Source organism: Crinia signifera, chromosome 1, assembly GCF_055691185.1.
Source record: "Crinia signifera chromosome 1, ASM5569118v1, whole genome shotgun sequence".
Lineage (NCBI taxonomy): Eukaryota > Metazoa > Chordata > Amphibia > Anura > Myobatrachidae > Crinia > Crinia signifera.
Window position 1 is genome coordinate 438,744,647 of NC_139217.1, and position 144,179 is coordinate 438,888,825.

General features: G+C 45.4%; 2 protein-coding genes across 6 annotated transcripts; both read right to left on the bottom strand.

Annotated features, from left to right (window-relative positions):
• Positions 1 to 5,038: 5,038 nt before the first annotated feature.
• SETD9 (SET domain containing 9) lies at positions 5,039 to 15,450 on the bottom strand. Of its 3 annotated transcripts, none has more exons than XM_083153476.1 (6): positions 15,253 to 15,447; positions 12,938 to 13,287; positions 10,290 to 10,413; positions 8,176 to 8,291; positions 5,997 to 6,102; positions 5,039 to 5,367 (listed from the first exon to the last, which is right to left on the bottom strand). In XM_083153476.1, exons 1-6 carry the CDS (start codon positions 15,354 to 15,356, stop codon positions 5,280 to 5,282), a joined length of 888 nt encoding a protein of 295 aa, XP_083009602.1. In that variant the 5' UTR covers positions 15,357 to 15,447; the 3' UTR covers positions 5,039 to 5,279. The 3 variants fall into 3 exon arrangements, with proteins under 3 accessions (XP_083009602.1, XP_083009620.1, XP_083009611.1); XM_083153494.1 differs by lacking the exon at positions 15,253 to 15,447 and having other exon boundaries at positions 12,938 to 13,026; positions 13,122 to 13,159; XM_083153485.1 differs by lacking the exons at positions 5,039 to 5,367; positions 5,997 to 6,102 and adding an exon at positions 6,110 to 6,668 and having other exon boundaries at positions 15,253 to 15,450.
• Positions 15,451 to 27,886: 12,436 nt separating this feature from the next.
• On the bottom strand, positions 27,887 to 88,783 carry MAP3K1 (mitogen-activated protein kinase kinase kinase 1). 3 transcript variants are annotated; one of them, XM_083153513.1, is made up of 20 exons: positions 88,458 to 88,783; positions 54,425 to 54,575; positions 52,367 to 52,561; positions 51,632 to 51,832; positions 49,127 to 49,243; positions 45,114 to 45,262; positions 44,555 to 44,676; positions 43,614 to 43,695; positions 43,277 to 43,469; positions 42,342 to 42,626; positions 42,137 to 42,258; positions 41,969 to 42,060; positions 40,588 to 40,777; positions 37,387 to 38,659; positions 36,167 to 36,319; positions 32,960 to 33,122; positions 32,747 to 32,878; positions 31,248 to 31,390; positions 31,027 to 31,158; positions 27,887 to 29,739 (listed from the first exon to the last, which is right to left on the bottom strand). In XM_083153513.1, exons 1-20 carry the CDS (start codon positions 88,742 to 88,744, stop codon positions 29,590 to 29,592), a joined length of 4,332 nt encoding a protein of 1,443 aa, XP_083009639.1. In that variant the 5' UTR covers positions 88,745 to 88,783; the 3' UTR covers positions 27,887 to 29,589. The 3 variants fall into 3 exon arrangements, with proteins under 3 accessions (XP_083009639.1, XP_083009629.1, XP_083009646.1); XM_083153503.1 differs by having other exon boundaries at positions 44,555 to 44,679; XM_083153520.1 differs by lacking the exon at positions 88,458 to 88,783 and adding an exon at positions 87,167 to 87,353 and having other exon boundaries at positions 44,555 to 44,679.
• Between the last annotated feature and the right edge of the window lie 55,396 nt (positions 88,784 to 144,179).

The window sequence follows — 144,179 nt, forward strand, 5'->3', positions numbered from 1 at the left end:
TGCGATGAGATGCCCGCGAGAGTGTGCATAGCATCGCATGGTGAAAATGCACCGTATATGGGGCATCTTTAGCCTAGGGTGTGCTTTATCTTTTAAGTCCTCTTGAGTTAACCCATATGCTGTACTGACTCGTTATGGAAACCAGCCCAGTCTCTCCATGAGTGAATGTCACATGACACAAATCTGTATAGGTTCATTTCTGGGCATGTGCAGACTGATCTCATATGGGCTAGCGTCTGTAATAGAAGATATTGACTCCCCTATATTATTCATTGGTACTTGTGTAGTTTCACGGCGGCAGCTTGCGTAGTTAGCGTAGCGTCCTGTCAGAATTGGAAGAATCGGCTTAGTGTTCCCGCGGCCAGCGTAAGCGTAGTTAGTCAGAAATAGCGTAGTGTTCCCGCAAGCGTCCCTGTCAGAAGTTGCGTAGTGTTCATGCGGCCTCTTGGTGTCCCTGTCAGATCCAGCGTAGTGTTCCCGTGGACATCGTAGTCAGTCAGCGGTATGCAGTTAGCGTAGTCAGTCATCCAGTACATTGTCTCAGTTACATTGAGGTCAGTTATGGCTGCTGAAAAGATTACTATTTTTAACCTGCCGCAGGCGGAGGAGGAGTCTGTTTTTTTTCCCGCAAGTTTAGCCCTGAGACCAAGACCTGTCACAGTGGCCACCCTATGCGGCTAAATCTGAGGGAGCGGCGCAAAGGTCAGCGTCAGGGCCGCACAGTGGTTGCCAGGGTGCCATCTCACCTTTGTGACGCTGATTTGATTAGTCTTTTGTTGGGCAGAGGAGCTCACCAGCATCACCTTTTGTGAGCGGCATCTGTCCATCTCCCCAAAAAACGACAGTGCAGTACAACAATCTGATGCGGGAGGCCTGCACCGTCGACCTAATGTTGCTGCCCCAACAACGGATTGGCGGCCCAGGCAAGATCGTCGATGTTGACGAGAGCCTCTTCGTCCAAAGGAAAAGCCATGTCGGATGTATGCTGCCCCAGCAGTGGTTGTTCGGAGGCATTTATAGGGAGACGGTGAGTGCTTCGTCACAGCAGTTGAAAGACGTGACACCAGCACCCTGATGGCCGCCATTCAGAAGCACATTGAATCGGGGACGACCATCTACTCCCATTGCTGGCGTGCCTACAACACATAGCAGCTGGAGCTGGCAGGGTACCACCATGCTCGGGTGAACCACCGGTACAACTTTGTGGATCCGGAGACCGGTGTTCACACCCAGAACATTGAGCGCCTTTGGGGATCCTGCAAGTGGCGCAACAAACACCAAAGGGACACTGCGAGCCATCAGCTCGACTCCTACTTGCAGGATGGCGAAAGATTGTGAGCACCGAAAACGCCTTTGAGCGTATCCTCCATGCGCTAACCCTGCTCCCCCATGCTGAGAAAGGCGACGGTGCAGATGCAGAGACAAGGGCATCCGCTTCTGATCCTGTTTCTGCCAATGCAGATTCAGAAGAATGACTGATTTATTATTTTCTTTTCGCATGATTAATTGATTTTATTGTTATTTGTTAATGTGATCTTTTCTCCTTTTATTATTAACTAAAATCCATTTAACCGTTAACATATGTTGTCATTACTGTCTCAGATGTATGATATGGCAGGTGTGAATATAACACCTCCCACTATCCACGGCAGCCTGAAGCGTGGTGAGCGGATGCGTTACGCGTCCTCCCAACCTTTTCATACCCCCACTATTCACGTCAGCGTGGAGAGCCACCGAGCCCGAAACGTGACGTGGAGTACCTTACATGTAATCCACATCCCCTCACGGGGATTCAGTATTGAATCCCGGCGTTCAGAATCCCGACAGCCGAAATGCCGACAAAGGGGGGGGAACGTGGATCGCCCCCCCCTTGCGGGCTCGCTACGCTCGGCACACTAATTTATTCTCCCTCCAGGCGTGTCGTGGACACCCACGGAGGGAGAATGTGTCGGCATTTCAGCGGTCGAGATTCCGGCGTCGGGATTTTGAACGCCGGGATCCCGACCGCCGGGATTGTAACTGCATCCCCCTCACGGGGCTCACCACACTATAAGTCAACTCCACACCACACCAACGTGGATAGTGGGGGTATGAAAAGGTAGGGAGGACGTGTAATGCGGCCGCTCGCCACGCTTTGGGCTGTCGTGGATAGTGTGGGTTTGAAAAGTAGGCATTTGCCAGTATGTAACATGGGAAATGCCTCGTGCTTTGTGAATGAGACGCACTTGTGTCCGCACCTTCTCTTTGGACAGGAGATGCATGCGCTACAGAACTCCAAACCTTGTCGGCAGGGTTGTTGTACTCTGCCGCAATAGCATCTCATTGCTGGAGCGTCTGAGACACTCCTGCGTCTCAAACAGATGGATTGCCTCTCCGCCAGCGCCAGCATGATCCCCTCTCTGCCAGAGAGAGGGGATTATGCTGGGGCTGGCGGTGTGAGAGGCACGGACTAGGCTTGCCAGGGAAAGAGATGCAGTTCCCAGCAACACTTGTGTAATTTCATGGTGGCAGCCTACGCTGCTAACGTAGCTTAGGCTGCCGCCGTGAAACTACAGAAGTAAGGCAGCCGCTGGGCTACGCTATTAGCGTAGCTTCAAACGTAGCGTAAACTGCCACCGTGAAACTACACAGGGAAGATTACTCATCAAATGAGGAATCTTCCCTTAAAATGAGCAAAGAACTTCTATTCAAAACACTATTTAGATTTTACTGGTGGATACTGGGGCTGATATGGTGGACAAGGACATAGAAAGAAAAAAAGAGGGATTTTTTACTTACCGTAAATCCTTTTCTCCGAGTCCACAGGTATCACTGGAGTTACACTGGGGAATAGAAGGCGACCACAGGGAGCATGGGCACTTTAAATATAAAATTAGTGTGGCCAAATCCTCCCCTTCTACTCCTCCTCCTCCTCCTCCTCCTCCCCCCCCCCCCCCCCCTCCTTCATTCACTAGGTGTCACTGGAGTTACACTGGGGACGTCCCAGAGCTTGTAACCCAGGTGGGTGAGCGCTCCCCATAAAAAAAAAAACTCACCCAGTGGGTAGTGCCCCCCCCCCCCCAAAAAAAAAAAACCACCAATGAAGGGGTTAAATTGTTAATGGACATAGCACCGTTGGATTCCTTCCCTGAATGATCTGTTCTCCAGGATCACTTTCACATTCTGACTAGATATTCTAATACCTTAAAGTCAGGCCCATGTTCACCTGGCTGGTTAGAACAACTCACTATACTCTCTTACAAGGCTTTGCTGCTGACTCATGGCTTGATTTCTTTATTATATAGTACGCTATTCGCTCACAGACATCCTGACAAAGGACCTTATTCTGGTGAATTCGCACAGGGGCGTGTTAACCAGAATAACCCTGAAAGTCTCACACAAGCCTACTTCATACCGTCCAACATGACCCATTCCATTATGTACAAAATGTTCTGTTCCTGGACATCCCAGTGGCAGTTACAGAGGTTGGACTCCAGCACAGTCCAAAATTCAAAGAGGGGGGGTCACATCAACTGCCATTGAGTCCAGGACAGTGATGTTTGGAGTGGCATTAGGTGTGGCTCCCCTTTTTGAATATTAGACTGTGCTGCAGCTCCACCTCTGTAACTGCCAGTGGTAAGGAAGTCCAGGAACAGAGCATTTTGTACCTAATGGAATGGGCCATGTTGGAGGGTATGCTACTTAGTACATGGACATGGTGGAAATGCTGAGAAGTGGACTTGGATTGTAGAAAATGCTGCAAAATCCTCTATGTGTGTCCATGGTCAAATAAATGTATTTTAACGATAGTATAGATGGTCCCTACCCACCTGTGGACTATATACCCCTCATCGTCAGACTGGTGATGGAGGTACTGTGGTGGTGAGGGTTCCCCGCCTCACATATTATGGTCCTGTGCCACACTTAGACCGTTTTGGACCTTTGTTCACTACTTGGTACATGTCACGTGTATAGTATACGCCCTCCTCCATGCCTCTCATTCTCCCCACTACCCCCGCCTATTCCTAATACACCAAAGGCAGTGGATCGTCATATGCTTAATGCTGCGAAGTGCTCTATAACAGAGCCCCCAACTCCCTGTTTTTATTCCATCTGGAATCACCATGCCTTACAACACATAACAAAACGATTACATCAACATCCCCATAAATGTGATGTTATTTGGTCAACTGGGTCTCTTACTAGCTTCAGGCCTGCTTTGCACTTCACAGTAAATCCCAGTTATTTCCCCTCTCCTTCCTCATTTACCCCAACCCCCCAAATTGTCCACCTTCCCCTTTTCATTCTTTGCCTGCATGTCCCAAACTTTTTCTTTTAGTACTCTGTCCCGGAATTACCAATTACAGTTCAGGTCTCCCTTATCCATGTATTCCAAAAATCAAAATATTCTGAAAACAGTGTTTTTTCATAATATTTGGGGGGGTTTTCTAGGCCGCCCCCCCCCCCCCTCTTCTTTTCATACTTGCATTGTCCCCCGACGTTCCACGGCGGCCTCCCGGATCCTCTTCAGCGGCATCTCCGGTCCCAGGGGTGCAGTGCGCGGTGACGTCACCAGCGTGACCACGCACTGCACCCCTGGGACCGGAGATGCCGCTGAAGAGGATCCGGGAGGCCGCCGTGGAACGTCGGGGGACCAGGTAAAAGTATGAAAAAAAAAAAATAATTCCAAAAACCAAAAAAATCCCTGATCCAAAATGCTCATGGTCCCGAGCATTTCAGAAAAGGCATACTCAACCTGTACTTTTTGTCTTAAAGTCATTCCACTGGGATACAAATGACTCTGAGATTTTGCTTTCTATCTTCCAATCGATGTATAAGATGTGGCTATTGAGCTACCCATTAGATGGGTATTGAGCTACCCATTTGCAGGCTTGTGAAGGGCGGGATTGCAGCTAATTATTTGCACGGTAATCGCTGTTAATTTGCTGCTGTTTGATCAGGTCTGAATCAGGCCTATAGAACGCTTGGCAATACATTCTGGGACAGAGCGGGATTTAAGCATTAACGCCTTAACAAAGCTGCAAGGAGATCAGGCGATTTTCATTTTTAATATGAAAATGTAAATGTTTTATTATTTTTCCTGTAGAAATAATAAATCCTTCAAATAAATAATAACAATAAGTAAATGAAGACACCACAAGACTTGATCACTCTGTAGGATGGTGTCTCCCGGAGTAACCCCATCACTCCGCTCTATAATCACTGTACCACGCATAGCAGCTGTTACCATCTGGGATATCCACAAGTTGTCCTCTCGGGGCCACTGGCCACGTCCTTCGTTACCGGACAAGTGTGAAATAGTTTGAGAAGAGTTCTTCTCCGCAATGTATGTCTCTGAACGCGACCAGAACAACGCACCGCAATGGCCTGCACCGAAACACAAAGAAGCTTTGTTTCATCATCGGGAATCCATTCAAAGCAATCAACAAATCATATTGCTTAATTCTAGGGATCGTGTAATGGATCAATTTTATCAAAGTAAAACTGCAAGTTAAAATATCTTTCTGCAGCCAATACGGTGGAAGCCGCAGATTACAGAGCAGGTCTGTTCTGCACAGGTAGATAGGATTTACCGCAGATTGCATATTACAGTGGTGCAATCTGTCTCATGCAGGGAGTAAAGAGGTGTCTGGTAGACCTTTTTCTTGTGTCGACCGGCACTATGTTGACCTTTTCCATGTGTCTACCTACTGCCTGTAGACCAATGGCGGGGATCTATAACTATGAAGGTCATAGTGCAGCTATAGGGTGAAATTTAATAGGATGAGAGATTCAGAAAGTGAGAGATTTGGTACGAAATCTCCAGGTTATTTTTTTTAAAGCGGCAATCATTTACACTGCAAAATCAAACTGGTTTTGCAGTGTAAATGATTGCTGCTTTAAAAAAACCTGGAGATTTCTTACCAAATCTCTCACTTTCTGAATCTCTCATCCTATTACAATTTGCCCCAAAGAGTTGACAGTCACAGTACAATACTTATTCCATATATACAAACCCTTCCATGTCCTGCGAGTATCGTATATTCGGGATGTACTGCCTCAGCTCAACTGGGAAAGTGTCCGGTACATCATACTCCTGATAGCATACATTAGCCGCATGCTCTGGGGAAAGGAGAGATCAATTAGCATTTGCCTATATATTATCTGGTCACATAAGCCGCATTGGGGCAGATGTATTATGCCTGGTATTGGGTTAAAGTGGAAGGTGATAATGGACCAGCCAATCAACTCCTACCTGTCATTTTTCAAACATAGCTGATTGGCTGGTGCGTTATCGCCTCCCACTTTATCTCCACTCCAGGCTTAATACATCTACCCAATTGTGCTTTATGCTAAACAGCTGTAATAGTATTAAAAAAGTATATCTAAGGCCTAATGTATTTCATATAAACATGTCTGTAACCGTGATGACAGCTTCAAGAACCAAACAGAGAAGGATTGGGAAAGGGTATCATAGCAGTAATGATATTTAGCATAGGGGGAGATGTATCAAAACATCTAATGCGCACAAGTGAAGGAGGTTCCCATAGCAACCAATCTGCTTCTGGCCATCATTTATCTAGTATATTCTATAAAAGGATACATACAATTTGTTATGCTGATGGTTTGATACATCTCCCCCAAAGCTACATCCAGTGCTTCACTCCCATCTAGCTGTAGTAGAGATCCTGCAAACATACCAAAGGGGGAATGTAATCTTAGGCCACACATGGGTCTTGGAGTGGGGTTAAATCAGGAATATGGCACAGTAGAAGAACATGGGGAATATAGGAGTATAACACAGTAGTGCTATTAAAGAGTGCATCCCCTACACCAGTGGTTCTCAACCTCGGTCCTCAGGACCCCCACACAGTGCATGTTTTCCAGAATCACAGGTAAAATAATTACCCCCACCTGTGATCTTTTAAAATGTGTCAGTGAGTAATGAGTGCACCTGTGCGGTGGAGGTGGTGAAAAGAAGCCCATAGACTTCTATAGGGTATTGCCACCCAGATGTGAATGTTCAAATATCCTCTGTAAAGCGCTGCGGAATATGTGTGCGCTATATAAGAAACTGGTAATAAATAAATATAAAATGTTCCCCTGGAGAAAGGAACGAAAGAAAATCACTGTGCACCGTTACAGAAACAGACTGGTCCTGTAGATCAAAGTAGGTTTATGCCTACTAGGATGCAATGGGCGGTATTCAATGAGCCTGATTCGCCATGTTTTTATGGCGAATTTGTGCTGTTTGGCGAATTTTTGACAAAAACGGTGAATCACCCTATTCAATGACCAGATGGCGAATACATTTGAAGGTTTTTTTCGCCATGATTCACCAAGTAGCAATAGCTATCTTTTTATGGTGAAGTGGAATGTGAACTTTTAAAAGAAAGTGTTTTGTTTTTTACATTTGGTGTCAAAAAATCAGGAATTTTATTCTGAGGAGGGGCATGCTATTTTTATTCATGTGCTGTAAGCACATGAATATATATTTAATTAAAAAAAAATATATATATTTTTTTTTTACACAGCAGCCAGCAGGGGGCGCCGGAGCCGAGCCGCTCATTACATATTCATATATTCACTGCACCCGATGTTACGATCGGGTATAGTGAATATACGCGGCCCCCTGCTGGCACCCCCGGGGGGCAGCCTGTGCTGCCTGGCACCCGGGGAGCCCACCTGCCCCCCACAAACGTTCAGGGACAGGCAGAGAGACTTCCATCTCTCTGCCTGGCACCCTCCTCAGGCTCCCTGTGGCATTCGCCGCAGGAGCTCATATTCGCCTGTCAGGGGCAGCGAGCCCCTGACACGTTGAATACCGGAGCCCGCTGGCTCCGGAACGTGGCGAATGTGCAGCGAATCCTAAAAAGGATTCGCTGCACCTCGCAGGTATTCACATTGAATACCGCCCATATTTTTAAGGAAGATGGGAGTTCTACTAACAAGAGGTTGCCCATAACAACCAATCAGATTCTACTTCTTATTTAGCACCTTCTAGAATATACTAAATATAATCTGATTTGTTGTTATGGGCAACATCCCATCTTCAATAGAAGTCCCAGTAACTCTTAGTAAATTTACCCCCAATGAGTCCTCCAAACATGCTCTGTGTTCCGCGCTCGCCTGATAACCTGTTTGATATTAAGATCAGCCATACACAGTGACAGCAAGCAGCCAATGCAGACGTACCATTGGAACAGTTATTCACATACTGTCCCACAGCCAGTGGGTTACGCGGGGAGCTGGTCAGCCAGGTGGAATCGCACATTTTCAATGGTCCTAGCCGGTCTCTATTGCTGCAAGACCTGAGACATAATTATTACATGACAATTACAGGTGTGCATGTTCCCATACGTTCTGCATTTCTCTACCATCCCCTGTTGTCCCCATCCTATGTAATTCTCAGAATTAGCTTATAGCAACACATACATGGAGCTTTTGTTAGACTGCAAGAATGATTGTATACATACAAGATAGGCTCTGTATTTGTAAGAAGAACAGAATGGTTTCTGGGTTAACCATTTCAATGCCAAGGGAATTTGTCAAAATAGGTGGGAAAATCGCCAGGCAAACATTTTTATTCATCATATGACCTGCAATGTTACCTTATATAGGAAATATATATATATTTTTTTACACATTTTTTTATTTGAATTTATATAACAAATCTGAGCGGCGCTGGCAGAAATGTTGGCACTCAAAGGTTAAGTATTTTATGTGCTATAAAAAGTCGATATTCAGCATGTCGGCATGGCATGTTAACACTGACTGAATAACTGCGCTGTGAATATCAGCAATGCTATTTTACATGCATGTTTCTAACGATAACCCCAGATTAACCCTTGTTGGACCCTCATAGGAGCAGATACAGAAATATTGCACCCATGACAATGACAAATAACAAAGACTTTAAAAGGATAGTTCAATGACTTCTTTTCATTTTTCTCCATTTTATTATGTGGTTACTGCTGAGCAACTGACGAGTATAGACAGTGATTAGCCAGCCTTCTGGGCCATCTCTTGTGAGTATGTACCCAGCACCATGTGTAAGAGGGGAATAGGATACTGGGTGGTGATGGAAACAATGGTTGGTATGGGTGTGGTATAGAAGATAAAGCAGGCATGTCCAACGTTGGCCTCCAGATGTTGTGAAATTACACATCCCAGCATGCTTTGCCACAGCTTTGCTATTAGAGAATGCTAAAACTATTGCAAAGCATGCTGGGATGTGTAGTTTCACAACATCTGGAGGGCCAACGTTGGACATACCTGATCTAAAGTGTCTAGGAAGGTCAGAATGACAATTGTCAACACAAACGGTCGACGCTGTTTTTGTTTAGCCTTTTTGGGGGGGTCAAATCTTGTATATGTTTGGTAATATGTAACCATGTATTCCAGGGTTGCCTACCTGAACCTCTCCTTCATTCCCAGGTAAGGTATGATTGATTACCATCACCTGTGGTGAAACGCCTTTCTTATCAATTCCCTAGCTCCCCACAGGTGATGCCAATCTTACATTACCAGGGAAGCCCAGGAACAGAGCATTTTCTCCCTGAAGGAGAGGGTCAGGTAGGCAACCCTCATGTATTCCCTCTCCATGATTTTGGCTAAATGGGTCGCTGAGCTCGCTGCTTAATTATTCTATGTTCATAATGTAGACGACATTCCTTCAATGTCAACATGTTGCATGTCGATATTATGATCCTGTCAACACAGCGAACTGGTTTACATTTTGAATGTCGAGAATATGGCTGCATAGCATTCAGTGGTAAATGTGACATTCCATATATTTTACCTTTAGGGGGTTATTCTGATTCACTCTGAAAGACAAAATCACTCTCTAATGGACAAAACCATGTGCACTGCAGGTGGGGCAGATGTAACATGTGCAGAGATTTGGGTGCTTTATTGTTTCTGTGCAGGGTCAATACTGGCTGCTTTATTTTTGCACTGCAATATAGATATCAGTTTGAAGTACAAACCCCACCCAAATCTAATTGCACAAGTTACATCTGCCCCACCTGCAGTGCATATGGTTTTGTCCATTAGAGAGTGATTGTGCCTTTGCAAGTGAATCAGAATAACCCCCTTAGTGTCCCTGTAGGACTAACGAACACTCTTTAATGAAGTGTAGATTATCATAAAATCTATTGTTTATCCCGGTGCACGTTTCCCCTTTGTAAAATAAAGAGGTATATTATTATATATATGTGTTATATAGTTTCAAAAAGTATATATACAGTAGAAATATATGTAGATCTACAGTAGTTACAGTATAACCATTCTGCACGATATGGACAGACCTGTACACAGACTTTGAGATCCCCTTGTCATTCCCATCGATGAGGATGCCATCGAGGCAGCGGAATATAAAGGGGTTTCCAATTGACTGAAATAATATAGGTTCATAGTTCTGGTAAATTGCACCTGTTAGGACAAAGGAAAAGGTCATGTCAAATAAATGATACATTAGTCATAACTTCCCGTATACACGCCTGTTTGTGTTTATTTATACGTCTGACTGAGATGAACTGTAAAGCCACTTAACCGATTTATGATTGCAGTTTTCACCTTTGTGTAGGAAATTTTCCCAGGCAGATTCTAGGCTAAGGATCCTCATGATTGGTCTAAGGGGTGTGGTACAGGGGTCCGACATCAGGATCCCGACTGGCCGGACCCAGAAAGCATGGTGAGCGCAACTAAGCCCCTTGCGGGCTCGCTGCGCTCTCCACGCTGCGGGCACGGTGGCTCACTACGCTCACCACCTATTCTATTCTCCCTCTATGGGGGTCGTGGACCCCCATGAGGGAATATAGCCGGTGGCTATTGCACTGATCTCGACAGCGACAGGCTTACTAACCTCAATATCAAGCAATCGTTGACCGGGTTAACTTGCTCTGTCGGACGCCATCTTGTGGCTGTTGAAAACCGTTGAATCCCCCCCCCCCCCATAGTGGTGAGGCTCATTAAATCTTATGTTATATTTGCACATTAATTTTTCCTTTTCGAGGATTTTGGAGCTGGAACCCTCTCCAACACTATCTATTATATAGATCTGGGACTGGACACAGACTGAGCCCTGCAGTATTACCAGGAAGATTCCACTTATGGTGGTGATATTCTTTTTATAGACATTTTTAAGTTAGTGCAGTAATTCCCAAACTGGGGTGCCTCGGAGGACTTGCAGGGGTGCCCTGCCCTGGTGGTCCATGACTCATTACAATTATTTTATGACCAATGTAATAGGCAAATTGTGGACAAACAGAAGTGAATCCTGTCCCCCATCACATACGTTACACTAAGGAATAGTTATAAACACAGTTTACTTACAGTACTTTAATATTTATTTCTTATTTTCTCAATTAGAAACGTTTGGGCTAGGGGTGCCGTGGAAAATATTCTGATACTTAGGGGTGCGGTGATTGAAAAAAGTTTGGGAACCACGGAGTTAGTGTGTTGTGAGAACAATAAATTATTACTTTACCCTGACAATATTGCACTATCCCTGGGAATTTCCTTATCTTTAAATAGGGACATGGGGGGAAATTTACTAAAGGAAATTTGTAAAAAATAGGTGTATTTGTATCCAGAAATACGGCAATTCGTATAGGTCTTGATGTGCTATCAATATGAATACGAATTGCCGTATTTTTGGGATAGTAAATGTCAAAAATAAATGTATTTCTGGATACAAATACACCTATTTTTTACAAATTTCCTTTAGTAAATTTCCCCCATGAGGTCTATCTGAAAAATATCTGTGGAAATATAACGTAAGATTTAATGACTACCTTTCTTGCAAGACACAACATGATACCAATTTCTTTCTTGTATGTACGGTTTTCGAGGGTCCAAGGCAGTGGTAACCAACTCCAGTCCTCGAGGACTACCAACAGTTCATGTTTTCTAGATCACCTCAAAGGTGCACTCATTACTGACTGACACATTATAAAAGATCCACAGGTGGAGCTAAATACTTCACTTATGATTCTGTAAGGAGACCTGGAAAACATTAACTGTTGGTAGCTCTCAAGGACTGGAGTTGGCTGCCCCTGGTCTAAGGTGAAGGTTCTGTGTGTCCACGGGCAACACTTGTGTTTGTTTGCGCAATCTTCTTGACCTACACCTTTTCACAAGTGACTCTTTATAACAGACGTCCACCCGAGCGGTACTGCAGCTAGTCAAATATATAGGCGTAACTAATTTCTCTAAAACATTTAAGATTATTTAGGGTTCACAGCAAGAAGGAACTGTAAAACCCCTAATTAAACTGGATCATAGCAAGCAATAAGCATAACAACATACATACACGAGTGCAAAGCAGCAACCTGACTAAACTAATGGGCGCAAAAAGTAGAGTGTGAGAGCTCAAATGGGTCACTTCGCTGATTTCAGCTCACCCCCCCCCCCACCCCCCCCCGGGGTAGTGACCTGAAATAAAATGTGTGCCCGACATCACAAAGAATTGAATAGCCACTGGTGGACATGCGTGGGGAGGTGTGGAAACAATTGAATACCTAAACACTGCAACTGTGGGAGAAGAGGTGCCTGCTGGGATTGAAAAGAGGAGATCCTGTGAGATCCGCCACTGGTTCTGTTGCTGTGATTGACTACTTGAAGGATGCTGGAAGTGGGGGTCCCAAGCGATAGTGGGAGGTGTGGAGGCAGGGGCAGACACTTCTGTATTATAGCCTAGGGCAGCTGGAACCCTTAATCATGCCTTGTGCCCCATAATGCAGTTAGCACTCATTTGCTAATATTAAAGTGAAATAGTTGAATAGAATTAGTACAAATGGTGGTTTTGTCTTTCAGCAATCACATAGGTCTGGCTGCTACTATTACCTGGATTCCTTAATCCTATGGAATTCTTGGATCATTACAAAAGGCTGGCTAGGAAAATGTATTAAACAGGGTATATTTAAACTCAGCTTAGATACGAAATACAACATACCAGGGTACATAGATACTACAGCTCCTTTTGGCACAAGCCCTTTGGTAACAAATACTCCGGTCCCAGCAGCATCCAGAGAACTTGGCCGTCTGTCAATGGAGAAACCCAGAGACTTCAGCAATATGTCCTCCGCCTGGGGTGTGACATCACTGTATGGGCAACTCTCCTGGTGACCAGTACCTACCAGCCGATAAATGGATTTTGTGGTATCAGGAAGCAGATCCAGGAGATCTTTTTGTCTGTTTAAATCCGCTCTGAATAAAGTCTGGAAAAGGCCAACTAGGGTGGAATACACTTTAGCATCAGGTAGCACTTTGTCACTGTGAGGGTCAGTGACATATCGCATGTTCCTGTTGCAATTCACAGAAAAAGAGAGGGAAAGCAGTTAATAAAGTCACATTTTTTTTCATTAAAACTGGTTTACAAAAAAATCTTACTAGTTGCCCCATACACTCTGCCATATTTCCCATAAAGCCATCCAAAGAACAGCCTAGCTGGCAGAACGGTTACAGTAAATTAAGTGCTTTGTACCGTCATTTGGGTGCAATTCAATTGAGGGTGAATGGTGCAAATTGCTGTTGAAACACCAGCAATGGTGCCTGTCTTGCGTTTCTGCCACACATATTGAGCCAGGCAATTCAGTTTGCCCTCAGTTGAATTGCCCCCTTTATCTATCTCCAAGACTTGATACATCCCCCCCTGGTGGTGCTCACGTGGCATTGCTCTGAGCGACCCATTTCCCATTCACACTATGGAGGAGGTAGTGCTTGGAGCAGCGCCAGCTTTAAGCGCTGCCTCCTCCCGTGTCCCTGATGACGCTCCGCCGAATTATGTCAGCGAATCAGCAATATTGCCGGTTCGCTGATGCGATGTGAATAGAATAGACCGCAAATGCAGGGACTGAACCGTTTTATATTCCCAGTGTGACACTGCATTTGTGGTCTGACAGTGGTATAAGTGTCTGAAAACGTATAAAGACTATGGGGGAGATGTTCTAAAGCAAAAATGGTTTTTACCGCATTTTCGCATGCTCTAAAGTCTAATACCTACATGCCGGGTCAGCGCTGGTGATACCCTGTAGAAGCCTATGGGCTTCTTTGCGCAGCGCTGTGTGAGGGATCCGTCACAGATACCTCCCAGCATGCCCTGCGGCCGGCGCCATCACTGTGCACATGTGTAGAGGGGACTCTGGGGTCTCAGGGCCGGAAGTCCAGGGATGGCTCCGCATTGCAAAGGACAGCTCTTATCTTAAGTCTGTCCTGTGATTTAGTAATCATATATGTTATTGCATATGCTATTAGTATGGATGCAGTAGCTGGCAGAGGGGGCGGTAATAGACTCTGCTGCACAGTCTATTTCTACATTCGATAGCAATGCCATGTGGCCGCATATCACGGTGTGATTTGCACTATGTGATTTTGACTATATAGTCAGTGCAAATCTATGTGCGTGTTACATATATGGCAGTACCGATGAGATTGCACATGTTACATATATGACAGCACCCATAACATTGCATGTGTGTTACATATATGAGATCACTTATCCAATTGCACATGTATGTTACATATCACAGCACTGAACCCATTGCACATGCATGTTACATATCACAGCACTGACCCCATTGCACGTTACATATAGGACAGCACCCATAACATTGCATGAGTGTTACATATATGACATCACTGATCCAATCGCACATGTATGTTACATATCACAGCACTGACCCCATTGCACATGCATGTTACATATCACAGCACTGACCCCATTGCACGTTACATATATGACAGCACCGATACTATTGCACATGTTAAATATATGACAGCACTAATCACATTACACGTGTGTTGCATATATGACAGCACTGATCCCATTGCACATGTATTACTGTTACATATATGACAGCACTGATCCCATTGCACATGAATTACTGTTACATATATGACAGCACTGATCCCATTGCACGTGTGTGTTGCATATAATGTGACAGCAATGATCCCACTACACGCAAGTGTTACTAATATATATGACAGCACTGATCCCATTGCACATGTGTGTTACCGTTATATATATGACAGCACTGATCCCACTGCACATGTGTGTTACTGTTACATATGACAGCACTGAGCCCATTGCACATGTGTTACTGTTACATATATGACAGCACTGACCCCCTTGCACTTGTGTGTATGACAGCACTGATCCCACTGCACTCATGTGTTACTAATACATATATGACATAACTGATCCAATTGCACATGTGTGTTACTGTTACATATATGACAGCACTGATCCCACTTGCTCAGCAAACAGACCTGCGGCTACGAGACAGATTTAGTGCAACCCAAGGAACGAAGCGATATTTGTACGATCTCCACCGGGCGAGAAGTGCCTGCAGCACCGAGCCAGAGGAGGGCATGACCGGAGGAGAGGACAGAGAGAGCGGCCATGTGCAGGGCAGACACAGTGACAGTCAAACATATACACAAACCGGAGGCGGGACAGGCGGAAGAATACGTCACATACAGGGCGGAGTCACATAGGAGGCGGGTTCAAATAAAAAGGAAGAGACGTTGATACGGGGGCGGGACCGAAGGAGGTAGGGGCGGGGTTACGAAAGAGAAAGTGACGTGTCTGTCCGGTCGTCTCGGGGAGCACGGGAACTTGGGAAGACGCAAGGAGGGAGGATCCGGGTGGGAAGTGGCGGTGGACGGCAGGACGGGAGAGATACTGTGTACCGTTCCTATGTCACATAGCATCTCCAGTGTGATGTCTTGCTCCTGCTCCAGGCTTGTTTTCGGGATGTACCGACTCAAGGATCTTTACTCTTCACTTAAATAGACTTACTCATTTTTAAACGATTAAAACACCCCTCTATATAACCATACCATATCCCTTTGATACTGTGTACCTCGGCTATTCTATGAGACTTTACAGTCTCTCTATAATGTGCAGTATATGTACCTTGGTGAGAGCTAAAGTAGGCAGATTTTTACCAACCAGCTCCCAAACAGTCTGTAACATGGCGGTTAGTGGCTGATTGGCTGCTAATGTATCTGTCCACTTTATCTCTCTCTAATACAAAGCTGACAGCTGTATAGGGATGGCCATCAACACATTCCCCCGATGGCTTTAAAGGCATGAACCATCGATGGCTATAACCCATTCTATCATCGGTCATCGATGGTTCCTGCCATCAATTACCCACGCATGCACAGAGGAACGGGGTGGGCTACGCTGCTCGGAGGTGCGCGCATTCACAGTACAAACGTTACCTAGATATCACTCTAGGTAAATTAAAAAATAATCACCATCGGATGCCATCCATCGATGCCATAAATCTTTTCGACCCTCACCTATCGATGCCCAAAACATTGAGCACTAGGTCCCGACCATTGATGTTTTGGGGACATTGATAGTCCATGGCCATACCTGCTGCTGACATTTCTCCTTCTACACTAGTCAGAACACCTACCGGTCACCAGTTAATCACATGACACCACAGAGCAATAAGGGCGCTTAGTGAGGAAGAGATATTGTCATGGGCCTTTATTCAGATCTGATCGCAGCACAAATTTGTTCTCAAAATGGACAAAACCATGTGCATTGCAGGTGGGGCAAATGTAACATGAGCAGAGAGAGTTACATTTGGGTGGGGTTTGTTGAAACTGAAATCTAAATTGCAGTGTAAAAACAATGCAGCCAGTATTAACCCTGCACAGAAACAAAATAACTCGCACAAATCTAACTCTGTCTGTACATGTTACATCTGCCCCCACCTGCAGTCCACATGGTTTAGCCCATTTTGAGAACAAATTTGTACTGCGATCAGATCTGAATAAGGGCCCATGGACCCACTGGTCGCTTTTCCAGATACATCAATCTGAGTAGCACCGGCCGTGGCTTGGGGGTCACTTTGGATACACAGGGTAGCACCGGCCGTGGCTTGGGGGTCACTTTGGATACACAGGATCATACATATACAGTCGCTGCCACCAGCACAAGCCCAGTTTTAGCTTTCCACTTGCAAGGTACGCTAGAACACACAATACGATACATAAAAAAGGTGTAAGGTAGGCCAATATGTGTTGAGTCCTAAGTAACACAGATTTCTGAACTAGAAATGATTTATTTCCAAGAATACTTCAGAGCTTTAGTTACAAAAATGGTTACAAAGATGGTTAAATATTTTTTTAAGAATACACACAGAGTAGTACAATCTCAAACAAAATAAAAGGAATTAAAGGACAGAAAACCTAACTCAAACGATCAGGAAATTCTGTTGTGGTGGACTTTCACTGAATGGATGGTATGGTAATTTCCAGCGCATAGCTGAGGTCCCCAAGAAATGCACTTCAGACACTGGACAGGGAACAATTATACTTTTGCAGATTCATGCCCCCACCCTTGGAATTTTAACCAGCTCACTGCTGGACAATGGACTCTGTAATGAGCCAACTCACTCATCTAAGTATCTGTAACCTGCGGATTTATGTGAACACAGAGCCAGCTTGGCTGTGAGTTACAATGTTTAAAAAAAAAACCCAGGCCTGATTTATGATGAGACCTGGTTTATGAGGGGTCTCAGGGCGAGATGTACTAAGCCTTGAAAAGTGATAAAATGGAGAGTGATAAACCATCAACCAATCATCTCATACCTGTTATTTTTCGAACCCAGCCTGCAGCATGGCAATAGGGAGCTGATTGGCTGGTGGGTTATCACTCTTGATTTTATCACTTTTGAAGCTTAGTACATCTGGCCCTCAGATCCTTATCTGACTCCTCCAGGAAACCTCTCCAGATGTTTATCCCTAGATTGTAAGCTTGCAAGCAGGGCCCTTCTACCTCCACGTCAGTTTGTATCTATCCAGCTTGTTTAATCACTTGTTTCCAATTGCAGAGCGCAACGGAATATGCTGCGCTACATAAGAAACTGTAAATAAATTATAAATAATGGGTTCACAGATAGGCCAAAAGCTATTCATCTATTGAGGTGAAAATGAATCAACCCTTTACATACAATCACATAAGGTGTTTGCAGAAATTTTATATCCATTCATTATTTCCAGTTATGCTAAGTGTATCCCATCATTATCCTACCTCTCTGTGCTCCTGCAGGGGAGATAGCATTTCTGCCCATTGAACTTACAACTAGTGTTGTGCCTCTGCTCCTGATAGTACCGATGCCATCTAGTGGTATCATTACAAAAATACATGTTTTATATGACTGGAACAACCTTGTAAAAGTAGTAAAAAATAATTGGTTATGGTATAGATCAGGCATGTCCAACGTTGGCCCTCCAGATGTTTTGAAACTACACATCCCAGCATGCTTTGCAATAGTTTTAGCATTCTCTAATAGCAAAACTGTGGCAAAGCATGCTGGGATGTGTAGTTTCACAACATCTGGAGGGCCAACGTAAAATGGGTAATTGTTTCCTAACACGGCACCCACGATATTAAGTCGTACGACATATAATCGCTTCGCATGCCATACACCCAATGTGATGCGATTTAAAATTGTATAAGCACCCTAATGGGGGCTTACAATCTTAAATGCACCCGCACTATCAATGCCAACCCGAAGCGTGGTGAGCGTAGCGAGCCCGCGAGGGGCGGCAGTACGCGTCCTCCGACCTTTTCATACCCCCACTATCCACGTCGGCATGGAGTTGAATTTAGATAGTGTGGCGAGTGCAGCGAGCCCGAAGCGTGGCGAGCCACGTGTATTACTTTACATGTATTTCGCGTCCGCTCGCCACGCTTCGTGCTCAGTGGCTCGCCGCGCTTGCCACACTATATAAAATCAACTCCACGCCGATGTGGATAGTGGGGGTATGAAAAGGTCGGACGACGCATACCGCGGGCTCGCCACGCTTCGGGTTGGTGTTGATAGTGGGGTGCCGTTGGGGGTGCTTTTAACATACTAAGCACCCATTACGGTTCATTATCTTATAGGGGGCACATTTAACATTGGAAACACCCATTAGGGTGCTTATACAATTTAAATTGCATACCATTGTATATGCCATACAATGCGATGGTATACAATTTAAAATTGTATAACATCAGCTGCCATCGCGTAATATCGCATTGCATCGCATACAATCGTATGCCTTATGGTCTGCAAAGCGATGGGCGCCGTGCTAGGAAACAAGTACTGTAAAATGTTTCAAAAGCAACCCCAAAAGAGTAATGTCAGTAGTTATAGAGAATAATGTATAAAAATACATTTACAAATGTATGCGTTTATAATGGCTACAGACTGGAACATGACAGCAGATCACAACATTGGCACAACCATTGTGGTTCATAGATTGGTTAGTACATAGGTGACTGAGAATGATTTGAAGACTAAAGGGGTTATTCAGACCTGATAGCACAGGTGAGATTTCATAGGCTGCGAGATAATCGAATGACTGCCTATGCCGGCGTTTGTGGGAGGTTACCGTCTGTTTCCCGGGAGTGTCACGGAAGCATGGGGGTGCCCAGGCATTTGAAGGTAAGTCTTGTGATGTCAGCTCAGGCCGCAATCACCCTGTTTCTATCACAGCCACTGAGTAAGTCCTGGGCTACTCACAGACGGTGAGCGCCTGGCATATGGATTTGCTGCTGAACGCTGCGCTGCGATATTTTTGCAAGCCTTTCACAGCAATTTGCAGGCTTGTACAGGGCAGGATTTCAGTCTGGCTGGGCAGCAATTAGCTGATCGCAGGACAAATTAGCAGCCCAGAGATCAGCTTCGTCATCTGTGCATGCAGACAACAGAGAGGGTCATAAACAACCCGCGGGAGAGCGCATCGGCCGTCAGGTGAAGCATACACATAATGCACCCTTTGTATGCACCTTTGGACTCCCAATCCTAAAACCAGTCCCAGTATCCCAGATGTCTCGGCTTCCCTGCACTTGCCTTGTTTTGTTCCATGTATATGCCATATGTTTTTCTCTCTTAAATGTGATACATCCAATCTTCCTTCTATTATGTTATATCATCTATATTCTGTTTTTTCACATGATGCGATAGTAATCTAATGCCACAAAAGGTGGCACAGCACTCGGATCATAGATGCTGTCAGGGAGGGAGTCTTTTTTCCTACAGACGGCTCCTGCTACATTAGCAGTTAGGTGTACAGTATTACACATACTTTTCCTTTAGCTGTACAATACTGTACAACTAAGAAATGCTCTCCAGGTTACCTACATAGTACCAGGCTTGTACACAGGTTGGACTCCAGCTAGAGAGGTTATTTCTTTGAAAACCTCAGCACTGTGGACACAGCCACTGGAACACACCTAGTCTGCAGAGCGGGGAAGCTCCTGGCAGGAAAGGTGCTCTGTATCGTCTGCTGCGGTCATCTACTGCGAGAGAGAGAGAGAGGCTGGCGCAGAGGACCAGAAGAGTGCCGAAGAGGGAGCGGCGGGCAGGCTGGACATTTGAAAAGTCCTATTGAAATGAATGCAAGCACTGATTGGCTGATAAGAGTCAATCAGCAGTTTCCCATTGAGTTCAATGAGACTTTTTAGATCTCCAGCCCGTCCACCCCTGCCTCTTCCCCGCCGCTCCTCTGGTCCTTAGCACCAGCTTCTCTCCTGCAGCAGCTGGACAGCACTACCCTATCCCTCGTGCACTTCCAACATAGCCACCTCTTGCTTTGAGGATTCCCCTCCTGCACTACCAACACCATGCAATGCTGACACCTCCGGCTCTGCCTCCCTCAAACTGAGGACACCACCGACACAGTGTCACAGTAAGTGTATGGTTGGTGTATCAGACTCATACTGTATCCAGCCCACGTTGTATCAATCCCACACTGTATCCAACCTGCCTTATATCCCATATCGTATCCAAAATGCACTATATCCAACTCGCTCTATATCCTGAACTATATCTAATCTGCAACTGTATGCAACCCTCACAGTATCCTGCACTGTATCCAAACCACACTATATCCCACACTGTGTCTGATGTGCATCGTCCCATACTGTATACGACACCAATACTGATCCACACTGTACCCTGCATAGGTTATGACCAACACGGTCTCAAGCACTGTATCTGATGTGCACTGTATCCCTGTGTGTTTGCTGGTGCAGCATAATACTGTGCGCCAGTGCAATGTGGCGTTACCCAGTGTGTGCAGCTGCAGTAGAATGTGCACAAGTGACACTGTGCTGTAATGGGGAATTGGTACTAATATGTGGCCACACCCTTAAATTTTATCCAGACGCACTGTTCCTTTTTCTGAGTACGGAGGCACCATTTCTTATACTGGCAAAGGGCATCAAAATGTCTATTTACAGCACTGATACACATACACTATATAAATATATCCATGCTTAGTGACCAAGGCACAGAAATACCTAGCATGTTCCATATTAGAATGAATAGAAAACCCAATGGTACAGTCCCATCTGTGCTTGCAAATATGTTCCCTGGGGTTTCTGCCACATGTTGGGCTACACCCCTTCTGGGACTCTTTAACTAAAGAGAATATGGGCCAGGACCTTCACTCAGAAACATTTCTCTGGCTCCTTAATTGTCCTGTACTATCCTAGAAAGGGAATCGGTACATCTGTCAGAATGAACTTAGGTCTACAGTCATTAGGTCGACCCCACTAGGTCGACTGGCAGGAAGGTCGACATGGGCCAAGGTCGACATGACTTAAGGTCGAATTTGCATAAAGGTCGACATGAGGAATGTCGACTGGTCATAAGGTCGACATGGGTTTTTCACTGTTTTTTTATCCGAATGTCGGCACAGTCGACATGGACACAGTTGGCAATGAGAATCGGACGCTCGCAATGCATCGGGCACGGTGGCTCGCTTCGCTCGCCACAGCTTTAATAACCTCCTCCACGCCCTAGTGGATGGTAGGGCATGAAATACCGCCTGTCGGCTCAAAAAACAGTGGAAAACCCCATGTCGACCTTATGACCAGTCGACCTTCCTCATGTCGACCTTTATGCAAATTCGACCTTAAGTCATGTCGACCTTGGCCCATGTCGACCTTAAGTCAGGTCGACCTTCCTGCCAGTCGACCTAGTGGGGTCGACCTAATGACTGTAGACCTAAGTTCATTCTAATAGATGACCCTTAGAAAGTCGCCTTTTAAACATCTTAACAGCGCAGCTAAGGCTGTCATTCCAGCCCATTGGATGTCTCAGTCTCCCCAACCAAGCAGAATCTATATGACCATGGACAATCCTTTGAGGTCTAGAGCTACTAATGCTAAAACTGTTGCAGGGCATGCTGGGATGTGTAGTTATGTTCTAGAACATAATAAATAGAATTTAATTGGTTTGGCTGGATCGGTCCATGGATGGGTTGATGTTTGGGCATGGGAACGGGCGGGCATTATATACTGTACTAGGTGATTCATCGCGCCCTATGGGCGCTCTTCACACCGTCGTAAGGGGCTGCGCCCCCTTAATTTGTGAACATTTGTATATGAGAAAGATGGTTACAATTGTATGAAAGATGTCTGTATTGCAACTTGAGTTATAGGTGAAATGTGTTAAATAGAGAGCATAAGACTGTAGAAGCCAGCTTGTCTGGCTGAAAACAGCATAAACTCACCTGGCTATTGGCAGGAATCCTTAGCTCACACACTGGATCTGGGCCCGGGGGTTCGGCTTATCTTGATTGACGGGCTGGCTGATTTGAATGACGGTCCAGGATAGGCTGCTTGAGGTCAGAGGTGGAGATTGATGGGGTGATGTTCTTGCTTCCAGAAGATTCTGCCTCTTGCTTCAGGAAACGTTGCCCTCCCTCCCGCCCCAATTGTTAGTTAGAATTCGTTTTGAGAAGTCGATCGCATTTATTCGTTTAGTTGTTGTCGGCTTATTTTTGTCTTGGCGGAAAGAACGGTAGTTTAAATTAGAGCTGTATTTACACTTAGCTGGTGGTTGATGTCGAGATGTGGGCATCACCGATCCAGGTGGGCCCACATCTGGACCTTAACGATCATCTACTTCGGATAGGGTAAATTGTTGCGGACATTTGTAGTTTAGGGCAGGTGGCCCAATTTTTTGCTGACTCGGGCAGAGTGGTGAGCTCTGCCTTAGTGATATTGCGAGGTCAGGGGCAGAAGCAGAAGGTCAACCCCCTGACCTTAAGGGCAAGTGGCCCCTTTTTGAAAAGTCCGCTTCCAAATTGTGCCGTTGTCTTGGACGCTGGCAGGTGGCCGGTCCTTGGCAATTAAGGGCAGGAGACCCTTAGATCCGGAGTTTGTTATTTTTATTACTTTGTTATTTTCCAGCAATGTTATTTATCTTGCATGCCGTTCTTTGCCCGCCACCTTAGTTAGAGCAGGGACATAAATTTTAGTTAGATTCAAATAGGCCGCCCCTGCTCAAAATAAATAAGCCGTCCCCTTTAAGCCCATTCAGTTGTACGCGTCTTTATTTCTTAGATAAGTAGTGTGAGTGTGGATGAATGCCTATGTCTGTGTGGAGTTTATGATTTGGAAGGGGGTGTGTATTGTTTTGTTTAATTAAAAAGCGGTTACAGAGTAAGATGTACATTGATAGTGTGGGTGTGGGGGGGGGGGGCTGTGTGTGCATGTTGTTTAGGTGTGTGTGTGCAATAGTATAGTAGGGTGTTTCTGAGTCAGCGGCTCCCCACTGGCGGAGGTCACGACACAGGAAAACAGGAGGCTGGGTAGTGATAGGGGTGTGTGGGCATAAGGGGGACTAAAGAGGAGGGTGGGAGATACTGTGCAGCTTCTGCCAGTGGATGAGGGTCCAGCGTGGCAGTACAGGAGTACAGGATGGTGGCCCTTAGTCAGTGTCTCCTCCTACTGAGTAGGAGTTCGGGTGCATGAGAGCAGGAGGCTGGGCTATGAGGCATGATAGGGGCATGTGGGCAAAACAGCATCAGCGACTCCCCAGTGGTGGAAGTTACGGTTCAGGAGAGCAGGAAGCTGGGTAGTGATATGGGTGTGTGAGTATACGGGGGACTAAAGAGGGGCTTAGGGGTGCCGTGAATTGCGGGAGGGGCGCCGTGAATCAAGGGAGGGAGGGGCGCAGGTGTTGGCGAATCGCGGGAGAGGGTCCGCAAAGCGTGGGAGGGGGCGTGAATTGCGCGAGGGGGGTTGCGAATCGTGGGAGGGGGGTGCTCGGGGGTCTGTGAATTGCGGGAGGGGGAGGGCACTGGGCGCGATGAATCACCTAGTTGGTTATATATTCTTGTAGAAGGATGGTAGGATGTTGCTGTCATTCAGAATGCATTTACATAAACAGTAATAGTAGCAGTAAAAGATCTGACTTAAAACACCTACAGTAAAACAGAACAGGTGTTATATATTATACAAAGAATTGGTTGATGTCTAGGTTGACGTGCACATAGTTCATAGTTGTCACTGGAAAAAAATTGCTACACGAAAAAATCAACACAGAAAGTTCAACACATGTAAATGTTGACATAAGTGTGGCACTTCATCGGTGTCCATGTCGACACATGAGAATGAATATGAAAACATTCAAAAAAAGAAAAATAAATCTTCAAAAACTCATGGTAACCTTTTTCATTGTCGACCATAGCCGTGCATGTGCCATTTAATCCTGGGGTTGCCGTGAATCGCGCGCGGGGTGGGGGGGGAGGAGGTAAGGGGTGTCCGCGAATCACGGGAGGAGGGGTCGGGGTGGACATATGAGAATGAATATGAAAACATTGAAAAAGTGAAAAATAAATCTTGTCAACCTTTTTCATTGTCGACCATAGCCATGTCAGTGTTTTGCATGTGCCATTTAATCGTGGGGATGCCGTGAATGGGGGGGGGGGGGAGGGATGTGCATACCTCCCAACATGACCCTCTCCAGGAGGGACACATTGCTCTGTTTCTGGACTTTCTTCTAAATTTATGGATTACCATCACCTGTGCTTAAACACCTTTCTTATCAATTACCCTGTTTAAAACAGGTGATGACAATAAATTAAGATGGAAGTCCAGAAACAGAGCATTCTGTCCCTCCTGGAGAGGGTCATGTTGGGAGGTATGGCGGTGTGGGGCGCTCACCTGGTGTGTCTGGTGAGTAGCTGTGTCTTTGCTGTGTAACATGGAGAGGCAGAGGGTGTCTGGCACTGTCTGTGGGCTCACTGGGCTGGTTCTCTGTCATGTGAGTCAGTCATGTGAGTCAGTCATGTGAGTCAGAGTCAGAGGCTACACCCAGCGTTAGAGCTCCAGACACACTTTGAGTGACAGATGTAGCCAAATATATAAGAGATTCTGTTTGGTCTTGCTCTTTTCCTTTATTTCATGTCTCTGTTCTATTCCGATGCCTCCTCTAGGGTTGTTCGGTGGCACCCCCTTGTTTTTGTGTGAGTGACACAGTCAATCCTGTTCCAAGATCTCCAACGCTACTATTTAGATACTGAGGTTACAGTATTTTGTATACTTTCTTCTTAAATTCATTTTTGTCGATGTTTGTTTGGAAAATGTGAACATGGTGGATTGCGCCTCATTTAATACTACTACTGTTTTATATCCTTTTCATTTGTACATTTTGTAAGTTAAGAGGATCAATAAAACATAAAAAAAAAAAAAAAAAAAAAAAAAGAATTTAATTGGTTGCCCAGAGAAACATCCCATCTGATGTAGAACTTTCATCTTGGTAAATAAACCGTATAGGGTTGTGTTTATTTGGGCTCCTTGGCTCTTATATCAAGACTCTCCCTCCCGTTTAGGCAACACTAGTGGGGTTTGTTAACTCAATTTGTGATCAGGTGGTCTCTCTCGCGCTCCCTTCTCAGATTCTTCTTGTGAGTCTTTCCTTTAACTTTTCCTTTTTATTTTCGATTCTGATCATGTTTTACTTCACGATCTACCTTGTTTTGTTTTCCATTTATGCAAGGTCTCATGTCAGTTATGGTATTCAGATTGTTTTGCCTTCTGTGGGTGCAAAAAAAGAAGAAGAAATCTCTGTGCATATATCCATTTAAAGTGTATTATACCACTTTTACATCGCAACTAATTACCGGGAACACGCCGGTTCGATCTGGTAATTAGTACGATGTGAAAGGGGTTAACCAGTAGCAAAACGGCAATCCGACCCAGGTAAATGCAGGGTCGCACCGGGACAGAACAATTGCGGTCTGAAAGTGGTATAAGTGTGTAGAGAACAGGTCTACACAGAGAACAGAACCCTATAGAAAAACAAGACACAAATTTTGTTCAAAATTTTTATTTACTATAAAGACAAAAACACCAAAAATAGGTACAAATTATACTATAAAACCGGTTCATGGGTTAAAAACCTTTAATAATTAAAATATCTTGATATATTTAACATAACAAAGGATACATTTAAGCCAAATTTATTTTTTTCTTAACCCAGAGATTTCTGCAACACTTGCACAGTTAAGGTGCTAAGAGAAATTAGCCCTTGAGCCCTGGAAGTCTTAGGAATCAGTCATACAGCAAAATAGTCTCATTGTGAAAGTCAACTTTGGTAGAAGAAAATATCTATAGGACACCTGAGGTAGTAGAGACTGAAATAAAACAAGCAGTAGGCGGTATTTACAACTTAAGAAGTACCAAATAACATTAAGAACGTCACAAAAAAAAAATAATTATACAATTTTCAGTCCAGCTTTGATCCAAAGAAAATAAGATTACAACAAAAATCTGCATAAAAATAGTACACCACAATTTCCAGCGAGCACAAACTGAGACAAAGCGAAGGTGTGAAATGTGGGAGGCACGGGAAGCACACGGGTAATACTGATTAGCTGAGGTTCATTTTGATTAGGAAGTTAACAGCAGAAATAGATCAATTTTTCAGTGTGTGTGTGATAGATATATTGATCTATAATATACTAATATATTATATATAATATATAACGACTATTATATATAATACAGACACAATACCGACAGTCATAACCCCAACACCCATTCACCAACAGTTAAAATATCGACACGCCCATTTGTTATGTCTACCAGTAAAAATACAGACATTTGAAATGCAGACAGGTCAAAATGGCAACTTGAGTTTTAAAGGGATTTTTGGATCAAAAACAGAATTGTTCATACTTCATAATTGTCTCAGCGGACCTGGAGGGGGTATATATAGACACACACACATATATATATATATATATATATATATATATATATATATATTATAGTGCCTGATCGTGTGTCTCTGAAACACTGACATCTGTTGGCAGCAAGTGAAACTACATCTCTTTCTCTCACACAAATGTACAAACACAGAGGCAATCACAAGGTAGCAGACTAGCTTTCAAAGCATTTGCCTTGAACGGGCTTACTAGTATATTATGTGTGTACTTGTAGACGGTGTACCGGTACACTTAGATGGCGTCCATGGGGACCTACAGATGGAGCGCCTCTCAGCTAGCGCCGGGGCTTGCCAGAATGCCCCCGTTGGCAAGATGTATCTGGGACGCACGTCCCAGTTTTCGGGTGGCGGGGGACGCGAACCCTGTCAGTCTCCGCCGCTTCAGAGAGACGGGCAGGATTAAGGGGTTGTGCAGCAACCGGTGGGGAGCTCCATTGGAAGGGGACCGGCGATCTTTACGGCGGCTGGCGATCCGACTGCCAGACCCCCGCTGAAAGAGAGCGGCTCCATCTGTGACAGACCCCAAAAAAACACCCATAGAAACTCATGTCAACATTTTGACCTGTTGGCATTTCAAATATATTAGTGTCGGCTTAATGAATTTTGTCCGTGTCTGTATTTTCACTGTCGATATTATGACCGTCAGGAAATCATACTGAATATATACTGTAGATCTATCAGACAATGCATGAATAGCAAAGGACAGATGGTGGCGCAGAGGTTTTAAGACTTCAAGAAATAAAAATATGCCGCAGCATAGGTCAAGTACAATACAGTTAGCGCTACTGCAGTTCACATTAAGGAATACAGTTACTTTAACTCTTTGGAATATGCTTGCCTGTCGCACAAAATAAGGAATGTCCAAATTCAAGAATTCACATTTTATTAAAAACACTTCAGCTTTTATATCATCTATATTTCTTTTACCGTTTAACAAGAAGACCGGATTGGTATACGGTAAATTAGCCGAAACGTGTCATAGCTTATGGAGTTGATCCTGAGTTTCAGAATAACCTAATTCTTTTTTTTTTCCATTGTGCAACAACCCCAACTGGTTTCCAAGGAGTTAAAAACAAAAAGATTGGATTGATTGAAAAAACAAAACACAAACAAAACTTTAACCAACACGAGAGCTGCCGTTTTCCTTCCGTATTACATACATGACACAACGAGAGGGGTAATCTATTTCAGTAACATCCATTCGGATGTGGTCAATGCATCATAGTAACAAATGCCTCTCAGAGTGAGCTTCAATAAGGGAAGAGGAGATAAAAAGGAAAAAATAAGTTCTGTACTCTCGCTAAGTCGCCCTGTCTAGGAGGAGGATTCTGGTCCGTTCACCAGAAGTAGGACACACACACAGCACAGAGACGGAGAAACAAGTCATAAGACCTCAGTCTTGTAGCAAGCCCTATACACAAAACAGGAGAAACACATTTCAAGTAAACTAATAATTGTATTTTTCTTAAATTGCATTTGAACGCTATTAAAGCCACGGTGTACTAACGAAGGAAAACGGCAATTAAAAATGGCAAAAAAAAAAAAAAAAAGACTGATCAAGTTAAATACAATTTGATTTGGTTTGAAATATAACGTTACTTCAAAATACTTTTCATAGGAAAAAAAAAAACCTGAATATTGCAAAAAAAAATAGAGAATGACTTGAGTTGCCACTGTACACAATTTACGGACAGAGTTAATGGGTGGAGGAACCAATGCACAATACCCTAATCAAATCAATACATAGAGTAAGTGGCTGTGTACAATGTTCTCTCCTGGCTGAGCAATCTGGCGGTTTTACAAGAACGCTGCCCAGAAGAATTATACTTAAAAACTAAAACGGTTTTGTAGAGTCGCACTGAACAGCAAACCGGTATATCCAGATCACTCCCCTTACATTTTGGGTCAAAGTGACTCTACAAACAGGGTAAATTTACAAGCAATTAAAATATATATATATATATTACACATGTTCAAGACAATTCTAAAATAGGGAAGTGAGCCAGCGTCAAATAAAAAGGGATCCAGACAGGTTGTTCTGTGTTGTACAAGTGTGGCAAAGTACAGTGTAGACAATATTTATACATTGCAATTATCTCTATGGCCATAGGCGGTGACTGAAGCAAGTGGTAGGAGAAACAGATCTACCTATCACAGGGTTTCTCCTTGTCCTGTGACGACACATCTCAACAGGAAGCTTCGGAAACGTTTACGAGATCATCGCGTGCACATGGGCGTCACGAGACGTGACCCTAAGAGAAATGCTCATGCTCACTTTAATAAAATGACAAAACTCACACGAGATGCTTTTTTTTTCTCCATATAAAATAAATAAAATGTAACGTAAATCAGGAAAAGGAATTGCCCTAAAGGCAGACGCTCCTGCTAGAATATAACGTTACTCTATTCTGAAGCTTTTGGATGTTTTCAGTGGTCATGCACAGGGCAGGGAAGCTACATTACACAGGTATATCTGTGGCAGGACAGGACATGCGGCTGTATTTAAGCAGGGATCCTAATCTCCGCATCAGTAGCATAATTAAAACGTTCTCTCGTTTTGCAAAGGCTTCTACCACTTCGTTCGGAAAACCGGGTGTTTCAGCAATTCTCTTGACGGCGGCCGGTCCTGGGGTTGAAGTTCCAAACACCGGAGAGTCACGTCCCGCAAACCCGGTGACAGGTGAGGGGGGATTGTCGGGGCAGTAGTTGCACTAGCAATCTAGAGGAGAAACATGAGAAAATGGGAAAGGATTAAGTTGCTGCTGCTGTGGTGTAGTTTAATAGATCTACGGTAAATGGATAGTGAATAAATCGAAAGGATGAAAAGGTTGACGCAAGTTTTTTGGTGTTATTTTGGATGCTTCACCATATCTGAGCCACATCCGTGGTTTGCTTTGGGTAACGTCCCTCGCTCTGCTACCACTGTGGACTTTAATCACAGTCTACCATTCACCTGGCAAACTTTTTGACTCTCCCCACCATTTGGGTTTGAACTATTGACTATCTTTCTACTGTAGATCCCTCAATCGAATACCTGTGTTCAGTATAATTTACCTACAGTCAAAAGCCTGGCGGTCAAAATACCAATCACAATTGTCGATGGTCAAAATGCAGACATGATTTTTTTAAATCATATTTGGGCTGTCTAGGTCAACATGGACACAGTACATCCCCTCGCATGCTTCCCCCTCTACGTCCACTGGGATGGTAAAGTATGAACAAGCTGGTTTTTAAATGCCAATCGGCTCGTAACTGCCATGTTTGAAAAATCACAGGTAGGAGCTGATTGGTTGGTGGTTTATTACTTTTCAAGGCTTATGTGGGGTACACACCAGGACGACCCGCTCACGATGCACAATGTGAGCGGGTCATCAGTGTTTCTTCCGACCCGCTCACGATGACACGGGGGGGGGGGGGGGGGGGGCACGACCCACTCATGATGTGCACCGTGAGCGTTGGTCCGATCCGATGGCGACCCGCACCCGGGAGTATGGTCATTTCCAGATCCTACCTGCTGCAGGTAGGATCTGAATAACGACCGACCGCCCCGCGGGACCACGCATCGGATCGGTCCACACCAGGACAGAAAAGGGCCCAATCACCACACAATCTACATCCAATCGGTCGGAATTGGATCTAGATTGATGGGATCGGACCCTTGTCTTCCTGGTGTGTACCCAGCATAAGTAAATCTCGCCCATGTTGACTTTTTGACCTGTCGTTATTTTAAAGGTCAGTATTTTGACCATGACAGCATAATGAATGTCAGTATTTTGACCATAATGAATGTCGGTATTTTGAACGTGTCGATATTTTGACCGTCGGTCAATGGTGGTCGGTATTTTGATTATCAGGATTTTGACACTGGGTAAATGAATGCATCCCGGACACCCCCAGCTATAAAACATTACCTATTATATGCAAGTGATCAGAGCAGCAATAACAGGTGCTAATAGGTGTATCAGCTCTACAATGATAAAAGCCTATGAATAGAATGTACTTTTACCTTGAAGATGAGCGCTAGGTGGTTGGAGTGCTTCTCTGCATTCCAGGGAGGTTTAGCGCAGGACATCTCAATAATGCTACATCCAACGCTCCACACATCACAGCTTCTGCCATACTGCTGCCCCCTCAGCACCTATAGAACACAGAACATTATTCCTTCTGCCACCATATAGCGCTGTCAATGGCACTTGTAGTGCTGACGAGAGGAGAACATTACTGTACCTCCGGTGCCATAAAGGCAATTGTTCCCAGCAGCTGGCCTTGGAATTCACCAGCGCCGGTGCCCTTTGAGGCCAGTCTTGCGGCTGCTCCGAAATCAGCAATTCGTAGTCTCTGTCCAGTGCTGTCAATCAGTAGATTGGCACCTGCAATGGGTTCAGGATCACAGGTCAGGGTTACATAACACATCTCCACCCCAATATCTACAAATCCCTGCTGAGGTTCTATGTAGAAGCACACCTGATTATGGCCATAAACCAGTGGGCACCTCTCTGTACACTGTGTACAGCCCATTGGGAAAATCTCCATATATAAGGGGAAACAATGTGACACCACAATGGTGACCAACATGAAGTATTTTCCTTAGTTTGTGTGATTTTTTTATGTCCACATCAAAACACCCACACCAATGCCCTTCCCCCACACACGACCGGCCCCTCTCCCCCCACACACACGACCGGCCCCCTCTCCCCCCCCCACACACACACGACCGGCCCCCTCTCCCCCCACACACACACACACATGACCGGCCCCCTCTCCCCCCCCACACACACATGACCGGCCCCCTCTCCCCCCCCCCCACACACACACATGACCGGCCCCCTCTCCCCCCCCCCCCCCCCCCCCACACACACACACACACACACATAACCGGCCCCCTCTCCTCCCCCCACACACACACGACCGGCCCCCTCTCCCCCTCCCCCCCCCCCCCCACACACACACGACCGGCCCCCTCCCCCCCCCCCCCACACACACACGACCGGCCCCCTCTCCCCCTCCCCCCCCCCCCCCCACACACACACGACCGGCCCCCTCTCCCCCTCCCCCCTCCCCCCCCCCCCCCCCCCCCACACACACACGACCGGCCCCCTCTCCCCCTCTCTCCCCCCCCCCCCCCCCCACACACACACACATGACCGGCCCCCTCTCTCCCCCAACAGACACAAACATGACCGGCCCCCTTCCCCCACACACATGACCGGCCCCCTTCCCCCACACACATGACCGGCCCCCTTCCCCCACACACATGACCGGCCCCCTTCCCCCCCCCCACACACACACATGACCGGCCCCCTTCCCCCACACACTGCTCTGATCTTCCCTATACCAACACTACCACTGTGTAATGTCCCCCTACAGGAACTGTAAGCAGCATTTTGCAGCAATCACCTGGGACTTTCTGATGCAGGTAAATGCCTAGTATAACAGGTTTGCATCACATCCATGTACCTTTATGTCTACACACTATAACCCTGTTATAACCTGCATAGCATCCATACTGTCTCTTTAAAGAGAACCAAACAATGTATTTCTGGGTAGGAACTTCAAGCGCAGCTAATATGAGGTGTGTGTTTTGGCGAAAGTTGATGGTTTTCCCCAGTAACAATGCACATGAAATCATTTATCCCAACACGCTACCAAAAAGACAACAACTTCTGTCCACAGGAAAGCCATTGTAGCCTCACACTATATATCCCCCCATATCCTCTGCTGCTTACCTTTAATGTCTCGGTGGATGATCTGATTCTCATGCAGGTAAGCAAGTCCGCGCAGGATCTGGTCTGTATAATTGATGATCACAGACTCTTTGAATGCTCCGTATTTGCTTAGCAGGTGAGCCACAGAGCCACCTAGAAAACAGACGCTGCATCAGAGGAGAGCTCTACCATCGCCAGCCCTGAGCACACGGAGGAAGGTATCTGGCGGTTTACCTGCCATCCACTCCACAAAGAGATTGTAGTTGCTCTTCTCACAAGTAGCCCCCAACATTCGGATTATGTTCGGGTGACTGAGGTGATTCATCATTCTGATCTCCTCCCGCAGTGCCTCCACCACTTCTCCCTGTTCCGTGGCTGTATTCCTCACATAGGTTACCTACAGAGAAGAGCAGCATATAAAGCAAAGACAGCCACACCAGAGAAGGCTTTCACGCATAGTCCGCGTACATGTAGATTAGGTCTTCCAGAAAATCTGCCGCATTAGTCTTCGTAGAGGCTACAGTGATTACTACTCAAGTAAATGTTGCCTGAGAGTGTCGGAGTTGGGAGAGACAGAACACAGCGATACTGCAGAGAGCAGGGAGGTGCGGTAGAGTGCGCAGTTGGGGCAGGATGCTGCTGGCTGTCAGTAGAGTGTGCAGTTGGGGCAGGATGCTGCTGGCGGTCAGTAGAGTGTGCAGTTGGGGCAGGATGCTGCTGGCTGTCAGTAGAGTTTGCAGTTGGGGCAGGATGCTGCTGGCTGTCAGTAGAGTGTGCAGTTGGGGCAGGATGCTGCTGGCTGCCAGTGGAGTGTGCAGTTGGGGCAGGATGCTGCTGGCTGCCAGTAGAGTGTGCAGTTGGGGCAGGATGCTGCTGGCTGCCAGTAGAGTGTGCAGTTGGGGCAGGATGCTGCTGGCTGCCAGTAGAGTGTGCAGTTGGGGCAGGATGCTGCTGGCTGTCAGTAGAGTGTGCAGTTGGGGCAGGATGCTGCTGGCTGTCAGTGAAGTGTGCAGTTGGGGCAGGATGCTGCTGGCTGTCAGTAGAGTGTGCAGTTGGGGCAGGATGCTGCTGGCTGTCAGTAGAGTGTGCAGTTGGGGCAGGATGCTGCTGGCTGTCAGTGGAGTGTGCAGTTGGGGCAGGATGCTGCTAGCTGTCAGTAGAGTGTGCAGTTGGGGCAGGATGCTGCTGGCTCTCAGTAGAGTGTGCAGTTGGGGCAGGATGCTGCTAGCTGTCAGTGGAGTGTGCAGTTGGGGCAGGATGCTGCTGGCTGTCAGTAGAGTGTGCAGTTGGGGCAGGATGCTGCTGGCTGTCAGTGGAGTGTGCAGTTGGGGCAGGATGCTGCTAGCTGTCAGGAGAGTGTGCAGTTGGGGCAGGATGCTGCTAGCTGTCAGTAGAGTGTGCAGTTGGGGCAGGATGCTGCTAGCTGTCAGTGTGCAGTTGGGGCAGGATGCTGCTAGCTGTCAGAGTGTGCAGTTGGGGCAGGATGCTGCTAGCTGTCAATAAAGTGTGCAGTTGGGGCAGGATGCTGCTGGCTCTCAGTAGAGTGTGCAGTTGGGGCAGGATGCTGCTAGCTGTCAATAAAGTGTGCAGTTGGGGCAGGATGCTGCTGGCTCTCAGTAGAGTGTGCAGTTGGGGCAGGATGCTGCTAGCTGTCAGTGGAGTGTGCAGTTGGGGCAGGATGCTGCTAGCTGTCAGTAGAGTGTGCAGTTGGGGCAGGATGCTGCTAGCTGTCAATAGTGTGCGCAGTTGGGGCAGGATGCTGCTGGCTCTCAGTAGAGTGTGCAGTTGGGGCAGGATGCTGCTAGCTGTCAGTGGAGTGTGCAGTTGGGGCAGGATGCTGCTAGCTGTCAGTAGAGTGTGCAGTTGGGGCAGGATGCTGCTAGCTGTCAGTAGAGTGTGCAGTTGGGGCAGGATGCTGCTGGCTCTCAGTAGAGTGTGCAGTTGGGGCAGGATGCTGCTAGCTGTCAGTGGAGTGTGCAGTTGGGGCAGGATGCTGCTAGCTGTCAGTGGAGTGTGCAGTTGGGGCAGGATGCTGCTAGCTGTCAGTAGAGTGTGCAGTTGGGGCAGGATGCTGCTAGCTGTCAGTAGAGTGTGCAGTTGGGGCAGGATGCTGCTAGCTGTCAATAGAGTGTGCAGTTGGGGCAGGATGCTGCTGGCTCTCAGTAGAGTGTGCAGTTGGGGCAGGATGCTGCTAGCTGTCAGTGGAGTGTGCAGCTGGGGCAGGATGCTGCTAGCTGTCAGTGGAGTGTGCAGCTGGGGCAGGATGCTGCTAGCTGTCAGTAGAGTGTGCAGTTGGGGCAGGATGCTGCTAGCTGTCAATAGAGTGTGCAGTTGGGGCAGGATGCTGCTGGCTCTCAGTAGAGTGTGCAGTTGGGGCAGGATGCTGCTAGCTGTCAGTGGAGTGTATTAGGGAAGAGGTGGAGATAGTACCTGGAAGACTTTAAGAGGGAGGTTCCATTTTCTGTGATACTCCACCACAATGTTGGGCTGTGCATATCACAAAAAAATAAAAGGCATCGAAGTTTCCCGCGTATCTCCATGAAATGTGAGGAAAAGGTGACTGACCCTGAGGTGCCTTCCCCACAACGCTCTGGCAGCACTTAAACGGTTTGCTTATAATGTAACCCCCCACTTTGTGACAAGAGGCATTAATACAGTGATATATTGTTATTAATAATAACTTTTTCTTCCCCCACAATATAATGGATGTAATGGGCATAGTAAAGGCCCCCATACACTACTACAATATGGTCCGATGAGCGCAAAGCATGACGAGCACAGCGCGCCCCGCAAGGGGACGTGGATTTCTTGACGTGTATTCCGCGTGCGCTCGCCACGCTTCAGGCATGTTTTCATCGTCCGCTGGCTGCGCTCGCCACACTTTATAAAGTCAACTCCACGCCGATGTGGATAGTGGGGGTATGAACAAGTCGGGAGGATGCGCACCGCATCCCCTCGCGGGGCACGCTGCGTTCGCCACGCTTCGGGGTGGCGTGGCTAGTGAGGGTGTGCTAAATCGCATCGCATGCAATCCGCGGGCAGGGGAAACTTGAAACTACAAAAGTAACACCGGATCGCATGCGATACGTTTTCCCTTCCGCTGTGACACAAGTACCAAATGTGTTACACAAGTGCTGGGTGGTTTAGGTCGGCCTGTACTAGCAGAAACCATATATTATTATATGTGCCTGCTACCATGCCGCTGGTGTGTTAATTAACCTTTTCCCTTGCTCGGTTCTGCAGGACAGTCTATTCTTGACAAACTCATCTTTTTCTCTATATAAGACAAACACCATAAGACAATTAAAGTCTTCAGTCTTCTTATACCCTCTGTCTTAGGATTTGGAGTATAATAGATGAGCGCATCAATGTATTAACATGTCACAAACAGAGCCCATACTACGAACTTAGGTCTTCATGTTGTTGGGCTGATTCTCTCACCTGTTTTACAGCCATTAAGGTGCCGGTTCCAACATCCTGAGCTTGGTAACAGGAAGAGAAGGCTCCTAAGCCAATCTGTTGGCCCTTCAGCCATTCAACCTCTTCCCGGTAATGATTTTTTGCTTTGGTATGTCCAGGCAGGGTCTCTGGGGTCTGTCACGAAAGTACCACAATGTAACATTACAATCAGAATAATCAGAGAGAGACGTAAAAGACAACACAGCGCTGCAATAATCATCAGCGAACGAGAAGGATGGTGCGACCGAATGCGGTGTTCTGCCACGACTGGTGTGATGCAGGTAGCCACACAGATGGGCGAGGGTATAGCATGGTGCTATATAGTTATAGTACATTTATCTCCATGCTCAAATTGTTCAGGACTATGGCTACAAGTTTAATGTGAACAAATAAAACAGAAAAACCCCTACACAGGTCCGATAGGCCTGTTTTCACCCGATTCCGATGGATCCGGCCGACTGTTCGGGTAAAAAAGTGGCCAAATTGGACCCGTGTTGACATCCGATCCAATGTCCCCTGTGAATCGGATCTCCAACTTGGCCCCCCTCGCTGCAGCAGGGAATGGGGACCGCATGCGATACCTCAAATGCAGAAGGATCGCATGCCATCCAGTCAACCGGGAAGGTACCGGGTGACTCAAGTGGATCGGATGCCAATACGTCGTCGGAGCAGTGCATGGCCACCTTAAGCCAGTAACGAGATAGCTTTCCCCATATAGATTTAGACAATACATTTAGGGGGAGATGTATCAGCAGAATCTAGCTACCAAGTATCTAGTACATTTTATAAAATGTGAGCTAGAACATGGCTGGTTACTATAGGCAACACAACCACCTGTCAGCTTCAGAAGTCTTGATAAATCTTTCAAATGCTACTTTCACACAAGCATATAGGATTAAAGTGCAGAGTGGAGTCAGCCATTTTGTAGACTGAGCCCACACTTAGAACGCAGCCAATCATTCTCTAGGAACTGGCTAGGTCAATGAAGCAGCCATTTTGTGAAATGAAGCGTGTATACTTTACTAGGAACTAATGACATCAGTGCATCCGGTGGTAAAATTCACAGACTACACCTCACCATTACTTGTTCACTAGCTATAAACAACCTCCTGCTTCCTACTTCTTCTGGTCACAAGTTTTTATTAGCAAATCAAGCTTTGAGAGGCATTTGAATAGAAAACAAACCAAATCTGTAAACTTACATCCTGCTGAATAATGATGATGTCTTCGCCATTTTCCACTTGTAGCTGGGGGATGACTGGCAGGGCATCCTGAGAGGCCGACATGGCGAGGGCAATGGCCAGCGCTTCCTCCTCCTCCGCTTCCATTTTCTCTTTGCACTTCTGATTGTGGCTGACATCCTCCTTGTACGTGTTATCAACCTCCGCCCGCTCCGGGGACAGCACAGCAACCTCCGACTTAAAGGTGACTGTACTGTCGCTTGCGGGCAATGAGGCTTCCAACAGGTCCTCCATGCTGGAATTGAGCTCTGTGTTGGCATCCAGCCGACACTTCTCTTCTACAGGTGTGAACACAGTGTCATCGCTGGGTATAACAGCATTTGTATTACTGCTGCCGCTGTCACAGTGAGAAACGTTTAGATCGAGAGTCATATTGCCTTTGGGAGAATCTCCTGGTTTGGCCGCGTCCCCTGGCGTAGGCCGGGATGGCTTTGGCCTGTGTATTTGATGAGATGGCGAGGGCCTAGCTTGGGTGAAAACAGGAGAAAGTTTCTCAGGCTCCTTGTTCCCGGAATAGTGCTTTTGTATCTGAAGAGAAAATTTCCTCTGCGATTGAGGGGAAGCGGAAGACAGTTTGCAGGGAGCAAATCCCTGAGGTTTGGGTTTGGCGACATCTGAGGCCAGGCCAGCAGGCACAGATGTGGTGGAAGAAGGAGAAGGCAACGTTTGGAATAAGGAATGGTTCTGAGAAGAAGAGGGAGAGTTCAAGCATTGACTTAGTGGTCTGCGTTTTGTGGGGATGGCAGGCTTTGGTTGTTCGGTTGTTACAGTGGACACTGGGAGTCCCAAGGACATAACTTCTAGCGCCTCATTCAAGTCCTCTGGGCTGGAAGCCGTTTTTGAGACACAAGGGTCATTCCCCAGTTTCCCTGATAGCTGCATAGTATGTTCTGGGGAATTGCTTTGTGAGGTCGCGGGGGAGTTAGCAGGGGCGGAGGGGTGCACAAATGCTTCCCTGCGGTGTTCGTAAGTTTGAGAGTCTTCGAGACCTTGCTGGATCACTTCAACAATGTCCATTTCTTCAGCGATGGCCATTAAACGTCTGCGCATGCGGCTGTAATGCGTCGAGCTAGTCACGCTCAACATGTCCAGCAGCTTCACATACACGTGGGGGACTCTCGCCACCATCCTCGCAGCACTTAAAAATACTCTGCGGGATAGTTTTCCAACCATTGAATGAGAATTATCAATAGACTGCAATGCAAAATTCAGCAGGGACAGGAGGTTCCTATACCTGGAAGAGAAACGAGTAACATTTACACAGCACCCAAGGTAACATGTATGATTTATACAATATAAAATACATTAACCACTGAGAAGCTGGTAAACTGGGTCAACATTCAGCCATCATGACACGGTGGTTCTTTATTTTAATGAATAAAACATTGAGATGCCAGGCAACTGGGTGGCACAAACGGCACAGGTTCCAACGCCTTGCCTAATCCATTTCAGGAACTTTATGTCCTTTCCTCAGGGAACATTGGGGCAGATGTATTAAGCTTCAGAAAGAGATAAATGCAAGGGTGATAAGGAGAGATAAATGCCCAGCCAATCACCTGCTAACTGCCATGTTACAGCCTGTGTTTGAAAAAAGTCAGTTAGCAGGTGATTGGCTGGACATTTATCTCTCCTTATCACCCTTGCATTTATCTCTTGTTAAGGCTTAATACATCTGCCCCATTGTGCCAAGTAACAACTGCACACCTGGGAGTGCCCAACTCAATAGCTGCTAGCAAATAGGAGAACCAGGGATAGAGATTTGGGGCTTTCCCTTTTGCAGAAGTCAGTACTTAAAGAGGTCACTGTAAATTGAAGTACAAGTTGATTTATACTTGTGCCATAAAAGTAAAAATATGTTCTCCATTTAGATATATAAACAAAAAGGTCTTTGTTTATCTGTGGCCCCTTCGGCTCCCCACCGGTATATGTAATTACATGTGTGGATTAATTAAATTAAATTAAATTAGTCTGAGGTTGTCAGAAATTTACCTAGAGTGGCTCACAAGCAGGAATGGTTTGCATTACATACATTAGGGCAGATGTATGAATTAGCGTTAAGTGCCTTTCTGCACTTAACGCTAGTTAACTGGGGATTGAGGGGCAGATTTATTAAGCTCGGTGAAGTGATAAAGTGTCTGGATTTTATCACCGGCCAATCAGCTCCTACCTGTCATTTTTTAAATCAAGCCTGTATCTTCAGTTAGGAGTGGATAGGCTGGTGATAAAAACCAGACACTTTATCACTTCCCCGAGCTTAATAAATCTACCCTCTAGTTTTTTAATATGTATTAAAAGCGCAGCTAACGTGCGCTAGGGACAGCCCGCCAAGTAATGCTTAGCAGGACTGTCCCCTGCAATCTCCTCCAGTAATTAGCTCAGGGCTAGCGTTGTCCTATCCCCACTGTTGGGACAACGCTAGCCCTGCTGCTGGCTCCAGGCTACGCATGAGATCTCGTGGAAAAAGTAAGACTCAGCCGAGGGGGAATAGAAACTCGGTTTTTTTTTAAATGCGCAGGCACAGGGCTACCTGGGGCGCCGATAAGGAGAGTCATTAATGCTGGGCATAATATGCCTCTCCTTATCGGCAGGATGGGGGGGGGGGGGGGGGGCGTTTCCTAATACATTCGGCCATAACAAGTGCCCGCCTCTCCTTGTTATGCAGGAGAAGTGGGACCTATTACTTTGCAGTCGTTTTGGGCTTCTTAATACATCCGCTCTCGCTGCTGGGTCAGACTCAGCATGCCAGCAAACTGGGTGCGCTACTCCTTCATTTTGTTTAACGAGGCCCTTCTTTGCCCCTTTCCTGCCCCCCAGCTGACTAATCAGTGTGCGGCTTGGGGACCACTGCATGAGACGAAGCAGGACCCGTTCTTCACATGCTCAGAAAACATCCCGCGCACAGCACACTGCAAATAACAGACACTGACTTCAGGTTTAGATTAGAACTGCACTTCCCAGGGTTTCTGGCTTCCTTGTTTTAATGCATACTAAAAACTGCATTCCCTATAGAGGATAGGGCAACAGATGAATCCTACATTTTATGTAAATATCACCCCTCTCATTATCTTGCACAATTCATTATACTCACTTTAATTCAGAGACTTTCATACATTACTAATAACGGTCACTGACATCTAATTTAGTCCTAACATACTTCAATACCTTTCGACAGCCGTGTCCGCCTGTAAAACATCTCCACTGATGATGTGGGGATAAAATTCAGCAGGAAATTCCAACAAGAGCCGGTCGATGAGACACAAACGGCCGAGTAGTGCTTGCCAGTTGTTAGACTCTGGCTGAGTGGCCAGGATACAGTTCAAGACATATTCCACGCCGCCAATGCCAACGGAGCCTAAAGGAGGAGCACAGACCATTGCGGTTTACTATTACGGTCAATGTAGTGTGTTTCATTTCTACTGGAATTTCTTTAGAATGGTGAAAAATCCAAATAATGATGATGATAAATAAAACTAAATGTCTGAGGTAGTCTGGGTAAATGGCTCACGTACGACCTTTTGCCTTGTGGTGTTACCATTGGAGATGGGGAGAGCACACAATGCGCTTGTGGCTGTCACGTCTTGTTAAGGAATAACCAGGTAACAGGCAATGGCTGTACTTCTAGAAGTCTACCACCCTTGTTGGCAAGGGATTAGCCAGAACTTTTTGGGCCCCAAAGCAACAATTTGAACGGGCCCCTGTCCTAATGCTTTTAAAAAGAGAGACACCTCTCCACAGCAGATGTTCTGCCACATACAGTAGTAGTGCCCTAGATGGCTTTATGAACCGCAGTAGTGCCCTAGATGGCTTTATGAACCGCAGTAGTGCCCTAGATGGCTTTATGAACCGCAGTAGTGCCCTAGATGACTTTATGAACCGCAGTAGTGCCCTAGATGGCTTTATGAACCGCAGTAGTGCCCTAGATGGCTTTATGAACCGCAGTAGTGCCCTAGATGGCTTTATGAACCGCAGTACTGCCCTAGATGGCTTTATGAACCGCAGTAGTGCCCTAGATGGCTTTATGAACCGCAGTAGTGCCCTAGATGGCTTTATGAACCGCAGTAGTGCCCTAGATGGCTTTATGAACCGCAGTAGTGCCCTAGATGGCTTTATGAACCGCAGTAGTGCCCTAGATGGCTTTATGAACCGCAGTAGTGCCCTAGTTTACGCCCTCAAATTGTAGGGCTGCCAGTACACATTAGGCAAGCCAGTATCCCCATTTCCCCTTAGGACAAAGTGTCCCTGGTACATATTATGCCAGATTATAGTGCCTCCACTTCATACTGTGCCACATTGCAGTGCCCCCAGTTCATTTATGCTAAAATATAATGCCCTCCAGATCATTTTATACAGGCAAAATATTGTAAGGGTCCCCTATGTACCACCCAATGGTGAAAAATGTATAAAACACATGTCACATGTGACAGTGAAGGTGGGCCCCCTCTCAGCTCTTGGCCCCATAGCTGCACTCCTTGCACCTATGGTGGCTACACCCTTGGCTGTGGGTGGTCTTCTATTAGCACACAGTGTCTCAGAAAGCACTAACCAGATTTTAAGATCTCTCTTCCCACTGCAAGTTCTCCTCCTTGACCTTTGCATAATTCCAGCAGCGTTGACACTGAAAGCTGACTTGTGCGGCTGTAAGAGGCAATTGATTAGAGGACACACCTCAAAACACACAACACCCAGACTAAAGCCTCCGGTTCTAGATTACCTGTTGGCATCTGCGCACTTGACCAGGATTGTCTCCACAACTGGGTTAAGAAGCCGTTGCAGCTTTTTCCGTTCAGCAGTTGTGTGGCAAGGAGTGTACACCAGCATAGCTCGTAAGGTTTTCTATGAGCGAAACACATCAAATGAAAGGAAGTAAAAGGCTCAAATGCATTAACAGCAAGAGCGGATCTAAAGCGGACACTTACTAAAGCAGCGACATAGACTTTGTAGACCGGGTCGGCGCACACCATGGACAGAACGCTACAGCATGCTTCCACCACAACGTCCCCTGAGATACTGGACTGAGATGAGCCACTGGCAGAGTGTGGGGCTGTGCCGCTGGTTGTACTGCCAGTGCCTGAAGTTCCAGTGCTTTCACCATTAGCCAACAGCAGGGCCCCACTCACATCATGCGAAAGACGCCTTAGCGCCATTTCTCGGATATTCCAGTTACGAGAAAACAAACAGCCGACTAGCTCCGTCCCAAAGACCTGCGAGAGGGAACAATCATCCTGAGTGGGGGAATCTGTGCCAATAGAATCAGGGTAACAGTGCATACAAAGTAGAGATTTCCATATAAATATATGGCCAGATTTATCAAAGTGTTACGAGAGGTAACATACTGTACCAGCCAATGAGCTCATGTGTTTTGAAAATGACAGGAGCGGGTTGGTTGGTACTTTACCAGCCTAAATACATCTTGGCCATAAGCTGTGGTTTATTTAGGACAATAATATTGCGGTTTGCGTAGGACATTGAAAACCTAAAATAATCTAAACCAGGCATGTCCAAACTGTGGCCCTCCAGCTGTTGTGAAACTACACATCCCAGAATGCCTTGCCATAGTTTTAGCATTCCCTAATAGCAAAACCTGTGGCAAAGCATGATGGGACTTGTAGTTTCAAAACAGCTGGAGGGTCATAGTTTGGACATGCCTGATCTAGACAATGCAAGCACATAGCCACATATTGGCAGCATACAAGAGCGGTAGAGGGAGGATGTTACTGGTGTATAGTCCAGGAGTTTCAGTGACCATACAAGTAGGAGGTTTGGAGGATTTGATGAACAGTAATGTGAATGGGTTGGTGCAGATGGATACCAGCCATTAGCGGTAAGAGAAACAGAGGCTATTATAACAAACCTGAATCCATGGCTCGGCCATGCTTTTGTAAGAAGCAGGAATCTGCTGGACCCCATAATGAGTGAGGTTTAAAGTGGAATCCTGTGACTCTCTTTGGGATCCAGCTGGAGGTGACTCTTGCTGCTGCTGCAGAGACTGCTGCTGGGCAGCACGCAGGAGGGGGGGAGAATCCGCAGGCCCTGGTATTTCATGACTGCACATACAAGGCGGACCATATATTATTATATATACATATACACACATTAATACACATATACAATTCTCTATGTACTATGGCACACGAAGCTTGCAAACACAATTCAGTAAAATTATAAAATACTCAGGCTTCTAGACTAACCTGTGGAAGTCTTGGGATCTCCATTTTGAGCGACAGAGAGGACAGATGAGAGTCTCCCTGTTTCGCCTGCACTCCTCTGCCCCTGAAAGAAAGGGGCACAAAAAGCACATTTTACAACGCATATAGACAACGCATATAGAGCAACGCTAAGGTGAGGTTTGGTGTCTCCCACCTGCACGGAATGATCCAATACAAGCTGGTATGCCAGCATATAAGAATAATATTGTATAGGCCTCAAATCGGAGAACATATTGATGCGTATTAATTGAATTTAAAGTTGCAAAATTTTCAACAAAAAAACTCAGAACTTTGAATACCAACTGTCAAGATTATGTCAGAAGCCGGCGAAAACGGCCAGGATTCCAACTGTCGGGTCATTCCAATAGTCGGAATCCCAGATCAACACCCCCCCCCCCCACGCTCCCAGATCAACACCCCCCCCCCCACGCACGTTAAAATGTGGTGAACATAAATTAATTGGAAAAGCCAGGATAGGCTCGGATAAACTATTTTCACTTAGGATGAAAAAAATAAATTATGTGGATTAAGGTTTTAAGCTCCTTTATTTTCACTTGAGAAAACCCAACGGAGTCCGGTCTGACTGTTGACATTAAAGTGTCCACAAGATGGCAGTGTTGCCCCAATAGTAGACCTAGTTAGATGCTCAGTTGTTTGGAAGGGCCCGTTTCCTGCCTCCTGTACAACTGAAGAAATACAAAGTACATGACACTAACCAGGAAGCCAACTCTATTTTGTGCACCTCTGCATTTCCTGGAGTGGAGAATAGATCAAATAAAAAGAGGCTTCTGCTTTGTGTCTGATATTTAAACAAGTGCCCAAATTAACCTGAAACCCTCCCCTACCAGCCTGCAAAGGGGTGTGTGCAGGTAATGGGGTAACACTGTGCATTGTGGTGTCATGCAGAAAAGCAGGTGACGTACATATTGACATGCAGTGATGGTGCAGCTTATTTCGGCAGCCTTCTTCACATACGGTCAGACTCTCCTCGTCCAGCATGCCCAACAGGCAGATGGGGCACATCTGCTCGTCTTCGTCTTTTATGCTGCTGAGGAAACAGAAGAAGCAACTGACTCTCGGCCCGCATCTATACAGAACTCGTGCACCTAAATCTCACCAATTGGATATAACAGTATTGTGACAAAACAGCGCCCTCTAGTGCAAGTTATTTAAAACGGCAGAACAAAATCAGCACCAAAAATAGAAATGCCTACATTTCTCACTGTGGGGTTTATTTACAAAGGAGTTCTATTGAAGCTGGTTTGTTACCCATAGCAACCAATCAGACTCTACTCATTTAGTAAGCACCTTCTAGAAGATTGATAAAATCCGATTCGTTGCCGTAGCAACATCCCATCTTCAATAGGACTCCCGTCTTAGTAAATTTACCCCCAATTATAAAATTTCATTATTTTCAAAATGTTCAGCAGAAGTGACAGATCACACCCAGTATATTAGTAGCGCTCCCTGCCATGTACAAACCTGGTATCTGAGCTAGATGTAGATGTGGTAGATGAGGACAATGTATGAGAATTTGACATGCGTGATACAAACTTCTGGATGGTGTTACGAGATGGTGCTTTGATCCTTGAACTACGTCTACTGTGATATTTCTGGAACAAACTTTCAACCTAACGGAGGGGGGAAAAAAAATAAAAAAAATATAGTGAAGTCTCACAGGATATACTATGTTATCGGAACTGCGCTAATGCGAACACGATGGCAAGAACATGAAAAGGCTGAAATATGACAGCAGTACAACTAGTCACATAGAATGGCTGCTACGGTATTCAAAAGCAAGATATTCAGATAATGCATTCCCCAGATTACCGTAAGTTTTTAAATAAATACCTTGGCCAGACCATGGCCTTTATTCAGATCTGATCTCAGTACAAATTTGTTCTCAAAATGGGCAAAACCATGTGCACTGCAGGTGGGGCAGATGTAACATGCACAGAGAGAGTTAGATTTGTGCGAGTTATTTTGTTTCTGTGCAGGGTAAATACTGGCTGCATTATTTTTACACTGCAATGTATATTACAGTTTCAACGCACCCCACCCAAATTTAACTCTCTCTGCCCCAACTGCAGGTCTGTATACTTTGGTTGTCTTATAAAACATACCTAATTATTTGCATCCCCTTTTGTTACTGGATAAGCTTGAATAACTTACTGGTATTGACTCTTGAAATTCCTTAGTCAAAACTGAAAATAGTTTTTGCTTTTCTATGCAATAGAACACATAATATAATTTATTTAAGGCATTGGGCTGCAGAATAAGCAGCTTCTCCCCACTTTATTTGGTTGAGAAAAGTTGGAAAATGTTGTGGTAGAAGCCAGGTGTCAAATACGACTACAAGATTGAATAATCCTTATCTAAAATTCATCTGGTTCCGAGCGTTTTGGATAACTGATTATTACGTATTTTGGAAGATTTTTAGGTACTCTTTACCTAGATGGGCGCCCGCGATTGAAATCGCGGGCGTCGGGGGTAAAAATCGCGGTCATCGCGGGCAAATCGCGGGTACATAAAAATCTGCTACCCGCGATGACCGCGATTTTCCCATAGGGAACAATGTTAAAAAGGCTGATTGAGCGCGATTTTCATGTAAAATGCCTCAATGCCCGCGATTTGGCCATAGGAAACAATGTTAAATGGGCCACAGAGCCCTAATAGTCCCCCTGAAGTCTAAAATGGCCCCCACAATTTTGAACGCCACCCCACGATCCACGCCAACCCAAAGCGTGGCGAGCGCAGCGAGCCCGCGAGGGGCGGCGGTACGCGGCCTCCGACCTTTTCATGCCCTACTATCCACTAGGGCGTGGAGTGAGAATAGAATAGTGTGGCGAGCGCAGCGAGCCACCGAGCCCGAAGCGTGGCGAGCGCAGCGCGCCCCGCGAGGGGACGCGGATACCTTCACAGGTAAACGCGTCCCCTCGCGGGCTTCACAGGTGTCCGCGTCGCCACGGACACCTGTGAAGCCCGCGAGGGGACGCGTATAACTGTGAAGGTATCCGCGTGCGCTCGCCACGCTTCGGGCTCGGTGGCTCGCCACACTATTCTATTCTCACTCCACGCCCTAGTGGATAGTAGGGCATGAAAAGGTCGGAGGACGTGTACCGCCGCCCCTCGCGGGCTCCCTGCGCTCGCCACGCTTCGGGTTGGCGTGGATCGTGGTGTGGCGTTAAAAATTTGGGGGGACATTTAAGGGTTAATTGTGCTTATTTGGGCTCTGTGGCCCATTTAACATTGATTCCTATGGCCAAATCGGGTCCATTGAGGCATTGAACAGTAAAATCGTGTCCATCGGGCCTTTTAACATTGATTCCTATGGCAAATCGGGAGCATCGCGGGTACATTTATGGCCGGCCGCGACGCGACCGACGCGATTTCCATGTTTAACATGGGTTTCAATGGGAAATCGCGGGCATCGCGTCGGTCGCGTCGCGGCCAGACATAAATGTACCCGCGATCACCACGACGGGCGCCCATCTAGGTAAAGAGTACCGATTTTTATGTTTGAATGAGGTATCTTGTATTTATGTTATTTATGTTGTATAGGCACATGAAACATGATATTCACTCAAATATATTTTCCTTGTGCCTGAAACAAGGTTTTAAAACATGAAACAAAGTTTGTGTACAATCTCAGGCACTGAATTTGAATGCCAAGCAATCATGTCCTTGCACATATTTAGTGCCAGTTACATATCATGTCCCCAAGTAGTGTCAGTTACATGTTATTTCCCCCAGTAGTGCCAGTTACAGATAGCCAGTAGGTTTTTAGCAAAAAATAAAAAGGACATTTTGGAGACTATGGTTTTCTGAATAATTTGGATAACAGTTATTTGGATAAGGGATACTCAACCTTTGCTACACTATATACGACCGATACTATCTGCATATCCTGATTATAAACTCATCGGATTGCTTTTTGTTTCTTATTGTTATATTTACAGTCTAATATAATTTTCTCAATTTGAACATTGCCACGTCTTTTATAACTTGTCATATTACTTATATCTTGTATTATTTTGATGAATGTGCTTCAATAAAAAATGTAATAAAATAAATAAAAAAGAATGCTGAAATATCACAGCATTTATGGTGCAAAACATCTATTGCTATAACAATAGTAGACTTGTGGCGAATGCTTTCAATGATATAAATGATAAATTGTAGATTGCAAACCAGTATTCGCTCTAAAGAGCTGTGTTACTGTACATGTTCCCTGCCAGCACTATGGTTTGGCAGAGACCTGCTCTCCTAACTAGCACTGCAGCTCTGATGGGAGAGAACTATGGAATCATTATCTTAAAATAATTTGCCAAGACATTGCCAAACCATTCAGGCCACAGAATCCAGCTGTACGGTCAAATACAGAAACCTAAAATTATGTTCTAATCAGTCTCAAAAACCCATGAAGAAGGCGAGGAAGGAGGCATTACTTGCAGTACTACACAGAACATGACCGCAATGCAAAGCACAGAGAACCACATTGTACAGTGGGGCATATTCTGTGGCCAAACACTGGGTGGTGCCAATACAATGATGTATGGCCTATATAGAACCACACTTGTCATCAGCTGAAATGTGCATCTGCTAGGTAACCAAATGCTGAGAATCCCCAGAACCTCAAGTAACTGGAAGCAGAGGAATAAGGGGTAGATGTATGAAGCAGTGATAAGGGAGGAGAAGTAGCCCATGGCAACCAATCAGCTGTTCTGTATCATTTTATATTATGCAAGTTATAGATGTTACTTCAGCGCTCATTGGTTGCCATGGGTCACTTCTTCTCTGTCTCACTTCTCCAGTATCGCCGCTTCATACATCTACCCCTAAGTCACCAGATAGACCAGAAGTTTTGTATTTCTTCTCCAGACTATGGGAGGGTACTCATTCCCGGGTCACGACTGTCCATCCTTCCCGAGAGCCGTGACCTTGGCCCGTTTTGCTCTACAGCATATTGCCAGGCGCGATTCAATGTCCCGCTTGGTGTTCAACAAAAGGGGGCTTTGCCGCGTAAACGGCCGTGAATTTACGATATTCGGCCGTGATCACGTCAATTCACGGCAGTTATCGAAACTAAAACGGGCCCGACAGCTATTAAAGTTCTGCCGATCTGCCTCTTCAATGCTGTCAGGGAAGATAGCATTGAATAGGCGCCCGCTGCTATTTTCCCGGTCGGAAATAGCGGCGGGGATTGAATACCCCCCCCTATATATATCGCTTTTACAACTTTTTCGTTTCTTTTTAAAATGTGTGCAGAATAAGATTCTATGATCTGTGATTATATCGCCATTACAGTCTAGTAGCATTGTCTAAAAAAAAAACAATAAAACTCAGCATTTCCTCGGCCTGTACGCAATTATATGCTGCTGTGCGAGCTTCCAAGCCTCCTTCCTGTTTAGCAGGGGATGGAGAGGGGGCTGGTGATAATTGCTGGTACAATACGATCATTTACTGTGAAACAATGTGCGTAGAAATTAGCATACTTCAAAATTCTTCAAGGTTTTCCTCCAAAGCATTGTTTCCGAGGGCTCCAGCTGAAAGACTCGTAACATGACGAAGAGGAGATGGATGCAGAACACGCCTCTACCGCAGCTGCAGGTCTGTAAGAGAGCAATGCTGTAATTACTGGCACGGGCAGGATAATACTACCATATTACACAGAGAGGCGGGCACACTGCTATTGCAGAGACAGCTTCCTTAGAACCGGCGGTGGGCGGCGGAGTCCAACAACGGCCAAAGATCTTTAGATCATAGAACTGCTATTACACCAGATAAGTGTATGCGGGCTCCCGTCATTTTCTCCCATTCCTAGTGAAGTATATGGGGTAATGGGGTCGGCCTACTCAACATCTGCCTCCGATCTATGCAGGTGATCGGTGGACTTTAAATCGGCTCCAGTGAACACGTTATTAAAGCAATATCATGTATTTTGCACACTATAATACACTGAATTCTATTTCCTTTTAAATCATCTCACAAAACCTAAAGCCAGGTATATTAATGGGCAGAGAAGAAGCGGTTTGCAAACACCTTTAGCGAAACGTTCTAACATGACATCACTTGTTCCAGGAAAGTAAACAGCTGGGAGGATTTGGCAGCCAAAATGGCAGGTTCCTCTGTGAGGTGAGCAGCGTGGACCTGAGCACAGAGACCCGCGAGGCAATGACAGGGATTGATCTGTTTGTACAGCTTCTTTCGTGTATGTTTTCCCACGACTACATGGAGCATGTAATTGCCTATATTGGAATACGACAAACAGCACACCACCTTTCCTAAGGGCTATGTAATCCCCATCACTCTCGCTGGAGACGGTCCACCCAGCCAAAATATATGTAATCAGGGCCTAGCATAGACACTGCAAATACTGTTAACCCCAAAACCTAGGTCCAACTTTTATTACAGGCACCAACAAGCAGTAGCTACTACAGAAGCATCTTTTGCCCGAATTTGCAGCAAAGTAACATAAATCACAAGTATGTATCTGTATAAGCACAATGGAAATTGGAGTAAAAAAAAAAGAAAAGGTGGTGGTCATGGTTGCTTCATCTTGGGCCTTATACAGAGTCAGACTCATTCGCACACAGATATACAAATGTTGCATATCAAAAATACAAATGTTGCATATCAAAAATACAAATGTTGCATATCAAAAATTCAGCAGAGTCGCACGAAACCGGGCTTTTGACAGGACTGCAGCAATGGTGTATGAGGACACATCTGTTCTTCTTTCCAACTTCTTATATACAGTACCTATACATTGCTAATACCCCCTTCGCACCGCAAACACAGGTCAGACCCGGGTTTTGATCCTGGGTCTGAGCAGGCTCAGATCCTTAAATAGCTCATTTTTTTACCGGGTTTTTCCAGGATCGGTGCCTTTCGCACTGAACCTGGGTCACCCATGTTACACAGTTTGATGTGATTTTAAATGGAATTTAGGCTGTTTCTGCCTCCCCCCTTATCCTCAGCAGCTCCCTGACCTCTTCATCGCTCCAGTTTGCCATTTGTAAATCAAATGACTGTACTACACAAAATGTGTATTGTGCTTTCCCTCTACTTTCACTTCTCTCCTGGTCTCAGGCTGGTGACAACATGAGAGAGTGATATTAAGAAAGCCAATCAGCATCTTTCTAGGAGACCCGGGTCAAATATCCCAGGTCTAAGGTTTTCATACGGCAACAACCCAGGTTATTTTAGCAATATGAAAGGGTATGTATAACTCATGTGTGAATAGTGTATTTTACCGATTATGGGGCAGATGTATTAAGCTTTAACAAGAAATAAATGCAAGGGTGACAAGGAGAGATAAATGCCCAGCCAATCACCTGCTAACTGCCATGATACAGGCTGTGTTTGAAAAAAGTCAGTAAGGAGCTGATTGGCTGGACGTTTCTCTCTCCTTATCACCCTTGCATTTCTCTTCTTAAGGCTTAATACATCTGCCCCAAAATCACATAACATCTTTATTATTTTAATCTCTTTAGATTAACATTATTTAGAAATGGCTAAATCTGCATAGCTTCAGGAGGACAGGTGGCTAAAGATAATGCAGGGAATAGGTCAGTCTTGCATAACAGGATAAGATGCAATAAAGCAAATGGTGACTAGAATGTGGTGTTGCAGCCCAGCGATCAAACTCCTCACCTAAGCCTGTTAATTACATTACCCAGAAAGCTTTGCACCGCCATGGGCAGACTCAGCCACTGTGACATCTAGTTTCAGGAGATTTCAAACAGGGCAACTAAAATCTTCTTAAACTGCCCGTCAGATCCACTTAGTCACAGAACAGATTAAGATGGACTTCTTATGTAAGCGACAGGGCCTTGCGGGGGGGAGAGAAAGAACTGTGTGTATATATAATCTACTCATTCTCCATTCAATCGGAAATCCCGAGGATGAAGAGGAAAGGCCTTGCACGCCACGTAGTTCTAGCGTAAAACTATGAACACGTTTATAACCACATAAATGTTGCAATCGCTAATACATACCTGAGGTCCAATGAAAACTCTGTATTTATTGTCAGGGCTGTCGCCGCCAATCAAAAAAGAGTTTGGTCCTATTTGCTGCAGTAAATAGAGTCTTGCGCGCATAACTTTATTCACCCTGCGATTGGTTTCCTCTGGGCTGTAAGGAGAAAACCCGTCTGGAGAGGGCGCTCTTCTCGGTGGAGTGACTCGGCCACTCTGAAACTGTAGACAAATAAAACGGATGTTCAAATTTTGACAAAAAGGCAGATTTTTACACACACGTTTTCTAGAAGGGGCTGCTGTAATGGACACGCGCTGAGACAAGGTGGAAAAACGGATCACTGCTTTACAAATATATATAGGCATGCAGTTCTGCATACCATAGTAAGAGGGTTTATGCACTCTACTGCCATGTAAGATACTACTTTTGGTTAAGATTTATTATTGGCGAAAAAAAAAAAAACATTTAAATTTGTGATTTAAAGAGACTTGGACAAGGAAACTCCAAAGTGGTAAGAGCCCTCCCTACAAACTATCCAAGTTCCAATAAACTCCTGTAACATTAACAGATTAAAGTTCACAGAAAAAAAAGGGGGGGCTTCTATAACTTTGATCATACAGACGGATTGTAATACATTCACCCATTAATTTTATTAAGAATCATGGCAGAATAAAAAAAGAAGAAGACAGAAGCATCTTGTAGTCTGTGCCGTTCATCTTGCGTGTGTGTGTAACAGGCGTATCTCTATAACTTACAGGGACTGGAGAGAGTCCTCTTCTCCTCACTCCCGGAGATTCAGGCTTTGTTTTGGAAGAACCGGAAGAGCTGCTCGGGGAAGGACTTCGTCGCCCCTTCTGTACATGTGTAAACCCGTTCAATGATCCGTCGGCAGAAGAATCTGTTTTGGAAGACTCTGAGCCATCAGCTTTCACTGGGATTGGTTTTACGACCTACATTATGTAAAAAAGCATAAAACGCATTAATAACTGCATTAGCCATGTTTATTAAAGATTCATCTTCTCAGACGTCAATATTTTAAAGAAGGAGAAGAAGACTTTACAATTCTGCGTACAGCAGCAAAGTGTTCCATTAACTAAATCTCATTCAGAGGGAGATTCAGCAAATCTTGGAGAGAAAGTTGAGATGTGGCTCATGGTAACCAATCACCTTCTGTCATCTTTCTAACGCAGCCTGTAAAATGACAGAAGCTGATTGGTTTGTACTTCATCTGCTCAAGTCCATCTGCTCAAACTAGGGAGTAGCGGGAAATTCTCCCCCCCCCCTAGAGTTATATTGAGGAGTAGATGACCACCAGTCCCATGGTCTCAAAATAGTCGACATCTCTTTAGAAGAAAAACATTTATTTAAAATGAGTCCACCTCCTAAGTAGCTGGAGGATTCCTGGATCAAAAGTGTTAGGGCATAATATAATCCTGTGCAGCACAAAATAATATCACATCAAAGGGTATTTGCTGGACAGATAGTTTACATCTGTAAATGTTTGTGCTGGTTCTGCAATATTTATGCCTACGGCTCTATAGTCCAAAAAGAAATGTATAACCCGAGTAACAACCATTAGATAGGTCACTGCTATGCTCAGGGGACAGTGCAACACCATACACAATGCTGCCTGTGTACTGCCCATTACATAGGTGAGTGCTCTGTGCTGGTCACTGCGGCTCCATATACAATGCAGCCTGTGTACTGCACATTACATAGGTGAGTGCTCTGTGCTGGTCACTGCGGCTCCATATACAATGCTGCCTGTGTACTGCCCATTACATAGGTGAGTGCTCTGTGCTGGTCACTGCGGCTCCATATACAATGCTGCCTGTGTACTGCCCATTACATAGGTGAGTGCTCTGTGCTGGTCACTGCGGCTCCATATACAATGCAGCCTGTGTACTGCCCATTACATATGGACACTGGAGCTCCATACACAATGCAGCCTGTGTACTGCCCATTACATATGGACACTGGAGCTCCATACACAATGCAGCCTGAGTACTGACCATTACATATGGACACTGGAGCTCCATACACAATGCAGCCTGAGTACTGCCCATTACATATGGACACTGGAGCTCCATACACAATGCAGCCTGAGTACCGACCATTAGATACATGAGTGCTCTGTGCTGGTCACTGCTGCTCCATATACAATGCAGCCTGTGTACTGCCCATTACATAGGTGAGTGCTCTGTGCTGGTCACTGCGGCTCCATACACAATGCAGCCTGGGTACTGCCCATTACATATGGACACTGGAGCTCCATACACAATGCAGCCTGGGTACTGCCCATTACATATGTGAGTGCTCTGTGCTGGTCACTACGGCTCCATACACAATGCAGCCGGAGTACCGACCATTAGATACATGAGCGCTCTATGCTGGTCACTACGGCTCCATACACAATGCAGCCTGTGTACTGCACATTACATATGTGAGTGCTCTGTGCTGGTCACTGCTGCTCCATATACAATGCAGCCTGTGTACTGTCCATTACATAGGTGAGTGCTCTATGCTGGTCACTACGGCTCCATACACAATGCAGCTGGAGTACCGACCATTAGATACATGAGCGCTCTATGCTGGTCACTACGGCTCCATACACAATGCAGCCGGAGTACCGACCATTAGATACATGAGCGCTCTGTGCTGGTCACTACGGCTCCATACACAATGCAGCGGGAGTACTGCCCATTAGATACATGAGCGCTCTGTGCTGGTCACCACGGCTCCATACACAATGCTGCCTGGGTGATATGTGAGTGCTGTGCGCTGGTCACTGCAGTGAGCGAGTGAAGCCTTACCACAGGGCCTCGCCTGCTCCTCCTCTCCAGCCACTCGTGCTTCCAGGCTGGCATACATGTTGCCTTGAGTTTCTCCCGGATCATGCGTTCCTCCGGGCGGTCGTCCATTTTCTGCAGGCCCCTGAGTGTTTCTTTATTCTCCATGTCACGGCTGCAGGAAGAGGAAAATAGAAAGGCATTAGAAATGTGGCTCTGAGGATGCCCCGTGGCACAGGAATGCCAGTGCACGCGAGGCTTCTCCCATCTCACATTACAATTACTGGGAGATTAATTCCAAGCGGCTGGAGCATCGCACGTATGCAGCACACAGATATTTGCCAGTTTGCTTTTTAGAGCAGAAGTGCTGCTGGGCATCGAGGATGTTGGGAATCTCAAACACAAATCAATAACCTTTCCAAAATAAACAGACACAGTAATGTACTTCATGTGGAGGGAGAAAGCCTGGCACAATCTGCTTGAATGCCCATTACCATGCTTTTAGGACACAACACCCCCCAAAATGCCACTAGAGTCCATCAGAAGAGCTGAAACTGAAGGAAAAAACTAAAATACGCCAGGAAGACACTTGTCCCACTCTGTAATCAAGTCTAGTGCTTGGTGCGAAGCAATGAAATATACAAGGTGCAGAGACAGAGCACTAAAGAATATATTTATTAAAGCTACACTGTATGCTAAAACGACCATACTCTGCTGTCATGGGAACAGTATGTACCAATGCTGGCCATACATCAGAACGGTTCTAGGTCCGAACTCGATTTCTACGGATTGTGCGCACATCGTGAGGTATTTCGGTACGATAACGATGCGATGCTCGGTCACAATGGTTGTGAGGTCGCTCCTATGATCCATCGTACGATCTGCATCATATACAGGTCATTCTAATGCTGGGCTCGACAAACCCCGGTCGCCAGGGCGACCAGAATTTCCTCCCTGGCGACCGGAGGTGATAGGACGCAGCAGCAGTTTCACAGTGTCTCAGCTCCTGTCTAAAGGTACCCACATACCAGAACGATTTTTTGGCCGATTGTCTGATTTTCGATAAATGGGCCGATATATCGTAAGATATTTACCGATAATCGGTCGAAAATCGGCCGATATCGATCCGATGCGCGCTCCCGTGGATCTTTAGCTGAATCTTCTGATCTTACGTGCTGCACAAAAGATCAGAAGATTTAACAAAAGATCCATAGGAACGCACACAGGATCTTAAGAAAAATCTTTGGTAAAGATGTGCGCTTGCCTGAAATCTTTGCTCTAGGGCAGACCAAAGATTTGAAGGCTAATTTATGCACACATCTTAAGATCGCAGATCTTTCCAGTGTGTGGGCACCTTAAGGAGTCCATACAGCCGCGGATAGTAGTGTGCGTCTCTCCTCCCCTCCCCCTGCAGCATATCAGAGGACCGGGACCCCCAGAGAGCCTCCTGAGCAGCGTTCGTTCCACTCCCCATTGCTGGGGCCTGTACTTTACCCATAGTCACCTCAGCGGGCTGTCCTACAGTCCCTCAGCCGGCTCACAATAAACAAGGTTACGCGCTCCTGCACACTACCTGATGCTGATTGTCGGAAGCAGCACTGCAGCAGCTGCGTAAATTGACGGAGAGCGGGCAGATGTGGTGTGCTAAAAAGGAAACAGGTAGTGACAGACAGGGGTGGCCTAGCAAAGGGGGGTCAGCTGTTTGGGGTAACGGGCTTGCTGTACTTGTGCAAAGCCTGTGTAAGAAGTATGCTACCAGCCGCTCTGATGCCTTTGCGTGAGTCACCCACTGTGTCCACATATACAAACTGGAGCAGTCAGGCTCACAGTTCCCTGATCTGCCGCTGCTGCTGCTGCGCAGTCCAGGATTATTGGAGCTCCTCAACCTTACACCAGCCACCAATGAGCTGGGCTCTTTACGAGATAGCCCCTCCCCCTATCTCCCAACCTGCTCCCTCCTGTCATACTATTCCTGGGCAGCATCCACCCTGCTTCCTCCTCCTCCTCCCTTTTGGGAACCAGGTAAGTGCCTTGGAGGAGTGTGGTGGGGAGGGGGGTTGGTTGTTATAAATGTATGTGGCATATATTTGTTTATAGAGGCTGTTTTTTTTAAGCGTGTGTAATAACTGTTTGTATGTGAGTTTTTGTGTGTGTGCGCGGACTTAAACGGCCAAAACATGTTTGATTTTTTTCCCCCACCTCATTATTTGAGTGTGTGTGTGTGTGTGTGTGTGTGTGTGTGTAGGGGGAATTGCCTGTCAGTGGAGATCACCAGTTAGAACCCCCAGCCCCTGCAATTAGAGCAGGAGAATCTGGTCAGCATCTCTTTTTCACCCTGCCCCCTCCCTCCCGCTCTCTTGCACAACATGCATTATGACATGCGTAGAGTTTTGGTGCACGTGGTCGGTGATATCTGGCTCCTACATTTTCATCTTGGCTCCTAGATTTTAAAGAAATTTGTCGAGCCCTGTTCTAATGTATGGCCAGCTTTAGGCAACACCTGAGTCCGCTTCGGTTATTGTGGAACTTTAAGTCCCAGCATCTCACTTTCAAAAAAGTGATGACTCAAGACTGTAGACACAGCGTAGCCAAATGGTGGCGCTCCAGCCGATGGTGTAACTATGTTCAGGCTGGGACTTGTAGTTACATAACCAGTGGGGACATGCAGATTGCCCGCTCTATGACAGAAAAGGACGGGTTCCAGTATGTATGATGCTACCATACATACAAACAAACAATGTTCTATACACACATCTAGCCTCAATGCACCATGCACTGCTAGATGTGTGGCGCAAGTCCACACTCAATTCTTACCAATGGATATGCAGATAGGACACACAAGCAGACCTTGCTGACTAAACTGATAATGATATATGCTGTGTATGAGCGTGGTTGAATCAGCATAAAAGATGCCACGTTAAACAGCCAGAAAGTAGTCATGGAATGGGAGGTCGACGGCAGACTGATTCTTCCCATTTGTTTTTACATTATGCCAGTGTCGAAATTTGGACATGTCAACCTCCGACCAATATCAACACTCTGAATGTATGGCAGCAGGAGAAAAACGAGAACACGGGCTGACATGGAGTATTGGAGCGGAACCAGTCAAGTTATATCAAGAGCTAAATATTGCTGAGCAAGCGTGTGGGCCCTCCAGTAGTAAATGGATAAATGTGGTAACCATAAACCCCCAAAATAAAGATCTATGAGATGCCGAGTGCACAGCAGATCGTTCACAACACAGGCCGGGACACATGACGGAGAGATCTGATAACAGCCAGCATATGGGAGGCAGCCTCAAAACATGATCCCTTCCCAAAGTGGGAGCAAAAAAAAAACCTCTAAGACAATCCCTTCAATGCTTTGTGAAGTCTCTCTATGTTTGTACTTCATCTCTCTGGACTAACTGGAGACACTGGTCTACACACTGTGGGAGGAAACGCTGGCAGGCTGCATATTTCTTAAAGGGGAACCGCCTCCAACTAAAGTCTTTGTACTGTATGAAATATGATAGCGAGGATGCAGTTACAGCCGAACCCCCCCCCCCCCCACACACACACACACACACACACACACACACACACGGGAAAACACTATAAATGAACAAACAACTGGCACTATAAACAAAAATAAAAGCAATGCTGACACTTTTGCATGACTTCCCTGTGTCCCCTTCTCAGCGAATGGAGAATAACTGGCACTGCAAACAGGGATTACTGATCCTTATGAAGTAGGAGTGCAATGCATTGATCAAAGAGCACGGGATGACCTACAGTATACTCTTGTGCCTGTGGCGGAACATTCAACACCCTCCATAGAAATGGAGAACTGCTTGTGGCACCAGCACATTCACCAAGCAAAGAAACACTTGAGAAAAAAAAAAGCATCTGATACATTTCAGGGGCAGCATAGGGTGGGGATATTATCCTCAAAAGGGCCATATATTAGTTTTAATCCCAATAGTCAGTTAAATGAATATATTTAATGATAGAAAGAAGGACCACTCCATAATGGAGAATCAGCAGCAATTTTCAAACAACATTTTAGGAAGATGCCAGGTGGTGAGGGCTTGGAGGCACCAGTTGCCCTTCACTGGCTTATACCATGAAAGATTATTAATAGTCATAAAGGTGGGCGAACAATAAGAGCATACAAGGTAGAACAATGCAATGCTGTACAATACAGCAATCAGATGATACTAAAACTCCAAACACACACGCAAGAGCATACAGCGCCAGCTGAAACGTGCACCTACCAGGTGTACAGACCTTAATAAATAGGTGATAACAACGAAGAGAGTAGGGAGACCAAAGAGGAGGTGCAGAGTGATTAGTGTGCATTAGAAGTAGGTAGTGAGAATAGGTGAGAGGAGGGCCCTGCACTTTGGAGCTTACAATCTAAAGGGGGAGACAAACGGATTACATTGAACAAGACAGTAAAAGGGGAGCTGAGAGCAGAAGTGGAAGAAAAAAGTAAAAAGGTAAAGTAAACTAGAAAGGGCGATATTGTTCCAGTGGTGACCGCTGAGAATGGGAAGGATTATGTATGGTCTACAGCAGAGGTTCCCAATCTATTTGAATCACAGCACCCCAAAACATCTGAATTTTTTTTTGCGGCACCCCTAGGCTAAAGGTTTCTCATTGACAAATTCAGAAACAAATATTAAAGTTAAATAAATTGTGTTTATATCTCATTCTTAGGGTCAGTTATGTGGTAATGGACAGGATTCCCTTCTGTTTGTCCACAATTTGACTATTATAGTGGACATAAATAACTTGAATTGTTCATGGACCACCAAACCAGCGCACCCCTGCAAGTCTGCCAAGGCACCCCAGGGTGCCACGGCACACAGATTGAGAACCACTGGTTTAGAGAGTAGTACAGGCAGAGAGGGCCTTGCATGTGAGGGGGAGGAGCTTGGCTCCCTTACCCCCACAGAAACCTCTTCAGTGTAATGGCTTGGCTGCAGTGTTGAGAACAGATCAGTAAGTAGAGAAGACGTGAGTAGAAGGTTGCAGTAATGGAGATGAGAATGATTAATTGGGCATTAGTTTCAGTGGCATCATGGGAGAGGAAGGGACTGTTGTGAGTGACTGCAAGAGATTGAGAGGGTATTCAATGTTTAGGTCACGGCAGTCGAGCTTGCTCAACTGTTGTGACCCTGTCCCGTTCGCTCGACCGAGAACATGCAGGCGGGATTCAATGTCCCGCTTGCCGGGTAGCGAGAAGGGGGCGTGGCCACGAGTTGCGGTTGGGAAGAGGCGAGCTGCAGCTGGCAGCTCGTCACTTCCCGTCCGTTCTTGGCAGAACAAGACCGACAGCTACTGAAGTCGGCCTCATTCTGCCAAGAAACCCTTCTCAATGCTGTCGGGGAAGACAGAATTGAATTGGGCCTGGCGACCATCTCCATGGTCGCCGGCGATTAATACCCCCCTGAATCTGGTAGACAAAGGAGGAGTCAAGAATGACTGTAAAAGTGGCCATAAACTACTGTTCAGTATCGCAGTAGTGTATGGATATCAGATCCACTGCGAGACGCCCATGAACTTCCCAGTCGCCCGTGACCCCTTCACATGTGATGTATCGCATGCAACCCCTGTTCCCCCTACCACAAGTCAGGTCCGATGCGCGCGGGACCGCACATCGGACCCGAGGGGACATCAAAGGCATCAGATTTGGGTCGATTTCTCTGCATAATCTATTGGGAAAGGGTCAAATTGGCCCAAATCGCTGTATGGGGGCCCCATAGTGTATGGGGGCCTTAAGGCAGCAGAGTTGGGGGAACAGAGGAGTCGTTAGGGGATGATACAAGAAATAGGGAACACACTGACATGAAGGGGAGACAACCTGGACACCCAAAAGAGGAAGGAAAGGGGAAAGGTAGAGTTCAGTGTTGTCAGCACAGAAGGTATACAGAGAACATAGTAGAGGGCCAAGGATAGAGGAGGTCTGGTTGTATGGGCGCCCCCATATAATGCACTGTTGATTGATAATATTTTCACGTTTGTTTTCAAGAAACGATGCTAGTTATCAGCGGCCGCCCCTCACAGCTACCAACACCTTTTTATATTGCTTACAAAACAAATGCAAACACGAACGGTCCCTGAACCCTTTTTTCTTTGTGAAGATTACATGGTCTCATGAGCAAAAACCCTTTAACCATTTGCTTTAAGCTGTGCCCTCAGCACTAGAGGCATCCCGGACAATGCGACAACCAGCAGAGTTTGGCGTAATTACAACTCCATCTAAAGTATCAGCAATTATTTCGGAGCACCGGTGACAGCATCTTACAAGAGGAGCAGAACGGTTCACGTTTCAAAAGCTACTAATTAGATTTTGAACAGGGGGAGATGACCATGGGGCATGTCAGGGGCAGAATGGCACTAATGTTTGGAAACAATGCAGAACTTCAGCAGCTTACAGGAGGCGACGCGCAGGGGTTAAAGTCACAAAAAGTGAAGGAGATGCTGTGCGCTACTTCCTTTTTCTTTTTTTTAAGAAGAGTGTTTTCTTTCTTATTCAGACTTCCTCTGCCCCGAGAAAACACACAGGGACCACAGCTGCGCAGTTCCTGTCAGAGGATCACAGCAATAGGAAGCGCTGCTGAGCCGCGGACACCGGGCAGCACGTTGTTAGAAGCGCTCTGGGGCGACAGACACTTAGTTATGTTGTGTTGGTGCTGGAATATGGAAAACATAAGACTCAGTACAGATCCAGTTGCTGAGGCAACCGACAAGGAGCAGCGCCCACTATCACATACTATGCTGAGGGTGTCTAGGGCTTGTGCCCTATGCAAAAATAAATAAAAACACCCAGAAGGGAATATTGTATTTAGCGTGCTGTATCACAGCTTGGAGAGGGGTAAAGTGGAGAGAGATAAAGGGGTAGATGTATGAAGCAGTGATAAGGGAGGAGAAGTGAGCCAGAAGAGAAGTGGCCCATGGCAACCAATCAGCTGCTCTATAATTTTATATTATGCAAATTACAGATGTTGCGTCAGCGCTGATTGGTTGCCATGGACCACTCCTCCTCTGGCTCACTTCTCCTCCCTTATCACTGCTTCATACATCTACCACACACATCATGTAACATGGCATTTATGGTTGGTACTGTATCTTTCTACCCTACTGGTACTTTATCTCTCACCAAGCTCTGAGACATAACCCCCTATGTGATCGTGTATGGGTCATGTCCAAACTATGGCCCTCCAGCTGTTGTGAAACTACAAGTCCCATCATGCCTTGCCACAGTTTTGCCATTATGGAATGCCAAAACTATAGCAAGGCATACTGAGATATGTAGTTTCACAACATCTGGAGGGCCACAGTTTGGACATGCCTGATCTAAGTGTACCGCTGCGCTCACCACGCTTTGCGCACATTGTCTCGCTACGCGCGGCACACTTTTATTTTCCCACCGCACCATAGCGGATGGTAGACCATGAATTACTGCCTGTCGGCACATCTTGGCTCAAAAATAAAATAAAAAAAAACATGTGAAAAACTATTTCGACATATTGACCGACGACCTATCCATTGTCGACCCAATGCTTAAGTTGACCTTCCGACCCTGAATGAGCAGCTTCTTGAAAATTGGCCAAACTCAGCATTTGCTTCTAGGCCATCACCAAGAGTATTACGACTGTGGGGTAGATGTATGAAGCAGTGATAAGGGAGAAGTGATAAAGTGCCTGGTGCTTTATCACCGGCCAATCAGCTCCTGACTGTTCCTTTTCAAACACAGCCTGTAACTTAACAGTGAGGATCTGATTGGCCGGTGATAAAGTACCAGGCTTCATACATCTTCCCCCAGAGTTATGTGCAATGCTCTGTACAGGACTACCAGACTTGTTACTGCATAGCACACGGAGCACTATGGGGCTACGTCAATGAGCAAGGTTCCTGCTCGCAACCGGCAATTACAGTACCAAGAGATATCGCTCCCCTACATGGTGCCACCTAACACTCCGCAAAGATCATATACCCAAGCAATTCATATATGTAGGATTAAAGAGCCACAGAAACTTCCAAGAGATTACTTATAATGAGCCTATTTGTTGTGATCTGACTGCCTGGGAACGATTGCTTTATATAAGCTGAATTTGGACTGTGCCTCCGGCTTATTACAGCGTTCTGCTAACAGATAGAGAGATGAGAAGTTCGGACCTCTGCTTCAGATTCCTGGAAAAAGAGGAATCCACAAGAAGAAAGCCTGACAATGCGCATTTGTTCTGCAGAAAAGGGAGAGAGCAGGAACCATCTCCCCTCTCATGTGACAGGGAGCGGAGTTTACTTTCACCCGCACAAAGGCCCTTTGTTTCCCTAATGCAGGTGGGAACGGTGCAGGTTTTACAGTCATCTAAGAAGACTAAATGGCTTTTGTGAAGGACAGGTTGTGTCCGAGGGTGGAACCCGATGACGGCGGGGCGTATGGGAGCCCGCTAAAGACGACGCAGCTACGAAGATAAACACTATCATCCAATAATGGAGTCCAGTAATCACGTGCTACAATGCAGGAGAGTCTGATTTATACAGAATGAGCAGAACAATGTTTCACAACCGCCCCTTTCTGATCACAAAGACACCCCTGATAGAGGCCAAAACCAAACAATGACGTAGTGACCTTGTCAAGGTCGGGGACACAAATGAAACTGCCGACATGCTGGAAGTGCCAGAAAGCTGGGAAGACGACGACGACTCGCATAAATCAAACGATAGCGATTGTATTGATCTTCGGATTCTAATGGACCTGCTGATTGTGAAATGATAGAGCGTTGCAATCTGTTGGCGGCACAGAGGTTAAGGAAGGATCAGCGTCTAAATTGGCTCCAAAAAAAAAAGTTCAGAAAAGTTTCTCCTTGTTTGAAGTGGTCTTGAATCCTAACAAAGGAATTGTAATTGCAGGTGGTCAGGCCTTTAGCGTTTGATCATTTCTGCAGTGCTTAACTCATGTACTGGCTTTTAATCAGCCAGATCCTTCAAGCTGCATAGCCTGTGCTCACTCTCTCTGCCTTTCCCAACCCCCTGACCTGCCTTTCGTCTTTCAAGTTTAAAACACACGACTAATCTCCAGTTTCCTCTTATGCTGCGGCCTTTTCAGAGATTCTCATGTGACCTTTGCTGCAGAAGACAGTTACAAAAGGGCTTCCCCTTGTGTACCGAGACACAAAAAGCCCATTCTTACAAATAAATAATAAAATAAAAAGAAATAACACACACATAAGGCTGGGAAAATAGCGAACTTCTAATTTAAGCCCGCTCGCCCGGCCCTGCTGTACCCCCAGGTGAAGTAGAGTTCACAGAAGGGACACACTAATAAACTAGGAGAGGAAGAGGGATTTTCGAGGGGGGGAGAGAAGGGAGAAATGCCAACAGCTAATAAAGCCTCTGCAGATGCCACCTCTATGCTAACAGTAATGTAGGCAGCGTACTGCTACATCGGAGCTAGAGGACAACCTGTAGCCCTTATGGAATTAATAGTGATGGCAGGGCACTCTGGGACATGTAGTTCCATATAATGTGCATCGCCAAGATGCCCACAACATGGCTCATGGTTTTCACACCTCTGTGGAACCACCTGTAATAGCGACTCCTAGAGCTCCTCTATAGTGGATATTTTAGTAACAATTATACTTTCTACAAATTTGGATTAAGTGTAATATTGCTCACTTATATTTTTCACATAAACCCTCAGTGACGGCTTATTTCCCGTACTCTAGCTGGAATTAATTTAGCTCCCCATCGCCCTTCCAACACCGCCGCCTACATGGTTGTGTCTACATGGCTGAACACCGGAATGTTATCTGCAAAATTCCCCTCACCGCCATCCTCTGCGGAGCACCACTGGGGCTTCCCATCTTGCCTCATTGTAGGTGGGTATGGCGGAAAGACATCCCCGATACGTCTAAGCAAGAGTCTGTCCTGGACGCATCGGGACTTCCTTACTGGACAGTGTTAGGCCACCTGCCAGGGTTCTGTTCTCTGCTTGCACTGGATTACAGTGACAACCTTGGAAATCATTATGTTGAATGACCATAAAATAATACTCCAAGTCCCAGCACATTGCACCTACTGATGATGGATTAACGTTGCCATTCGGTACTAGTCTGGATCAGTACCAAAAACCAGATGTTCTTTATGATGTGTAGTTTGTCACATAGTCTACTAGTTAGGAAACAGTTTCCTTTTGGGAAAGAACTATAGAGGGTCTTGTCAATACAAAAGAAATAGGCCGAATCTTCATAAATTGTGAGAGCAAACAGATCTTTTACAGTCAGTCAAAGATAACTAAAAAAATCACTACTCTGCCTCCTGGCATAAGGCAACATGTGTAGTCCCAAAACACACAAAGCTGGATATTCATCCTATGGAAACTGTGATGGCTACTGGGCATGGTCGTGGAAGATGCACCAGTAAGAAAATACCCTTGGTGTGTATGATATTTGTACTTATGGTCGGAAGGCAGGCACTGTCCAAACTGGCATCCCTGCCTCTGCCCACACAAATACTAACCTGAACAAACCATTGTTCGGCATTCTATCACAATTATGGCTAGCTATTCCTTCCTGGCTGGCTGGAGAGGATATTACACACAACACAGATTTGGGGGGGCATATGTATTAATGATAAGGTGGAAGGTGTAAACGCTGCAGCCAGTCAACTTCCAACTGTTGTTTTCCAAGCCCAGCCTGTAACTTGACAGTTAGTAGCTGATTGTCTGTTGCGTTATCACTTCACCAGGCTGAATACATCTGCTCCCTAGTTCTTAAGGCCCCCATACATTAGGCCGACTTGTCCAATTTACCTGCGAGCCGCCCGGCAGCTCCCCGGGAGGCTCACATACAATTTGTGCCATTTTTTACATGGGATAAATCGCATGCGGCGGCGGCGGCTGCGGTGGTGGGGGCGGCCAGCGGTGGTGGTGGGGGCGGCCAGCGGTGGTGGGGGCGGGCGGCCAGCGGTGGTGGGGGCGGGCGGCCAGCGGTGGTGGGGGCGGGCGGCCAGCGGTGGTGGGGGCGGGCGGCCAGCGGTGGTGGGGGCGGGCGGCCAGCGGTGGTGGGGGCGGACGGCGGGTGCGATGAGCGCTGCTGACCTGGCCGGGCAGTGTAACACATAGCAGCAGTGGGGACGGGCAGCGTAGTGGCGGCTATTAGATTTTTAAAATACTTGTCAAATGACCGGCCGCTCTCTGATTGGCCGGAGAGCTCTCATCCAATCAGAGAGCGGCCGGTCATTTGACAAGTATTTTAAAAATATAATAGCCGCCACTACGCTGCCCGTCCCCGCTGCTGCTATGTGTAAGTAAGTACACTGCCCGGCCAGGTCAGCAGCGCTCACCGCACCCGCCGCCCGCCCCCACCACCGCTGCCCGCCCGGTGTCTGCATGCATATGCCTGTCAGGTGGCAGGCATATGCATACAGGGAGGTCGGACGTGATCGTATGTACAGACCGTCCGACCTCCCTGATCCGGTCCGATGCGCACGGGACCGCGGATCGGATCAGATCTCACACACATACGATTTTGGGCCGATTTCATCCGATTATCGGCACAAAGTGCCGAAATCAGATGAAATCGGACCAAAATCGCATAGTGTATGGGGGCCTTTAGAAACAAAAAAAAAGTTAATAACATAACAGCAAAGGGTATGCAGTTAATCGGTGGACAGTCAATAGGTCGACAACAAATGATCGACATGCACAGATTTGACATAAGAAAACAGTTGACGTGATGAAATGTAAAAACTGACACGCCCCCCCCCCTAAAAAACACCCAATGTCGACCAATGCCATGTTCTTGTTGATATTTTGCTTGTATTGACTTGTTAAATATCTACCTAGACACTGCCGTGCAGATTGGAACCCGGCACAGGAAGGACTGTGTGTTGTCACAGGATTGCAGATTGTGTGTTTAGGTTGTGCAATTTGTATCTAAACACAACAGCCTGCTGACAGAGGAAACTGCAGCAGTGAGAGGCTTTGAAACTCTTACAGGAAACCGCAATGACTACCGCAACCACCTGCACTGTACGAGTCACCCGCTACATGACGCCATGCAGATTTATCTGACAAGATGCCGGCTTTAATTACCCAGAATTCCGATTTACCTGGATGTACCAACTACCTGCTAACTTGGTACCTTGTACATGGGGATATAGCCATTATTGAATTGTAGTTAGGGTATTGCAGGAAAAAATTGATTTGGACTCCACAATGTGTGAAGCCGAGTAATACTGGGTACACACCATAAGGGCATACACACGGAGCGATTTTGTGCTATTTTTTAAGCAATCTGACTAGATAGCTTAGAGAGTAAGCACAGATCTCTCCGTGTGTATGCCCCGAGATATTAATTATCTCTTGCTAACTAAGTCAGTGCATGCAGTCAAAAACTAGTCAAGAGTTTCCTTCAGTCCCTTAAGTATTGTTTATGAAAAGCTTTTCTGTACTTCATTGTTCCTGTAGTGTATTACATTCATTCTATCTGTTAAGCGCCATAAGTCCAATTGGAGAACGAGCTCTATATAAATAAAATTATTATTATAGTCAAATTGCTTAGGAAGTGACTGCAAATCTGTGTGTACAGAACGAGAGATTCTGATCGCAATCTCTCATTCTGAACCATTACCCGGCCTTATTTTGCTTAGCAAAATCACATAGCCCAAATCTCTGCATGTGTATGTGCTCCCCAATGGGAGATCTGGACACCAGGACATCGCCTACCCTAAATAGCTTAGCACACACCTCTACGTGTGTTAGACATACTGTATATGCCCAGACCCTGATTAGAACGATAAATCGTATACATTGTACAGTGAGCATCCCTAATCAGGCATTCCCGAATGTAGTTCATTGAATCATCCCATTGGATGTGCTACATGTCCATTGGGATTGTATCGCAATTACATGCAGCATATAACAGCATATAACAATGCATCAAGTAGTTATGAAATGTACAGCAAATGCGATTTATTGTTGCATGGCATTGTTGCGGGGTTGTACCGTTTGCAAGGTGTGTACTCGGCACAATCACCACGCTGTAATTATCAAGCGAATTGTGCAAACCTTACAGACATAACTGCTGGCTGTACATATGCAACAATGGGGCAGATGTATTAAGCCTTAACAAGAGATAAATGCAAGGGTGATGAAGACAGATAAACATCCAGCCAATCAGCTCCTTAGGAAATATAGATGGTAAGCTCCACTGTAAAGCGCTGTAGAATCTGAGCACTATATAAATAACAGCTAATGAAGGCATTTGAATGCCAGGTCTTAAGGATATTCATGACTGAGCACAGACTGTAAAATCAAATTGACCAAGGTCCTAATTAGATCACCTGTTATCCTAAAATCCTGGAGCGTTGCATTGAGGACAGTTTGGGAACCTCTGTATTACACTGGTGTATCATTAGCTTCACCGTGTGAAATACTGTGTGAAATACTAACTAGACAAGCTTCATCTCCCTTAGTATGATATATTAATACAATGAAAACAACAATAGTAAACTCTAGTTTGGGGTTTTGTTTCACGTACTGTTAGTGGGAGATGAATGGTAAGCTGGGCGTATAACAGAGGCACATTCTCTTCTCCAGACTTGTAACTGCACATTACCAGCAGAAGCACTCAGTAGAGGGGAGAAATGGACTGGTGTGACTGTACGCTGAGGATCGCCGTTTGATAAGCAGTACAATAGGAGCAGTGTGTATCTTTCACACTGCTAAAAAGCTCCAAAAATGTTTAAGAACATTAGTCCTTTCAGTCCCCAGCAACAGTACCATGAGCTGCCTCCCCCATGGCTGAACCCCGCTCACATCCCAGTCAGCAGCTTTCACCTCCTGACCAAGCATTCCAGAGAACTTGAACGGTTTTGACACCGCGGTACATTCTCCTCAAGGTTACCCCATTGCTGGCTTTTGGGTAGGTAACCGCCTAGGTTTAGGACAGTGGCCCTTATTCAGATCTGATCACAGTACAAATTTGTTCTCAAAATGGGCAAAACCATGTGCACTGCAGGTGTGGCAGATGTAACATGTGCAGAGAGAGTTAAATTTGGGTGGGGTGTGTTGAAACGTGATACGGTCGTATTGTCGACCCAACTTAGGTCGACAGGCAACAAGGTCGACAGGCAACAAGGTCGACAGGCAACAAGGTCGACAGGGTTCTAGGTAGACATGGATGAAGGTCGAAAGGTGTCTAGGTCGACATGGGACAAGGTCGACAGGCCGCCATGGGTTTTTTCACTGTTTTTTGAGCCAACATGTGCTGACAGGCGGTATTTAATGCCCTACCATCCACTGCGGCGTAGTGGGAGAATAAAATAGTGTGCCGAGCATAGTGGGGCACCGTGCCCGAAGCATAGCGAGCTAATCGAGGGGCTGCAGTTGACTTCCAACTGTGTCCATGTCGACTATCGACATTCGGGTAAAAAAAACTGTGAAAAAACCCATGTCGACCTCTCGACCTAACCCATGTCAACCTAACGCATTTGTCGACCTAGACCCCATGTCGACCTAAGTCGGGTCAACAATACGATCCACACCCTTTGAAACTGAAATCTAAATTGCAGTGTAGAAATAATACAGCCAGTATTTACCTTGCACAGAAACAAAATAACTCACACAAATCTAACTCTGCGCATGTTACATCTGCCCCACCTGCAGTGCACATGGTTTTGCCCATTCTGAGAACAAATTTGTACTGCGATCAGATCTGAATAAGGGCCAGTCTTCTGATCATTCCCTGGTATAAGCCCAGCAGGATTAGCATACAGTACAATCTGCAGGAACGGGCTTATTCTCCATAGACATACATTCATTTCCAATCTAACCACCAGTAACCCTACCTTATCCCACAGTGTTCTACAGCATACAGACTATTAGGGAGTAATGTGTAGCCTCAGGTGTAGCCATGCACAGAGAACCAGTGTGTCAGGTCAGTGAAGCCTAAATGTGCCACTGCAGCAAATACTGAGGGCTTTCAATGACAGATGCATCATAACCGCTGGAGTTCTGTCTCTGCAAATTACCCAGAGTCTATAGAAATGTCAAATCGTCGCATCTTCAAACTTCACTGTGGCAGATGCACAGTCTGTGCTTTAATGCAATGATTTCCAGTAGCCATTAACAAATGCCCGCAGCAATAAAACCATATCCAAAAAGGTTCTATGAAAGAGTTGTACTGTAGCCAAGTGCACATTCATCTGCCTGTACATCCCATATCGTTTCTAAGCATGCTGACAATTCTAATCTGAGCTACAAAACTGCAAGTAGTCCAGGGATGGAGGACACTGGCAAAGAAACAAATTAATGGGATAATGAGGCTGGCTTCCACCCCGCCATTCATACCATGGAAGCCATTTATCTTCTATAGTAGGGGTCGCCACACTGTTCCTCATGATCTACCAAAGTTCATGTTTTCCAGGCCACACGTGGATCTGTAGAATGTGTTGGTTAGGAATGAATGCAGCATGTTTGAAAATGCGAACGTTAGAAATTACTGTACCTGTGCACCAGCTAGGTGGTCTGGTTATGTGACTATAATGACTGCACCGGTGTACCAGATAGGTGGTCTAGAACAGGGGTTGCCAACTCCAGTCCTTGAGAGCTACCAACAGTTTTCATTTTCCTGCTCCTCACAGGTGCACTCATTACTGACTATACACATTTTAAATGATCCACAGGTGGAGCTAAATAGTCCACTTGTGATTCTGGGCCTTATTTTGGTTCATTCTTTCTGTTAATATCCTTCTTAGATGGACAAAACCATGTGCACTGCAGGGGGGGCAGATGTAACATGTGCAGAGAGAATTAGATTTGGGTGAGTAATTTTGTTTCTGTGCAGGGAAAATACTGACTGCTTTATTTTTACACTGCAATATAGATCTCACTTTGAAGTAAAACCCCACCCAAATCTAATTCTCTCTGCACAAGTAACACCTGCCCCACCTGCAGTGCACATGGTTTTGCCCATCTAAGAAGGATTTTGTCAGAAAGAATGAACCAAAATAAGGCAAAACGTTTCTGTTAGTAGCTCTGGAGGACTGGAGTTGGCTACTTCTGGTCTAGAAAACGTGACTCTTAGTAATGACTGCACCTGTGCACGAACTAGGTGGTCTGGGAAATGTGACAGTAATGGCTGCACCTGTGCACCAGCTTGGTTGTCTGGGAAATGTGACAGCAACGACTGCACCTATGCAAAGCTAGGTGGTCTGGGAATTGTAACAGTAATGGCTGCACCTAAGCACCAGCTTGGTGGACTGGGAAATGTGAGAGTAATGGGGCACACACACAGGTCGAATACAGACCCATTTCTAAGCGATCTGTCTAGATCACTTAGAAACGAAGCAGGGATCACAGCGTATGGCCCCCCAGAGACGGCGATGTGCGTTCCCACACATTGCTATTTCCTGACTAGATACTGCATGCAGTATAAATCTAGTCATCGCTAGTGCTCTCTCTATTGAGAACACGGTCCGTGACAGACCGCTCAGCACACAGCACTGTGTGCTGAGCGATCTATGCTCAACTAGTTTGCTTTAACACAGGCATGGCGAAACTGTGGCCCTCCAGCTGTTGCGTAACTACACATCCCAGCATGCCTTGCTATAGTTTTAGCATTCTCTTATAGCAAGACTGTGGCAAGGCATGATGGGACTTGTAGTTTCACAACAGCTGGAGGGCCATCGTTTGGACATGCCTGCTCTAACACACTGCTCCTGTCGCTCCACGTGTACGGGGCATTAGCTAGGTCAGTGATAGCTAACCTTGACACTCCAGCTGTTGTTGAACTCCACATCCCAGCATGCCCTGCAACTTCATTATGTAAAGCTGACAGAATTTAAGAAACTAATAGTATTAAATATTGTCTTAATTACCAGGATTTCGTTTAAAAGAGCCAACATATACCACATCTGTGTAACATTAACAATATCAATGCTTTACAGAGACTGTTGAAAACCCTTAATCACTGGAGTGAACAATCTAAATAGATGTTATATAAAGGTGATGGCAGGAGCAATAATGGACATTCATCCCAAACAGCAGCTACTGTAAGAACAGAACACACCAAGACAGACTTTATGATGAGCAATTCAGTAGCGGCAACAAGTCCAGAGGAAAGGGAGGGGGTTCCAAGACCGGAGCTATTCAATTGTTTGTTCTGATGTGCACAGTTTCCACAGCTGTCCATTATCCCTACTGAGGTGGCGGGCAGAAGTTTGAACAGTTGGTGAATTTGGATGCTTTTCTATTTGCCCAGAACAACTACACAATAAATACATCTATACACACATACATCTATACACACAAAAAGCTAAAATCGGCACCTACACACAGCTGTACACTGACCACACAACGGTCAGATTCAGCATATTTTATCATTGGCTCTACAGGAGTCTTCGACATTTCTTTGTGACTTGCGATATGTAGCATGGTTCCTCTAATCCTTCAGACGTGGGGTTTCTAGCACAAAAACGGTTTGCAGCCTTTGGTGAAATTCCATATTGTTTATCGTTAAATATTTCCACCTGGGCCGCTAACCACGGATTCCAGCAGATATTACTGGAAGGGCAGGCGTGCTTTTACAAGGATCGTTATTAATCACACAAACAATTTATATTAGATTAAAACTCATCTGCAATATTCAAATGATATTCTTATTTATGGCCATATTCAATTACCTGTAACTCCCGTAAAAGCTAGCGCATACTGCACATTTACAGCATGCCCACTCACATGATAACCGGTATCCAATTATAAAGGTTATTATGCTGGGTTTGCTGTAATGCTGCAGTTATTGGACTTGTGACATGAAGCAGTGGAGAAAACACAATGTAATCCCAAGTCGCGCAGGCTGTAGACTTGTAAAGCAGCTAAACCCCTGCATTGTACTGGACGTGCTACCAAAACAACCGCTGGGACCAACTTTGAGAAGGATGTTGTGAGCAGAGATAATGGGTGTCCAAAGTGCTTGTGAACATTGGCACAAACAACTCAATAGCTCCTAGAACTCTGGATGGTAGCTGAGGCTTTTGGGGCAGCGATATTAGGTGCTGAAGCCACCGGTAAAACAACTGAATCACACCCAATTGGGGTGATTCAATTGATTCTATGGAACAGCATCCGTGACCGTGATGCCAACATAGTTGTGCACAGGTCCGCCTTCGGAACATTCCTAGCCAGTTTCTCAATGCACGCAGATGAGGCAGGGAGCGCAATTAGGGGTAGTAACTGGCTGTAATGGGACATCCTCACATGGGCCCTTATTCTGATCGGTGCGGCCGGATCCGAATATGCGGCCAGGACCGTGCGTGCGAAACCGCGCCTTCCATACGGATCGCCAACTCCGTCCGTATGCGGTAAGAAGCTGGCCGAACGGACCGCACATGTATTTTTCACGGAATACGCCTCCTCCATCTAAGGGAACCTCCCCCATCATTGGATGGTCGCAGACCATCGAATGCAGGACCGAGTGCTCCACCAGCTCCCGCAACCTCAGACCACACGGACATTTCTCCGTGCAAAAGCAGGGATCTGGGCGGGCAGCTGACATCTGGCAATGTCATATGTCCGCCCCCTACACGTGCGTCATGGCCGCATTACCATACGTACGCCGAGCGTTTGCATGGGAACGCCCATGAAACGCGGGGCGTATGCATATGGTAATGAGCCCAAATAGCCCTTCACGCCCCTCTCCACCCCCTGTTCGGAGTGTTCACATATCATGCGGGATTTGCCCGTACGCCCTGCTCGCACATGCGCAGAGACGCCTCTGCACATGCGCAGACACAAAACATCGGCGGGCCGAACGCACGCGGATATATCCGCACCGACCAGAATAAGGGCCATAGTTACTGCTCCCTGAGGGCACAACACCAGAACAATGGTGTACATATGGAGAGAATTTTTTTTTTTTTTTTTAAGTGTACTGAAGTCGACACAAGGAAAATGTCGGCATGATTTTTTATTTATTTTATTTAAACTCTTTACTGCACCATCCATGCTGGCATAGATTGAGAAGGGAATAGTGTTTCAAGCATGACGAGCGAAACGTTACACTAATTGGGGGTCCATGTCGCCATAGGTCAAAACACACCAAAACTTGTCCACTATTCTTGAGTCGACCATTTCCATGACAACTTTTTTTCAATGTCGACCGTGGGGGTTGATTAAATACGATGTGCAGGGAATAGTCCCCAGAGGGAGCTCCCGCAGCTATTCTTATACGCACGCCACTAACTACGACTATTGGATTTCTGATCACACCTGTCCTGTGCTGCAAACAGTAACCCAACAAAACTAGGGTGGCTAGGGCTTAAAGCAGCATCACCATGGGGCACGCTGGTACACGCAACTAAACACCCACTTAACTATTTACTGCGCACCTTATCAAACTGACCTCCTAGTCGACCTTCATTCACACCCCACAGGCAATTGTGCACTTCAGGGCTGGTGTTCCTGTTCTCCCGCTGTGTTGACAGCCAAACCAAGGCATTTAGGTGCGTGCGACTGGCACCTGTGTTAATACACACTGTAATATAATCTGTCCAATCTTTCTGATTGGAGCAAAACTCTGGTTATGTATAGGAGCAAATCACCCATTTGCTCTTAGAAGCCTGAAAAAGGTGCGAAAAACGGTCATTTAACGGATAAATTGGTTTAATTCCAGTGTTTGAGAGCAAATGGTAAATGGTCATATTCTCCAATACATTACTAGATTACAATATTAGATTGATAATACATTTTAGAAGGTGTGTGTTGCAGCCTATATCTGGCTGGAGAAAGTTGAAAAATTCAGTGTTTAAAAAATAAAAATGTAATAAATAAAAAAAAATTATATATATATATAAAATTATTATTATCTTTTTTTCTCTCTCTCTTTGCTGGTCATTCATCAGTTCCAAAGGCATAAACTTTAACCCTGTTGTGTCTCAGTCAAACACCCGTGTAAGCCCTCTTAAGAAATCCCCCTACGCCTGTTGACATAACTAGCACAAGAGGCTTTCCGAGTCACATGTTTAAGCAAATGACAAACCTTCAACTGCATTAAAATCACATGCGCTCCCAGCCCGCACACAACCCCACTTCCACACAAGCGGACGGCAAAGTAGAATCATTAACCGTTTCACATCACTGAAGACCTACATACTGTAAATCATGTTCGGTCACGTACCATTGAAACTCAAGGATGTCCTCACTTCAACTTATTTTCAAGATGGGGAAACAGACAGTAAATTCTACAGGAGCCAACTCTAAAGTAGGTTTTAGAGGCTGGAGCTGAGCCACCAGCACAAAGCTCATGGAAGACTCCGACATTTTTGCAGCTTAGGTTTTATAATGATACGAATGAAGAATTAAAGACCTGGCAGATGGTAAACGTATGTGCGTCTGACACCATTAAAGTTTAAGGAAGGGGTGGGCGACGTATTGTCTTGATAACTGAATTAAATATATAGTCGGGCTGACTAAAGATAATGTCTCCGAAAGGCCAACCCGCTAAGTCACTCCTCATCCTAATAATGTTCCCACTGCATTAAGAATAGACATGAGCAGCACATTTTGGTCCCAATATAGGCAGCGTCCAACGATTCAAGATTACGGCCTTTATATTTATATATTCCAGCACGAGGGTGATCACATTGCCGTATAAGGCAATGGGGTTACCACGGTTATGCGGTGTACACTGGTTGCACTTGTTTAAGGTGCCTCATGGAATGGGTTCGGTCTGTAAGGAGATTGTCCAACGGTTCTTGGTTAACCTTTCCTTCACATTGATATTGTGCAGTAAGACGTACTTGCGGAATCCCAAGGAACATCTCCGTTACCTCGGGCATGGAGAATATGCAGAGAATTCTAAGTACAACCTAGAGAGGCCGCGACAGTAGATTTTTAATAACATTACAATTTTCTAAGCTGAAGCCTAGACAGAAATCCACCAGTTACAACCTGTGTGGGGCTCCCTAGTGTAGGACAATGTTCTAAGCAATGAGGCCTCATTGGGAACATCTCCCAAGTAAGAGTTGCTCCTCCAGAAACACCACAAAGGACTGCCGATAAAACGCCATGACATCAGCCATTATCACGTCTGTTTCAATTTTAACATGTACCATAACAAAGTCCATGTAACCCAACACCCACTGCAGGGATTAAGACCTGCCAGGCAAGTTTACTTAAGATAAATGAGGTGCTGCAAAACACATCGCAAGCGCCCTCTATCTCCTAACCTAAATACACCGAGAACATTAAAGGAAATCTAGTATTTAACTTACTAATGCAAATAATACACCTGAAATAACTGCAGTGTATAGAACAACAATGTTCAATACACTCCCTGCTGCTGCTACTGCTCTGCGGCGGACCGCCATGCTAGGACACAAAAAATTCAAAACGATGCGCTGCCGGCAGACATCGGTTTTCCCCGGCACCTTTATGGGTTTCCGATCTGGAGCGGAACATCGCATCCATTGCTTTGAATGGATTAACCCACGCAGTAGAAATGCACTGTGGGGACTAAGGACTTTGCAGAGGGGGAGCGGGCAAGTGATGTCACAGCAACTCAAATGACTGCAACCTCTGATGTTTGCACTGTAGAAGATCCCAACACAAGTATGGTCCCAAATATAGCAAAGAAACTTCTATCTAAAGGCACGGGTAGGTGGTCTAATAGTGCAGGTAGGGATGGGTCATTACTCATACAGGGATGGTGCGTTCTTAAAGCATGTATAGAAATCACTGTGACTAGTTTTCTTCGATTACTGATCAATCGTTGTAAGTTGCACTCTTGTTCTTACAATCCATAAACCAGAAGGATGCTAAACTGGCTAAAGACCCTATTAGCGCTCCCAAACCACCAAGGAAGCTGTGCACAGAAATATCTGCACCCGCTGCATTCAGGCCTGAGCAGTCGCTTGCCATCATTATAGTGATGTAGAAAGAAAACTGATGCAAAATATAGACACGTACCAGGAAGTTGCAGCGTCCCTGGTAGAACAATAAGAAACTACGGTGCCCAATGTGTGGGGTAGGACAGATAATGTTTAACTTTAAATAGCTAGAAACTGGAGGGTTCCGCATGCTCAATCCTGCCACAGGGCACCAATATGGACAAGGTGCTTCCGCCTGGAACATAGTGGGCAGATCAAACAGACAGGCAACATGCCCTCTGCCAGCATGCCAAGCCACAAGTTATCTAGGCTGGTTATAAAACAAAGAATATCCTGGAGTAACAAATATAGGAGGCAGGCACACAAGTACAGTGCTGAAGGAACGCTGCAATAATACACAGACCTTTACAAAAACCATCCATATAGAAAGATAAATAATAGAGAATTGGATAAAGAAATGACTATGTAGCCAGGACGAGGATGCAGTGTTTTTAGAATGATCAGTAGGAATAATGGCTAATCAGGTTTAACTAAAGGACCCCATACACGAGTCTGATTTCTCCTGATCCTGACAGATGGGGCTGAGAAATCGGCCCAAATCAGATGTATTTGACATTGGATCCAATCGTACCCGAGGCCCCGTGCGTATCGGATGGGATCGGGAGGTCAGATCTGGTCCGACTCAGACCCACCCTCCAGATGGCAGGGAATGAGCTGGCATGTGATACAGCACATGTAAAAGGACAGCATGCCATGTATCGCTCATCGAATCAGAATGTGAGCTAACACATGCCATATGACACTTTTCAACCAATTTATTGGAGCAATCTGTCGGAATCGGATTAAAAGGGCACTAATCGCGCTAGTGTATGGGCACCTTTACACTGTTACCATCTCTAAACTGGCAGCATACAAACTGTACCGCTCTGCGAACCATGTACCAGATGAAAGAAAAATAATTTCCTATATACAGGGGAGTAGTCAGGACTTTGTGGGCCACATAGCAACATTTTGAAGGCCCTCTTGTCCCAGTGCATCTAGAGCAGGCATGTCCAAACTATGGCCCACCAGCTGTTGTGAAACAAGTCCCATCATGCCTTGCCACGGTTTTGCTATCAGGGAATGCTAAACTATGGCAAAGCATGCTGGGATGTGTAGTTTCACAACAGCTGGAGGGCCAGTGTTTGGATATGCCTGATCTAGAGAAACACTTACCCGCAGCAGCGTTAATTTTGTGCCCCATAATTGTACACTTTTTCGGTTTCTGGACCATGGTAGTGCCGTAGTACACATTATAGGGCCACCAGTACAAAATACAACGCAATACTCCTAATTCACATTATGAACATACCGGGAGCCATTCAATTGTTTTTGAGTCTACTTTTCCTGCAGAAACTAGAAATATATTTATGTTTAGATGCCCATGCATATCGCACCCAGACAGACAATGTTTAGCCACATAAAATAACTAAACTTAGTCTAAAAGTACTGCTTCGGGGGTCCATATGAGAGCGCCAACCTCAGGAGGCTGCGAGAAGAAAGGTCACCTCAGCGGCTAAAGGGCATCTATATGGAGTAACAATTGAATTGCTACACTCTGCACCCCCTAGTTCCCGGCAAGGGGGAAAACAAGTAAATTCACCCCCACAGTGGCCCCTGTACATATTGTGCCACATTACAATACCTTCCAATTCAGTTCATACCATATAACAATGAGCAGGTCTAAAGCAAAAATGTGCGAGGACCCCTATGTACTGTACCCCCCCAATAGTGAAAAATGTATTCAGCATATCTAACTTTGACATGGAAAAGTTAGATATGTTGTCCATAGCCCCACAGCACCTGCCCCTATGACATCTAACATAAGAGGGGGGGGGGGGGGGTCTATTTTCCAGAGCCCAGAATTAATTTTGGGACACCAAAAAAAAAAAAAAGGAGCACCCATTATTTCTGGTCACACTCCATCCTGCACCATAAAGAGTGTTGGTATTGTGCAGCCCTGTAATATGTATTTCTTTAGAGGAGTAAGGCAAGATGCATCTTCACACCTATTATGCCTGGGACAGGTCTTTCCTGTGCTGCTACTAATGGTTTGGTGTATTCCAATGTATTACAATGCGCTGTATCACAGGTACCTGACCACTGGTTCCAGGAAATGTTGTTTGTGAAGCAGATAACCAGCCCCGTGTGAGCGCCAGGCCTCCCTCTATCGCTTCCTGGGAAGCCCGAGCACCTGATTAAAGGTGCACAGCATTGGCGGACTAATCAACTTTACATAACCCCAAGGTCAGTTTCGGGTCTCAGCGCTGAAACTGGGACACAGACCAAATATTCCAAGCACGCACCCACCACTACTCCCAGCCACAGACACACTGATCCATTAACAATTTCTCAGAGCGGCTACATGCAGCCGATGAAACATTATACACTAGAGTAAAGGAGAAAGATCTCGCCAATGTCTACCAACAAAGTATCACAGACACCGGAACACTAATAATACTCCCCCAGCCGGAATCCAACACAAAGGCAACGACACATTATAAAATGTTCATCCGCAGCCAAACAACCTGACAATAATAGATACATTTCCTGTATCTCTTCAGCAGCAAAACAAAATGTGCTATTCTATACCCTGGTTACTTGTTACAGCAGTAATGTCTAACCTTGACACTCCAGCTGTTGCAGAACTACACATCCCAGCATGCCCTGCATCAGTTTTAGCATGGCCAAATAGTAAAACTGTACTAGGGCATGCTGGGATGTGTAGTTCAACAACAGCTGGAGTGTCAAGGTTAGGCTTCACTGTTTTACAGTGTGAAAATGCAGAGAACAGTTCATAAATGTCCCGATGTACAATACAGGTAGCTCTTGGGGCTCTCTCCAAGATATTACATATTAGGGGCATCCAAGATATGGGGCAGCACGGATGGTGTAATGGTTAGCATTACTGACTCACAGCACTGAGGTCATGGGTTCTATTCCCACCATGGCCCCAACTGTGTGGCGAGTTATTTGTATTTGCGTGGGTTTCCTATGGGTACTCCGGTTTTCGCCCACATTCCAAAAATATACTGGTAGTCTAATTGGCTCCCAACAAAATTAACCCTAGAATGTCTGTGTGCGTGTACATGTGGTAGGGAATGTAGATTGTAAGCTCCACTGGGGCAAAGACTGATTTTAATGTTCAAATAATCTCTGTACTGCCAAAAATGTGACTGCCTATAGGTTGGGAAACTACTCATCCCAGCTTTCTTTGCCACAGTTCTAGCATTCAACAATAGCAAAACTGTGGCAATGCATGCTGGGACTTGTAGATTCATGATAGCTGGGAAGCCACAGGTTGGACAGGCCTTATTTGCACTCAGATATACATGGGACCAAAAAAAAAAAAAAAAAACAACTTGGCACTAGCAAAGCCGCATGGGACCCAGTGGCTCACTATTGCCAGGCATCTTGTGCTGCACCGTGTGTTGTGACCAGACGCATGATGACATATACAATGTGTAGTGTATGGAGACACTCCAATTATCAGGACGTCGATCCTTTTCCCTGTCGGACGCACCATTGTGTAGAGCATCAGTTAAATAAAAAATAAAAAGCTAAAAACACAGAACTAGGCAAAGTAGATAATTTGGCCTTCAGTGCACTAATGAGGATATTCCCTCTGGCAAGGCAACGGAAGGTACAAACCAAGGCCAGGTAATAACAGAAATCCTCCCAATTTCAAAACAGTAATGCGGCCCTTTCACATGTGACGGATTGCATGCAAACCCTATTCCCGGGGTCCAAGGTCGGAAGATTAAGGTCCGATGGGCACGGGACCGCACATCAGACCTAAGGGGACATCACACACACCCAAATCGTGGTAGAGGCCTTTAGCCCAAGACACAAAATCCACAAATCATATCATGCCCGTTACACCCCAGATTAACCACTTCTGCACTAAACTTTGCTGTGTAGACACACACACACACACCAATAACACTTTCTCTTGTTTATTTTATTACTTTTACAAAAACTCACATTTCACACCATTTTATGCATATTTCATGTGTACTGCGTGATACAACTCACATAAACAAACACTGAATTTATTATTATTATATGGCGGTGATGACAAAAACAAGATTACAGTGATAATGGATCACACCACTATATGGATTACAACTAGATAGCTGGGAATAAAGTCAGATCACAAAGTCTCGGCTGAATTCTCTGTCGTCCCCATTCGTTTATGAATTGTGAGGTTGCCTGTTAAACGGTTCTGCTGCGCTGGCTCCTGACAATGAGAAACATTATTTATATCATGGTGGGCGTGGCATGCCGGACCATTTTCCAAAAACGTGTAACTCTTTCAGTGCCGGGGAAACTCCAGCCAAGTATCCCATGCCAGGCGAGTCTCGGAGTATAAGTTATAGCTGGATAAAGTAGTTGCTGCAGATGGTTGGGTGCAGTATTTTGTCACATGATTAATCATGTTTGAGAGAATGGTATATACTAAATGGAGACCTATATCTGAAAGCACATTAGTGTTACATATGTATTCTGTGCTTGTAACAGGTTAGTGATTTTTTACTATAAATACATATTCAGGACTAGAATGATCAAATTTACATGCAGATATCGGTAACAATATTGAAGTGCTCAAGAATGAACGATCTAGCAGAAAAACACTGAATGATATCATGAACGATATCGGTCAGCGAGATACGGTCATTTGGTCGACAAGCATAAGGTTGACATGGGACAAGTTCGACTGGTCATTAGGTCGACATGGGGTTTTACACTAGGGTGTGGTGGGAAATTAAATAGTGTGCCGAGTGTAGCGATGCAGTGCACTTTATCCTGTGTCCATGTCGACATTCGGGTAAAAAAAAAAAAAAGGTGAAAAACCCCATGTAGAACCTTTGACTGTCGACCTAGCCCATGTCGACTTAATGCTTTTGTCAACTTTGTCCCATGTCTACCTACTTGTTGTCGACCAAATGATCCATACCCCGTTCAGTGATGTTCCCGGGACCCTTATTGACCATGCATTCGCAGACTATATTGTCAGATTGGTCTGCATGTTCAGATGACAGGGGGGGGGGGATCATTAATGACCCGCGTGATTGCACATTGTTAACGATATAGTGGGTACACACTGAACGATTATATCCTTACATTAACGCGCATAGTGTGTACCCAGCTATAGAGAGATATAGGGCAGTATTCAATGTGAATACCGGCGACGTGCAGCGAATCCTGTTTAGGATTCGCTGCACATTCGCCACTGGTCGCCGCGTTCCGGAGCCTCGCCGGCTCCGGTATTCAACGAGTCAGGGGCTCGCTGCCCCTGACCGGCGAATTTGAGCTCCTGCGGCGAACGCCGCAGGGAGCCTGAGGACGGTGGCAGGCAGGGAGATGGAAGTCTCCCTGCCTGCCCCAGAAAGTTTGTGGGGGGGAGGTGGGCTCCCCGGGTGCCAGGCAGCACAGGCTGCCCCCCGGGGGTGCCAGCAGGGGACCGCGTATATTCACTACACCCGATCATGAATATGTAATGATCGGGTGAAGTGAATATATGAATATCTAATGAGCGGCTCGGCTCCGGCCCCCTGCTGGCTGCTCTGTGTAAAAAAAAAAAAAAAAAAAATTTAAATTAAATATATATTCATGTGCTTACAGCACATGAATAAAAATAGCATGCCCCTCAGAATAAAATTCCAGATTTTTTGACACCAATTGTAAAAAACAAAACACTTTTTTTTAAAAGTTCACCTTCCACTTCACCATAAAAAAATAGCGATTGCTACTCGGTGAATCATGGCGAAAAAAACCTTGAAATGTATTCGCCATCTGGTCACTGAATAGGGTGATTCACCGTTTTAGTCAGAAATTCGCCTTACAGCACAAAATCACCATAAAAACCTGGCGAATCAGCCTCATTGAATACCGCCCATAATGTAGAGGTGTGATAAAGTACAAAGCAATCAGCACCTGTCATTATTCAAACTTGCCATTTGAAGTGAGTAAAGCTCCATACACACTAAACAATTTTCACTCATTTTGCCCATTCTGAGCGATACCGTTTATAAAATCGCTTTATATGCATGCTCAATATCACTAACAATGTATACTCCCCCGCCCCCTTAATCTCTGCTGCATGCTCACTATATCGTCAACGACGCATACTAGGAACCGAGAACAGTTGATGACACTTGACAAAAGCATTAACAATATCATTCAGTGTGTACGAGCCACATCGTTTTACGGGGAGCTCCAACGAGCAAATCTTCTAGTGTGACAAATAGGAATGGTTGGCCATTATGCACTTCAATGCTTAGTACAGTGATGGCTAACCTAGACACTCCAGCTGTTGTTGAACTACACATCACAGCATGACCTGCATCAGTTTTAGCATGGCTAAATAGTAAAACTGATGCAAGGCATGCTGGGATGTGTAGTTCAACAACAGCTGAAGTGCCAAGGTTAGCCATCACTGGCTTAGTACATCTGGCACACTATCTCCCTCTCCAAGAATTGGTCACATGATGACCAGAGTTTCAGGATCGGCAAAAAAAAAAAAAAAAAACCACTTATCCGCCCAATTTCGGTCAGATCACTAAGTGATAACTATCTCTCAGGTGTACATCAATGTAGCTCCAGTTTACCAATAATGGGACACTGCATACACAGATCTAATCTAGTAACACCCATTTGCTCAAATGGACGCAGTACGACGAATGACTCTTTCGCGCGTGAACAGATTGAGTACTTTTATGTTGCACTGCCATAGTAAATGAGGACGCTGCTTTGTTCAATAAAGTTGCAAAATCCCAAACGTATTTGTAATTAATCAAAGACTATCATCTGGCCCCTCATTAAGGCCTCTTTCAAAACATGATTTAATGACCCAATAAGTTCACAGATCTGTGAATACATATTTCAGGGATTATAAATTTGATCATTATCCTTTATTTATATGTTGCCACAAGGGATCTGCAGAGCCCAATTACAAAGTACATCAATGAATAAGCAAAACCGTGACTTACAGTTGAATACAGTAGAGGACAAGTACAGAGACCATAACCATAGCTGCATCAGCAGAGAACACGGGAACACGTGTGGCAGGTAACCGCAGGATTTGGTGCAGTCAAAGATGGTTTAAGTAAGAGAAGGAAAAGCACATTAGGGAAGAGGGCCCTGCTAGTGAGAGCTTACATTCTGAAGAGGCAGAATAAGCTGTATACAGTCAATGCTATTAAAAGTAGGTAGACATAGGTAAAGTCGACAAGTTTTTCACTTTATTTTTTTGTTATTGTCGACTTAATGTTTGTGTCAACCGTCAGACCCTGCCAACCGATTTCAGGGGTCGACATTCAGTGGACTACCCAATGACCCATACCAGAATAAGCATTATCTTTAGGTTTATTCTCAATGAAAATAGTCTTTTCAAAACAGTACCTCATTCTCTGTGAACCCTTCTGGACACAAGGCAGCCGATCAATTAACATAATTTCACCAGATAATACTGGTGAGCAGCAACTCAGAACAATATACAATCTGTTCTGGCAAGATGTGCACTTTATACCCAGTCGGTCATTTCATGTTACACAAATCTGGACCCCTCATGCTGGGGAAAAATGAGTCACCGCACACAATACAGGCAGCCATGTTGTAGACTGGACATACCTAGATTATAAACATACATGTCAGCCTTTTATCTAAGCCAAACGTACAACCTGACTACATTAGAACAACTGCATTTACACTGTGCAGACAATTCCAACATTACATACAGCTAACCTCCGATAATGGCTTATTCACACATTCCAGTTTTTCATGTAAATATTGTAGTGCTCATTCTAGCATCCGTAGGGCAGATTTTAATTGTGCCAACATCTGTGAGAGGTGCGCAAAATATCTGCTAAAAAACGCCAACCTCTCTGTGAGAAACGTGCAAAATGTTGGCTAAAAATAACAGCGTCGCTCACATTTGTAATATAAATTAAAAACTGTTGCGAAAAAAGATTTCTTATATAAAAAAGGTAAATATTACAGGCCATTATGATGAATTAAAACGTTTTTTTGGCACTCATAAGGGTTACGGACCAAGTTTCTGATGTGAGGCAAGCTCCATTATTCAGATATCGTCCTAGTGTGTACCTGGCCCTCAAGTGACTGGATATCGGGGACGCCATTTCAATTTCTTTTTAAGCGGGCTCGTCGCACCAAAGCAGATGGAGTTTAGACACTTGAAGCAGCTAAACCAATCGAAACTAAGAGCAATGTAAAAAGTGGCGTTTGGCCACCAAAACAGGCCTTTTCGCATATTTCTGACCATCAGCGCAGAGGGCTGCGAGCAGGTGTTCACATGCAAATAGCGCAATCGTTGAATTGCGCAAACACCTGAACCCCCCCCTGGAGACTGTTCCCACAACTAATCTTCCATGACAAAAGAGAAAAGCAAATCTGTTCTGTGCTTTCTATACATGACTAATACAATTGAAATATAAAAACAGATTGAGATGACCCTATCCGAAAACTTTGGAACCAGAAAACAGGGGGGGTCGCTACCCCAGTCGCCCCCAAGTAGTGTTGGATTTTGGAAGGTTTCAGATCTGAGAAACATACACAGTATACAAAATTAATAAAAAAAAAAATATCATTTTACACACACACTTTTTCTTTTCAAAATGATAACTAGAGAATATAGCATAGCACACAGAAGGCAGTGAACGACCACTGTGTGCCAATAGCTGGATAGCATAACATCGGAGTCAAGTTCCTGGCTCATCCACTCATCCTATTAATGGATCAAATGTTATTTCTGTCTGGGTTTATTTCGGAGGATTAGGAAGAGCTCCGATACTCAAGTTTCCTTGCCTATTTTGAAAAGAATGGGAAACTGAAAAATATGTTTTTTCTGCAAAACTGGATCTGCGCACTGATTTCCTGTGTTTGTATCAGTTTCTGTCTCCCTGTCATTCGACTCCTGCTACATTGACATGTGTTTAAAGTATCACAAACCCCCCCAACTCTGAGGCACTGTACTACCAGGACAGGCACAGTCAGCACATAGTAAAGTCTGTGGGAACTATACAGCCCTATAACTGTCAGCAGCACCAACCTCTACACTCCTCCTGACAGATGCAGGTTTACTGGACTTTTAAGCATGGTAAACAATCATCCAATCGCATTCACAAAAATCGGTATAGTACACTTATGCAATTTTGTTTTGTTGCCTGCTCTGAATTATGAGGTTATTTATATAGCTACACATATTCTTCAGCACTTTTTCCAATCACATCAGTCCCTGCCCCAGTGGAACTTACAATCTACAGGACCTACCACATGTATACACCACGCTAGGTTCAATTTATGTCATAAACCTACCACTAGGTCTCTGTTTAATACCGAAGACTTCCAGCAATGTAACAACTGACCACTATAAAGGCCATGAAATAGGAAACGGTAACCAGCAATAAATGGGTTAATAAATGCAAGCACACTACAGAAGCATTATTTATGCAGGTAAAAATCACCAGTCTATATGGAACGCATATGAAAAGGCGGATGTTATAACATCCGCGGCCCCCCTTCGCCGGACATCGCATTATTAGTAACGGCATATGCTATAACATATGCCGTTATTCATGCAAGGGACAGCTCTTGCGATAAGAGCTGTCCCTTGCGATGCGGCGCCGGTGCTGGACTTCCGGGTCTGTGACCCGGGAGTCCATCTGCGCATGCGCAGACCCCGGCGCCGGCCGCAGGGCACGCTGGGAGGGATCCGTGACGGATCCCTCAAACAGCGCTGCGGTAAGAAGCCCATAGGCTTCTGCAGGGATTCGCCAGCTTTAGCTGGCGATTCCCTCCGCAGCGCTGACACTGCGGAGGCGCCATATAGCATATAGAAATGCGGTAGAAACCCCGAAAACGGGGTTTTTACCGCATTTCTGCTATATAGCATCCCGCCCAATTAAAGGACCGGGTGGTCCTAGCACTGGATCCCGTTATCTCTCCCTATGGGACATTAATGTGTGCTTCAGTAAACATCTGTTAAATGCATGGTCTGGGTCGAACTCGCAAATGCATATACAATAATATGCTCTGGATTACCCACACATGCATCATGTATGGATGGAAACTTAAATACAAAGATTATCCGTAAGACCCCATCTGATTAATACAGTGGGCAGAATAACCACGGTGTTACTGCACGTGGAGACAGAAGACCAACCAGGATATGACATTTATACAATTTGAGCAGCCACCTGTAATGTAAAAACGCACATGTGAGATCGCTCGCCAGAATAAATCAGAATAGGTAGATCTTAAAACTGCCATTGCTTTAAAAAAAGAAATCCAGCCTTCAACCGCAAATTGCATCATTTAATGACTTCTTCAGAAATAAAATGCACAGCTGTAATTAAACCAGCTATTTTCTACGCAGAACAAAGGATAGTCTGTTACGATATTCTACATAGCGAAATGGTCTATGGTAATAAAACCCGGAACGCACATTTCTGTAAACAGGTGGGTCCTGAGCATGGAGGAAAAGAAGCCCCACACCCCATCATACAGAATACATAAAACAGAAGGAGGAAGGCAATAAGGCATAAACCGGTGTCACTGGGGGTGCAACAGTATAATACTGTTTGCACAGTACAGTTGCATCCAAGCAATAAAAAAAAAAATAATAATAATTATGAAAATGTGAGCCAGAAGTTATGAACTAAAAGTTACAAAGTCAAAAATAAACTTCCCACGCCACAAATGGCCCATTGCCTGCACAAAGCCCTGAATCGTAGTTCTCAATAAACAATTTAGTAAGTTCTGTCAGAATATATAAATAAAGCAAGAGATATCCTCCATACATAGGATTTGAGAAGACATGATTTACCTGTAGATGTCCAATTCCATTCACTGGACAGCCACCTTTATAAAGCAGTACAGGACCCATTAAAAATGATCCAGAAAAGACCACGTTTTCCGGAGTGGGCGACAGGTAACTTTCCTGGGAGAGAGCAACTTGCTGACAAGCCTGTATTGTGCGCTGCAAATGCAGAGGCAAGAAGGCAGCTGACAGGAAGGGAGATGCTATGACCCCAATGTTTGCACAGTACAGTTGCATATAAGCAGAAAAGACTCTTATCTAGATTAACTCCTCCTGCTCCAGCACTACCCAGGGACTCACAACTCTGCCAGCAGCAATATACAGAAACCAGGACTTTCACCCATTGGTGTTGCTAAAAAAAAAAAAAATTACATTCAACTCTAGGGCTCATGCAATTTACTGAGTAGCAGCTATTACCATAGAGAAATTGCAGCAGGGGCATCTGTGCCCAGTCTCCCCACAGCATCTGTCATCCCTCGCCTTGGGACCAACAGTCATTTGCATAATTAATGAATGAACAATATATCTACAGCGTGTCCCGGGGGGCTGACAATGACAGTGAGGGCACATAACTAACAATGCATAACACAGCAACATAAGCAATAACCACACTGTACTCAAGTGTGGTGCCAGTGTGGCATGGAGCACGGCAGCACCACCACAAACACAGCCCTGGCATGGAGCACGGCAGCACCACCACACACACACACAGCCCTGGCATGGAGCACGGCAGCACCACCACAAACACAGCCCTGGCATGGAGCACGGCAGCACCACCACAAACACAGCCCTGGCATGGAGCACGGCAGCACCACCACAAACACAGCCCTGGCATGGAGCACAGCAGCACCACCACAAACACAGCCCTGGCATAGAGCACAGCAGCACCACCACAGCCCTAACATGCACAGCACCAAACACGGCACTGACTCTGTATATAGCCTGGCAGGCATAGGAACATACATATATAAAATGCAGACACTGTGCCCGAACTGAGGCAATGATATTAGAGCCCACCAGCTGGTACCCCTGATTACATGGAGTCCACCAGCTGGAATCCCTGATTACATGGAGCCCCCCCAGTGTGCCCTGGACAGGGGATCTTCCAGTCCCTGGGGGTATCTATCCCGCAGCAGGGCTGCAGCAGTAAGAGGTCCCAATGCATACACAATCCACCCCAGGCAACGAAAGAACACGCAGCAGCAGCTCCCTTACTAGCTATATGGGCATGCTGTGACTTGTAGTCCCACCACAGCTTGCCGATCCCTGCCGGGACAGGGTACACAGCAGCTCTCACCTCCCCCCTCCGTGACCGGATAGCTCCTCGGCCTCGCTACCGGCTCCAGGCTCCGGCTCCCCGCTGACGCCCGCTGGGCTATGCTGGGACTCCGTGTGATCGGCTTTCCCCGCCGCTAGCTTATCCAGGTCCACGCTCCGCACTCTGCGCAGCTGCTTGCGTCGCCAGTCTGCCCGGGACTCCCCGGCTTCCTCGCCAGCGTGTGGCTGCCCCGTCTCCGGGCTGCCGGGTACGGCGGCTGCGCCTAATCCGGACGACGAGCTCCGACTCCCCGCCGCAGCCGCCATCTTCCTGGGGCCAGGTTTACATTCGTGTGGGGAGACAGCCCAGACGAGGGGGCGTGGCCAAGAAGTCAAGGGAGGGGAAATAGATTTTGCGAACTGTGCGTAACCTGGGACCTGCCTACCGGACAGGTACGCACATTACGTATCTGTACAAACGAGGGGCAAAATACCTCACAATCCAATGACATGGAATAAAAACAGTTACAGGGGTGGCAGAGGGTCATAGGAAATAAATAAAATCCGCCTGATACGCAGTTCCGGTTCTACTGCAGGAGCTGCATCGGAAAAGTGTTACGTAGTTAGCGTACGAGCTGTATGGGTGCGGATGTCACCTACGTAGACGACGTATCGTACAGGTGACAAGGAGCGAGCGCATACGCAAAGGGCGTAAGAAGTGTGTGGGCGTGGTTTGGGAATCACCCTGACAGCCAATGAGGCGGGGGAGAGGGCTGTGCACATAATTCAAACTGTCTCAAAGTTCTACCTGATGATAATGGAACTTTGTGTATACTCTCTGTCAGTCAGTCACACTGTATGTACATGTAGTGCACACTCCAGAGCATGACTCAGCATCTCTATGAGTGTGCTGCTGTAAAATAAATAACCTGCTGAGGTGTCTCTGCCAGCCTGGCAATGTAATTACACTGATTGTGGGAGACATTGCGCAAACCAACAGGCAGAAGACAGCAGTTCTCTATAATTAGCTGAGCATTGCTTTCTCCACAGCCTGTAATGACATGTATATAGCTGCAGCTCACACCTGGAAATGATACCCGCTCCTGCACATAGGGCTGTCCTGTGTCCCCAATTTTTCTGTGCAGTCCTCATACTCTCTTCTTATTTATTTATTATACTTATTGTCTGTAATGTTAGCTGTAATGAAATAGATTGTTATAGCTTATTCTTATTTATGAGCTGCGCATTGCTGTGGGCTTGGGTGTCCCGGTGGCCGCCGCTGAGTGAGTGCCTCTGCTCTCTCCCTGCCTGTCACCGATGTCATAATAATAATTCTTATTTATATAGCGCTCTTTCTCCCACAGGACTCAAGGTGCTTTACATACATCAAAAACCATGCACATAATGCAGAAGATGGAAGTAATAAAGCAACAGACAGGCCATGTGGCAATAGATAACAAAGATTTAGCTAAATGCAGGATTGGTTTTGGCATTTTGGGTAATAAATTCCAATGAGTTGTGTATTCCACCCTCACAAGGTACCGGGTGAGGCAGCCATCTTTGGCACACTGTCTAGGATTACCCTGGGTGGGATATTCTCGAGGTGATGACACAGAGTAGGTTGATGTGCTGCCATGGGCAGACAATGGGCCAGATGTATCAAGCTTGATAAAGTGATAAAGTGGAGAGTGATACACAACCAGCCAATCAGCTCCTTTCTGTCAAACCCAGCCTGTGACATGGAGCTAGGAGCTGATTGGCTGGCTGTTTAACATTCTTCATTTTATCACTTTTTGAAGCTTAATACACCTGGCCCAATATCTAGGTTTTTTTGGTATCAATGTTGACACCTGAGCACATGGACCCCCAATTAGTGCACCCTTGCATCATGTCAGACATTTCATGTGTCGAACATTGCCATGTTGACCTATTACTTATGTCGACCTTTTATCAACGTGGTGTGGACCCTTTGACTGACAACCTTAACATAGTCAGTGAGCCATTCGGATGCCCACTGCCATATAGCAGTCGGTGGTAATGGGGAGGAAAGAATAGTAATTGGGGTGTATTGCCCTGATTGTACCCCTTCTCCCTGGTCCACCACTGGGAGATGAAAGCAGTCTAGTGCTCCTGTAATACTGTCATGGACAAGCTCCTTTTTTGTGTCCCAGGTCTGTCAAATCGACATGCTAACCAGCCAATGTTTTTGTACACACATGCACAGACTAGAGGAGCCACACATGTGCAGTGTATAGAAAAGTTATGACCTTTCCACCATTGTACTCTCCCCATCGATGGTAAAACCATCAAACATCTTCAGAAAACCATCAAGGGTTGGTAATTGTCAGGTGTGGGTACTGCTGTTTCGTGCCCCGGCCTCTGGAAGAGCTCATTCCGCCAACCGCAAACCCCCCCCCCCCCCCCCCCGAATGCCTCCACTGTGCTGCCTTTAGAGGTAAGAGTGATTGTCATATTCTCAACAGCAATAGAGATATCAGGTTAGTAACTACTATTTATTGGCGGAAATATAATTAATTCTGTTTTTGAAATATTAAGTTTGAGGTGGCGAGATGACATCCAGGATGAAACAGCAGAAAGGCATTCAGAGACACGGCTCAATACAGATGGGGACAGGTCCGGGGAGGATAGGTAGAGCTGAGTATCATCCGCATACAGATGATACTGAAATCCAAAGGAGCTGATTAGTTTGCCAAGAGATGAGGTATAGATTGAGAAAAGCAGAGGACCTAAAACTGAACCCTGAGGTACTCCAACTGACAGAGGTAGTGAAGAGGAGGTAGAATCAGAGAAACGAACACTAAAGGAGCGGTTAGATAGGTAGGATGAGAACCAAGAGAGGGCTGTGTCTTTAAGACCTAGGGATTGTAGTGTTTGTATGTGAAGTGTGTGGTCAACAGTGTCAAAAGTAGCAGAGAGATCTAGAATAATTAGTAGTAAATAGTGGCCTTTAGACTTAGCAGTGACCAGATCATTCACAACTTTTGTCAGTGCTGTCTCTGTGGATTGTTCGGCATGAAAGCCTGACTGAAGTGGGTCCAATAAGTTGTGTGAGTTAAAAAAGTGTGTGAGGCGAGTGTAGGTAAGTCTTTCAAGTAGTAAATGTGGTGGGGGGGCTCTCTTGGAAATTAAGGGCACCCTTAATCTGGCTCTGCATCCCATAGCACCCACACATTATGTACCAAAGGTGGTTATGCCTATGGGCATATGTATGTGTGCTCGGTGTACAGTGCACACAGGCCCAGGGGATCTCACCTGGTAGCCTTGCACGTGTATTATACTTACCTTTCCCGTGTCCCTCATCAGTAGCAATCACTGGAAAAAAGTATTTGCACCCATTTTCCCCTGAGATTTGTGCATGAGCAGTAGAAATATCACCAAGGAACATGGCGCTATTTTCCCAAAGACCTTATCATGCGCCAAAGGCTCTAGTAAAAAGACTTCCCATGGGCCCCCTCCTCTCCCAGCCACCCTCTCCATTTGTCCTATGCAAATTCAAAATGACTGTACACTGGTCCGTAAAATGCACGGTTCTATTAGACCTAATTCAGCTTGGCTCATTAAGCAGCTTTTTCATGGGGACGCCCATAAAGCGATGGGCGTTCCCCTGGTCCGGGCTGATGTCCGCCCCTGCCTGCACCCTCTAGAGCGAACGGTTCGGCAAGTTTGGCGGGGTCTTCACTTGCACAAATACACTCGTACCCATGCGCTGGCCCTTCACCATCGGAACAGGGCTAAATCTGATCCAATGTGAATCACCCCCTGAGTTCCACATGTCGTTGCAGAACAGTGGTGGCTATCAATGTCATACCTACCAACATCTGAAGAGCACAAACCAGTACAAATTTGGAAAGAGGGCGTGTCCACTGGTACGTTACTGTACCTGCCAAAAAGGTACAGGTATAGGGTATGCAATATGTCATTTTTAATTATACAGCTTACTGACGAAGACTTATAATAAGATTTATAAACATGAAGTGATTATGCAAAACTCTTATGTAGTATTTCCCACAAACTCATTTCTGAAACTGGAAACATTAATAATATATTTCCCCATTGCAATGATTGTCAAGATAAAGCACGCTTCAAGCCAGCACTCATTCACGGTGACTACCTGTGCTAGAAACTGCAGGCGTCATGGCTGAATTCATGATCAGACTAGAAATGATGTGTTATGTATTCTGGCATGCCTAAATATCAGCTCAGCAGGAAATAGACACACTGGAAAAGTAGGCCACATGTCTCCAGGGCAGCAAACCTTCAACAGCAAGGAAATTATATCTTATAAACTCTTTTATTGTTCTTTATGGTTCATCATTGCTTGTTTAATATGGAGTTCTCTTCTGCTTTGATAAACAATAGCATATATCTGACTTACCTCTCAGGCTGCTGTTCTACCTGACCACTGCAATCCACGTTATGCTGTTTACAATGAATTATATCATTTGATAAGTGGATATTTTTTGGCTTTTTAAATGCTGCTTTTCAGCAAACTACTTATAAAGCCCACACAATAGGAAATAGTTACTATAGGCCTGATTCCGAACCGCAATCCGCACACTGGGCCTAATACACACACCACTGTGGGTAAGTACGCTTCGTGAGCATGTGACAGTGGTGCAAGTGTGGTTGTACTTGTATGGAGTGTTACAGCGTACCTTTATAAAATATGTTTCGGGTACCATGTGTACAGTCTCCGCTCTGGGAGGACCATGGAGAGGAGACTGTCAGCAGCACTTCTGGGGGCAGGGATGATGGAGACATCATTAGTCCCTGCCCCCAGTAATGCAAATCCCGCAATTTGCGGGTCTCTGAGGAGGGGCTTGGCTAATTAAATGCAATTTGCATATTTAGCCCCACCCTCTCCGCCGATAAGCCGCAAAAGAACGGGAGGGTTGCCCACCTTTCCGGGGGACCGGGAGGGTAGGCAAGCTCTCAGTTTCCACTGTCTGCGCATGTGCTGTGCTGCTCCTCCTGGCTCCTTATGAAAAATGTCCCTCACAAAATGGCTGCCCCTAAAAGCAGACCATTTTTAAGGGTGCTAGAAAAGGCTGCTGCCGCCTCTTCAAGCATCCTCAAAAACTGTCTGCTGTAAGTGGATGGCCATTTTGTGAGGGACATTTATCATTAACCAGGCGGAGCGCCGGGACGCAGACTAGTAGATCTACGGGTCCCGACGCCCGGCCACAGACGCGGCAGCATGCGGCCAAAGAAATCATTAGATGATCGGCGACCATCGAATGACTTCTCTCCCCTTCGGAAATAAACTGAAACTCGGCGAAGGCGTTCGCACATGTGCAAATACATGCATGCGCAGACCACCACCACCAGAATGGGGCCGTCCGATCAACCTTGAATCACCCTCTTAATTTCTCTACTCCCTGAAGGCATTCAACATCATTGTTAGCAGAAAAAATACAATATAGACAGCACTATGGAAAGGAGTATGTTTAATTATTCAATAATATACACTGTAAGTCTATAATACAAACTTATTTTACCAACCAATACAAACAAAAGTATAAATATAAAAAATTTATTGGTATAAATATTAAAAAACATTAATAGAAAAGTGTCTATGTTTAGTAAATTATATGCATGCTATTTGCTGTTGGCGTGTTTAGACTTTAGAGGGGTATTCCATACCGGGTCCCCAACAGTCGGGACCCAGGCCCGTTTTCGGTCCACCCGAAACCCAGTTTATCGATTGGGGAAAGGGGGTGTGTTTGCAAAAACTACCATGGTCCGGCCGTTATCTCGACAATCCATGGCCGTTTTCGTCAAAACGGACCCGACTGCTTTTAAAGTCTGGTCCATTCTGTCGTGCTGCCTCTTCAATGCTGTCCGGAACTAGAGCATTGAATAGGCACCTGCCGCTATTTCCCCTGTCAGAAATAGTGTCGGGGATTAGTCTATAGTTAGTTCTACCACCACTTGAATGGGTCATATAGTCAGTCCGAGCAGTCTTGTTAGCAGAATGAAGCTGTTAATGAGGCAGGGTTTTAGTATTTAGTATTCAAACTCAAATGTATATTTACCACTTGTAGTAGGATTCACGGGGATAACTCCCAGAAAACCGAGGGCTGATTAAGCAAGAGGTGACATAAACCACTGAAGGCATCTGAGCTGCCTGCACTTTTGGCTAATTTTGCTAGGGGTTATGACAAGATCAGTGTTAGCCAATTAGGGATGAAGGGAGGAGTTCCTTGAGCTACGAGTAGTCAGAAAGTCAGGTGATCTGCCTCTCTCTGGTCGGAATTTCCCTACCCTCCCTCCCTAACTTTCTTTTCTTGGAGGTGGTAAAGAACGGTCCTTGTTTAAATGAATATGAAGATAGTGGGGTGCACTCTCCCGACATCACCCGCATGGGTGGGTCGCAAGGGGAAAGTTGGACACCAACGATGTATAAATGGTGTGTTGTCAGGGGCTGGCTGGCAACTTTTAGCCTAGGGGGCAAGTCCAGAGCACTGGCCCATAATCAGCCAAGTCACCGTCGGAAGGAATGCTTTTGCGCGCCGTAGGCGCGCCGAAAAATTAGGGCGTGGCCTATCATAAGGGGCGTTGCCTGTACCATGATTGTATTGTGTACCTGCAGATTGCACATTTTAGCGAACCTTGTAATACCCATTACACATAAAGCCACATGCCGTAATGCCAATTACACATTATGCTGAACACCATGATGCCAGTTACACATTACGCCCAACACTGCGATGCTAATTACTCAATACACCGCACACTGTGATGCTAATTACACATTATGCTGCACACCTTGATGCCCATTACACCCCATACTGTGATGACAATTACCCAATGCTCCCCACACCGTAATGTCCATTACGCCCCATACCATGATGCCCATTACACCGCACAATGTGATGTCCACAGTGCCAGATATGCCCCCACAGTGCAAGATATTCCGCCACAGTACCAAATACACATATGCCCCCACAGTGCCAGACACAAATGCCGCCACAGTGCCAGATATTCTGCCACAGTGCCAAATACGCATATTCCTCCACAGTGCCAGATATGCCCCCAGAGTGCCAGAGACACATATGCCCCCACAGTGCCAGAGACACATATGCCCCCACAGTGCCAGAGACACATATTCCCCCACAGTGCCAAAGACACATATGCCCCCACAGTGCCAGATATGCCCCCACAGTGCCAGAGACACATATGCCCCCACAGTGCCAGAGACACATATGCCCCCTCAGTGCCAGAGACACATATGCCCCCACAGTGCCAGATATGCCCCCACAGTGCCAGAGACACATATGCCCCCACAGTGCCAGAGACACATATGCCCCCTCAGTGCCAGAGACACATATGCCCCCACAGTGCCAGATATGCCCCCACAGTGCCAGAGACACATATGCCCCCACAGTGCCAGAGACACATATGCCCCCACAGTGCCAAATACACATATGCCCCCACAGTGCCAGACACATATGTCCCCACAGTGCCAGATACACATGTCCCCACAGTGCCAGATACACATATGCCCCCACAGTGCCAGATACACATATGCCCCCACAGTGCCAGATATGCCCCCACAGTGCCAAATACACATATGCCCCACAGTGCCAGATACACATATGCCCCCACAGTGCCAAATACACATATGCCCCCACAGTGCCAGATACACATATGCCCCCACAGTGCCAAATACACATATGCCCCACTGTGCCAGATACACATATGCCCCCACAGTGCAAAATACATATATGCCCCCACAGTGCCAGATATGCCCCCCACAGTGCCAGATACACATATGCCCCCACACAGTGCCAGATATGCCCCCACACAGTGCCAGATATGCCCCCACACAGTGCCAGATATGCCCCCACACAGTGCCAGATATGCCCCCACAGTGACAGAAACACATATGCTGGGGTGAGGGAGGGGGGGGGGGGAGAGCGCTTACCCACTCGCTAGCTGCGGGCCGTGCTGCGGCTGGATCAGCTTCTCCAGCCCTCCTGCGCTGGCCGCGGCTTCCAGAACACGGCCGCGGCTACAGGAAAATGGCCGCCGGCCTCCTGCACTGAGAACATGTCCTCAGTGCAGGGGGCCGGCGGCCATTTTCCTGTAGCCGCGGCCGTGTTATGTAAGCCGCGGCCAGTGCAGGAGGGCTGGAGAAGCTGCTGATCCAGCCGCAGCACGGCCCGCAGCCAGTGGGTGGGTAAGCGGCCCGGGGGGCATATGGCACTCTGCCCCCCGGCCCAGCCCGCCCCTGTGTGTTGTGATCTTACCCCTCTCTCTTTTCTATGACCGTTCTTTAGGGCTGCCACCCTTTATAGTCAAGTTATAGCTGTCAATTAATAAATTTGACATCATATTTTGAAACGCCAGCACTTGTGTCTGTCTCATTATTTTAGTGTTAAGTTAGTTAAGGTTTTAGATCAGTTTATTAAAGTGTGGGGCATAAAGATTGCCGATGGTGAGTTTATGAGTATTTTTTCATTATATTAGCATGGTCTAAACAGTTGTGCGCTTGGTGTCTCTTTCTTGGATCATCCACTTGTCGACTTTTTGTTAATGTCGGCGAAAGCCTGTTGCCCTCTTTCATGTGTTGACTTACCTTTTGACTGTCAACCAATAGGGGTCAACCTATTGACTGTCGACATAATAACTGTCGACAAATTGTCCAGTCTTATGGGGGAAGTGCCCCCTGACACACACACACTCACAAAATGTTGCACCAAGATACAGTATACGTTTTTAGTACTCAGAAGGTTAATACAGGTTGAGTATCCCCTATCCGAAATGCTCGGGACCACGAGCATTCCGGATAGGGGAATTTTCCGGTTTTTGGAATAAATTTTTGTAGCCATACTTACCTGTCCCCTGATGGTGTCCGGTGGTCCCTTGGCGTCCGCGCAGTCCCCGGGCGTCCACAGCAGGCCTCCGGCATCTTCTCTCGGTCTCCAGCGTTCCCAGGAATGCATTGCGCGAGTGTGCGTGCGCACCAGTGACGTCACCGGCGCGCGCGCACACTCGCGCAATGCATTCCTGGGACCGCTGGAGACCCTGGAGAAGATGCCGGAGGCCTGCTGTGGACGCCCTGGGACTTGGTAAGTATGAAAAGAGGGTTAGGGGGGTTAAAAAAATAAATTTGAATGATTCCAAAAACCACGGTTTTTGGAATAATTCGGATAGGGGATGCACGGATAGGGGATACTCAACCTGTATACTGTAGATAACAGTATCCCACATCATTACATGTACATAAATAGGTATTACATTTGCAGATCTCATGTCCACCACAGCTCGCTGTGGATACAAAGCCTCTTTACAAATAAGTCATCGCCCAGTGTGATAAAGAAATACAATAATAATGTCTATTCCTTTATGGTTCGGGGGCACATACCAGCATCACATGGTCTAGTCCAGGAAACAGATGAGGGGAAACAGTGAAAATCAGACCTTTTGGGAAATTGATAAAGGAATTGGAACCTTTTAACAAAAGCGGAAACACGGGCAAGAAAATCATTGTTCTACATGTACTGCCACCACAATGTGCAGAAACAGCACCTGTAAAGGAAAGTTCAATGTTAATTTGCTCTGGAAGATAAAATCTTAATATTACCATAGACCCAGAAATGGAAACATCACAATATAATTAATATAGTTTCCTGTTTTTAAGCACAGTGTTGACTTTATATGAGAAACAGCATTTTGTGTTTTCAAGTACGAAAATATGTATTATTTCACCAGTTTATGCTTAAATATTTAGCACCTGCCAATTGGCTATGTTTGAAAAATAACAGATGGGAGTTGATTGGCTGGTGCGATATCACCTTTCACTTTGGCTCTTATTCTGGGTCACTCTCAAAGGCAAATTCCTTCTTTAATGGACAAAATCATGTGCACTGCACAGAGAGAATTAGATTTGGGTAAGTTATTTTGTTTTTGTGCAGTGAAAATACTAACTGCTTTATTCTAATACTGCAATATAGATCTCTGAAGTAAAACCCCATCCAAAAGTAATTCTATCTGCACAAGTTACATCTGCCCCCACTGCAGTGAAGATGGTTTTGTCCATTTGAGAAGGAGTTTGCCTTTGCGAGTGAACCAGAATAGGTGCCTTTAACTCTTCATCAGGCTTAATACATTTGCCCCCCTTGTAATAAGGACAAGTTGAGAAGTTGCGACAAATTCATACTTGCCTACATGTAATAACGCCTCTCTGAAGCAGCCTGGAGAAGATACAAACCTGGCAACTTCGTTGAGTGAAGCAGGGTGGCACTTGCTAGGCCCTGCACACAAATTGCTTGATTTTTTGGGTCAGTAGGTGGTGGGTGTGACTAATGATACACATTTGTATCTTTTAGCCTTGCCCTTGGTAATCTCCTTTATCTGCCCACTTCACTATCAAGTTGATAAGATTTGGGAGATGCAGCCGCTCGTCCAGGGGTGCGGGGGACTGCCCAAAAAATCATGACTCAACTCAATGAGTTGGCAAGCATGAACCAATTGTATTCTAGATATAATACATTCTATGGCATTATATCTATAATCTGGTTGGCTGGGGATGCAGTTAAGATCCCGGCGGTCGGGATCCCGGCGTTCAGAATCCCGACGCCGGAATCCCGACCGCCGAAATGCCGACACTTTCTCCCTCCTGGGGTGTCCACGACACCCCTGGAGGGAGAATAAATTAGTGTGCCGAGCGTAGCGAGGCACCGGGCCCGCTGCGTGGCGAGCGCAGCGAGCCCGCAAGGGGGGGCGATCCACGTCCCCCCCTTGTCGGCATTTCGGCTGTCAGGATTCCGGTGTCGGGATTCTGAACGCCGGGATCCCGACCGCCGGGATTCAATACTGAATCCGGTTGGCTGCAATAGGCAATACTGTACATTCACTTGTGATCTGCTGCAGAGATTATTTGTAATCGCTCCCCCCACCCACTTTCCAAAATCCAATCCCCCTGTTACATTGCAGCTGTTTTCTTCAATGTAAGAGCTAAGGACCATACACACTGGGCGATTTTGAGCTGAAAGCAGCACAGTTTTGCCATTTGAGTTGATTTCAGCTCCAACGCCGCCCAGTGTGTTCGGTCCGGCGGTGACACTGATGTATGCTCCCGCATCATCGCCGCCACTCATCTGCTGGTATTACCAGCAGATGAATGACGGGTGGACGGCTTTCCATAGCATCTTGCTATGGAAAGCTGTCCACCCCCTGGAAAATCGATTGGACAGGCATCAATCGCTCAGTGTGTATGCACTGAGCGATTTTCAGCCCGCTGATTTTCCCTATCATCGCTGTCCATACACGCTGGGCATAAACTCCCAGTGTGTATGGACCTTAAGTATTCGGAACATGATAGATGTTGCAGCATTGCAGCTGCGGTGAACAAAAATAAACGTGATAATCAATACTAAAGTCTCCAATGTACTTTAAGCTGAAACCACAGCATTTATTATTTAAATAAAATATGCGACAGAAATAAACCAATGGTTATAAATTGTAATACTGGAACCTGTTTTGCCATTTCAAACCTGCTACAGTATATACAGTGCTGTCAGCAATGTCAGACTCAATGCACCGTCACAAAGCCCAGCATGACTTGTTTATATTAATAGCCCATTTTAATTTCCAATCATTGCTCCCCGTAGCTCCCCCCCCCAGCCCAGCAGTATTTGCTGCCCGAGGGAGCAGACTGGCCGGATCCAGCTGCCATGTTTAATGAAAATCATTTCAAAGAGACCTTGAAGGGCGATGAATGTCTTTATGCCTTAGATGACCCTGCTAACAGTGCTGCGGCTGTTCCAGGGATAATATAGAAGTGACATACATACAATGTAGCTTGTTCTGGTTACTCACATGTACAAATGAGTGATCATAGATAGCAGATTTAAACACAGACCATTCACTAAATTTGCTTAATAGAATGCATTGCAAGTATACATCTGAGGTCTGCAATTTAACATGTTTCGCATGTAAAGAGTGGAGCATCCAGTTTGTGTACTTATACTGTCATGTATCAGCTGAAGCACAAATCGCTTTTCGCCTAAATTATGCCACTAGTTTCTTCTCCTAAAATATGCCACTGGTTTCTTGTCCTAAATTATGCCACTGGTTTCTTGTCCTAAATTATGCCACTAGTTTCTTGTGCCATTTTTATAAATATAGGTTGAGCAATAAAGTGGGATCATTGGACGTCTATTATGTACACTTCAATGTGAATGGACAAAAACCTTTTTATTGATAGAAAAAATATGTGTGTTTGTGTTGTGTGTGTGTTGTGTGCGAGGCTATGTGGGAATGTATATATTTTTATTGGTTTGTTAGGACAAGGTATGTTGGGATGACCATTGACCGTCGATGATTTATGACCAATGGTGACTACTTTTAACATTGATGCGGAGAACCAGGTGTTTTCCCACCATTGATGATACAGAGCCACTCATTTTTTTTTTCTCCCAGGTGTTGGGACATGGATCATAGCACCACCCCCTGACACCTGTGAAACCACACCCCCAGACCCTGATTGGCCTGCAATTTACTGAATATTAAAGGAAGGGTGACCACCGTTGGTGAAACCATTGTTGGTTCCACTAAAGATGGTTTTAAACCATCAAGGTTATCCATCAATGGTACCATTGATGGGTAACCATCGGATGGCCATACTTAGTATGTTGTAATATTTGAAGGTCAGAGGGGAATGTATATAAGAATATGCATTTAAGCATATGTAGACAGGTAGGGAGAGCAATCTTTATCAAATTGAAGTCTATACTTATCTACATGTGATGTCTCCTCTCCAGTAGGCGGAGCTGGGGCCGGTTGAGTCGTGTCATCCCCGCCCTTCATGGTAAAAATGAGTCAAGTTACCATGAGGACCCCATGTAACTTGGTGATCTGCTTGTCAGAGAATTACACAGTGAGAATTGCTTAGTGGTGAATAGATGAATGGGTACATTCATTAAAATGGGAGTTCTATTGAAGATGGTATGTTGCCCATAGCAACCAATCAGATTATATTGATTGATATCTCACATATATATATATATTTTTTTTTTTCTGTTTCCGCTGTTTTAGCATTTTTTGTATTGTCTTACAGACGCAGCTCAGGTTGTTATGACAACCAGAGAACGCCGTGACGCCGAGAGGTTGAGTGCTGGGGACCGTGAGTAAGGGCAACGTCATGACGCGATTACGCGTGGACGTGAGTAACCTGTCCGGCCTTGATGACGTCACCTCATGGCAAGCGTGCTGGATGCCGTACGGCGGTGGGCGTGCTGGTATGTATGTATTTATATCTGTATTTTCACTGTGGTTATTTGTATTCTGGTCCTGAGGAAGAAGCGTCTAATTAAAGGCTTCGAAACGTTGACCTAACAAGGGGGTCCGTGTCTTACTGCTGTTTACCTGAGTGCCACCTCTACGCTGTATGTATATATATATATATATCAATATTCTATTTATTATCTTCTAGAAGGTGATAAAAAAGAAGTCGGTTCTGAATGGTTGCTATGGGCAATAGCCCATTATCCCATTATCAGTAGTACTCCTATCTTAGTATAGATGAGTCTATTCTACGGAAACAGAGGGGCTGGCCTTGCCTCTACAGCGATGGCAAACTATTCGCATGACCAGTTACGGCAATTCCTGTGAAGCCGCGCCGTGCAAGGGTGTCCCAATTGGGACATCGAGAATGTTGGAAGATATGCATCATTCAATTGTCCACCGTTCTCTGCCTCTGCAGGTGTAAGAAATCCAGGTGTACAGTTTAGATACAGACACATTTTGGTACTATATATTCACAAGATTACCATATTACACCCCTACATATTACGTTTGCTATGGGCAACCAATCAGAAGCTACTTCTTATTTATTTACCACCCTCTAGAAGATAGTAGACAGGATGTGATTGGTTGCCCAAAGCAACGTGACCTGTCGAGTGTATTTCACATCTTAGTAAATTTCACCCATTGTATTTTTCAAACATACAGTATCTCAGCATACCGTAACTGGCAAACTAGGGACATTTCTGAAGTAAAGACAAGCTTTATTGCAATCATGATATATTAACTAGGGGCAGCTGTTGTTTAATTAAATTCAGTCATTTTATTCTCCCCGCTGGTTAATGGTGTGTAATGCTAACAGATTTAACCCCTTCATGACAGAGCCAGTTTGTGCCTTCATGACAGAGCCCTTTTTTTCAAATCTGACATGTCTCACTTAAGTGGGGATAACTTTTTTTTGCTTTTACTTATCCCAGTGATTTTGAGATTGTTTTCTCGTGACACATTGTACTTCAAGTTAGTGGTAAATTTTGGTCGATACAGTCTGTGTTTTTTTGTGAAAAATACCAAAATATCGTGAAAAAATTGAAAATTTAGCAATATGCAAAATGTCACATTTTCTGCTTGTGAGACAAATAATCATACCACTCAAAATAGTTAATAACTAACAAAGACCATATGTCTACTTTATGTTGCAATCATTATTTCAACCTCCTTTTCATTTTTTTGGACACTAGGAGGCTTCAAATATGACTAGCAAATTCTCAAATTTTCAAGAAAATTTCAAACACTGATTTTTTTAGGGACCAGTTCAGTTCTGATGTGACTTTGAGGGACTTGTATGTGAGACACCCCCATAAATGATGCCATTTCAAAAACTGCACCCCTCACAGTATTCAAAACAGCATTTTGGAAGTTTGTTAACCCTTTAGGTGTTTCACAGGAATTAAAACAAAGTGTAGGTGAAATTTCAAAATTTCTTTTTTTTTGCAGAGTTTCAATTTTAATACATTTTTCTAACGAATACAGTAGATTTTACTAGAGAAATGTGACTAAAAATTGATTCCCCCAATTCTTTTGTTTTCAAAAATATCCTATATGTGGCCCTAGTGTGCACGTTGACCAAACCACAGGCTTCATAATAGAAGGAGCACCTACTTGATTTTGGAGCCTCCTTTTTATGAGATTTTTTTTTAGGCACCATGTAGGTTTCTAGGCATCATAAGTGCTAAAAGTTAGGAACCTCCCCCACAAGTCACCCCATTTTGCAATCTACACCCCTCAGGGAATTCATCTAGGGGTATAGTGTACATTTCAAACCCCCAGGGTTTTCACCAATTTTGGTACAACTGGGATGTGAAAATGGAAAATTACATTTTTTTACACAAACATGCAGTTCTGGCTCAAAATTTTTCATTTTCACAAGGAATGAAGGAGACAAAGCACCCCAAAATCTGTGCCCCCATTTCTCCAGAGTACGGCAATGCCTCACATGTGACCAAAAAATACCAGTTGGGTGCATGGCAGGACTCAGAAGGGAAGGAGTGATTTTTGGATTTTGCAGCACAGATTTTGGTGGAATGAATGGTGGGTGCTATGTTGCACCAATACAGTGGAACCCCCCCACAAGTCACCCCATTTTGCAAAGTACACCCCTCAGGGAATTCATCTAGGGGTATAGTGTACATTTCAAACCCCCAGGGGTTTCACCAATTTTGATACAACTGGGCAGTGAAAATGAAAAATTACATTTTTTTACACAAAAATGCAGTTCTGGCTCAAAATTTTTCATTTTCACAAGGAATGAAGGAGACAAAGCACCCCAAAATCTGTGCCCCAATTTCTCCCGAGTACGGCAATGCCTCACATGTGACCAAAAAATACCAGTTGGGCGCATGGCAGGACTCAGAAGGGAAGGAGTGATTTTTGGATTTGGCAGCACAGATTTTGGTGGAATGAATGGTGGGTGCCATGTTGCATTAGCAAGACTCCCAAAGCACCAATACAGTGGAACCCCCCCACAAGTCACCCCATTTTGCAAAGTACACCCCTCAGGGAATTCATCTAGGGGTATAGTGTACATTTCAAACCCCCAGGGGTTTCACCAATTTTGATACAACTGGGCAGTGAAAATGAAAAATTACATTTTTTTACACAAAAATGCAGTTCTGGCTCAAAATTTTTCATTTTCACAAGGAATGAAGGAGACAAAGCACCCCAAAATCTGTGCCCCAATTTCTCCCGAGTACGGCAATGCCTCACATGTGACCAAAAAATACCAGTTGGGTGCATGGCAGGACTCAGAAGGGAAGGAGTGATTTTTGGATTTGGCAGCACAGATTTTGGTGGAATGAATGGTGGGTGCCATGTTGCATTAGCAAGACTCCCAAAGCACCAATACAGTGGAACCCCCCCACAAGTCACCCCATTTTGCAAAGTACACCCCTCAGGGAATTCATCTAGGGGTATAGTGTACATTTCAAACCCCCAGGGGTTTCACCAATTTTGGTACAACTGGGCTGTGAAAATGAAAAATTACATTTTTTTACACAAACATGCACTTCTGGCTCAAGATTTTTCATTTTCACAAGGAATGAAGGAGACAAAGCACCCCAAAGTCTGTGCCCCAATTTCTCCCGAGTACGGCAATGCCTCACATGTGACCAAAAAATACCAGTTGGGCGCATGGCAGGACTCAGAAGGGAAGGAGTGATTTTTGGATTTTGCAGCACAGATTTTGGTGGAATGAATGGTGGGTGCTATGTTGCATTAGCAAGACTCCCAAAGCACCAATACAGTGGAACCCCCCCACAAGTCACCCCATTTTGCAAAGTACACCCCTCAGGGAATTCATCTAGGGGTATAGTGTACATTTCAAACCCCCAGGGGTTTCACCAATTTTGGTACAACTGGGCTGTGAAAATGAAAAATTACATTTTTTTACACAAAAATGTACTTCTGGCTCAAAATTTTTCATTTTCACAAGGAATGAAGGAGACAAAGCACCCCAAAATCTGTGCCCCCATTTCTCCAGAGTACGGCAATGCCTCACATGTGACCAAAAAATACCAGTTGGGTGCATGGCAGGACTCAGAAGGGAAGGAGTGATTTTTGGATTTTGCAGCACAGATTTTGGTGGAATGAATGGTGGGTGCTATGTTGCACCAATACAGTGGAACCCCCCCACAAGTCACCCCATTTTGCAAAGTACACCCCTCAGGGAATTCATCTAGGGGTATAGTGTACATTTCAAACCCCCAGGGGTTTCACCAATTTTGATACAACTGGGCAGTGAAAATGAAAAATTACATTTTTTTACACAAAAATGCAGTTCTGGCTCAAAATTTTTCATTTTCACAAGGAATGAAGGAGACAAAGCACCCCAAAATCTGTGCCCCAATTTCTCCCGAGTACGGCAATGCCTCACATGTGACCAAAAAATACCAGTTGGGCGCATGGCAGGACTCAGAAGGGAAGGAGTGATTTTTGGATTTGGCAGCACAGATTTTGGTGGAATGAATGGTGGGTGCCATGTTGCATTAGCAAGACTCCCAAAGCACCAATACAGTGGAACCCCCCCACAAGTCACCCCATTTTGCAAAGTACACCCCTCAGGGAATTCATCTAGGGGTATAGTGTACATTTCAAACCCCCAGGGGTTTTACCAATTTTGATACAACTGGGCAGTGAAAATGAAAAATTACATTTTTTTACACAAAAATGCAGTTCTGGCTCAAAAATTTTCATTTTCACAAGGAATGAAGGAGACAAAGCACCCCAAAATCTGTGCCCCAATTTCTCCCGAGTACGGCAATGCCTCACATGTGACCAAAAAATACCAGTTGGGCGCATGGCAGGACTCAGAAGGGAAGGAGTGATTTTTGGATTTGGCAGCACAGATTTTGGTGGAATGAATGGTGGGTGCCATGTTGCATTAGCAAGACTCCCAAAGCACCAATACAGTGGAACCCCCCACAAGTCACCCCATTTTGCAAAGTACACCCCTCAGGGAATTCATCTAGGGGTATAGTGTACATTTCAAACCCCCAGGGGTTTCACCAATTTTGGTACAACTGGGCTGTGAAAATGAAAAATTACATTTTTTTTACACAAAAATGTACTTCTGGCTCAAAATTTTTCATTTTCACAAAGAATGAAGGAGACAAAGCACCCCAAAATCTGTGCCCCCATTTCTCCAGAGTACGGCAATGCCTCACATGTGACCAAAAAATACCAGTTGGGTGCATGGCAGGACTTAGAAGGGAAGGAGTGATTTTTGGATTTTGGAGCACAGATTTTGGTGGAATGAATGGTGGGTGCTATGTTGCATTACCAATACAGTGGAACCCCCCACAAGTGACCCCATTTTGCAAACTACACCCCTCAGGGAATTCATCTAGGGGTATAGTGTACATTTCAAACCCCCAGGGGTTTCACCAATTTTGGTACAACTGGGCTGTGAAAATGAAAAATTACATTTTTTTACACAAAAATGTACTTCTGGCTCAAAATTTTTCATTTTCACAAGGAATGAAGGAGACAAAGCACCCCAAAATCTGTGCCCCCATTTCTCCAGAGTACGGCAATGCCTCACATGTGACCAAAAAATACCAGTTGGGTGCATGGCAGGACTCAGAAGGGAAGGAGTGATTTTTGGATTTTGGAGCACAGATTTTGGTGGAATGAATGGTGGGTGCTATGTTGCATTACCAATACAGTGGAACCCCCCCACAAGTGACCCCATTTTGCAAACTACACCCCTCAGGGAATTCATCTAGGGGTATAGTGTACATTTCAAACCCCCAGGGGTTTCACCAATTTTGGTACAACTGGGCTGTGAAAATGAAAAATTACATTTTTTTACACAAAAATGTACTTCTGGCTCAAAATTTTTCATTTTCACAAGGAATGAAGGAGACAAAGCACCCCAAAATCTGTGCCCCCATTTCTCCAGAGTACGGCAATGCCTCACATGTGACCAAAAAATACCAGTTGGGTGCATGGCAGGACTCAGAAGGGAAGGAGTGATTTTTGGATTTTGCAGCTCAGATTCTGGTGGAATGAATGGTGGGTGCTATGTGGCATTAGCAAGACCCCTGAAGCACGGTGAAATGATGAACCTAATAATCCATAGATGTGTGGTATATTTTGAAACACTCCTTTATACATAGGCCGGGTTTGTCGGGGCAAGTTTCACAGTGGAAAATAGTTTCCTTTCTTATTCCCTTTTTATAGCAAACTTTGCACCTTTTTTGTGTCCTGCCCTTTCTTGCAGTGGAGGGGATTTCGTTGGGAAAATGCTGCCCTGGTACAATACGGGGGCCAGTACTAGAAGTACTGGGGCCCTCTGCCTGCTGGTTCCCAAATATTAGGCCCTTTATGACTTCCTCTTGAAAGTGCATAAATGTCCCCCTCTGGCCGGTAGAACGGAATAGCACGTAAGCGTTATACAGTGCCATCTGGATGATATACACGGCCAGCTTCTTGTACCAGATATTTGTTTTCCGCAGGGCACTGTACGGCTTCAGTACCTGATCTGAAAGATCCACTCCGCCCATGTACTTATTGTAATCTAGGATACAATTTGGTTTTGAGGTGTGGGTACTGGTACCTCGTACAGGGATGGAGGTGGTACTGTCTCCATGAATTGTTGTCAGTATAAGGACATCCCTCTTGTCCTTATATTTGACCAACAACATATTTTCGGTGCATATTCCCCTGCTTTCACCCCTTCTTAGTACTTGGGCAATGTGCGTTTTGGGGAGGCCTCTTTGGTTCTTGCGCACAGTACCGCAAGCTGCTGTACCTCTTGAACCAAGGGCCTTAAACAGGGGGATGCTAGTGTAAAAGTTATCCACATAGAGGTGATAACCCTTATCCAGGAAGGGGTGCATTAAATCCCAGACAATTTTTCCACTAACACCTACGAGGGAGGGGGGGCATTCTGGCGGTTCAATTCTTGAATCCTTCCCTTCATATACCCTAAACTTGTGGGTGTACCCTGTGGTGCTTTCACACAGCTTATACATTTTTATGCCATACCTTGCCCTCTTACTGGGAAGGTACTGGCGGAATTTAACCCTTCCTTTAAAATGTATAAGGGACTCGTCGATACTAATACATTTATCAGGAATGTATAGCTCTGCAAATTTGGCACTGAAATGATCAATGACCGGCCTGACTTTGAATAGCCTGTCAAAGGTGGGATCATCTCTGGGTGGGCACTGTGCATTATCGGTGTAATGTATAAATTTATGGATTGCTTCAAAACGAGTCCGAGTCATGGCCATACGGTAAAATGGGGTGCTGTACAGAACATCTGTACTCCAATATTGCCTAATTTGTGGCTTTTTTACTATGCCCATATGAAACACCAGACCCCAAAACGTCATCATCTCTACTGCATCTACAGGGGTCCACCTAGCAAATGATGACGTGGGGTTTTGAGCAATAAACTGCTGGGCATATAAATTAGTTTGGTCCACCATTAAATTTATAAAATCATCAGAGAAAAATAATTTGAAAAAGTCAATTTCTCTGAGACCTGTGGAATCAAATTGGATTCCTGGCATGGCCAAAAACTCAGGAACCTGGGGCTCAAAATTGTCTGGTGGTGGGGTCCATACGAGATCAATTATTGGGGGGGGGGTCTCAGCTGCTCTACGGGGGCGTCTTTGAGGGGGTCCCTCATCACCAGAGGAGGAAGAGGAGCTTAAGACGAATCCTTCAAATTCCCCGCTTGCATCACTGGCTGTGTCAGAGTCAGAAGCAAGCATGGCATATGCCTCCTCCGCTGAATACATTCTTCTGGATGACTGGGATGACATTTGGGATGACATTTGGGATGACATTTGGGATGCCATTTTTATTTTTGTGTTACTGGTAGTGAAATGTTTCAACACGTGTATAGTGTAGGGGAGGGTACAAACTTTATTTCAACCCGGGGGGTATGTAGTGTGTAGTGTGTATGTAGTGCAGAAAAAAAAAATACTTTATACAAAAAAAAAAAAATTGAAGGGGTTAAAAAAAAAAAAATTGAAGGGGTTAAAAAAAAATAAAATTGAAGGGGTTAAAAAAACAAAAAAAAAGGTCCTGCGCCAAAAATTGATGTACGTCACTGATCAGCGCACAGTGGCCACAGGACACCCACAAAATCACAGTGTGTGTAAAAAAAAAATTAAAAAAAGACCACACAGCACCCACAAAAAAAAAAAAAGGTGATCAGTGATGCGACACTGATTACCAGTGAGGGGCAGCAGGTGCACAACCTTTGGTGCAACTGACAGCAACTGACAGGTATATATATAAAAAAAAAACCTCTGCGCCCCCAAAAAGTTGCTGATCACCTCAGATATAGTGATCAGCACAAAAGGCGGGGGTAGCAGACACAAAATATACACTCTCTGTCACTATCTCTCTCTATCTCTCACTATATCACTATCTATCACTATCTATCACTATCTATCCCTCTAGGACACTGCAGCAGCAGCACTGACAGTTATATGTATAAAAAAAAACTGCACCCCCAAAAAGGGGGGGTAGCAGACACAAAATATACACTCTCTATCACTCTCTGTCACTATCTCTCTCTATCTCTCACTATCTATCACTATCTATCACTCTATGACACTGCAGCAGCAGCACTGACAGTTATATATATAAAAAAAAACCCTGCACCCCCAAAAAGGGGGGGTAGCAGACACAAATCTCTCTATCTCTCACTATCTATCACTATCTATCACTATCTATCACTATCTATCACTCTATGACACTGCAGCAGCAGCACTGACAGTTATTTATATATAAAAAAACCCTGCACCCCCAAAAAGGGGGGGTAGCAGACACAAAATATAGCTCTCTCTGTCACTATCTCTCTATCTCTCTCTATCTCTCTATCTCTCTATCTCTCTATCACACTGCAGCAGCAGCAGGAAGTCTCAGGAAGTCAGATCCAGGAAGCGTCCAGCACGCTACAAGCAGTGATCAAGTGATCAGGTAAGGTATTTGCAAGGATCAGGTAAGTATTAGCAAGGATCAGGTCAGTATCACGGCAGATAGGCACGGTGACGGCTCTGCACGCTATTCCAGACCGGAATGGCGTCTGCAGCGCAGTCACCGTTAGTTTAAATGTCGCGCCTTGGCTGTGATTGGTCCGTGGGTCCCACGGACCAATCACAGCCTTGGGGGCAGGTGGGGTGAGGGTGGGGTGAGGTGTCATCGTCACCGAGGACCCCCTCATGCCCCCTGACGCCCGGCGGTGATTGACACCTGTGTTACCGAGCGTCTGATTCGCTGGTAACACAGGAAAACGCTGTGAATGGCTGTTCACACTGAACAGCCAATCACAGCGATCGCCGACGGGGGGGCGGCATCGCAGCCCCCCCTGGGCATGCAGGGACATGTCTGCTGTCAGGGACAGCAGACATCGTCCCTCTGTCACTGCGTCTCGAGACGCAGTGACAGTTTAAAGTCATGACGTATATATACGTCATGTGTCGGGAAGTACTTCCCGGCCATGACGTATATATACGTCAAATGTCGTGAAGGGGTTAATGTTCCACTAATCTTTCAAAACACTAATATGTTGTAAAATTTGTTGTTTTCCAAGAAAACCGGCTTAATAACTTATTCATTTCATCAGTGTTAAGAGTCTGAAACAAAAATATTGATTTGGAAATCCACTTTAATAAATATTTGTAATAGGAGAGGATCCTTTTCCTACTGTAAAGGGCACCTCCCCCTTCATTTTCTTTAGCAGTTATCTGTATTAAATGAATAGATCTATGAAAAGATCATGTTTTTTATACAATGAATATGAATATTATAGAATTTAGTAAAGTAGTATCTGTGTAATATTTGGGAAAAGCACTTCAGTGGCAGGTGTCATTTTTTTCAGTAATATGAAAAAAAACCAAAAAAACAAAAGCAAAACATCGGTTTTGTTGTGCGATCGATGGAAGGAAACCATTTGGTTCTCCCCCGTCGATGGCAAAAGTATTCGACATCGGCCATAAAACATTGATGATTTCAAATCATTGATGGTCGATGGCCATCCCTAGCCAGAGTCTGTAAGGGCTAATGAATTGGCCCCGGGGGATTAATTGCCCGAGGTTTAGTACCGCAGGTAATAGAATATCGGCCTTATTCTTTATAGTGGGAAATTCAGAGAACAGTAACACAACATATTAGCTTGAGCTGTGTTTGTTTCTGAAGAGATTTGATGTCACATGGCATGCCGTTGTAACCAAACCTTACGTATGTAGCGTATTGCTTCCTCCGATTGTTAGCACGCAGAGGGGACCCTTTCGACTCAAGAAACAAAAACAAACATGAGAAAAAAAATGGACTAAGAGAAGGAACCAGCGACAGCAGCAATACTCGTTGCTTCCTTGTATGGACATTCCCCCAGCCAGCTTCCTGACTCAGGAAATAGGAGGCCTACGCAGCTATGACCTCTGTCCCCAGGCTAGAGCACTCTTATCATGCATTGTGTCAGCAGGATAACACAGCATCACACATTGCAATTTCTGACTGAGAAATCCTGAACTGATGTTTTCCAAAATTCCCCAGCAAAATACAGGCATCATATATGGACTTCTTTGGCCTGTTTGCAAACCTATGCTTGATAATACAATCACTATCCACTCCATTATTTATTTATTTATTTATTTATTTATTAACAGTTTCTTATATAGCGCACACATATTACGCAGCGCTTTACAGAGCATAGTTATGAGCAAAAAGACACAACGAATTACAGTACAAGACAGTTTAGGACAAGTACATGGTTAATGTGGATGGTTGCATCAGGAGACAGGACACTGCAGCAATCATCAGGGTGGCAGAGGTTTATATATTCTAAGAAAGGCACATGAGGAGAGAGGGCCCTGCTCGTGAGATCTTAAAATTGTAATGGGGAGGGTTAGACAGACAGGGGTGACACAGAAGGGAATGAAGTGAGCATAAACAGGTTAGGATGAGAGATGGTCAAGTTCCATTACAGATGTTTAATTGTCCTTGACTTTGTCCATATTCCAGTAACATTGTAATATTGCTCTGTGACCTATGTCCTAAATACCTGTGTGATAAATGGCAAAAGCCTCAATGCCATGCATTATGTGGGAACGCAATGAAGTTCAACAGAGTTGACATGAGTAAATATTTTATCGCTCATAAATGTGCACTTTACTTCACACTTTATTCTTCGGACAGTCAGAATTCCATTTGTACATTATATAACATCAAAAAGCAGTTTTCCTGACATTATTATTATTATTATTATTATTATTATTATTATTATTATTAAGGCACCAAAAGTGGTTCACAGCATGTACATAGAGTACACGCTAGAACAGTACAGGATACACATAACTAAACATAACAGTAACTGAAGAACTAAAACAGAGAACAGGGAACAATTCTTAGTACACAATACAACTGAGATGCATGGAAGCAGAGGAGCAGTCTGGATATTACCAGGGGCAGGTTGTCATCGGTAGAGATGAACAAACACAAGTGAGAAGAGATGCGGGTATAGTTCAGGGTTGCCGACCCTCCCAGAATTTCCGGGAGTCTCCCAAAAATCGTGTCCCCCTCCAAGCCCCCTGGAAGGGTGGGAAACCCTCCCGGATTCAGCGGGGACCCCTGCCGTCCCCCGGATCATGGCATTAAAATGCCGCAATCCTCGGGTCTCAGAGGAGGGGGCGGAGCTAAAATGACACAATCGCGTCATTTTAGCCCCGCCCCCTCCATGGAGATCTGTGAATTAGCTGGTTTACCATCATGGGGACGGGGGTTAGTGATGTCACGCTTAAGCCCCTCCCCCTGAGCGGCTGCTCCGGAGAGGAGAATAATAAAGTTGGCAACCCTGGTATAGTTGTACCGTAGGCATAGGTGTGTGCACGGGTGGGGCCGGGGGTGCACAGGCACATCCTAATGACCGGCACGACTGCAGCACCTTGAGACCGCTGATCTGGGAGGAAGTCCCCAGTCCTCACAACAAGGCTGCAGCCGCTCAGAGGGGGGAGAGTTAAAAAATTTGCGGTTATTAAGGGGGCGGGGCTCAAACACACTCGCATGCGCAGAAGCTACTGAAGGACACTGGGGCTGCAACTAGTGCCATTTAAATTTACAAGGTTGGCCAACATCTGGCTGCACTGGCTGCTGCCTGTCCGTGTCCAGACAGTCCCAGTGTGTCCAGTCCGCTGCCCCAGTAAGTCAATGACAAGTGCAATGGTACTGTTCTCCAGGCTCCAGCCCTGTGTGTGCGCTGTCCCATTATCCTCCTGAGCCCTCCGAGCATGTAATCCCCCATGGCATCGAGCATTAAAGCCCTGCATCAAGCATGAAACCCCTGCCAATTATTATGTAGGTAAGCAACACTTATGTGGCATCATATGTAACAGCTATTATGGTGTGTGGTATAATATGTAATGGGCATGTGCATAATGTGTTATGGGCATCACGTGTATCAAATAATATGCAATGGGCATCACAATGTGTGGCATAATGTGTAATGGGCATCACAGTCTGAAGCATAATGAGTAATGGGCATCATGGTCTGAGGCATAACGTGTAAGGGACATTGTGGTCTGAGACTTAATGGGCATCACAGTGTAAAGCGCAACGTGTAATGAGCATCACGATCTGAGGCACAACATGTAATGGGCATTACGATGTGTGGTGTAATGTGTAATGGGCATTACGGTGTGTGGCATAATGTGTAATGTCCATAATGCCATATGGTGTGTGGCATTATGTGGAATGGGCATTACTGTGTGTGCAATATCTCTCTTCAGCGTTATCAGGTATTTGACATAAAAAATACCCCGATCATGTGCCGACATCCCCGCTGCTACCACCACCACTGGTACCCCCTCCCACCATGATGACCCCTCCCTGTCATGACAACCCCTACCAAACACCACTGATCATACTTAATTACCCTGGGGATAGTTTATTGGAGCTTCTGTGACATCTAGTGCTGTAAACTGAGCTGCCGCTTTGCAGTGTCCCTTTACTACATCGATGGTCACAGGAGCAGCAGAGAGCCCCAATGACAGGCAGCCCACAGCAGAATACTCATTAGTGGACCCTGTGGAGTATCATTTAAACATTTTTTTTTTTAAAAGGTCGGAGGACGTGTTTCGTCGCCCCTCTCGGGGCTCGTTACGCTAGCCACGATTCGGGCTGGCGTGGATAGCGGGGGTGTTTTAGGAACCAGCCATATCATACATTTCAGACAGTAATGACGACATGTGTTAACAAAGAACTGTAATTTTTACTTAAATATATGAAAAAGAATGATAAAGATAATAACAATAATGATTCAATAACAATAAAGATAAGAACGATAAAAGATACTATCGATAAGGATTCAATAACAATTCATCGATTAAAACACTTAACAATAATGATTAGATAAGAATTCATCGATTAAAACACTTAACAATAATGATTAGATAAGAATTCATCGATAAAAACACTGAATAATTATAAAAGATAATATGCCCAGAACAGTAAGTGCACAGATGTTTGTAACAGCACATGCCCAAAACAGTGGGCATATACCCAACTCCCAACATTCGGGTCGGTGAACTCAGGACCACTGCGTGGAAAGGAGACATGTCTTCAATAAAGGGGGCGTAGCTTCATAAGGGGTGTGATGCTCCCACGAGCCAGGCCTCCTGCTTTCATCACTATGAGGTCATGCCCCCAGTCCCTCTATCTACGTAAATTAACGCTTTGCGTAGAGCAACAGGGGGACTCCCAATAGCGTAATTTGAGATATGTAGCCCATATAGTACAACAGCGAATTCATATTTTGTGGGTGCCATTCACGAGTTATTTGAGGGGATAGCACTCAAATATTCTTTGATAAATATGCCCCATACACTCAGTTTATGCTACCAACATTGCGCTACATTTTACAACAGGGATATGTAGCTACCAGTGATAGTGGAAAGATAGCAGAGTAAGCTTCAGGGATAACACAATTATAGCTACCATAGATAACAGAAGTAAAGCTAACTAGTAATAGCATAGAGCTAGCCAAGGCAAATCTACTAAGTATAATAGTAAATAAAATAAAAATTGCACCTGGACCATACCATGTTGCAATGTAAGGGGTGCAAATGCATCTGTTTATTTATTTGCATGTAGTAATAAAGCAGGCTACTTTCGCATTTAGCAAACACATATTACGAACATTTTCATGCTGAAATTTAGCTTTAAGCTAGGACACTACCCCATAACGCTAAAGGTGCCTACACATGTCATGATTCTCTAGAAATCCAGAACACTCCTGGCCAAACTATGTGAGTTCCGATTAGGGGAATCCGGAAACTCGTAATAGAACCAGCGCTCCGAGCCTGTGATCGGGAATTCCCACCCAGACTCAGAGCGCTGGTCTCTGGACCTCGCAAGATCCAGACCCTTTAAAGGGGCATGCAGCCGGACGCCATCTTCACTTCAGTCAAGGAGAGTGAAGAGGCAGCGTGCGTCCTGGCTGCCTGCCTGCCCGACATCCCACTGATACTTAGCAATTATTACTACTAGTACAGTGAGGATACTGCTGTTGTCCAGTCCAGTCAGTAGCGCACGCAGGGGGGGTTTCTGAGTACCCAGAAACCCCCCCAGGAATCTAAGGGCCCTTGTCTGAAAGCTGAGGTTCCCCTCTTTCCATGGGTACAAGAATTTTAAAAATCGGCCCTGGGGAACTGGAGATATCTGACTTCAAAGAAGTGGTCCCCATCCAAGTCTGTTAATTGCTCTTCCCAGTCAGATATTTCAGGTTCCGTCTCACTTAGAGTTTTTCTGAGGATATATTCCAAAAGCTAGGAATCTCTCCATTTGAGGAACACTAGTAGCTTGTCTCTACTGTTCCCAGAACCAGAGATATCAGCCTTCCAGCAGCTGGTTACTGCTCCAGCTCCACACACCTGGTATGTAGTTTTATATTCTGGTTGGCAGATTTCTCTGCCTAATGAATTCTGATCCCCTAGTCCCCAGTACCATTTGGTAGGTGGGATTCTCTCATTTTTAATTCCATTAAAAGCTTAGAAATCTATTTCTGGAAACTGGAGATATCTGTAGTCAAGCAAGCTGTCCTCCCACCAGAAAATTCTGAATAATAAGCCCACTCCACTATACACCCCTCCTCTGCGTATTAAACATCCTCTACCACCCTGGAAGTTATGCATCAGGGCCCCTTCATTCAGCCCAATGCCCCCTTCTCCCACCCCATCTCCCACCATCTGTGCAGTAAAGGGGTAATTAGTGGAAATTACTGATCCAGGCCCTACATGCTGAGCGGTTGATATAATACCCCCTACCACCTGCGGGACATCAAAGCTTCCGCTCATAGCACCCCCTACCCCTACTGCTGGAGGATCAGTAGGTGCCCCAATACATTGCTATGCCCAGGGGTCTACACTGCTGTTAAATATATATTATTATTATTATTATTATTATTTATATACATTTGGTCTATCTATAATACTTTAACTGACTCTGCATATACTGGGTCACCTAAGTGTCCATCTCCGTGCTTTGCTCCGCCCCTCTCTGGAAACCCCCTTCTGAAAATCCTGCATTTGCCCTTGCCAGTGATTGTCCAGTCCAGTGATAGACAACACTCAGGGGGTTATTCTAGTCCATTCTTTCTGACAAAATCCTTCTTATTTGGACAAAACCATGTGCACTGCGGGTGGGGCAGATGTAACTTGTGCAGAGAGAATTAGATTTGGGTGGGGTTTTTCTTCAAAGTGAGATCTATATTGAAGTGTAAAAATAAAGCAGCCAGTATTTACCCTGCACAGAAACAAAATAACTCACCCAAATCTAATTCTCTCTGCACATGTTACATCTGCCCCACTGCAGTGCACATGGTTTTGTCCATCTAAGAAAGAATGAACTAGAATAAACCCCTCAGTGCTGTAGTGTATATAGGCCAGTCCAGTGATAGTGCTCTGCTGTATAGGCCAGTTCAGTGATAGTCCAGTGGCACTGACATTAAAGTCCAGTGGTACTGCTAGTCCAGTGGTGCTGGCCATAAGTCCAGTGGTACAGCCGATAAGTCCAGTGGTACTGCCGTTTATTTGATTTATTTATTTATTAGCAGTTGCTTATATATCGCACACATATTCCGCAGCGCTTTACAGAGAGTATTTGAACATTCACATCAGTCCCTGCCCCAGTGCCGCTTACAATCTATATTCCCTACCACATGTACACACACACACAGACATTCTAGGGTTAATTTTGTTAGCAGCCAATTAACCTATCAGTATATTTTTGGATTGTGGGAGGAAACCGGAGTACATGGAGTAAACCCACGCAAGTACGGGGAGAATATACAAACTCTGTGCAGTTAGGGCCATGGTGGGAATGGAACCCATGACCTCAGTGCTGTGAGGCAGTAATGCTAACCATTACACCATCTGTACTGCCTTGTGGTACTACCGTTAAGTCCAGTGGTAGTGCCGTTAAGTCCAGTGGTACTGCTAGTCCAGTGGTACTGCCGTTAAGTCCAGTGGTACTGCCGTTAAGTCCAGCGGTACTGCCGTTAAGTCCAGTGGTACTGCTAGTCCAGTGGTACTGCCATTAAGTCCAGTGGTACTGCCATTTAGTACACACACACCAAATTTGTTTCGCCTTTTTTTTTAAGGGGGCCACCAAGCTCCAACTTGCCTACGGGCGACTGGCATGAGCTTACGCCTCTGACTGTACTCTTCATGTTAATGCTGGTATAGAAGTAGAGGCATGAGTTACTAGTGCTACAATTTTCCAAGGAATGACATGGACATGTTGATATTTCCACTTAAACTCTTCTGACAGCCCATCCGCATGCACTGCTTTAGTTTATTATTTTATGTCTGGAGCTGCTGTGATTGCTCTGCCACTAGGTCCAACCTTTGACCAACTGACATATAGCAATAAGAAAACAAAAGATTCCATTTTATTTTACAGTCATTCTTATCAGTCTGTCTAGTTTTATAACCTGTAACATCTTGTGCCCATTAATTCCCATACAATGAAAATTGCACTCACAAATAAGGTTTAAAGAAACTGGGACGTCTCTAGATTACATTGTTATAAAGTGGACTCTCATTGTTTGTTGGTGGAAAAATGATCAGCAAGGCCAGCATGCTCTGGCAGCCAAGGATATGCTGGCACCTGTAGTTCTTCAAGCACCATGTCTAGCCGCAGGGGCAGATCTACTGTACACTTTTAGAGGGGTTTTTAAAAATGAATCTAGATTCCTCCTCCTATCTTGTCACTTGTTGGTTCTGGTCTTAACCCCTTCCCCATTTTTTGGGGGGAGGTGTCACATGGATTATTCAAATTTATATGTATTATCAATGTTTATGTGTTCAATCGGTTCAATCCCGGTAACCTGCACTGCTCTTTGCTCATCGGTTCAATCCTGGTAGCCTGCACTTCTGTCTGTTCATTGGTTCAATCCCATTAACCTGCTCCTACAGTGTTCTGCTCTGCTAGCTGGCCTGCATTCTCCCAGCTCACCCTTAGAAGCTCCACTTAAGATACCGCTATGTGGCTTGCCTGCATTCTTCCAGCACACTATATTATCAACTAGCTGTCCTGAGACAGGCATGCGCTATGCCGGCACATCCTGCAGCTCAGACCATTCCGATCATTACAGTAGCTGGCCTGTACTCTCCCAGCTACTTACCACTGTATTGGTCTGTTTAATTATTATTGCCAATAACCGAAATGCCAACTGTGTTTACCCATACATAAATATATATTTTATTAAACCTGCTACATTCATTGTCAGCTCTTTGAGTCAGGGCCCCATATTCCCGTCTCTTCTGGGTCCACAACAGATCCGTGACATAAGGCAATTTAATTTATTTTTATAGCAACACATTTTTCTATCACATGATACATGCAAGAGACTTAATCAGTGCCTTAGGACAATTGTTTCCCAACCTGGGGTACGCTGCAGACCGGTTGGGGGGTACTTGTAATTAATATTGGTAATGGCGGAAGAAGAGCAAAAAGTCTTCCGATGGCGGAAATAGTCTCCTGTTGCCGTGGAGATGAATCACATCGTGTCACTGGGGTCATAAACCCCCGACGGATATGATTCCTGATCAAACAACACTCCTCTGACATAACGATAAGCATACCGCTCACTACCACTACACTTGCAAGTACTGTGGATATTTCAAATTGAGAGGAGGGGGTTCTCATAAATGCAAAGTCAAATCAAAGGGTACGGGAGAGAAAAAAGGTTGGGAACCGCTGTCGGAAGATCACACATGGTGGGCAGAAACTGATTTCTTCAGCGCTCGCAGATCTGAGACACCTCTATGGTGTCTCAGACATGTGGGCACCCTGTGCGAGGAAAGGGTGGGCAGTTGACATCTGCTGACCTCAGCTGACCGCCCTCCGCGTCTTCAGGGAATTACCAGGAGAACGCCCAATGTTCTCATGGGAATGCCCATGAAACGCTGGGTGTTCCCATAGGCAAATTCCCCGGCCCGCCTCCCCACACCCCTCTGCCCCCCCCCCCCCCCCGCCCGGACTTCTGTGTGCAAGCACTGTGTGCAAATACGCGGGGGACCGATTGATTTAGAATAACTCTTCTCAAGCATACTGCCATATAACCATCGCTTTACACCCCTCCATCTATCCTCACCCCAAGGGCGGGTGCAAGGTTTTATTTCCGGAAGCTTAAGTGTGGAAGTGGTGTCTTAGAAGTTTCACACCTGTTGTTTGCGTTGAGCTCAGAGTCATCTTTAATTTTGTGATAGGGGCCTGCCTACTGGTAGATCCGGCCCTGGTCGCACCGCACAGGACAGGACCAAGCAGAGTCATCATCGCAAGCATCATGTTTAGGTGGCTATGGAAATCCAGGCAGCTAATAAACTAATATATCAGTTTGCAGCACCATAATGCAAAGTGCTAAATAATCTTTCAATTTTACTTCTTGACTATCTAGCTTTACACCCATACGATGTTACCGTAAAATCATAGCCGGAGTAAAGGTGGCCATACACACGCAGATTTATCTTCAGATCTGGCTGGTTGGAACAAAAACATGGTTATGGATGAGAGCAAATGACAGTTGACCATTTGCTTGGAAATGCTGGAAAACTGACAAACTGTCACTCATCCATAACCATGTTTTTGTTCCAAGCAGCCAGATCTGAAGATAAATCGTACAACTGTATGGGCACCATAAGACATAACTGTGTATGGAAAGAGACATCTGTGCACTTGAATATCTTATCAAGAGCCCTATTTAAGTTCTACCAAGTGCTGTTCGTCTCTGGATTTCTTATCTGCTTGCTGCCAAATGTCAGAAAGAGCCTACATTTTTTAATGAGAGAATATAGATTTTGGGGTATATTCAAACACTTCCCCCTCACTCGCCGTTTCCACCTCGCCTGCCCTCTGAGGCACTTATGTATTATATAGCTTCCCTTCTGGACTTGGTGGGACTGCTATGCTATTACTGGTGCCTGTCCTTGTGTTTCCCTCCTATATCCCTATAGACTGTAAGCTTGCAGCAGGGCCCTCCTACCTCCAAGTCTGTCTGTTGTTACCCAGTTTGTTTTATCACTGTCTACTATTGTAAAGCGCAACAGAATCTGCTGCGCCATATAAGAAACTGTAAATAAATAAATAAATAAATTGCGAGTGCGGCTGTCAAAATGCGAGGCCCACCGCTATATTCAGTGGGCTCCGTGCATTTGCTGTGAACCTCGCCATTCCTGGGAATCCTTTGGCGGCAAGAATTTCCCCGGAACACATAACATAACGAGCGTCCGGTGAGGGGGCTGGACGGCGAGGACGGCTTTTCCTCGCTAAAAACAGCCATCTACTCCTTACAAACTACCCTTGCTGAGGGCATTGAATACCACCCTTTGTCTCCCCTCACTGTGAATATGTGGGTGGAGCTACAATGAGGGTGTGGCATCAATTGGTGCATCAACCTATTTAAAGCAAAGAAGTCAAAGTTTGGGCTATGAGTATGACGGTCGGTGTTATAACTATGCAAATACAGAAATATACAGTAGTAGAGAAAACTAGTGTACATTCACACACAGACAACCAAAACTATTCTAAACATGTGTAAAGGTCTAGAATGCTGGAACATAGCATGCTAGGACTTGTAGTTCTATAACAGCTGGACTGTCCCTAAGTATTAACTCATTGTTCCTGAGCACATTACAAAGCAGTGCATTGCTCGTATCTCTTTGATGGACCATAGAGAGAGACAGACCTCCCGCAATCTGCTGCAGGCAATGGTAACGCCAGCTACACCTATTCATCTTCTGTGTCTGCTTTCATGTAAACATCTGGATCTTTGATATACTGTAGATTAAAATACTTTCTATCTATAGTACGCACATTTATCATCCATAAGCATTCCTGTCTCAGCTATCATTAAAATATTACCCTTCTGCTAATGTGTTTACAAGCTGAGGTGATGTGAAAATGGTTGTTAGATTATAGTAATGGGGTTTCTGTAAACAGAGTAATGTGATTGGTGTGTATTTAGCTGCATGAGCATATTTGTAGTAACGTTACATAGAGCAAAATTAAATGGGAGCTTGTATGAGTGCGAGAGGCCCAACGATCTGGGCCGTCTTTCCCATTGAGCTTAATGGGTAGTTGCCCAGGGGCCCAAGGATTGTAGGGGCCCCCCACAATGGGGAAGATGGCACTGTTCTAGGGAAAGGCGGTAGGCGGTGTGTGGCAGGGATCCAGGCAGCGGCGGGTGGAGGGGATCCGGGCAGCGGCGGGTGGAGTGGACCCGGGCATCGGCAGGTGGAGGGGATCCGGGCAGCAGCGTTTGGCGGGGTCCGTCCGATTAGCGGAGACCTTGATGTAGTGCTGTCTGCCGCCGGGCGGGAAGCGCTGCTGTGCTGATTTTGAAAAGACTGGCCAGATACTGATTGGCTGGACGCTCAGCCAATCAGCGCCCAATCAGTCTTTCCAAAATCTTCCTGCCCGGTGGCAAACAGCACTACATCAAAGTCTGAGTCGCCGCTTCCTGGACGGACCCCTCCACCCACCGCTGCCCGGATCCCCACCACCCACTACTGCTGCACATAGGTGAAGGAAGGGGGGTGGGGAGGGGGCCCTCAAATTATTTTGCCCAGGGGCCCATTATGTTCTTAAGACTGCCCTGCCAACGATATCACAGAAAATAAACCCATAGCAACTAATCTGCATGTCTAATACAGATCACAACATTAAATATCACATAATACCCCTTTCACGCAGTTATTTGGACCCAGTAATATCCCAGGGCCCTTCCTCTGTGTGAAAGGGTTTACCTGGGTCAGAACTGGTAGGACTTCAACTCTGGTAGCTACCTCCTCTAGCATCCTCAAAAACTGTTTGCTTTAAGGGGGCGGGCATTTTGTGAGGGACCTTTTTCATAAGGAGCCAGGAGGAGTGCCAGGACGCAGACTAGTAGATCTGCCGGTCCCGACTCCCACAGACGCGGCTGCAAGCAGCAGGATAAGGCAGATCCCGGCAGGCAGCTCCAGCAGACCCCCGGAGCCCACACTTACTCAGTGCCTCCCCGCCACCGCGGGGTCTGCGGCGCTACTGTTATGCCACTGTCTCCTCCCCAGGAGAAGCCAGTTGGCCAGTCAGCACCTGTATCAGGTATGGGGTACATGCTGACCCTCTAGGGTTTTGAAAGCATCCCTGAACCGCAAGGTTTGCTAGATCTCTGTAATGTAATCTATAAAAGACCTTTAAAATGGCTGACATTTAAATGATACTCTTAGGCGTGACAGCTCCTGCAATAGAAAAACTTTAAAGTTCCTGAAACACAGCAGAACACGCCGTGTTATCAGAATTGACACTGTCCTTGTATCTGCTGTGAAATGTATCTTCATCAGATGAATTAGTATAGTTTCGCACCTTGCTTGAACCAGCTCTCATAAAGAAAACAGCTGCAGGTGCTTCCTGAAAGCTAAGACAAAGATAAACCGCTGTGCTTTAGGAGACGGTAAGGGAGCAGCACCGCTGATTCTCATACACCGTGCAGAGGCCCTTAAGGCTCAGGTTGTCAAGACTAAAGACATTTCTCAGGCCAGAAGAAAGGGAGGAGTGCAGTAAAGACTTTGTAGATAATAGCAGGAAATGCCAGCAGTGGGATCTCTATGAAAAAAAAAAAGTAAGATCAATGGTAGTAACTTAAAAAATACCAGCCCGAAACAAAGTAAAAGGGATGAGATTTACAAAGTGATTTAAGGGCAGTAAAGATTAAAAATAAAATCTGCAGCCTTAAAGGGGAACTGAAGCTTATGAAATATATTCTGTTATGTTGTAATACCACGAGCATTGCGGTTACAACATTTCAACATTTTTTGTTTGTTTGTGATAATCCATAATTAACACACGGAGGGTTTCAAGTGGCCAAGGGGAAGATTTATCAAATTTTGGAGCGATATAAAGTCCCAACCCAACAACTTTAAGCAAGGTAAATACAATACTTATAACACAATATTACTATACTTATCCACTCTACTTAAACCCTATCTCTAACATACACCAATCACATCATGCTTACCAACCTGCTTCTTCTCATTTCATTACATGGAATACTCACCAAACGTCTCCCATCCTATAATCTCCCTGACACTCACCACTCTGTGCACATTGCCTCTTCCATTATTCACCACCCTCTTCTAAACACTCATGAGCTTTTTACTTACTTCTCTACTTGTACTTTCACATCCCACCACCAATACAAAAAACACAAACATCCACCTATATCTATCTATCTTTCCTTTCTAATCTTATTAGCTGGTGACATATCACCAAACCCAGGCCCAAACCACCTGTCCCACTCAGAGTTTACTGGTTGTATGCCTAGAAATTCGGCTAACCTCATTAATATCACATGCCTCCCAACACTCACCAAACAACTTAAATGTGCCCTATTGAATGCACGCTCTGTTTGCAATAAATCAACATCCATCCATGACCTCTTCATCTCTCACAACTTCAACCTTATCGCCATTACAGAAACCTGGCTCACACAATTAGACACGGCCTCGCCTGCTGCACTGTCACATGGTGGTTTCCACTTCACTCATACCCCCAGGCCTGGTAACTGTAAAGGTGGTGGGGTTGGTATATATTTGTGCCACAAGCCTTCACATACTCAGTTTTACCACCAGTTCCCTCACTCACATTTACATCATTTGAAGTTCACTCCATTAGGGTTTTTTCCCCTTTCTCTCTGCATGTTGCTGCTATCTATCGCCCACCTGGGCTTCCCAAAACTCAATTTCTAGAAGATTTCTCTGCCGGGCTCCCCCATTTCTTATCCTCTGACATCTCCACTATCATCCTGGGTGACTTCAATATTGCTATTGACAGTCCACCATCTTTGCATGCTTCCAAACTCCTCTCTCTAACCTCCTCTCTTGGCCTCTCCCAGTGGTCCGACGCCGCTACTCATGAGGAAGGCCACTGCCTGGACCTTGTTTTCACCAGGCTGTGCTCAGTCTCTGATTTTACTAACACTCCCTTCCCTCTCTCTGATCACAATATCATTACCCTCTCACTCTCCTCCATTACCCCAAGCTCACTGACACTGAAATCATGCAAGCCTACCCTAACACGCAGACATACTAATTCTAATAATTATCCACAACTTTTGACCTCCATGCAACAACAGCTCTCACTAATTTCTACATTTACCTCTCCTGACTCTGCTGTTTCCCACCTCTACCAGACTCTTGAAACAGCCCTCGAAGACGTGGCTCCAGCTACCCATTACACCCCACGTAGGCTTAGATGCCAACCGTGGCACACCAAAACAACAAGACAACTACGAAATCAGTCATGTAAAGTAGAACGCCAATGGCATAAATCTCGTAGTATGACTGATTTCCTCACATATAAGTTTAGCTACCACTCCTACTGCAATGCTTTGGAGACTGCCAAACAAACACACTACCAATCTTTTATCTCTTCTCATGCCACCAACCCTAAGCAACTTTTTAACACATTTAAGTCTCTTCTGTACCCCCCCCCCCCCTCCCTCACCGGCTACCACCAGTGCACAAGAACTTGCCTCCTACTTTAAGGACAAGATTGATAACATCCGAGATTAAATGGTATGCTCCAAAACCTCTAACCCTCTTTCTTCCCCACCTGAACCCTCTGGCACTTTCTCTTTGTTTGAGCCCACAAATGAAAATGAAATATCCACACTCTTCTTATCCTCCTACTCTACTACCTCTTCTCTTGATCCTATACCTGCACAAGTCATTAAAAATGTATCTCCTGTGCTTATTCCAACCTTAACTAAAATCTGCAATCTTTCTCTTGCTACTGGTACTTTTCCTTCTCTACTCAAACATGCAGTGATTACTCCCATTCTGGAAAAACACAATTCTGACCCTAACTCTCTCTCTATCAATCTCTCAGCTCCCATGCCTCTTCAAGCTACTGGAGAGACTTGTCTACTCTCGCCTCACAAACTTTCTTAACTCTCACACCCTATTAGACCCACTTCAGTCAGGCTTTCGCTCTCAACACTCCACTGAGACAGCACTGACTAAAGTGGTGAATGATATGGTAACTGCTAGGTCTAAAGGCCATTACTCACCATAGGCGAATCTAGGGGGTGGTCCGGGGGTGCACAGGACCACCCATTAGCCCATTTGATAGCTGAGGGATGGGGCTTTCCAACGAGCCCAGCCCCGTGTCTCTAGCCCCTTGGGAACCAGAGATACTGCCATGCAAAGCTGGAACGTTTTCCCTATAGGATAACATGGGACCCGCTAATTCTGACCCCCACCCAGTTCAACGGCTGCCAGTTCCGCCATCGGCATCACTGAAGATCGAGGTTGATCTCAGTCGAACCCAAATCGCTGGGCCTTCAATCTGATACCAGGCTGGATCCATATGGGTTAATTGGTTCAAGGGATATTGAGGTTAAACCGTTTTTTTTTTCTTCATTTCTTAAATGTAATTTCATGACTGTTTATGTACTTTGAGGGCAGATTTCTCTGGAACCAAACAGCCCCAGTTTCACGGGACCAAAATACTGGTTTCATGTAAATGGGTCAGTTGGTTCCGAAGATATAGCTGGTTGGTTAAAGGGGGGTAGGGAGAGGGGAGTGGTTGTCTCTCCCCCTCACACCAGAAAATGCAGGAACTAGGCTGGTGTATAAGGGGTCAGCCTGGGAATGTCCCTGCATGATCCTGGGACGGTGGGACCATATTCCCGGGTAAATCCCTGCATTTTTTGTTGTGAAAGGGGTATTATTTCAAACAGCCGTGACCTGCAGTGCTCTGAATACAGCCGGGCAGCCCCCTGCTCTCTGCCCAGCTGTCAATGACTGTCACCCCTGCAGCTTCTGCTCCAATTCTTCTCCCCGCTTTCACCTTACCCCGCCCCCCCCCTTTAATCATGTGGTGCTGGTGCCCGGCGTGCTCCCCCGACGTCACGCCCAACAACAGCGTGCACAATATTTCAAATGTCCACTCGGCTAGAGGGGACACCAGGAGGGGAGTGGGAGGGTGCTCTGCGCTGTGCTCTGCTCCTCTCCCCATAGAAGCAGCCGCTCTCCATCTCTCCCTGCAGCAGCAGCGAAGGCTCATATAAAAATTTACAGAGAGTGGCACTTTTGGGGGCATAGCTTAAGGGACGCAAGTAGCCGTATGTGGAGGCATTACACATGTGTGGGGGCATTACGGTGTGCAGCATCATGTGTAAGGTGCATTATGTGTGCAGCATCATGTGTAAGGGGCATTATGTGTGCAGCATCATGTGTAAGGGGCATTATGTGTGCAGCATCATGTGTAATGGGTACTATGGTGAGCGGCATCATGTGTAATGGGTACTATGGTGTGCGGCATCATGTGTAATGGGTACTATGGTGTGCAGCATCATGTGTAATGGGTACTATGGTGTGCGGCATCATGTGTAATGGGTACTATGGTGTGCGGCATCATGTGTAATGGGTACTATGGTGTGCAGCATCATGTGTAATGGGTACTATGGTGTGCGGCATCATGTGTAATGGGTACTATGGTGTGCGGCATCATGTGTAATGGGTACTATGGTGTGCGGCATCATGTGTAATGGGTACTATGGTGTGCGGCATCATGTGTAATGGGTACTATGGTGTGCGGCATCATGTGTAATGGGTACTATGGTGTGCAGCATCATGTGTAATGGGTACTATGGTGCCATCAAGCAAGAACCCCCTAGCAATGAGCACGTAGGTAAGCAGCACTTATGTGGCAAATATGTAATGGGCATTACAGTTTGTTATATAGTATGTAATGGGCATCATGATGTGTGGCACAATGTGTAATGGGCATTATGGTGTGTGACCTTATGTTTTATTGGCATTACGGTGTGTGGCTTTATGTGTAATGGGTATTACGGAGTTTGTTAAAATGTGTAATGGGCATTACTGTGTATGGTCTAAAGTGTAATACCACACCCCTTTTTGTGATGCCACGCCTCCTTCCCAGGAGGCCACGCCCCATTTTGCCGCGCGGCTACGCCGCGCAAAGGTCCCCCTTCTGTTGTGTCTAGATCTGGGACCACCCATTGCCATAATTCTAGATTCGCCTATGTTACTCACTACTTATTCTTCTAGATCTTTCTGCTGCATTTGACACTGTGGATCACACTCTTCTCTTACAAACACTACACTCCCTATTTCTTAATGATACAGCCCTTTCCTGGTTCACATCTTACCTATCTGATCGCTCTTTCAGTGTTCGCTTCTCTGACTTTACTTCCTCTTCACTACCTCTGTCAGTCGGAGTTCCGCAAGACTCAGTCTTAGGTCCTCTGCTTTTCTCAATCTATTCTTCCTCTCTTAGCAAACTAATAAGCTCTTTTGGATTTCAGTATCACTTATATGCGGATGATACTCAAATCTATCTATCAACCCCAGAGTTGTCATCAGTGGTTTTGAGCCGAGTCTCTGAATGTCTCTCTGCCATCTCATCTTGGATGTCTTGTCGCCAACTCAAACTCAATATTTCCGGAATTACTTATATTCCTGCCAACTAAGAACAGTTAACATCCTGACATCTCCATCGCTGTTGACAACTCGACAATCTACCCTTCCCCACAAGCTCGTTGCTTAGGGGTCATCCTCGACTCTGAACTGTCCTTTCTTCCCCACATTCAATCTGTCTCCAAATCATGTTACATGCATTTAAAAAACATATCTAAAATACAAGACACTACCAAATCTCTTATCCATGCACTCATTATATCCCCTATTGATTATTGCAATAGTCTTCTAACTGGTCTTCCCAAGAACAGACTCTCACCACTGCAATCCATTTTAAACGCTGCTGCTAGGCTGATCTTCCTTGCAAGACGCTCATCGTCTGCTGATCCGCTTTGCCAGTTCCTCCATTGGTTGCCTGTATCTTACCGTATTCAATATAAAGCACTTCTACTCGCATATAAAGCTATTAACCATACTGTACCAGCATATATCTTTTTTACTTATCACAAAATATCTCCCATCTCGGACACTCCGCTCTGCACAAGATCTGCGTCTCTCTTATGCACGGATCACTAGCTCCCATTCACTATTACAGGACTTTCATCAGGCTGCTCCCATCCTATGGAAAGCCCTTCCACGAACAATAAGACTCTCCACTAGCCTTTAAACTTTCAAGTGTTCCCTGAAAACTCACCTCTTCAGGCAAGCCTATCATATTTAAGTTCCACACGCATAACCCTCTGAGGTACTTATGTATTATTTAGCTTTCCTTTTGGACCTACAAGCTATGCTATTACTGGTGCCTGTCCTGGTGTTTCCCTCCTATATCCCTATAGTCTGTAAGCTTGCAGCAGGGCCCTCTAACCTCCAAGTCTGTCTGTTGTTACCCAGTTTGTTTTATCACTGTCTACTATTGTAAAGCGCAACGGAATCTGCTGCGCTATATAAGAACTGTAAATAAATAAATACATCTTCTGTAAAATAAGTTTGAAGTCGATTGGTAGGTACTTTTGGGTACATGTAATAAAGAGAGATAAGGAGGCCTAACAAAAGGGTGTGGTAGAGCGCGCCAACAGTCTGTATTCTGACAGTCAGTAGTGGTGAATTTTCCATTCTGCATAATGAGCCGGATTGTGGTACAGAGCAAATATTTCACTGGTAAATGGATGGACCAATCAGTGTGTACTTGTGTCTGGGTCTGGCCAATCAGTAGCAGATCTTGCAGGTGCCTGCCTAGTTATCTGAGGCATTTCTCTGACTGAGTTGCAGATACAGGGGCAGATTTATTAGGCTTGGAGAAGAGATAAAGAGGAAAAAAGGTAAAAGGAGATAAAACACCAGCCAATCAACTCTCAACTGTCTTTTTCAAACACAGCTGATTGGCTGTGCTTTATCTCCTTTTACCTTTTCTCCGCTTTATCTCCAGTTTATCTCTTCTCCAAGCTTAACCCCTTCCTGACGCAGCATGTTTTTACCTTCCTGACAGAGCCCTTTTTTTCAAATCTGACATGTATCACTTAAGTGGGGATAACTTTTTTTTGCTTTTACTTATCCCAGTGATTTTGAGATTGTTTTCTCGTGACACATTGTACTTCAAGTTAGTGGTAAATTTGGGTCGATACAGTCTGTGTTTTTTTGTGAAAAATACCAAAATGTCGTAAAAAAATGGAAAATTTAGCAATTTTCAAAATGTTAAATTTTCTGCTTGTGAGACAAATAATCATACCACTCAAAATAGTTAATAACTAACATAGACCATATGTCTACTTTATGTTTCCATCATTATTTCAGCCTCCTTTTAATTTTTTTGGACACTAGGAGGCTTAAAATATGAATAGCAAATTCTCAAATTTTCAAGAAAATTTCAAACACTGATTTTTTTAGGGACCAGTTCAGTTCTGATGTGACTTTGAGGGACTTGTATGTGAGACACCCCCATAAATGATGCCATTTCAAAAACTGCACCCCTCACAGTATTCAAAACAGCATTTTGGAAGTTTGTTAACCCTTTAGGTGTTTCACAGGAATTAAAACAAAGTGTAGGTGAAATTTCAAAATTTCTTTTTTTTTTGCAGAGTTTCAATTTTAATACATTTTTTTAACGAATACAGTAGATTTTACTAGAGAAATGTGACTAAAAATTGATTCCCCCAATTCTTTTGTTTTCAAAAATATCCTATATGTGGCCCTAGTGTGCACGTTGACCAAACCACAGGCTTCATAATAGAAGGAGCACCTACTTGATTTTGGAGCCTCCTTTTTATGAGATTATTTTTTAGGCACCATGTAGGTTTCTAGGCACCATAAGATGCTAAAAGTTAGGAACCCCCCACAAGTGACCCCATTTTGCAAACTACACCCCTCAGGGAATTCATCTAGGGGTATAGTGTACATTTCAAACCCCCAGGGGTTTCACCAATTGTGGTACAACTGGGCAGTGAAAATGAAAAATTAATTTTTTTACACAAAAATGCAGTTCTGGCTCCAAATTTTTCATTTTCACAAGGAATGAAGGAGACAAAGCACCCCAAAATCTGTGCCCCAATTTCTCCCGAGTATGGCAATGCCTCACATGTGACCAAAAAATACCATTTGGGTGCATGGCAGGACTCAGAAGGGAAGGAGTGATTTTTGGATTTTGCAGCTCAGATTCTGGTGGAATGTTGGTGGGTGCTATGTCGCATTAGCAAGACCCCCGAAGCACCAATACAGTGGAACCCCCCCACAAGTGACCCCATTTTGCAAACTACACCCCTCAGGGAATTCATCTAGGGGTATAGTGTACATTTCAAACCCCCAGGGGTTTCACCAATTTTGATACAACTGGGCTGTGCAAATGAAAAATTACATTTTTTACACAAAAATGCAGTTCTGGCTCAAAATTTTTCATTTTCACAAGGAATGAAGGAGACAAAGCACCCCAAAATCTGTGCCCCAATTTCTCCCGAGTACGGCAATGCCTCACATGTGACCAAAAAATACCATTTGGGTGCATGGCAGGACTCAGAAGGGAAGGAGTGATTTTTGGATTTTGCAGCTCAGATTCTGGTGGAATGTTGGTGGGTGCTATGTCGCATTAGCAAGACCCCTGAAGCACCAATACAGTGGAACCCCCCCACAAGTGACCCCATTTTGCAAACTACACCCCTCAGGGAATTCATCTAGGGGTATAGTGTACATTTCAAACCCCCAGGGGTTTCACCAATTTTGATAAACTGGGCTGTGCAAATGAAAAATTACATTTTTTACACAAAAATGCAGTTCTGGCTCAAAATTTTTCATTTTCACAAGGAATGAAGGAGACAAAGCACCCCAAAATCTGTGCCCCAATTTCTCCCGAGTACGGCAATGCCTCACATGTGACCAAAAAATACCATTTGGGTGCATGGCAGGACTCAGAAGGGAAGAAGTGATTTTTGGATTTTGCAGCTCAGATTCTGGTGGAATGTTGGTGGGTGCTATGTCGCATTAGCAAGACCTCCGAAGCACCAATACAGTGGAACCCTCCCACAAGTGACCCCATTTTGCAAACTACACCCCTCAGGGAATTCATCTAGGGGTATAGTGTACATTTCAAACCCCCAGGGGTTTCACCAATTTTGATACAACTGGGCTGTGCAAATGAAAAATTACATTTTTTACACAAAAATGCAGTTCTGGCTCAAAATTTTCCATTTTCACAAGGAATGAAGGAGACAAAGCACCCCAAAATCTGTGCCCCAATTTCTCCCGAGTATGGCAATGCCTCATATGTGACCAAAAAATACCAGTTGGGTGCATGGCAGGACTCAGAAGGGAAGGAGTGATTTTTGGATTTTGCAGCTCAGATTCTGGTGGAATGAATGGTGGGTGCTATGTGGCATTAGCAAGACCCCCGAAGCACGGTGAAATGATGAACCTAATAATCCATAGATGTGTGGTATATTTTAAAACACTCCTTTATACATAGGCCGGGTTTGTCGGGGCAAGTTTCACAGTGGAAAATAGTATCCTTTCTTATTCCCTTTTTATAGCAAACTTTGCACCTTTTTTGTGTCCTGCCCTTTCTTGCAGTGGAGGGGATTTCGTTAGGAAAATGCTGCCCTGGTACAATACGGGGGCCAGTACTAGAAGTACTGGGGCCCTCTGCCTGCTGGTTCCCAAATATTAGGCCCTTTATGACTTCCTCTTGAAAGTGCATAAATGTCCCCCTCTGGCTGGTAGAACGGAATAGCACGTAAGCGTTATACAGTGCCATCTGGATGATATACACGGCCAGCTTCTTGTACCAGATTTTTGTTTTCCGCAGGGGACTGTATGGATTCAGTACCTGATCTGAAAGATCCACTCCGCCCATGTACTTATTGTAATCTAGGATACAATTAGGTTTTGAGGTGTGGGTACTGGTACCTCGTACAGGGATGGAGGTGGTACTGTCTCCATGAATTGTTGTCAGTATAAGGACATCCCTCTTGTCCTTATATTTGACCAACAACATATTTTCGGTGGATTGTGCCCTGCTTTCACCCCTTCTCAGTACTTGGGCAATGTGCGTTTTTGGGAGGCCTCTTTGGTTCTTGCGCACAGTACCGCAAGCTGCTGTACCTCTTGAACCAAGGGCCTTAAACAGGGGGATGCTAGTGTAAAAGTTATCCACATAGAGGTGATAACCTTTATCCAGGAAGGGGTGCACTAAATCCCAGACGATTTTTCCACTAACACCTACGAGGGAGGGGGGGCATTCTGGCGATTCAATTCTTGAATCCTTCCCTTCATATACCCTAAACCTGTGGGTGTACCCTGAGGTGCTTTCACACAGTTTATACATTTTTATGCCATACCTTGCCCTCTTACTGGGAAGGTACTGGGGGAATTTAACCCTTCCTTTAAAATGTATAAGGGACTCGTCGATACAAATACATTTTTCAGGGATGTACACCTCTTCAAATTTGGCACTGAAATGATCAATGACCGGCCTGACTTTGAATAGCCGGTCAAAGGTGGGATCATCTCTGGGTGGGCACTGTGCATTATCGGTGTAATGTAAAAATTTAAGGATTGTCTCAAAACGAGTCCGAGTCATGGCCATACGGTAAAATGGGGTGCTGTACAGAACATCTGTACTCCAATATTGCCTAATTTCTGGCTTTTTTACTATGCCCATATGTAACACCAGACCCCAAAACATCATCATCTCTACTGCATCTACAGGGGTCCACCTAGCAAATGATGACGTGGGGTTTTGAGCAATAAACTGCTGGGCATATAAATTACTTTGGTCGACCATTAAATTTATAAAATCATCAGAGAAAAATAATTTGAAAAAGTCAATTTCTCTGAGACCTGTTGAATCAAATTGGATTCCTGGGATGGCCAAAAACTCAGGAACCTGGGGCTCAAAATTGTCTGGTGGTGGGGTCCATACGGGATCAATCATTTGGGGGGGGGGGTCTCAGCTGCTCTACGGGGGCGTCTTTGAGGGGGTCCCTCATCACTAGAGGAGGAAGAGGAGCTTAAGACGAATCCTTCAAATTCCCCGCTTGCATCACTGGCTGTGTCAGAGTCAGAGGCAAGCATGGCATATGCCTCCTCCGCTGAATACATTCTTCTGGATGACTGGGATGACATTTGGGATGACATTTGGGATGCCATTTTTATTTTTGTGTTTCTGTAAGTGTAATGTTTCAACACGTGTATAGTGTAGGGGGGGTACAAACTTTATTTTAACACGGGGGGTATGTACTGTGTAGTGTGTATGTAGTGCAGAAAAAAAAATACTTTATACAGGAATTTGATCCCAATAAAAAAAAAAAAAATTGAAGGGGTTAAAAAAAAAAAAAAAAAGGTCCTGCGCCAAAAATTGAGCACAGATGTTGGTCAGTAACGTCCGTCACTGAACAGCGCTCAAAGGCAACAGGACACCCACAAAAGCAACGTGGGTGTAAAAACAATTAAAAAAAAAAAATAAACCACAGTACTCTCCAAAAAAAAAAAAATTTAAAAAAACTGCAGAAAAAAAATTATATCAACCCTGTGCCAAAAATGCTGTTCAGTGATGTACGTCACTGATCAGCGGCCACAGGACACCCACAAAAGCAACGTGGGTGTAATAAACCACAGCACTCTCAAAAAAAAAAAACAATTTAAAAAAACTGCAGAAAAAAAATTATATCAACCCTGTGCCAAAAATGCTGTTCAGTGATGTACGTCACTGATCAGCGGCCACAGGACACCCACAAAAGCAACGTGGGTGTAATAAACCACAGCACTCTCCAAAAAAAAAAAAACAATTTAAAAAAACTGCAGAAAAAAAATGATATCAACCCTGTGCCAAAAATGCTGTTCAGTGATGTACGTCACTGATCAGCGGCCACAGGACACCCACAAAAGCAACGTTGGTGTAAAAACAAAACCCCACTGCACTCTCCAAAAAAAAAGTGAGGGGCAGCAGGCACACAACTGTGGGTGCAACCTGACAGGGTATATATAAAAAAAAAAACCTGGACCCCCAAAAAGTTGCTGATCAGTTAATTAATTTAAACTGATCAGCACAAAAGGGGGGGCAGCAGGGGGGGCAGCAGTCAGTTGCACAGGCAGCACAACCTTTGGTGCAACTGACAGGTATATATATATAAAAAAAAAAAAAAAAAAAAGTTGCTGATCAGCACAGATATACTGATCAGCACAAAAGGGGTGCAGCAGACACAAAATATAGCACTCTCTATCACTCTCTATCACTCTTTGTCACTCTCTGTCACTATCTGTCACTATCTCTCACGATCTGTGACTCTATGACACTGCAGCAGCAGCACACAGGAAGTCACAAGATCCAGGAAGCATCCAGCTGCTGGCAGCACGCTACCAGCGGTGATCAGGTAAGTATCAGGCAAGGATCAGGTATGTATATCACGACAGATTGGTCGGTGACCGCTCTGCACGCAATTCCAGACCGGAATGGTGTCTGCAGCGCAGTCACCGTTAGTTTAAATGATGCGCCTTGGCTGTGATTGGTCCGTCGGTCCGACGGACCAATCACAGCCTTGGGGGCAGGTGGGGTGAGGTGGGGTGAGGTTTGGTCATCACCGGTGACCCCCTCATGCCCCCTCACACCTGACGGTGATTGACACCTGTGTTACCGAGCGTCTGATTCGCAGGTAACACAGGAAAACGCTGCGACTGGCTGTTCACATTGAACAGCCAATCACAGCGATCGCCGACGGGGGGGCGGCATCGCCGCCCCCCCTGGGCATGCAGGGACATGTCTGCTGTCAGGGACAGCAGACATGTTTAAACTGTCACCGCGTCTATAGACGCGGGGACAGTTTAAAGTCATGACGTATATATACGTCATGTGTCGGGAAGTACATCCCGGCCATGACGTATATATACGTCAAATGTCGGGAAGGGGTTAATAAATCTGCCCCACTGTATGACATGTCACCCATCTACACTTCGCAAGGCATCCGAGTGCCCCTTTTATAGTATATATTATATTATAGTGGTTTATAAATGTAACCAAATATTTAAAATAATAACATTATTGACCACTTTTTTTTGTAGAATAGACACTCCCATTCTTGGCATATCTACAAACAGTCTCTTTGCTTTTCGGGAATGACGGAACAGTCGCCAAAAAGTGTGACTGTCCCGTTGTCCCAGAAAATTGAGGTGGAGTTGAGGGGGCGGGTCGACTGTCACTGCTTCACAATGTGGGGAGAGCCTGGAGACAGGCCAGCACAAGGTCATCAAGAAGTTTACAGTGATTCCCCAGATACTCCAATCTGTGAATTGCTGCCACATGACAATCGCTGTCACGTGATACCGTTACTGAGTACCTCAGCGCATGTGGTAATTTCAATACAGTTAATCTGCCATTTGCCAGAGTATCACTTTTAGGGTGTAACCCAAGGCAAACTAGGTAACACCTCTGGGTTGCATACTAACGGAAACCAGAGCTAAAATTAAGATTATTTCATTTAAGTCAAACACTTCAAAGCTTATGTCACAGAAAAAACGAAAGATACAAGAAAGATACAAGAATATTGGTAAAAATTACACACGTAAATACAATGTCAAGAATATAACAATAGGGAAATAAAACCCATTAATCCAATTACATGTAGCATGAATAATGGACCAAGTGAAGTCTCCTCATGTGTTTCCAGAACATTACAGAGCCAAGATGTAGAACATTACAGAGCCAAGATCCTATACACACTCCACAATAATGAACGGGGCAGCACGGACAGTGTATAGTGGTTAGTATTACTGCCTTACAGCACTAAAGTCATGGGTTTGATTCCCACCATGGCCCCAACTGTGCTGAGTTTGTATATTCTCCATGTGCTTGCGTGCGTTTCCTCCGGGTACCTCCAACAAGGACCGGATTGGGGGGGGGGGTCTATCTAGGGGCCCCCTGTAGTTGGCATGTGTTTAAAAAAAATTTTTTAAGCTAAAGGTTTTGTGGGGTCGTGTTACAGCTTCACCTATCTCCCATTGTGACAACGATTAATGGTGCTCAGCATCAGTAGCCAAGGCACACTGACTGCACAAGTGTGCAGTGCATTACTGGGAGTCCCATTAGATTTTGCACAAGAGGTCAGAGACTGAGCGGCTTGTGCTGAGCTCTGCTTGGTGGAGCTCATCATATGCTTCTCAGGCCCATGGAGGACAGCAGCAGCAGCGGCCTCATCATGGGAGGGTTTTTAATCAGCGGAAGCACTGAGCATGTATGGGCTCCTGCAGAGTGAGGTACAGAGGGACAAACACAGGCTTTTCATGTGGTATTTTATATATACAGCCATACTAAAAAGTTAAGACTTTTTCTCATCTTTTATTATTTATTCAATATATCCTGTAAAAAGTTTTTTTTCCCTTTTTACCATATATGTTTTATAGCAGTGTTATTACTTAAAATACATGTTTTATATTCTAAACATTTTACTTCCTTAATTGATTTTAAAGATTTTATATACATTTTACTAAAAACGTGCAGTCGCTGAACCCTTACCCCTGAAGAATTATATATATATTTATGTTTATATTAATCCCGCCCCCTGCAGTTGCCCATTGACCAAGTTTATACTGCCTTTACTCTGTGTTTTGACAGTTATATTCTCCCGTGCAATGTGCGACCAGTAATGACAAGTGGGAGGGGGCAGCCCTGTCTAAAGTGACCCGGTTCCCTCAAAGGCTTAATCCGGCCCTGTCTCCAACAATCCAAAAATATACTGGTAGGCTAATTGGCTCCAACAAAAATAATTAACTTGTGGTAGGGAATATAGATTGTAAGCTTCACTGGGGCAGGGACTGATGTGAATATTCTCTGTAAAGCGCTGCGGAATATGTGTGCGCTATATAAATATCTGGTAATAAATAAATAAATAATAAGTTGTTTTCTAATGCAATAGCAACTGCTATAGAAGAGCTAATGTTAGCAAGTGAAGCTGCTGAAATAAGAGATGCCCACTGGAGCTATAGCAAGCTCATTTGCAATTGAGTACTACATTGGCAAGACTTTAGCATAGCGTACAACTCTTAATTAGGCCATTGATCCTCAGTTACCAACCACCTGCTTTTCTGCAGTAAAATAAATGGGATTGTTAAATGATCTCACAAATGGGGTCTATTCATGCAGCAGTGAAAATCCCTGTAATACTATCATTTTTCCATTACGCTTCTCTGTTTGATTTCTGCAGGACTGCCATCAGAATCTTTGGTACCTGGAACCAGGGTTGCCTACCCTCCCAAAATGGCCGGGAGTGTCCCAGAAATCGGGTCCCCCTCCCAGGCCTCCGGGAATGTGGGCAGTCTACCGTGACCCCCCCCCCCACACTTGGCTGAGGAGTCCGTGGGAGTAATTGACGTGAATCGCGTCTTTGTAGACCTGCCCCCCTCCCCGCTAGGCAATGCCTGAAATACCGGCATTGCACGGCGATCGTATTGACCACACCCCCACTCCGGATGATCCGCCGAACGTCCGGCCCTTTTCCTGCCCCATCAGCGCCCCCGCCCCCCCTGTCTCCCAGAGTGGGTAACCAGAAAGTAGGCAACCCTGTCTGGGACTGACAAAATAGGCAGGAAAAGTAATAAAGAGGAGAGTTATAAACCATTAACCAATCAGCTCCTGTCATTATTTTAAACACAGCCATTACTTTTCAAGGCGGGTGCCGGATGGGGTCCCGACAGTCGGGATCCCAACAGTCATTTACCCGACGTCGGGATCCCGACAGTCATTTACCCGACGTCGGGATCCCGACTGTTAAAATACTGACGCACGGGTTCCCGACGGCCATTGGCTATTCTCCCTCGTGGGGGTCCACGACCCACATGGAGGGAGAATAGAACAGGTGGCGAGCACAGCGAGCCACCATGCCCGCAAGGGCTTTGTTGCATTTACCACGCTGTCTGAGTCCGGCCAGTCGGGATCCCGACATCGGGCTAATGACTGTCTGGATCCCGACTGTCGAAACCCTGTACCACACCCTTCAATGCTTATTACTTCTGGCCCCCGGTGTGGTAAGTGGTCTGGCCTTATTCTGCAGACATATGTTGTGTTATCTGACTAATTTGTCTCCTTCATGGTGGGGGAATCGTGGATGCGAAGATTATCAGTGGATGTTGCAGGCAAGTACTAGAACTATCAAAACATTAATTTATATATTATATGAATATGATGCTATATACCTTCCTCTCAACTTCCACAGGTTGTAAGTCGGAAATGCCACGCCAGAGTCTTGGCTTATGGCCTGAGGAGGGAACAGCTTTGATGGAGGGGTGGGGCCTCTGGCAGAGGGGCGGGGCCTGGCAGCACAACCCATATTTTTGTCATTTTGGATGCATGTCTAGTGCTCCCTGAGCACCTGGGCAGCCCCGGCTGCCATACGGGAATATGGGAGGTGTAACGGTTAGCATTACTGCCTCACAGCACTGAGGTCTTGGGTTTGATTATGTTTAGTGTTTATATATTCTCCCTGTACCTCTGTGTGTTTCCTTTGGGTATTCCGGTTTCCTTTCATAGTCCAAAGATATATTGGTAGGTTAATTGACCCCCAACAAACATTATTAATAATAATAACAACCACAATAACAATAATAATAATATTAATAATAATAATAATAATAATTACTCATAGTGTGTAAGTATATGTATGTACACATGCATGGGGCAAATTTTTTTTCTTATATGCCATCAAATGGAGTTTATTTACTAAGATTGAAGTTCTATTGAAGATGGAGTGTTGCCTATATTAACCAATCAGAATCTACTTATTTATTTAGCACCTTCCAGAACATAATAGATAGTATCTGATTGGTTGCCCAGAGCAACATTCTACCTTCAATAGAACTCCCATCTAATAAAATAAACCCCTATATTTTTATGGTGTGGTGAAATATATGTTAGCTTGGACCCAAAACATTAATGTAGGGCACTTGCTTCAAAATAGGACCCGTCCTTTAATTCCAGCTCCTACAGCAGCTGTAGCTCCCTGTCCGCATCATCCCCAGGATGTTTCTTATCACCTACCATCTAACACAAGCCAAAAACTGGAACGATTACAAGAACAGGTTCACGTTTGTGTAGTGCAGAAAAGGAGGCAGCATTTCTATATTCTTCTTCTCCTTTCTACAGGTAATGGAGGATAATGACTGTTATCAAAATAATCCTGCATATTGTTCCTAAACCTGCCTAAGATTTACTGCTCATTGTGTGTGTTCCCCTTAGGCGTAGCCGCAGGTTCTGTAAATAGACTCCTTTCACTTTAGCACATTTATTTCATCTTGCTCACTCTTTGGAAGGAATGTCACTAAATCATGGGTCCTTTCCTTTTTTCAGCTACTGTATATATGAAGCGGGGGCAATAATGTAGGGGTGTGCCATAAGAACCACTTTTACCAATCATTCTTAGGCCGCTGGATCCCTCAATAAAGGACTGTGTGTGTGTGTTTGTTTGTTTTATCACTGTTATTTCCAGTACGATGGAATATGCTGCGCTATAAAAGAAACTGTAAATAAATAATGATAGATACAATAAAAAAAAAACTGAATTGACAAATAAAGGCAGCACAGCAGTGGCAGACCTACATTTTTGAAGCCCTAAAGCTGGAAATATTGGGGGAAATTTACTAATATGAAAAACCTAGTTTTTCGTATTGGTATTTCCCCTACGGCTGCATACGACTGTTTCAGTCGTATGCAAAGTCGTGTTCCAGAGGGGAAATTACAAAGCAGTCATATACGACTGCTTTGTAACCCTCCGATGTCGTATTCATTCGTATTAGCTGGCCGTATATACGGCCGCTAATACGAATTGTTCTGGCAGTCTGCACGGATCAGTCAGATCCGTGCAGGCTGCAGTGTGTAAAAAAAAATAGAAAAAAAAATAAATAGAAAAAAAAATAAATAGAAAAAAAAACCGGAGTGGGGTACCCCCCACAGCCGTAACCAGCTACAGGCTGAAAGAGCCGAGGCCGGTAAGTAAAAATCAGGAAACCCGACAAATAGGGGGTTCCCCGATTTTTAACAACCAGCCCCAGGCTCCAGGTCCGGGGCTGGTTCACAAAATACGGGGGACAAAATGACTAGGGGTCCCCCGTATTTTAAGAACCAGCCCCAGGCCAAACCAGCCAGCAGGGTAATGCCACAGCCGGGGGGAGACTTTTTATACAAGTCCCCCCGGCCAAAGCATTCAGCCCTACCGACCAGTCAGCCTGGCCAGGGGCCCTGGGGGAGTGGGGACCCCCCCAATAAAGGGGTCCCCCCCCCTCCAGGACTTACCTGACCAGGCTGAAGCCTGGTGCTGTCCCCGGTGGCCCTGTGCGGTGGCCACCGGGCTGATCTTGGTGTAAAAAATAGAACAATAAACTATTGTTTTAAACTGTGGAACTATGAGTCCCAGCAAGCCTCCCCTGCAAGCTGGGACTTGGTGAACCACAAGTCCCAGCCTGCGGGGCATTAAAGGTCCCGCTGGGTCTTGTAGTTCCACAGTAAAAAAAATAGTTAAATAAATACACACTGACACCTGGAAAATAAAAGTTTAATACATACATTACACACACACTGATACTTACCTATCTTGATCCCGTAGGTAGGTCCCAGAGTATTGATCCGGTGCCTTGTCCTGGTTCCGAATCATGTCGTCTTTCTTCACCATGTCGATCTTCATGTCGGCATCTGCGTCAGGTCCGGGTCCGAATAAATCCATGGTGGACCTGTGGAAGGAAATCCAACTCACCCAGGTCCTCCATGGAAGTTCTTCTGGCTTGGTCCGACGTAGTCCAGGCATTCTTCCATCTTCTTCCATCTTCTGGCTTCTTTTTCAAGCTGCCGGGCGACTCCGGCAGCTCCCCGACTGTCAGAGCCGCAGAGATGTTTCCTCCTCGGCGTCTGGACTAAGAATGAATTCTGGCCAATCAGGAGCCGACTTTCCGGGCTCCTGATTGGCCGCTAGGCGGCTCCTGATTGGCCAGAATTCATTCTTAGTCCAGGCGCCGAGGAGGAAACATCTCTGCGGCTCTGACAGTCGGGGAGCTGCCGGAGTCGCCCGGAAGCTTGAAAAAGAAGCCAGAAGATGGAAGAAGATGGAAGAATGCCTGGACTACGTCGGACCAAGCCAGAAGAACTTCCATGGAGGACCTGGGTGAGTTGGATTTCCTTCCACAGGTCCACCATGGATTTCTTCGGACCCGGACGTGACGCCGACATGAAGATCGACATGGTGAAGAAAGACGACATGATCCGGAACCAGGACAAGGCACCGAAACAAGACTCTGGGACCTACCTACGGGATCAAGATAGGTAAGTATCAGTGTGTGTGTAATGTATGTATTAAACTTTTATTTTTCAGGTGTCAGTGTGTATTTATTTAACTATTTATTTTACTGTGGAACTACAAGACCCAGAGGGCCCTTTAATGCCCCGCAGGCTGGGACTTGTGGTCCAGCTTGCAGGGGAGGCTTGCTGGGACTCATAGTTCCACAGTTTAAAACAATAGTTTATTGTTCTATTTTTTACACCAAGATCAGCCCGGTGGCCACCGCACAGGGCCACCGCACAGGGCCACCGGGGACAACACCAGGCTTCAGCCTGGTCAGGTAAGTCCTGGAGGGGGGGGGGCCCTTCTCCCCCAGGGCCCCTGGCCAGGCTGATTGGTCGGTAGGGCTGAATGCTTACATTCAGCGGTAGGGCTGTATAAAAAGTCTCCCCCCAGCTGTGGCATTACCCTGCTGGCTGGTTTGGCCTGGGGCTGGTTCTTAAAATACGGGGGACCCCTAGTCATTTTGTCCCCCGTATTTTGGGAACCAGCCCCGGACCTGGAGCTGGTTGATAAAAATTGGGGAACCCCTATTTGTCGGGTTCCCTGATTTTTAATTACTGGCCCCGGCTCTTTCAGCCTGGTGTTGGTTACAGCTGTGGGGGGGACCCCACGCTGTTTTTTATTTATTTATTTATTTATTTTTTTCTATTTTTTTACACTGAAGCCTGCACGGATCTGACTGATCCATGCAGGCTAAAGCCAAATACGACAGGGAAAGCAAGGTGTATTTTCCTGTCGTATTTACGTGCCTGTTTTACACCAATTAGCAGCCGTATTATCAATACAGCTGCTTAGTAAATCAGGAACCACCATTCTTTTGAATGGTGATTCCTGTCGTATCCTATCGATGGTGTAGACATTCGTATTTGTAAATACAAATACGAATGTCCCATCTTTAGGAATACGAATTGTTGTTTTTTCGGGATTGTAAATCCCGAAAATACAAATTCGTAAAAAAAAGGTGTATTTCTGCCTACGAATACACCTATTTTTTACGAATCCATATTGATAAATTTCCCCCATTATGTCCAAATATCTACCTCTTATAGCACTTCCCCTCCTTCAATAGTCACCTAACAGTCCCCCCCTTCTTTCAATAATCTCACAGAACCCACACACTTCATTAATGTCCTCACAGCGCTCTCTCCCCCATTTAATAAACACCTGACAGCAAACACCTTATTATACTCCTCCTTGTCCTGGGCTCCTTCTCACATTACATTGCTCCCAGCCTCTTTTCTAGTTTGGGCCCTCTCAGTCTTCACCATTCCTGGGAATGTTACACAGAGTAGCTCTTGCTGCGAAGCCACGCCTTAGCGGCGTGGCTTCACAGCAAGGGGGCATGGCCTACAAAACATGTCATTCCTACAAGGCCACGCCCCATTTTCAATACTGACGGCTTTATTATAGGAGACTCTGATTCTTATTATATTTTTTGTATTATTCTTGCAAAGTTAATGTGGAAGTTGCAGAAATCTGCAGCGTTTCTGTCCATGTGGGTATAAGCCCGTAGCGGAAGTTATAGTCCGCTGTGTTCTAGAGCTGTATGCTCTATTTATACACTGAGAAAGTGTTGTGCTAATTTCACTAATCTTCCCTCAGAAAACAGATTTTAATATTACAATAATATATTATTAATCTGCTTTCATATTTCACTTGATATTGTGATCGTTCTTCTAAAACTGAAGGTGGCTTTGCAGAGTAAGTGATCCGGGAAATTGCTTTGTAAATACGGGCCCTGTATCTGTGTGAAAGGGTCCACCTGGGTTTTGTGTGCTGGGTCCATGACTCAGATAATTAACATGGGTATTACCTAGACCATTCCAAGCAACCCGGGTCCCGTTCACACTATAGGGAGGAGGCAGCTGCCGGGACAGACTTGTGTCCATATCCCGGTTGTGACCCAGCATTTGCAATATTAAACCCCACAGTGTATCATGATGCTTTGGAGACCTTGACCAAATGAGATTGAGGCAAGGGCGTAACTACCATAGGTGCAAGGGGTGCAGCTACTATGGGGCCCAAAGCTGAAGGGGGCCCATCATTACTGTCTAAGTAATACGTTTTACATATATTTATCACCATCAGTTGCTAAATAGGGGAGGGGCCCTTACAAACTTTTGCTATGGGGCCTATGAATATCGGTGCCTATTTACTAAGCCCCTTTCCCCTGCAGTATAGACAACTGGTTCCAGTTGA

Coding starts and splice junctions, on each gene's coding strand:
- SETD9 (XM_083153476.1), bottom strand. CDS start 15,356: ATGCCCTCCTCTGGCTCGGTGCTGCAGGCACTTCTCGCCCGGTGGAGA. Junction 13,288..15,252: donor AATCTGTCTCGTAGCCGCAG/GTCTGTTTGCTG, acceptor GAATTGCAACAG/GAACATGCGATATGTCACTG. Junction 6,103..8,175: donor TGTGAATAACTGTTCCAATG/GTACGTCTGCAT, acceptor TCCTTTCCCCAG/AGCATGCGGCTAATGTATGC.
- MAP3K1 (XM_083153503.1), bottom strand. CDS start 88,744: ATGGCGGCTGCGGCGGGGAGTCGGAGCTCGTCGTCCGGATTAGGCGCA. Junction 54,576..88,457: donor TCCGGTCACGGAGGGGGGAG/GTGAGAGCTGCT, acceptor CTCTTCCTGCAG/CCGTGACATGGAGAATAAAG. Junction 51,833..52,366: donor GAGGACTCTCTCCAGTCCCT/GTAAGTTATAGA, acceptor ATTTGTCTACAG/TTTCAGAGTGGCCGAGTCAC.